General features: G+C 36.0%; 1 protein-coding gene across 1 annotated transcript; it reads right to left on the reverse strand.

The window, feature by feature from the left end:
• Positions 1-26,346: 26,346 nt before the first annotated feature.
• Positions 26,347-79,730, reverse strand: LOC145672134 (tubulin alpha-3 chain). Its single transcript, XM_081741450.1, has 4 exons — positions 79,577-79,730; positions 48,666-48,888; positions 31,934-32,235; positions 26,347-27,688 (listed from the first exon to the last, which is right to left on the reverse strand). Exons 1-4 carry the CDS (start codon positions 79,577-79,579, stop codon positions 26,864-26,866), a joined length of 1,353 nt encoding a protein of 450 aa, XP_081597576.1. The 5' UTR covers positions 79,580-79,730; the 3' UTR covers positions 26,347-26,863.
• Positions 79,731-109,562: the final 29,832 nt, after the last annotated feature.

Raw genomic sequence — 109,562 nt, forward strand, 5'->3', positions numbered from 1 at the left:
ACCCGGGTTCAGTTCCCGATGGAAGCTAATATGGTTTGCATTTCACTTTAAGCTGTAGATCCACATCTCATGCAGCCTCACCGCTGAAAGGAACACTAAACTTCAAATCAACCAATCACCTCAAAAATGAGTTGACAGTCGGACAAGAAGTATCTTTCTAAATTCGAGACGAGACGAATAATTTTTCGAGTCTCATTGGCAACACTAGTTCATCCAAGTCGTAGATCTTAAACATTATTTTAGTGTTATTCATAGTACAGGGTGTCCAATATACAATGCAACACGGAATTTGGGATAGGAGAACTATTGAATCTGAAATGATACACAAATAATGGTTATACCAAAATGAAGCCTTGTTCATGCATATGTTTTTAAACTAGGAAGCAACGATTGAAGTACACTAGGAACCATACAGTGTTGCCAGATGTAACCGAAGATTTTTTTTTTTTTTTTGCAAAACATATAAATTGACTCATAACTCATACGTATGGATGTTCTGTCGTTAATTTTCAGTTTGTTTAGTTGGAGTAGCTTGAAAACTATGGAGCAGAAAAAAGAATTTTTCATTTCCACCGATAACGAATCGGATGAGGCCTCTGTAAGGGGGAACTAAGGAAATCGTAGTTTTCATAAATTAACACTCTGAGTTGGCAACCCTGCTGATGTTTCAGTGCATCAAAAGGTGTGTTAAGAATCTGTCTACATTATGCAATTCCTGAAAACAATGAAAAACAAACTTTGAAATCATCATGATAAAATTTTTACTTACATGCACCCGGCAACACTGCTATTCATTTCTATGGGGCTATTTAAGAGGCCTCATCACTGCGAAATTAAAATACCGCTAATTTTACAGTAATTATGTGATATCTTCAAATAGATAAAAGATAATCGAAAAGTGGAACAAGACCTCCCTAGACAATATTATTGTGCATGAGATACCGTTATCATGACTCATTTATCTGCTTTCGATTTCCAGCCATTTAGAAAATCGGCATTTATTTTAGCGTTTCTGAATAACTGCAAACGGATAGCTACTAGGCGATTCGTGATAACGGTACCTCATGCAAAATAATATCGTCTAGGGAGGTCTTGATCCACTTTTCGATTATGTTTTATCTATTTGAAAATATCACATAATTACTGTAAATTTAGTGGTATTTTAATTTCGCAATGATAGGGACTCTTAAAGCAAGAGGTATACAAGAACAATTCTTGAACTATTCAAGACCTGGAAACGAACATTCGCAGTGCCATTGAGAACATTAACACGTCTAATATTCGTAAAGTTGCTGCGGACCTGGTGAAACGTGTGAACCAGTGTTTGAATGAAAACAGGGGACATTTCCAGCATCCGCTGTAGAGCTGGTAACTCATTTCTGATAGTAGCAGTGTTGCCGGGTGCATGTAAGTAAATGTTTTATCATGATAATTTCTAAGTTTGTTTTCCATTGTTTTCAGGAATTGCATAATGTAAACAGATCCTTAACACACCTTTTGATGCACTGAAGCATCAGCAAAGTTGCCAATTCAGAGTGTTAATTTATGAAAACCACGATTTCCCTAGTTCCCCCTTACAGAGGCCTCATCCGATTAGTTATCGGTGGAAATGAAAAATTCTTTTCTCTGATCCATAGTTTCCAAGCTACTCCAACTAAACAAACTGAAAATTAACGATAGAACATCCATACATATGAGTTATGAGTCAATTTATATGTTTTGCAAAAAATAATAAATAAATAAATAAATAAATTGATTTACACCTTCGGTTACATCTGGCAACACTGTGTGGTTTCTAGTGTACTTCAATCGTTGCTTCCTAGTTTAAAAATATATGCATGAACAAGGCTTCATTTTGGTATAACCATTATTTGTGTATCACTTCAGGTTCAAAAGTTCTACTATCCCGAACTCCGGGTTGCATTGTATATTGGATACCCTGTATAAAAATTATACATTAATATAGCGATCGTACATACAAAATGAAGATTATTTATCAACGTTCATCAATACGCAAATCATTATACAAATACTCCAATAACAAATGTAACTTAAATGCTGTTATATCACACACTTCGTGGATCTTTCGTAACGCTGAAGCATTCTGATAAACTTCAAGAAAAAATTTAGAACAAATCAAGGCATAAGTTTGAGGAAATAAGAACTCCTCGCAAGCCTAGATGAGAAAGAGTTCTTCAAGAGTCGTCTCGACTCGTTTCGGGGTAACAATAACCGTAAATGCTTCCCCTCTGTCAATTTAAAAATTAAAAATGATTACTCAGGGAGTGGGAGAATCCTTCTTTCACGAAACATGACGTATGATTCCCTCTAGATGGAAAATCATTACTTTTATGTATTGAAATCAATTGAAGAGGAAATGTTGAATTAATTCCTTTCCCTTTATTATGAAAAGCTATTTTCACTATAGCATTTGTAAAAAGAAAGATGTCTACTTTTATGAAACACCGGCATGTTTTCGTTTGTGGCTTAAGGGTCATTCCTGATTACTCGAAACTGAAATCGATCAATGATAAGATAAATTAAATTTCCTCCAAATTACCATGCTTTCCTTTCTTTTATTTTGTATAATCACTAGTGATATATGGTAGAGGTCTGCACGGGCCGGATTTTTTAGCCGGGGATAAGTCCAAATTACAGAAAATTAATACAAAATTGTATTTTTATTTATAACAATCAGACGTTTGATTTTGCAGTTTAAAAGCTTATATGATTCAGAGAGAATAACGAAATAAAGGTTGTCGTTTACACTTCTTAACTAAATAAATTCTCTAAAGAAAATTGTGATTTATATAAATTCCGTATCCTTTAGCATCGATGCATAATCGTGGGACGTTAAACTAAATACTTCATTTCATTTATATAAATTCTCATGAAATGGAGACAATATTTAAAACAATATGTCAATGTGTGCAAATTCTTATGCAGATGGATGTGTACTGAACTCGTTCAAATAGTCCTCAAAGCAGTTATTGTCAATTTCTGCGAATAAAAAAGAATATATTGCACACACTGGGTCTCAGACAAGCTAAGCATGCTTATTTCTGTTATTTTTAGTTCTCTTTACTACACAGTTAGTTTTACTCTCACTTGCACACAGATAGATATTATAGTTATCTATAATATGATAATCAGATTTTTAGTGTGGGCGTCTCAAGTTACAAATTCATATGTGATTTAAACGTTCTCCAGAAAGAATGGTCTGATAAATATCGTTGAATAGTGTATTTACTAAGTTAGGTCCGAAAACGCCCGAGAAGTATGATTGTATATTTAAAAATTTTCGATCCGAGCCTGAAGTGATACAAGTTTTGTAGGCCCGAGCCCCTGCCAATCTTTAATATATGGGTATTTAATATGGTAGAAACAGCCTTTAAACTTTAAAAAAAAAAAAAAAAAAAAAAAAAAAAAAAAACTTGAATCAAAGCAAATTATACAAACTACAAGATAGAAATATTTTGAACAATCCCATTTTTTATTCATTTATTTATTCAGCAATTAATAGTTATTTTCTTCTTTTACACTATATACATGGGCGTCTCTGGCGGGGGGACGGGGGGGACGCGTCCCCCCCAATATTTTGAGTGACATAATCTAAAATTCCGCTGAGATACTAGCAGTTAGGTCATTTCCTTTGATGTCCCCCCCAAATTTTACATGCCAGAGACGCCAATGACTATATAAACACCAATATAAAGTATATATATATATATATATATATATATATATATATATATATATATATATATATATATATATATATATATATATATATATATATATATATATGTCTATAAAAATATTTAAAAATTTAAGAGGTGTTTTTCTTTTCTCTTTTATGCGCTTATAAATAAAAGGAATTGTTTTAGGGAACTTAACGAAGATTGTGCATGTTTACTCAGCTTTTTATCGTTGCGTGCAGAAATTGCCTTGTAACAGAAAAAAGGGCCAGGCTGCTGCTTGCTTTCCCACGGAGTCGTTTATCCTCCAATCGATTACTGTGTTTCTTAGTAATTACGTAGGGGAGATTTTCATATTTTTTTCAGTTACAAAGATTTGTAGTAGAAATATAAATCACTTAGAAAATTAGATTCTTGCATTATTTCCAACATTTTTCTTTTAAATACTCAATTTATTCTTTCAAAAAACGTGAAAATGTATATGTATTTATAATAACAACAAAGTTCAATAATTTATGTAAATTGAGCTGTCTATTAGGTATATCCCTACACATACTAAAAAAACGAAATTTTACTTAAAATAAAAATTAATATTTATTATTCTGTAGCATCGAGTCGGATTTATTACAAAGTTGTCAAAATTACGATTCAGAAGATATATTCCAAGTTCGTCTTTGAACGTTTGAGTACTCTTATTGCTATTGCTAATAAAAATAAACATAATTTCTCATAATTGGAAGTACACTGAATAATTCTTACAAAATAACTTTCAAAATGCAAAGAAATTATCTAGCTAAATACTGAAATAAGATTCTGTATCGATTTAGTTAATCTTTATTTACAACAAATTGTATAAGAATATTTTAAAAGCGAAGTGGGAAAATAATTGAAGCCACTCGTTTCATAATAGCACAAGTCCGCTTTTTGGCTCTGTATGAGTTATATACATCGCTAATCGTCCAATTGAGCTCTATCGTTTGACACTCAAAACAACAGAGGTTCCCTTATCTTCCGCATGTTACTGACATGTTGAGTTTCATTTGCACACAAGTCCATGGATCTGTTTTTTTCTGGAAAGCAAACATCCGACACCAGTTTAGCGTGTCTTTGAATCATTACAGCACAACGTTCGACTGTCCCCGCATGGAGTAATTTAATAATTGAATAGAAATCAAAAATCATAACTGTCAGCAGGACCTCAAGCGTCTTAGTTACAGAAACATTCATGATGACAGGAAAAGAAAAAGTTGATGAAAATAACTTGGAGAGAACATACAGAGCTGAAATTCCCCTAAAAGCTGCTAAAGTCAGGGGCATTGAAAAATACCTGTCTTCAATTTTACCTGCATAGCAACTTTGCTTTCAGAGGCTTCTGGACCAGTATGGTAAAGACCAGACTCCCAGTGCTGAGGAATCAGTGTGGGATTCTGATTAAGTAAAGGAAAGATATGAGTGAACTAAATGTGTTGTTTGTTGTATTACATTATTCTGAAAATAGATTGGGTTTATGCACAGTGACTGTTGTTTCATTTCCAGACATTATTGCTTAAGCATCAGTATATTCCTTTTCCAAATTAGAGTTATACTATCTAAACTCAATGTAACCGACTGATGAGTTCCATAATAACACAAGTCCGGTATTTTCATTATTTTATTATAGAAAAATTACTTGTAATATTCGTTGTTTTAATACTTAGTGACATTTCTTCTTCAGCAAAGTGTAAGTATTTAAAAAATCTGATTTCCAAGTTCAAATTCCCAAGACATATTCAGTTTTTATTGATTTTCTCAATATCTCTTCAGCTGGACTTGTGTGGTTATGGAACTCACGGCTTCAATTCTGTAATGAACATCTCGTAACAGCTGATCTGAATTAATTCACAATTTTCTTAATAGTCGTCGCTGTAATCGATTTTCAATAGCTATGAAATCCTCAAATTTTAAATAAAATACATTTCACATTTTCTTACAAGTTTGTGTTTATGTGTTTACATGCATAATTTATGAAACACTTAATCTTTATTTGCTATTCGTGCAATGTCAAAATACCTATCAATTCCAAATTATGATAATGTTCTTGCATGCTTTCTACACGTTTTATAACATACATCACTAACTTACTTTAATATTATCCCATACATAAATAGAAATTACGTACCATTCGTATTCCATAATTCACATTTCATTACTTATAAAATAAACACAAATATTATCGGAACACAATTTAATAAATTTTTGTGGGCCATTGAGCATACATCTGTACCAGAATCAAAATAGAAGGTAATCAGATCTAAATATTTGTGATAATTAATTTTGTAAATACCTGCAAAGAATTATTTTAATTAAAAATATCCATTGAATTGTACATGTTCCATTGATATAATTTTGCTATATATGCATAAATGAATAATATGTAACATTCTACGGAACAAAACTGGCTTGAAGAATTTTATCAATACTAACGTTGAAGAAATTGAATTGAAAAAAAATCACACTTTTTATTCGCCGAGACTCTTTCATTCTTCTAAGTCATTAATAATTTTAATACTTAGTAAAATATTGTTCAGTGCTCGGAAGTACAGTCATTTTACTCTGTGGAAGGAGGGGCTAAAATGAAACTAGCCACAGATCATGTTAGTTACCTTTGTCATGCTTTCAAAGTATCAAATTTTTTTTGCCAGTTAAAGTACTTTGAATTGTAATATTGAAACTGCCAGAACATTTTTATTTAGTTCTAATTTAATTTTGAAGAATCCTATAATCCAAAATAAGAGCTTAGGGCCATGCTCAAGATTTAATAATCAGCGAAGAAATTAAACAAGTTAAATCACTGCTGAAACAAAAGGTACTTTTTCACTTAAGATATTTTCCCAAATTCACTTATTTAATAGGTTTTCTTCAACAAATTTAATTCAATACTTCTCTTTGAGCTTCAAATATACCTTACTTCTAATAAAATTTCCAAAACTGCTAAACATTTTTCGGAGCGGACCTTAACCACGACTGGCTTCCATTTGCAATTTTCCTCAACTAATTAACCAAAGACGTTCCTCAAATCAGGGATTTACATGTATATTTCCATGGTAATGTATATATTAAAACATATGGAAATGTAAACATATATGAGAGTATATCGAATTTTCTGGATAAATAATTTGGAAAATATTTATCCAAATTAAAAAAAAATCGAATACAGTATTTAGAATACAAAAGTATTAGAATTATATAAATTCACATAACTTAGAAAAATTTTCCTAAGATATGTATTTTAATGGGTAACAAACGGAATCATTAGTATTACTACGCCCAAATATAAGCTAGTCAAGTCCAAACATTACTAAGTGACGTAAACGAAAACTTGGAACCATTGAATAAATATTATTAAGGTCAAAATTTGCAACAGATTATGATAATATTATACAAAAATCAACACTGTAGGAAAAATCAAAATTAGATCACACTTAAAATAGGTTCCATACCGGATAATACTCATACTTATTATATTTCAATCATTTACACATAAATCATAATTTTGCTAGTCCGTGGTTTCTAGTAAGGTGAACGACAACTCATCCGGCCATTTTAGACGTTTTCTCCCATCAGCGGCCCATGTGCATGAATCGCGACACCATTGCGTCTTGTTAAAGTGTGATGGTCAGTTATCAACGGCTTCGCCCGTGCGACACCCGCGACACATCCCGTATGTGTATGTCATGAACTTGCGACACATTGTGATTGTCGACACATGCTTTGGGAGGTGATGCATAAGTTCTTCCGTTACTTGCACCGCTGTCGTCTCTTTACTGCTCAATGCAGTCTGTCACTGAGAATTTTCTTTGAACCAGTGTTCTTCCTTGCCGATGTGATTTTGTCTTGAGTTTTATAGGTCGTCATCACCTTAGACATCGTTCCTCGCGACAACTCCCATATATTTACCACTTTCGCACGCACCCTCGCAACACTTTAGCAAGTGCAAACAATTTACGATCTTTGGAAATCAGAGAAGTCCCCATTTTATCTATCACCGTCTGCTCAATTCACTGTATATTGCTTTTCTACTGCTCTTCACGTAGTACGCAGTTTGTCAGAACACCATTACTAACAGTCAGGCGCTGCGGTCGCCAGCTGGTGTTTCCATTCTCTCTCTCTCTCTCCATATATATATATATATATATATATATATATATATATATATATATATATATATATATATATATATATATGTGTGTGTGTGTGTGTGTGTGTGTGGTGTTATATGTCTGTCCAAATTTTTACGGTTCGTTTCGCCAGTGATCAATATGTGAACAAATCAGATCAGAAAACAGGAAGAACTAAGAAAATATTAGCACTGAAAAATAAAGCAATACAGGAAAGAAAAGAAAAGATAGAATAGAATGATATATGGATAAATAATATAGAAGGAAAATATAGAAACACCCACTAATTACTCCAATACCTCTTGACTTTTGAGGCTATAACATAACTGCAGACAAAGGAAGAATAGCGTAATTATTTCCTCCAATGATTTCAAATAGAATACATTAGTTGATTAATATATTTGACGTACACGTGCTACACCCTCGCAGTAATTACCTCCTGATGCTCTTTTCAATCATCGGTCATTCAAAGGATCCCTAGATCCATTATATTCTGCTTTTACTAAATGCTTAGCCTAATGGTATATGCATTTTGTGTCTATTATTATTATTATTATTATTATTATTATTATTATTATTATTATTATTATTATTTTATTATTATTATTATTATTATTATTATTATTATTATTATTATTATTATTATTATTATTATTATTATTATTATTATTAACACCAACAATAGTAGTAATAACATTAAATTAAATCAAAAAAATGTTGAAAAAGAGCGTCCTTATTTTTTTTAACTCTTGTCAGTGGCAATTTGCCAAATGGTTAGCGAATGAAAGGGAATGCCACTAAAAAATAGTTGGATTAATGATAGCTTATCAACAATAATACACAAAATACTGTACAAATAGCCCTAGTCTACCTGATAGCACACACGACTTTGGTGTACGGTATCCTGGGTTTAATTCCCTTGGAAAAATTAAATGAAATCTTTAAGTTTTACGTCCGACGGTTATGTCGGTTAGGCTAAAGGAGACGGTGATGATTAGTAATGAATGAAATGGTGAAATGAAGAAAGTGGGAGGAAATGGAAGAACCCCGAGAAAACCCACGAGCACGGTGTTTGTCCACCACAAAGTCCACACGGCGCGAGATGGGATAGAACCAGGGATCCCAAGCGCCGGAGGTGAACGCTCTACCTCCCGCACCCTCTTTAATTCCCTTGGAAAAGAATTGAAATGTAAACTTATTACGATGATTTGGATTCTTCTTTAAACTGTAGTGCTCCCGCATAGTATAGTCGCTAATACTCTCGCTTTGGTGCGAACGGTCCTGGGTTCGATTCCCGGTGGGAACACTCGGTCGGGAAGGTGTGACAGCTTTCTCAGGCCAGCCATTCTGATTGAGGTTTCTCCTGGGTTTCCCTCATTCACACCCCGCAAATGTCGGAATGGTGCCTAACAGAACGATCCCAGATCGCTTCCTTTCTTCCTCCACAATTCTTCGAATAGTGTGACCGCCAAAGGACTTCATTCCTCATACTTCATGGACTAACATGGCCATAAATACCGAAAACCAAGGAATGTAACTGCTAATTCTAATTATCCTTAAGCTGTAGGATTTTAAACTCTGTCTCATATAAGCGTCAGTGTTCAAGAGGGACACTAAATTCCACTCAACAAAAATCTTAACGTTGGATCTTCCACTAAAAAGTTCATAGACTCTAGAGGCTGCTCCAAACAACAATTTTTAATGTTGAGCCTACTTTATTATTATTATTATTATTATTATTATTATTATTATTATTATTATTATTATTATTATTATTATTATTATTATTATTATTATTATTACTATTTTAAGTCAAGCAAGTTTTCCAAGTGCCAAGCTGAATAAGCTCTCGTGACACTAAAGAACCTATGAAGACAATTGATTTTCTTTTTTGGCCAATCTTTCGTGATTATCGTACTTTGGCCCAACTTTTTGTACTGTTTGGGCTTAACTTACTTTTCTTCTTTTTTTGTAGTAAACGGGAATGTAATTGGAAGATGCACCGATTTCTTATTTATGTTTAATTTAATATTTTTTCTGTAAAAAATGTATTTATATTGCATTACATAAATTTAATTTTCATTAAAATAGCTTTCGTTTAAAAATACTAACATAACCTAGTGTTCGAAGAAACATTTAAATTGAATAAGAGATATTTAAATACTTCATCATACACAAAGAAATCAGTAAAATTAATTAGATTAAGATTACTATTCAATTAAACAAGAATCTAATAATTAATTATGGAAAATGCATTGAATTTCTTGAGATTATTTGATGTAATGGGACTCATGATATAGGGCCTATAGTAATAAATTTCGGTGACTGTGTTTCGGAAATTAAAAATTGTGAAGTAAAAAAAAAAAAAAAAAAACTTGGAATCTGATTGGAATCATCATCATGAACACGAATCCCTGATAATTCTGAGCTGAATAAAAGTCTTTCCAAGCTACTACAATCATCTGTGTTGTGCAAATCTTTTGCATTTGCACGTTACAGCATTGTGCTTTTTGATTTCGCCACGCCGCCTTGTATAGAGATGTTTCTTAGGTAGATTCTTGTCTCTTCCTATCCGGTAATTTATATCCGGTAATGATCTGAGCATGTGATATATATATCACATGCTCAGATCATTGCCTCTTCGGTGTCACAGTAATATATGTCATTATAGTCATCTTTTTTCTTGTCCATGTGGACCGCTTGAATGCTAAGTGACCTAACTAAAAATAAATAAATAAATAAATAAATAAATAAAAATAAAAAATAAAAATGAAAAATAGACTAGTGTTTTTATTCACTTCTATGGATGGATACCTTTTTAAAAATAGATTTATGTAAACAATAAGTTATAAAACCATAAATTACAGTAAATTATAAACTACAAGACAGCTTTGATGGCCAACACAACAGAAATTAAATATTTCAGTTTTACTTCCCACAGTTATGCCAGCTAGACTAAAGGAGACGGTGATAATGAGAAATGAATGCAATCCAGGAATTAATAAAATGGGAGGAAACAAGAGAACCCCTACTAAACCCACGAACACGGTGTTTGTTCGCCACTAAGCCCACTTGGCACTAGCTGGGATCTAACCAGGGACCCCACGGTGAACGTTCTACCACTGAGCCACCGTGCTCTTCAACACAACAGAAATATGAATTATTGATGAACTGTTGAACTTCAAATTTCACTGCTAGAAATGTTGAATCTTGGAGTTAGTCCACTTGACATCCAAGTAGCCTATGTAATTCTTTCACTACCTTGCTGATAGGATCCGACTGTTTTGCCAACAGCACCACCATCATGAAATTGGCATCGTTATCAGTGCAATGACAGCCTGCAGGTGCAAAGAATCCTACATCAAGAAATAGCAATGAAACAGAAAATAATACCAGAAGAAGCACTATATTACAGCACCTACCGGATGGCACACTAGAAACTGACAAACTTTACTGGGAAAGAACAATCTAATCGTTAAAGAAGTTATAACTGGCCGAATATCAGTAACAAGCAAAGAGAAAGAAAAGACATACCTGATAGACATCACAATACCAAACACAATAAACCTGCAGATATCACATAAAGAAACCATAGAAAAATACAAACTAGCCCGAAACATAAAAGAACAAGGGAAAATGAAACATGTGAAAATAATACCAGAAGTAATATCGAATACAGGAGTGGTCCACAAGACGTTGAAAAATGCACTTGAGAAAGCTAGAATTGAAGAAAAAGTCATAAAGAAAATACAGGAGTGCGTAATACCGGACTTATGCAAAATTGTAAGAAATTTCCGACAAACTCCAGATGGAACACACATATATAATTAAACATTGCGATCCCAGTTCGTTTAAAATTACTTTACAGAACTTATTACGATAATTATTTAAATAAATTAAACTATTTTTATTCCTTTTAAACGTTATATTTCCTTAATACTTACCATTCATTTCGCAGAAATTAAAAATACACTTCAATCACTTACGGCTTCCTCACTTCTTACATCTTTAACAGCATAAATAAAACAAGTTTAAACAAGTCTGGCCATAAGAATTGTTATCATAAAGTACCGGACTATTGGTCTTGTTGCTCTATAACCAGAGCTGTAGTCGAGGGTACATGGCGGTACACACCGTATACCCTCTGCTTAATGTACGGTAGTCGTTAGAGTGCACCTTCTGCTTCAAAACATATTAGTACTTTCTACTTTTGTTTCGTTTATATTTATTTATTTAATTGGGCCATGACTCCAATGATAACCCGGACGCCGGGATGTGGCGCCTCCATCGCCCACTTCTTCGAGAACTGCAGTCAGTCTGGTCCCCCAGGTTGGGGATTGTGCCGGGCCGATCACCCGGCATTTATAACCTGGGATCGAACACAGTAGAAAGATAAGCCTCGGATGTAGACTGCTCTTTTTGGAAGTCAACCTTGCTATGGCTTGTTGATGATAAATAGATTTGTGATTTTAAGACACATGGACCCGGAGCCATGGGACGGGGGAGTGAAGCGCATGGAATGAATCGAATGGTGCCGTGAATGGTTGGCGGGAGTCTTTGGAAGTGGCGATTTAAGTAAGAAGTGTCATCAAGAAGATGGCACGAAATGCTTCTAGACTATAAAACAGTAATGTATGCTTTATATTTTAATTGAATCAACACATGCGTTTTCATTTAAAAAGAAAAAAAGTGCCTTCTACGTCTTTTATGACAATCATATATGATCACAAAACAACGTATACCCTATGAAAATTTTAGGACTACAGCACTGCCTATAACTAAATATCCATAAACGTTATCGTTGCAGGATACAGGCAAAAACAGAAAGAAAAAGTAGACCTAACATATTTGGATGACCTATATATTACTAAATTTCCTGATCACATGAAAAGTGGAGAAAATGTGGAATAATAATAACAATAATGCAACGAATCGGTTAGCTTGCACGCTTTTGGAGGATTTAATTCCTAGTGAGGGAATGGCATTTTTGATCTTGACCTTGGGAGGTGTGAGAAGCAATTGCTTCATATATATAAATCAATAGTTCGTATAATAATATAACAATGGAAAACATGTAAAACTATACTTATATTGGTGGAGAGACCTTGACCACTAAAGCAAAACCTGACATGGCTTCTGTTGTTACCAAGCATTATGAAAGAATTGAGGACCGTTTTAATAACAGACTGCGAACACCAGTCTAGGAAGCCCAAAATAGGTAGTCAATGCGTTGATTACGCATAGTGTTATCATATTTCTGCTGTTCCAAACCGGGACATTTTCTTGGGGTAGGTAACTTTCCCAAACTGGGACAATTTGGTGGGAAGTTTACTTTAACTTCTACCATCGCCAGATAGTATCTAACCAGCACAGAAGCCATTATTACCTCATTCCTGTTGAATGCATTTGCAATGAGTGTCAGGAAAATACGTGTAACAAGCATCTTAGAATTAAAGATAATAAATGAATTGTATGTCGTGACGTAACTCTCTCTACCAACACTCAAACTATTAAGATTACGTATGTAACTGTTAATATAAAGTTATGTAACAAAAAAATAATATTTTTGAATATTGAAATAGGGATAAGGCACACAAAAAAAGAGTCACAAAGTTGTCACAACTTCAAGTGGGACAGAATATAAACCGGGAAACAGCAGGACAATTAGTCGCTGAAGGGCTAAGTGACGTATTTTGATTTTTGAATTTAACAGAAGAATAATTTAGTCTAAATTTTCACGTTTAACGATATAACGTGCTACTCATTTTGAGATATACCATTTCCAGAAAGTTCATTGTCTCCCTCAACATAATTAATTCAGTTATGAACATTTTATGGTTGATAGAGCAGGTTAAATAATGATGGATGGTGTTCATATCTCAAATCATGGTTCTTCGAGTTACACCATTTCGCTCCTTTACCGACGGATTGTCCTCAAGCCGGGAATATCTTGGGACCTATTCCTCAAAGTTACTAATCTTGAAATTTTTTTTTTTAAAGTTGTAAAATATCGTGAAAGCAGGAACTAACAGTAACAGTCATTTCTAAATACTAATACTCCGATACCTGTAATTTGTCATGTTCTTATGATATATGTATTTGTAAAATGTTTCATTTTGAAATTTCACACTAGTATTACAAAACTAGTAGCTTTAAGAAATAGTCCTCTGGTGAAGGCGTGCGCGTGCGGTTACCCTAATCACGCATGAACGAGTCGAATGTCTGCCATCTGGTGGTCATGTGATATCCTTCGTGAGCTTCAGTGTTTTATGCAGACACATGAATGGGAGATTTCCTCCCCACAAAGTTCTAGAATTCCATCCTCCTCCGAAGTTTTGAATATATAGGATTTAGCATGTGGATAATAAATATGGCTTCATCTCCCCCAACCCTACTGCTTCATATTCACACCCGAAATCTGGAAGAATGGTTATCTTGCAGTGCAAGGAAAATGTGGATCAGGCGCAGGTCGTGAGGCAAGTCATATCGGTAAAACTTGAAATTTTATCGCTACAAACTAAAGGAAGAAAATTAACTTCTAGAATGTCCAAAATGTTATACAAGACTGATGAGAATATAACATTATTTATCATCGGTTAATTTTTACCGATGTGATTTCAATCACAACAGCCTCTGATGATTTAATATTATGAATTATGCTATACGGATTGAAGTTAAAGAGTACTAGATGAAAAGATTTGGATAACTATAGTGTTTATTAGATAATATGTCCATAAAACTAAACTATCAATATCTTTATCTCCGGCAAATAAACAAGTAGAACTTGAGTTCGTGCCAAAGCACCTTCTTTTGTTCTGCTCTTGCAGTTAATGGTAAGCTGGCCGCCGCCCGGAACAATGGTCGTAGTGGAACAAATAACAGCAATTGAGCTAAAGGTAATGGAGTCAGAAGAAGAACAGAAAACGTTTATCACTGCATTGACATCGCCCCTGGCACTCCCTTCCTGTCCAACATTCGTCATCTATGATTCACCTCCACCACTGTGTGTTGCAATAATGAAACACAAAATCAAAGGCGATGTCGCAAGACACGTCACATCATCAAAACTATAGACAGACAAAATCGATTGTGTGCAAAAACGCCATGTTTCATGAAAGTAACGTTCCCCTTAAGGAAAATATCATTAGATTAATGGTTAAAGTAAATCAAGGGCTTACCCAGAAGGGCAACTCGACGTACATTCATGTCCAAAATGATTGTCGCATATCTATAACTGTCTTCTTGTAAGAATAAAATTTGATAATGATTTTGCAGGGTACTTTTAATACTGATACTATATGTATAATTGGAAAATTTATATTTGTTGTAAATTTCATAGGAAAATGATTATAAATATGAAAATTATAATGAGTGAAACAAAATGTTGCTAAATGGACAAGAAAGTTTTATTTTCGTTTTATTGTTCTTTATTACTGCTCTTTTGACATGAAATTTGCCACATACGTGTCTTCGCCGATTATACACATACTAACATTATAAGAAATACCGGGTGAATTCGTTATCAAATTATACTCCTACAACAACATATTTATAGACATGCGTGTACATTCTGCATAAGTTGATTTCCATTACGAGAATTCAGATTTTTGGTAGTTGTACTGTAGAAAACTGCAGAATAGTTAAAAATCGTGAAATATAATAGAGAATTGATTGGCGTTATTTTCTTTTAGCTTCTGAGAGAATAAATGGCTAGAATTTTCACCTTTAGTACGAGAAACCTTGTATCGAGTTTGATTCCCGATAAAGGCTCATCATATAATTTGCATCCTACATAAAGTTGTCGTTTCCAGATCTCATATAACTTGAGTCCTCAAGATGGTCGTTGAACTCTTAATAAGTAAACTAACCCAAAACAACTTACACCCAGGTCGAAGTATATATAGTATTACCGTAATGATAAGGAGGTTCGTTTCTCATTGTAATGAGGGTGCTCACACTGATAGTTTGGATGTTTAAGAATACGCATGCTGTGTCTATGACCAATCTATCCATTTCATCCAGCAATCCTTACTTCTAGAACATTCAAGAATATTTGCGCAAAAAGACTTTCAGGGTACCTTTACACAGTGTTCGAAATGAAAAGAAGGCAGAAGTGGTATGTTTTATTACGATTTTGACTCAACATACCGGCTGTCTAAATGCTGAAATAGAATGAAATACAGTGAGGGTATATTGCCTAAAAGGTTGCGTTTCTATATACATAATAACTGAAAACCAATGGAGAGCTTCTGTATAGTTACGGGTGAAAGGGACATGATCCTCCGCCAACCATTTTCTGGAAATAATAATAATAAAATATACCCCTTTATGTTGTACTATAGAGAATTATACTATACACGAAAATGCTCAAAGACCAATAATGAGGATATTAACAGTTTCCTGCGGGAAAACTCACTGACCCCCTATTCGACTGTGGGGTATTCCAAACCCCGGAAGATCTACTCCCACAGCAGACAACCCCTAAATCCGCCCATTCTCAAAACACGGCATATATATATGCATTATGGCAAGAAGACACACACATACATAAGAAAGAAACGATTCAATATGGCACATCAAAATATAAATTAGATAAACTTCTTTGAAAACACACCATTTTAAGAACAAAAGTTAGGAAAAAAGATAACAAAAATGTTGGTGTTGTTAACTTAGAAATTATTTCTACATAAGAAATAAAATCCTTTTGCGTGCAAAGCCATTATTCAATTACTGTATACAAAAATAGATTTACAAAATATATTTAGCATCTGCTTTTCAGTAACGGTATGTCTTCATCACTGAAAAACTAGAGACAGTATGCCTTCATCATTGAAAACCCAGAGGCGGTATGGCATACCACCGCAAACCGTCTCTCTTCGACCACTGCCTTTACATAAAAAAACCACGAAAATGCATACCACAGGTGTTTCATAACCCCATGACTTTGGAATGGAAGAACTGTGTTGCGTATTGAAAATAAACTTATGTTTCGGCATAGTTTCCTCTTAGCTGGATACACTTTGTTCAACTTTTCCCAAATGTTTTTATGCCCTCTTTGAGGTTAAATATGCCAAATGCGAAAAAAGATAGAAGTTTGGATCAAGCATGATCTCTTCATCAGATACCGCTCTTCTTCCACCGTGCCCGGTCTTCAGGTTTCTGACGAGTTAAAAATTCCGAGAGTCAAATCTGGAGAATGTGATGGATGAGGTATCAGTTCGTAGTATAATTCGACAATATTGACCATGCCAATCGCAGAAATGGGACTCCGGGGCTTTGTCCTGGTGAAGGATAATATTACTACATTAAATGGGTTGCTTCTTCATTAGTTCTTTGTGAAAACGATCTAATAAGGTGTCATAATCCTTATCCTTTTGCAGATAATCAATGAAAATGATGCCATATGAGTCTTAAAAAAATCGTTACCTTGATTTTGCAAATTGATGGAGCACGTTCTCTTGCTAAAATTCCGCTACTATAGCTAACGATGCTATTCTACTAGTTATTGAAATAGTTGTCAGCAGTGTGCTACAAATATATCTTTTCTTCTTGATTAAGTTATGTCTGACACTTTTGATGTTTCATTTGTAGGTAGTTTTCGATACTGAGTCTCATTTACTCATCTATTGTGTGTTATGTCATTATTCTCGTTTAGTTATTTCTGCACTAAATTGATGGAAGTCTGTTTGCAGTAACGGAAATCACCCCCTACAAAATGATCCGTTACTGTACATTTTAAATGGATATATTTTTAACAGTTAAAATGAGGCAAACGGCTTTATTTGTTTCAATAATTACCTAATATATTACGCGGAATGAATTAGCCTTATAGTTAGAGAGCTTATATATATTAGCATTATTTATTTTTATTCGTTATATTATTATGGAATGATTAATGATCCCAATACCCCAAAGTTTGGAAAATAGGAATCAATATAATTGCCATTATGTGCGTATGTGGATGAGTGGGTGGGTAGCTATCCATTAATAAACCTAAATCATTTCTTACGTGTATACAACACAAAAGAATGTTCCTAGATCACATGCAAGTTGATACGAGAGTGGATTGGAAAGTTTGTGACTTGACTAGGAAGGGAGCAATAATTTTATGTTTGTATATAGCTGAGTAGCTATATTCGTTGGTAGTCACTGTGTAAAATTTCATTTCTCTATTGTTTCAGGTGAAGAGTTTATAAGGCGCTAAGTCAGCGGAAGTGATGGAAATGTGTAACGGAAATAACTGGAATCAAAACAACAATCGAAGCAATGGAAACGACCTGAATCTCCTGTCCCAAAAAAAGCCAAACAAGTTTTGTCGCCAAGCAGAGTTATAGTATCAACTTTTTGGGATGCTAGGGATTTTATCCTGATTGATTTCTTGGAAAAGGGAAAGACTGTCAATTCTGAATACTACTTCACCCTTCTACGACGTTTGCATGAGAAAATCAAAATAAAAGGCCAGGAATGCTGCGAAGAAAGGCGTTGTTTCACCAGCACAATGCGCGCGTTCACACACCCCTTGTACCCATATCAGAAATTCATTCCTGTGGGTTTGAACTGTTGCCGCACCCTCCCTTTTCGCCTAATCGGACCTCCTCGGACTTTCACTTGTTTAGAAACCTGAAAAAGTTTTTTGGAGGGAGTCAGCGATTTTTTTTCGGATGCAGAAGTGCTGTACTGAAATATTTTGCAGGGCTTGAGGAATCAATTTTAAAAGGGGTTGACCTAGAATAGCGTTATCGGAGAGTTGACGTAAATGTATCTCGATCGCGTGGGATTATACAGAAAAATAAAACAAAATTTATCCAAATACTTTTGTGTAGGTCAGGCCACAAACTTTCAATCCATCCTTGTATTACATTTTTTTTTAAATGTTTCCTCCCATTACCCCCGTCTCATATAAATTCTGAGTTGTGGTTCGATCCCACTTCAATAGTAGATCCTTCCTCAACAAATCGCAACCTCGATTGTGTTTAAGAGTCATGAAACATACATAAGCACAAGTAATTTCAACGTCCTTGTTTGCAGTTCGTGATTTTGCCAGAACCAAGATCCCTCGTGATACATTACAAATGGGTCATGCATGTCTGAAGATTTTATACAAGATGTGAAACACGCTACTTCAGGTGTTTATCGATCATCTTTGCAACTGCACATTTCTTGTACTTGTGAAAACATAGAATATCAACATTTTTAATTGTAACTAATTTTTGTGTTAATTGAGTGGTTGTTAACTAAGATTGCTGTGCTCATTTTCAGATCACGAACGAAGTTATTTTAACTTTTTTCTCTTAATTTCTGTATTCAAATGTATGCATGTATTTAGCAGTATAGTAATGCTATCATCTTACCTTAAGCCATGTTAACTTACTTTTCGCGTGGTTTAACAATTATTTAGAAAATGATATTTTTAAGTTCCAACGAAAAACTATATTAAAACTGTTTATAATTATTCATGCAGATAAAGAATCTGGGTGCTATCTGTGAATCATGATATTAAAGCAATGCATTTACTGCTATACTGATGTTGATGTATGACATTGCATAATCTTTACAAGTTGTTTATTTGTTACCTAACTACCGACGAGTAGACAAGATGGCGACAAAGATTTCCGTTTCTGACCTTGCTCGGATTGCAGCGAGGCTGGAGCTAGTAATGGTTCAAAGATAATGGAGACGGAAGAAGTGGAAACACGCGACACTTGATGTAAAAACAATTGAAACTTCATGACCGACACGACGAGATCGATTATTAAACAGATAGGTGCTAGTGTTCGAAGATTGTTTTTAATGAACAGGCTAAAACTGCCGTTGCAGCTTCGTTTGCTCAAATTTCCAAAAATCATTCAGGCAACACGATCGAAAATTTAGTATGTCGTACGGTTCAGCGTAATGAAAGATCTACAGTGCTGAACATGGAAGAATTATTGAAGGACTATAACAATATGGTAGAGCCGCTGAACCCATGTTAACATGGATTAAAAATGAACAAGATATCTTGAATAAGAGTATGTTATTAGACCCAGTCGTGTTCCTTGTGGTGAGATACCAAATTACCTCAGCTTTCGTTACAATGTATAATCCAAACGTAACAATTTAAGAATTGCAACGTCCTTCGGCTACGTGCTGTATGTGCAGAATTGCTAAAACTCATATAGATGGAAAAGTCCTAAAGTGAAGAATTCTTAAACTACATGTCTTCTGCAGTTTAGCAATTGTGCCCATGTCTTTTTATACTTCTACATTTTAGAACTCATGAACGTCGTCCACAGAAAGGAGAAATCTGAGGAATTCTGTATCGCTGGAATATGCTTAGTGCTCACTGAGGAACCTTATGTGAATTAGAAAGAAATGTTGCCGAGAAATTTTGAAGAAATTGTATCAATGTTCCTGTCTTTTGAGGAAAATGAAGATAGTGAGAAAATCGAGTTCCTTCAGTTAAGCTGTGTGGAAATTTAGAGAAGTTCAAGCCTGACTACCTGGACGCTAAGCTATGGGAATTGTTACATGGTACGCGTTGTTAAGTTGAAAATGGAACTACTCGTGGCAGCAACACCTTGCTGTATTTTACCTTTTCAGACTTCCAAACTGTGTTATGCATAAGTGTCGGACGCGTAGAACGGCTTTGTCCGTCCGTCTATCGACAGGTATCAGAGCGAAAACGGTACGAGTTATCGAGATGCAGCTTTTTGCAATCGATTCAGCGCCCCAAGGATAGGTTTTATCTTATCTTTTAACTTTCTATTCAAACCGGAAATAGTTCAAATTAGTCATTTCCGGTTTCAGTGGTTATCGCCATAGAACAAAAGCGGTAACAGACAGGGAGAAGTTATTTCTTTCTGCAAACAATTCAGCGTGTCAAAGTAAAGTACCATGACTATCTGTAACATTCTACCAAAACCTGGTTGAAGTGGTTGAAATTTATTACTACAGAAAATGCAAGAGAAATATGTGGATACCTGTAGATTGGTACAAACGTAAGAGATAAGATAACGTTGCTTTTCTCGTTCAATATACACGATTACACTTCTATTATGGTGATTAAATATACTCCTTTTTTTCTTTGCATACAATGCTATGTGATATATCAACAAACGTCTCAACAAGCGGAGTGGTCTGAAGAAAGCTTGCAATTGGCAGTAGAAAAATACAAACAGGAGGGATGAATAAATTCCAGGTATCACAATTCTCAGATATGCTTCGTATAGCATCAGAACATAATATTCTAGTACTCTGTCTGCCAATCCACTCAACTCATTGGCTCCAGCCTCTTGATCGCGCTTTCTTTAAGCCGTTGAAGCATTATTGTTACAAGGCAGTGCGAAATTAGATACAAAGTCATCTGGGACGAAAGGTGAGCCGTAACTAATTTGGACTGTTTCTACAGGAGGCTTGGCAGAAGTCTGCAACAATTGAAAACGCTTCGTCAAGGTTTGAAGCCTGTGGACTTTTTGCTTTTAATCCTTCACGATTTCCTGATGTTGCCTTCTCGATATCTGGCAGTAGAGCCGCAGCCGGTACCTTCTCGCCTTGCTTAGTAAGAATGAAGAATTAAAAACACATTTACGTCTACGAAAACATCGCCTGACCAACTTTCACATGAAGATACGCCAACACGCTCTGCTTCTTTGACCGTTCTTCGACCAGTGTACAGTTGACCGCTGCAGTTCAAACGTCTCCGCAAGTATCTTTCAATATTTGTCCTGTACCAGTTCTCGTACTAAGAAACGTCCGACGTAAAGGATAGGAGTCTGTATTGAATTTGGATGTTTCAAATCCGTCTGCGAAACAATCTTCCACCAAAACCATCAACACCAGGGGAAGAAGGAAAAGCACTTGTGCTACACAATCGGATAGCTATTGCAGTGTTTGTGGGTTGTATTGTTTGATCCAGATAGTCCTAAAGTGGATTGGATAAGGAAATTGCCTGTCAGAAATGGTTTCATGCTACATGTTTTGAAGATCCTGCTAAGTGCCCTAGTTGTTTGTAATCGTACAGACTAAGGAAATCTTAGACCCTACTTGTTTTCACTTACAGGTTAACGAGCAGATAAGGTCGTGCTCATGTCAGACTATGTTCCAAAATAATGCACCACGTTACGTTTGTAAATGCATGTTTGTACGTTATTGTCTTCTGAATATTTCTAGTGACTAACGATTTAACATTATATTCATTGAGGAAAGATTTATTGCACTTTCTGGGTTGTCTTAATGTTCATTTAATCTCTTATAACTAAATCAAAATTATTTTGTTTTCGTCGTAAAGTTGCGATTTTCTTTAACATGCATTTTCAGTTATACGTCTGCTGTACGTTAAGTCCAAAAACTACAGGAATTACGCATGTAACCTATCTTTTTAAGTACGCCACCTACATTTTTTTCTCAGTGTATCTAGTTCTTTGAAGACCGTCACACAGGGTCTGGCGGAAGGACTAAACTACTTATTCTGTAAGTTTCAGTCTTCTGTTTGCTGTTGTCTTATGATTAAAAACTATTGCATCTTCCCACCACCCACTCTACAGAATTTAGTATTCACAAAGCAAGTCATTTAAATATATTTAAAAAAAAAAAAGATACCAGTTCAACCATACTAATTAGTTGAGAATAAAATGTCCGTTTTGAAGTCAGATGGGAAACTCGCCTCAGCAACACAATACAGGGATAGACTCAGGTCATGTGTTTAATGTCACAAATTCTGTACATGTCCAGCAAATAAGCTGACATGCAGGACGCCACACAGCACATACAGGGCATTCATAAAAGTTGAGTTATTTGTTGAGCCATGCGCGAATTCATGTTACATATGCCAAAATTGAAACACTCTAAACCTCCACACTTTAATTTTATTACATATTTTCAGTGTATGGTACTTCGAGATAAAGAAAGGGGAATAAGATACAGCTGTTCATTGATTTCCCTTTCCCTATACTGATAGAAGACTCTTGCACTCAATAATTGTAGAGTAGCGGATCGAAGTGTCCGCAAGTGTGAACTAAATGATATTATTCGATTTATCAAAGTGGAAGGACATAATACAGCTGTAATTAATCGTTGAATAGTTAAGGATTACGGTGGGAAATATGTAACTGATGGTTGTGTGTACGAGTGCTGAAAGGAGCTTAAAGTTGGTTTAAACTTTAAAGGGACAAGTTTTGGCGATAGATGTCACTCCAGTCCTCATATCTCTCTCATGTATTTTTTACCTTTCACGAAAATTCACTATTTCTCTTACAAATTTCAAACTACAGAACTGTTGAAACAGTATATTGTTAAAGATTTGGACATTCTTTTTCAACAATAAAGCCATTTCAACAATCAAGAAAATTATAAATAAAAGAAATCGGGACGGATCATTGTATTCGATAGGTTATGAAGTTCCTTCTCTAAAAATTTGAAGTCTGTACTTTGAAATTTGTAAGAGAAATCGTGAATGAGAGATGTATGAGAACTGTAGTGTCGTCTATCGCCAAAATTTGTCCCTTTAAACCAACCTTAAAGAAGGATCTACCCAGTGGCGTAGGAAAGGGGGGCCCAGAGAGGCCACCCCCCCAAAGAGGTCCGACTATGTACTTTGGTACTTTGATGTTTGTAATTTATATATATATATATATATATATATATATATATATATATATATATATATATATATATATATATATATATATATATATATAGGTTTATATATTTTTGTTTGTAATTTTTCTATATGTACTTATAACAACACTTGTCCCCCCCCCAAACACACATCCTGGCTATGCTATTGAATCTACCGATGTACACGACGAGTGTGGCCAAGGGTGGAGATCTATGGCGGCAAACAACCGTGATGACTGCGTGAACCATGTGGATCGTAAAAAGTGCAGATTATGATTTCTCAACTGTCTGATCCTGGAAATACATGGAATTTAGCATCCTCCTAAAGAAATCGAATTACGTCAGTTAACGGGCGTTTCAATTGCACTTATGTTTTCATGCTTTCTGATCCACAATTAATAAATGGTGGAATGTGTATCAAGGCGAAGTCCAATGAACAGCTTTATCTTATTCTCGTTTCATCATTTCATTTGTTTCACCTCTGGTAGCTTAACGGAGGTTTAAAAAATAGCCCTCGTATATTTTCTAGAACAATAGTTTATGTAACACAACTCTATATAGTTATTACATTCTTCTCATTTCCATTTTACTTTTTATTTTTTAAAAAAAAAAGCTACTAAGCCTGATAAACAGTCAATTTTCTCTTTCCTTTGCTTGTAACGTCAAGAAAAACATCGACGAAGGGCTCTATTCTTTCTTGACATTACACGAATTTGATTGACTGTTGTGCACCCTATAGAACTAATTTCAACGAAGAATGTAAGACGAAGTTCGTCTCCATATTCCCTGTTGGTGTTGGCATTAATATATAGTGTTAGTATAGGCGTAGAAGTATACCTTGCTCACGTTTTTTTTTTCTTTTTTTATTCTTTTGTGTCGAGAACCTCCCATTAGTCCAGCCCAGTATTTTGCCGGACATTATTTTCTGGATATTCTTTGTCTGTTATTACTATTTTAGCTTCAAAAGTCCTCAAGCGGATGGAAAGCGAAATTAGTTGTTGATTATAAAGGATAATCTGTTGGACTAATAAAGAAAAGAAGATTTTGAATTGTCATGATTTTATTCAAGAACACACTATTTCTATTAGTGTTCTAAGTTATATTGTTAAAGGTTTGGATATCCATTTCAATAATCAAGCCATTTTAACAATGAAGAAAATTCTAAATAAAAAACCGGCACGGATTATTGAATTCGATAGGTTATGAAGTTCCTTCTCTAAAAATTTGAAGTCTTTAGGTTGAATTTTGTAAGAGAAATCGTGCATTTTCGTGAAAGGTAAAAAATACATGAGAGAGATACGAAGACTGTATTGACATCTATCGGCAAAACTTGTCCCTTTAAACCAGCCTTAAATTGTTTTTCCTTAATATCATGGGTCTTACAATTATTTTTTCACGTTTATTCTAAACAATATATTACATTATGCCATCGTTGCATGAAATACATGACGTGACAATAATGTTCTGATTGCTCACAATTATCCCATTGCATGCATGTATCTATACGTGTTCTAAATCTTTTCCAAAGTAAAACAGGTGTTACGTTTTAAGGTAATTAGATGCATTTTTTAAAGCTTAGCACCCATAACAATTTATCGTGATTACTATCATGTGCATGTGCATCTACACTGGCGCAAATCCTGGGGGGTGAGGGAGGCATGTCCTCTCCAATCTTGGAACTGAGGGGGACTGTTCCCCTCAATAATCAGATTTGAAATGTGTTTTTGGGGAGAAATTTGAGGATTTTTGTCCGATTGCCACACAGGAACGTGAGATGAGATTGATGTTCCCCCAGAATAAACTTAAAATCTGCCCGCCTCCCAACGTTGGAGACAGCTCTGCTCCTTTGATCCTCCACAGCATTGTTTTTCAACTTCATAAAAATTTTGAACAACCCCCAAAAAAAAAAAAAAAATATATATATATATATATATATATATATATATATATATATATATATATATATATATATATATATATATATATATGGGAAAAGTCTTAACTGTCCCCGCCAATGTTGAAGAGAGATTTGTGCTGCTGTGCATCTACGTTCGATGCAACTATAACACAAACAATTACATAGATGCATTTAATTGGATTATGTCGTTCTTATTTCGCACCCCATTATTTTGACGTAATTTTAATAATTATGTCATTTGTATTGATTCACAAATAATAAAGATACTCAGTTTCTCTTCTGAATGGAGATCGTGTTCAAAATGATTTCTCAACCTATGATACACGAATTACTACGGGATGGTACGCATAACTTCTACAAACTTGTGTGAAAAAACTTCTCTGGGCTGAGAAAAATATGAAATGTGGTAGTCAAAAAAGATCTTTCTCGACATTCTTTCCATATGGTAAAGCTACACAATTTCTATTGGTGCTTTCTATTATTTACCTCTTTAAATGTGGATTTTCTTGTATTATGTAGGTAAAAATCAAACACAGGAATAAGTTAAACATTGAACCCAATTTAAGATTAAAGTTAAGGCATGTTTACGTTTAGCTAACCATCTCACTCAAGAAAATATATAAATTCTGTATATATATATTCGATCCTTGGTCAAGTAACTTTATGATCGACATCATGCTCGTGAGTTTTCTCGGGATACTCCAACTTTCTCATTCCACCAATTCTTCCATCATCATCATCATCATCGTCTCCCTTAGCCTAAAGGGAATAATAGTGGGACGTTAAATTCAAAGATTTTATTTCATATTATATATATATATATATATATATATATATATATATATATATATGTGTTTTTTCCAGAATAACTGATGGCGCATTAATATTCTCTATAGTAAATATGGTGGTACATCAGTAGAATAGGTTGAGAATCTCTGGTGTCAAAAATAGTGTTAAAATAAAGAATCTGAAACGTTAATTCTTTAGAATAATTTATTTTCTTTCTCATACATATTCTCTTCCTTTCTCTGTAGAGAAATAAATTTTCGTTATTTCCAGAATATCAGGCTAAAATTGGCCCCAGTAAAAAAGTTTAAAATAATCCAAAATAATATAAAATACAAAATGAAATAAATATAAATCTTCCAGCTGGAATGATTATGATTTATAATATTTTAAATATATGTTGTGTAAAATGATTTCTTTGAAATTTTAGTATGATATAATGAACATTTTTTGTCTCCATAGTACATAGCCTATTTGTTTTTATTTTCTCATTCAAGATTTCTGTAATAACAAAAAAATCTATGTCTTAAATGGAATTTTTAATTACAAAAATCCCTGCCAGACAAATATTTTTTTAAAAAATTCTTTGTGCAGATGTAATGATTTGTTTTTGGATCAATGGATGACATACGATACTTTATTCTCTTTTTCTTTTGTCACAAAAATAAATACTGATTAAAGAAGAGAATGAAAAATATGTTGTTTTTGTTTTAATATTCATCGCCTTCATCGGCCTCTCCTTCGACGGAATCAACACCGACCTCCTCGTAGTCCTTCTCGAGGGCTGCAAGATCCTCGCGGGCCTCCGAGAATTCACCTTCTTCCATACCCTCGCCGACGTACCAATGGACGAAAGCACGCTTAGCATACATCAAGTCAAATTTGTGGTCAAGCCGAGCCCAAGCCTCAGCGATAGCTGTTGTGTTGCTCAACATGCAGACCGCGCGTTGCACTTTGGCCAAATCGCCTCCAGGAACAACAGTTGGAGGTTGGTAGTTGATACCCACCTTGAATCCAGTGGGGCACCAGTCGACGAACTGAATGGTACGCTTGGTTTTAATGGTGGCAATGGCAGCGTTTACATCTTTGGGCACAACATCACCACGGTACAGCATGCAGCAAGCCATGTATTTTCCGTGACGAGGATCGCATTTCACCATCTGGTTTGCAGGCTCAAAACAGGCATTTGTTATCTCTGCGACAGTCAGCTGTTCGTGGTATGCCTTTTCTGCAGAAATGACAGGAGCATAAGTTGCCAGAGGGAAGTGGATTCGAGGGTATGGTACCAAGTTGGTCTGGAATTCAGTGAGATCAACATTGAGGGCACCATCAAAACGAAGAGATGCTGTGATGGAGGAAACAATTTGGCCGATCAGTCTGTTAAGATTAGTGTACGTGGGTCGCTCAATGTCCAAATTTCTTCGGCAGATATCGTAGATAGCTTCATTGTCCACCATGAAGGCACAGTCGGAGTGTTCCAGAGTTGTGTGCGTAGTCAAAATGGAGTTGTAAGGTTCAACAACGGCAGTGGACACCTAGAACGAAACAAATGTAATTAGTCTAATGTTATTTTAACTCTTAACATAAAATATATAATTTCATTCCTTAATATAACAATTTATAATGGTTAATTTGTTGAGAGTAGAATTGAGTTGCTTTTGCCGAGATTATGAAGAAGCTGCAAACTACAATTGAGGCTTGAATACAGTGCACAGGCCATCAAGCACGATTAATTCTCACATTAGGCCTATAGACCGTTCCCCATCAATTATCTCGCCTCCAAGAAACTGGATTACAGGATAAGGCAACAGGTCCGGGGAATGAGTAAAATTGTATGCAGAAATGTGATAAGGTGAGAGTTCTTTGTAGATGTTTGCTGCTAAGCAACCATTTTCTTTCTCTTAACTGTTCTGTTCTTTAAGCTCCAGTTTGTGTGTTATTAAGGGAGCAGACTACTAAAAATGATGCCAAAGCTAACCATTTTTCTTTTGATCGTTTCTCGTAAGTGAAAATGTTATTCTACACCCGAAAATACGAATCAAAAGAATTTTCAGTGGTGCCATCGATAGAAATTACAGATTATTTATTTTGTTTTGTTATTACAAAACTATTTATTTTTGTAACTTTAATTACAAACTAAATACAAATATTATTTAAAAAGTAGTTAACAAGGAACCAAGACAACATGATAAGTCATCAATTACCGTTGAGTTCATTTTTCTAGCCGATGCCTTGACTTAGATATTTGGGTAATTCATTCTGGCCACACTGTAATTTCAATGGACAGCAACATTAAAAATTCTTTTGATTCATATTTTCGGGTGTAGAATAACATTATCTATTATTGTGGTAAGTTACATTTCATTATCTCTTTTGACTTGCGAGAAACGGGCAAAAGAAAAATGGTTAGTTCTTGCATCATTTTTAGTAATCTGCCCCTTTACACATGTTACTAATTATATTAAAGAATTACATCATATTACATTATAGTAATTGAATACATACATAAGTTATCATTAATATTATTAATCAGAAATACAGAATTCAATTCTGAGGTCCAGTAGGTCTAATGGAGGAGAGTTCGTCATTGATGTGAACATTTATACATTCATTCCAGCTCCCAGGCCATGGATAAGATCATGTTCTTGGTCTTGTACTGTTTTCCACCATTTCCTGATATATTTTCAACTCAGCAATTCATTTACCACTACTCACTGCCCTTCTCCTCTTTCAGCCTACACGACCTAAATATTACGTAAAAATTTTAATTTCAAATCATTAGTTGACTGAAATAGTGTAAAGATACATTGAAAACGACTGTAAATGAAGTTTTCTTTTTCACTGTGAATGAACAATAAATTCGTACTTTGACAAATATAATCAACACCCATTTCTCTGTTAACTATTGCAGACAAATGAAAGGGACCTTGCAAGAAATCTCTCTCTCTCTCTCTCTCTCTCTCTCTCTCTCTCTATATATATATATATATATATATATATATATATATATATATATATATATATATATATATATATATATATATATATATATATATATATATATATCTGATCTTTGAATTGAGTTAAGAATAAAAAGAATTACTGTTCAAACATTAGGAATAAGAAAGTCAACCTGAAATTCTGTTATCCTGGTAGTAGTTGTGTGAGTACCTCAATAACTGACAACTTGAATAGTCTTTATACACAGTGGGCAACTATCCAAAAGAGAAATAAAACTCAGAAAAAGAATTAACTATTATTAATATAAAGTTAATTTATTTTCAGTTCTTTGTTCTTTTGTATTATGAACTGGAGATTGGCATTTAGATTGATATTTAACAGATGACGTTATACCGATCACTTTGAACAAACTGTTCTTAGGTTTATGAGTTGTAGATCTAGAAGAAATAATAGGATTTTTAGCCAGATATTTATGAACAGGAATTTTCTGTGATCTATTTAAGATTACACAATTATTAACAAAACAAAAGATATTTGATATTTTTGACAGTCTAAATATTAATATACCACGCAACCAAATTCTCATATAACCGTGCATTGAACAGATAGTTTGAAGAAATTGCATGTTTGAGAAATTGGATGTCCATCTTTCATTATCATCCATCATTTTTATATTTTTTTAAAATTAAACTCAAAGATATAGATAAATGGAACCTAGGTCTGCACCTGAGGATCTGAAGACGTAAAATCTCAATTGATAAGAAAAAAAAAAGTTAGATGTCTAGGAGATACGTATCTAATTATTAATAAGAAAGCAACGAATGTCTAGAAAACTCACTCACATTGAAGAAAAATAAATAAATCTGCATTGCAAAGCCAGTTACTAAAATGCTCAGATAAAAGCATGTTACTGAAATGTCTTTAAGTGCTGTTAAAGTGAAGCTATTTTAAACGTTTAGTTAATTTCCATGTACTGATAATATTAATGATCATTGATCAAACTAGCATTACGTAATTCTGAAATGATTCGTTCCATGGATCGAATCACTGAAAAGAATCAAGTCTGAATTACTTTGGCGAATTCAGAGATTAATCGACTCATCATGATGGAATCGATGAAGGGATTGATGGATGATGAAATCGGATAAACTTCACTGGACTTTGCAGGATATCAAAAAGAAATAAAATGTTGTGTACGTTTAAATCATGACAGTTGTACCTCGTTCGTTTCCTTTCCTTCGATCCAGAACCCTGTCCACCAAAGTTAAAGTTATATACATGAAAGAATGAAAAAGATTGGCGAACAATATGGAAAATTTTAATAAAAATCAGCAGAAATAAGCTATTAGATCGAAAGGAACGAACGTGTTTGAAATAGATAAAAAAAAAATAATAAACCATTCTTTTTCACTGGATCACAACAGACTCAACACTGGAAAACTGTAGTATGGAAAACAATAAGCATGACTTCACAGTATACTCAGAACATGAAATTAATAATATGAAGATTTTTGCATAGATGTGGTGATACAATCTCACTGCACATATAATTTTATCTAAGTTTAACATGTCACTGGATCGTAAATGAAGAGAAAAGTCGAATGAATGATAATGTAGACTCTGCTGAAATAAGAAAAATAGGGTCTGAGGGGAAAATAATCTATTTTACCTTATTTATTTATTTAGATCAAAACCAATCTTTGATTATTTTCTGAAGCAGATGAAGAAGAGAATGGGATTCTGAAATGAATGACAAGAGAACAACGGTAGTTCAATCTATTTGACAAAACTTTGTCGCAAATGCAATGAAAATAATCGATTTTAGTGAGAGAATACTGAATTATTGGTAACTTGCAAGGAACAAATATCAAATGTATCAAATGCATTCATCTCAAGTAAGAAAAATGTCAATAAAAATGAAAGCCATAGAGGTCGATGGAGATCAAGATTAGAATTTTTAGTGTGTAAGAGGACTTGAACACAATTAGGAAAAGAGAGAATTTTTTTGCTACGAAGTTAGCTTTGGCACAGGTGACCTTAGAAACACGTGCAGTAATGTCCAGCTCGGCCGGTCGCTAGTGTAGCGAGTGACACGGCCAAGTATAGGCTGATATTGTAATACTTCGTAACTGTTTAAACAATAGAACAAAGAGTGAATATCAAGTTCTGTGCGTACTTAGGAAAAAGTCGAACGCAAAAGTTTGAGATGTTGAAAAAAGTTCTATGGGAACAATTACCTTACTCGTTGCGGAATTTCAGTGTTGGGAGAGAATCTGTGGGAAATGACTAGAGCTTAGGTTCAAGCGGGTCTGTCAGAAGAGCTGAAATGATTGTGGATACCATTTTAAATGACCGAAACATAAGTCTCAAGGTACTATCAGATCTCATGGGGATGAACAAGGAGATTGTTCGCCGAATAATAACGAAAGATTTAAAGAAACAGATGCAATCATTGCATCTGTGAGTTTTTGGTCTAACTCCTCATACTCGCCAGATCTGTCCCTCTATGAATATTTTCTTTTCCCCAAATTAAAGACACCGCTAAAGGATTTATTTTATTTTATTTTTTGTCTGTTTCCACATCCAAAGAGCAGTGACGAGAACCTTGAACAACATTACATTCTAGGACTTCCAGAAGTCATTCCATGACGCAGTGGATCGTGCAAAACTGATTGGACAAAGGAAGTCCTACTTCGAATAAACCCAAGTAACTTGACTACCTAGGAACTGGACTACCTGTTTATGCATTTATAGTTCATAGACTCGTTTATTAAGTGTCGCACTGTGTATTTGTAATGAAAATGCTCTATAGTATTTACCTGAGGAGCTGGATAGATTGAGAACTCCAATTTACTCTTCTTTCCATAGTCCACGGACAACCTTTCCATGAGAAGGGACGTAAAGCCAGATCCAGTGCCTCCACCAAAAGAGTGGAAAATCAGAAATCCTTGTAACCCAGTGCATTGATCAGCCAGTTTTCTTATTCTGTCCAGAACCAAATCCACGATTTCTTTGCCAATTGTGTAGTGACCTCGGGCATAGTTGTTCGCCGCATCCTCCTTTCCGGTAATGAGCTGCTCAGGATGGAAGAGTTGTCGGTAAGTCCCTGTTCGAACCTCATCTGAAAAGGCACAAACAAGTAGAATAATTTAGATAGGTTTTGCATGACAGAAACAATCTAATTTCTTAACGGTGTTGAATACCTTCGCCATTTTTGTTTCTTTTAACATACTGTTTTGTAAGGGGAGTTACTTTTCTTTTTAAATGTACTCAAATTTTAATGTTTCGGTTTTACCGATTTTTTCTTCAAATTTATTTTGGTATCCTTTACTTCCTGAGAACTAAATTCTGTGATATCTATATATTAAAATGCTAGGTTTATATGTTTGTGGTCAAGAAAAGTTTATATTTTTGTGGACGTTTATATGTTTGGGGCCAATTCTTTTGGCAATTAAAATCGGAAACCACAAACTCTAGAAAGATGCCGTTTTCACTGATCGATTGCAAATTTTGTGCAAATTATTCAGTTCTAATTGAATATTTATAAAAAATGGTCGTTGTTTCTTTATTATTTTTTTTTTAGGGCTACACTGGAAGTATTGAAATTTTAAAAAGTAAAGCATTATATGTTACGTGTTATACATCCCAACACCACACACTTGTACATAGAGCTAGTGTATCTCTTCGACATTTGTTTCATGATCAAATGATAATGAAAAACGAAGGATAAACATTTCTTCAGTCTAAGATGAATCTTTATTTTTGGAGTGTTTTGCTTAATGAACACCATGTATCACTGACATTACAATTAATTGTGTGTGTAATGTATTATCTTATTACATACTGCGTTCAAGAAGAAAGAAAATACTGATCATACATGAATTAGAAACTCCAACCGTGAGTAGGCTCAAATCTTGGAAATGGTGCAAGATACTGAAAAAATAATCGAAAAAATATCCCCTTTATGGTACCACTTGCTGATTTAAAAAAAAATCAAAACTTCTTTCACTTGTATCTGTAAAGGGACATGCACAGATGTGAGGAATGACAAGGAGATTCATGCTCATATGTGAATGATGAGCTGTGTAAAGAGCGCGGGTTCAACTAGTATAATTTTAATATTTAACACCAAATTTAATTTCCAAATACGTAGTGTATATACACAGTACGTCAACGCCTCTTTTCAGTAGCTTAAAATAGTCCTTTTTTTTTTCCAATTTTGTATTTTCCAGTTTACAACAATCATTTTTGCAATAATACACTAAACTTTGTACGTGGAGAGCATTACTTATTGCTTCCGAGCTTCCAAAAATACTTCTGTATGCAACAAATGTGATGTTAATAGCGTAGATTGCATTATTGATTATATTAATTTTTCCTCCCTTTTCTACTAAAGTGAGACTTCCTATAAGCCCCTACTCTTGGCTACGCCACTGAGTATTTTTAAATTTTCTCTACTTCGTATAGATACTGCATTGTTTACGCGCTTAGACGAGTTGAATATTCTCAACGCTTGGTTAGTGCGTCCTCGCTCCGCGTTGAAAACGTTCGTGTAGTTCATCCAATAGCATTGGCCCAATTGGCTGGCGTTAACACTGCGTTGTTAACGTCGCGTTTTTAGTGTACGTATAGTTCAGGCCTAAGGAAACTAGTACACATTTTATCGCTACAAGCTGTATACAAGAATTATTGCATATTTAAAGTTTTCTTCCCTGTTAATTTTTATACGCTGTGACTTCTCTCAAAAGCCGCGTCAAATATGGAGTAACTCAAATTTTACGGACACTAGTTGTGAACTTAAAGTACCGTAAGATTAAAAATCTGTCTCATAAACTAGGGATGACCACAACGTTTCTGTTCTGACGGAAGCGGTTCTGCGAGGAACCGGTTCTTGGAGATCCGATTTTCAAAACCGGTTTTGGAACCGATTCCAGATCTGGATCCAAAACCCAGTTCCAGAACCGAATCTTAGAAACCGTAAAGGAGGCACAAAGTTCACCTTCAGAACACTGCAAAGAGGACCACGCGCTTGTGCCCTTCCCTCCCAGACCCGTTTGTGCATCCCAGAAAATCATTTTTTTTTCTACCAGTGGGTGTTTAGCCAAATGAGTTTGCCTGTTTAGCCAATGAGTTTGCCAGATACACAGTTTGTTTAGGCAAATGAGACAAATGGTCGCCGCCTGGGCGCCTGCCTGTAGCTTCCACCATTTCATCTAGCACACTGTTCACAACCTGCAAGCAGCTCGGGTTTAGCGTAGGGATGGCCACCGGAACCGGTTCCAGAACCGGATCTTAGGACCCGTTTTTAGACCTGAATCCGAAGAACTGGTTTCAGACCTGGATCCGAAAAACCAGTTCCGAACCGGATCTTCTAGAACCGGATCCGTTCAGAGCCGAAAACCGGTTCCGCCAGGAATCGGTTCTGGCTATCCATATCATAAACTGTTATTTGTGAATAAATTAAGAATGTTGATTTAGAGAATCGCATTGAAACCAGACCATTCATTCTCCATATTAATAACAGCAACCGTAAGGGTCACTGTGATTCAACGTTCACTTCTGGTCATGGATAAGATCATGTCTGTGGGTTTTTCATTATCACTCCACCAATTATTTGATAATCACTCACTGTCATTAATCATTCACTGTCCTCAAGCCTAAAGGGCATGAACGTAGGTTGTAAACTAGAAACTTAATTCCATTTCATTTTTTCTTTCTTTCTTTTCTTTCTTTCTTTTTTCAGAAAAGAGCAGATAGAGAATGTTGACTTTTTTCTTAGCGACAGTTCCTTTCGGAGAATTGTGATGAAAATTAATTTTAAAATCGATAGAGGGTTTATTATCAGTACAGTAGAGCGTCGATTATCCGAAGTAATTGGGGGACATGGGTGTTCGGAAAACTGGTTTGTTCGGATAATCGAACTGTACATTTTTATTTGCCATGCGCGGAGCGGCACGCCTCAACTCTAAGCTGGCGCAGCTGTGAACAGCTTTGATACTGCCGCTACTTCTACAGCCAGTGCCAAACCGACAGAAGTGTGCTGATTGTTGAAACACAGCGACTGGCGGCTTGGCCGGTCAGCAGCGCCTTATGAAGGCCCCATTAGAAGCAATGTTCCGCCAGCGGTGGCTAAGTGCGGCGACTACTGTGGGAAACTTGGTTTGGGAGTGAGGGGGATGATGGACGGTAGGGTGGGAGAGTAACAGGTGCGAGCGAGTACACAGTTCGGTTAAGCGGTCGTTCGGTTGACCGACGTTCGGATAATCGATGCTCTACTGTATGTTCAAACATAGATTGAACATTCATGTCTCAATCCTCTTCTGTAAAATTAAAATAAAATGTCAGTTATTTCTTCCAAACTTTTATTTTAACAGTTTCACAAATCAAAACCAAAAGTATCCAAACTCGAACTTATCCCAGATAAACTTGGATGAAATGAATGTGTGATGTTGTGGATGAGTAAGCACGAGATAAAATGAAAAAAAAAATGAACAACTACTTAAATATTAGCCCTATTACTTGCTTGTTTATGTGTTACTCAAATCACTTTTTCTTTACAAAATTGACCGGATGAAACATATTTTCATAAAAACTTCTGACAATTTTATGGTCCATTATTAGTATTATTACTTTCCTTAAACTTCTATTTCAAAGAATTTTCTTGTAATTGTAAGTCATTCTGCAATATTTAGGTCAACAAAATCTGGGTCCTGCTTTTCAAACTTACTGACTTATGATCTACTTATATTTATGTGTAACAGTGCTCAATTTATCATTACAAACTCTCGTACACGCACAGCAATCCAGCATTGAAAACTTCCACGAAAGAAAAGTGACCCATTTGAATGGCTGCCTGTTTATACCAACATCGCCTGCACAACAAAGAAATTTAGAAGTTTCTTAGATTAGCACGTGTGCACGCGAGTTTTATTCCTCAAGCAATCTGTGATAAAGTGTGTTCCGCAATAGCGATAGCCGAAATTACTGCGAACAAACCAGTTTGTGCTGTAGTGCCGCAAATTCGCAAACTATTTTTTGCGAATAATTATTTCTTTTCTTTTTATTTTTTTTTAAAAACTGCAACAGAATTCGTATTTCATTTACTTCTTTTAAAATACAAATTCGTGTTGAGTGTTCTTTTTTTTCCTAGCTGGAAACCAGACATCCTGTCTGCCTTCACCGAGTTCCCCCTTTCTGACCTGTAGGTCAACCGCAGTTAAGATAAACATTCTCCCCTTCTGGTTCGATACAGAAGCTTAGTTTTTTTTTTTATTGATGTAGTCTTTTAACAAGTTAGATTATTATTATTAGTGGTAGAATACTGTTAAGAAAACCCATATAGTTTGTGTATCTTTAAAATGTCATTTTTGCTTCTGAAAGAAGATTCTTTTCGTTCTTCAGAACATTAAATATATATGTGTGTCTTTGGTCGAAAACGAGTAAGATAAACTGTTGAAGGGTCTTGAGTTCATTATGTATAAAACCTTTCAAGTTTATTACTTGAAATCTTTTATGTTTAGTATATGTTTATAGTTTAAGATACTATTTGTACCATTCTCTGTAATATCTCAATGTAATCTCATTCTTCCAGAGAAAGGGGCTCACACACCTAAACTCAAGGACTACACATCACACGCACACGCATGCGCACACACAAAATCTTATCTTTGGCCTGGCTCCGCCCAAGGCACCTTGTACTAGCCAATCTAGATGTTAATGGCATGGCTCGTTCCAATAGTTAGTCGCTCCACCCCTCAGAGTGGAACTCTTCCGAGGTCATCTGCACCCGAAAATCGTGTGCAAAGCCAATAATCTTTCTTTTCAGGATACTGGTCCCCCTCGGGCTCCGCCCTAGGTACTTTTTAGATCTCCACGCATGCTCAACCTCTGACCTTACGGTCCTCGTGCAACGTTTGCTCACGTTACTATTTTGCACACAGACCGTAAATTGGTGCCGCTTGCACCTCCGACCGAGGCCCTTAAAAACGCATGTTTTGGCCTCTCTCGTCGGACAACGTCCCTCTCCTGAACCCCTCAGAGACGTGCAGACTACGAGGAGTACGCAATTCGTTAGGTACGTCTCAGTTCAGGAACTTATCACGAAGAAGTCTCTAGTTGTCCATCCCTCTGCCTTCAAACCTCTCTGCCTCTACGGAGGCCTGCCTACTCAATCTCTTGGTTACCTACCTCACTACCTTGGTTTACCCAGTACTTGGCAATCTGTTTCTGAAAGCTCGATGGCTCAGCCAGGGTTCTCCCATAATTGCTGGTCGGCTTAGGAAACTGACGGTCAAAGTACTACCCTACCTAATCCTCACAGTAACTTGGCAATCTGTTTCTGAAAGCAAGACGGTTCAGCCAGGGTTCTCCCATAATTGCTGGTCTGCTTAGGAAACTGACGGCTAAAGTTACCTCCTTCCGAACTTGGCAATCTACTTCCGCAAGTTTCGCTTCAGCCCGGACTCGCTCCAGAAACTGCTGGCAAGCTTAGGAAGTTGACGGCTAAAGTTCTGTCGCACCCCTATTTGATGTGTGTTTTGACAGACTCTAAGTTTATTGCTTAGCTGGCCTAAAACGCACCGGTAATCAAATAGTGACTCCCTGTTTGATGTCTGTTCGCAGACCGGTAGATCAAACGGTAAACCCTTACACCTTCCTTGTTTGATGTCTGTTCGCAGACCGGTAGATCAAACGGTAACCTTAATTCCTTCTGGTAACCAACTTTGTTTGATGTCTGCCTAGCAGACCGGTAGATCAAACGGTAACCTTTACACCTACCCAGTTTGATGTCTGTTCGCAGACCGGTAGATCAAACGGTAACCTGTTCCTAACCTCTGGTAGCCTACCCTATTTGATGTCTGTTCGCAGACCGGTAGATCAAATAGTATACCTCTTACCTACCTACCCACTAGGACTGATTCGTGCCCTCCCAGTCTAGTGCAGTTTTGTTTTATTTGTGAAAAGTGCTACAGTTAGTTTGTTTTATTCAGTGACATTCAGTGAGTTATTTTTACTACCTATTGGAACGTCGCCACGTAAGTTAAACTCTCTTATATATAGACACAGTACTTACACTATCGCCCCGGCTCTGGTTCTTGTAATTTGCTTAGAGCCAATAAACTGCAGGCTTACTGCAAGGAACATATTTGTCGAGTTTTGTTTCAAGAGATATCCCAAAGGATTGTTTGGTTATAAAACCTTAATCAGGATAACGATTCCATTGTTTCCATTAGAAGATAAGTCTTGGCCACGGCCAACGCTACCGTGTAATACTAAGATTCTTCAGACTGTTTTGTTAGCTGAGTTCCTGTTTCCAGTATAACTTTACCGCTCGAGTTATAGTTGGTGTTTTGCAGAAACTTTGGTTGACTAAATAGAAGTATTTTGGGAAATTACAAAACTCTCTTGTGTGGGTGCCGGTCTACGCAAACGCATACCGCCGGCCCGCCACATAATTTGGTGGCAGCGGTGGGATATCTTGAACAACCTAGGATATCTTGAACAACTTAGGATATCTTGAACAACCTAGGATATCGTGAACTTTTTGCACAGCCTTAGGATATCAGGAATAATTGTGACATCGTAAACTTTGATACCAGTTTAAGTTATTTAAGTGAACTGTGTTTTGTGCATGTGCATTTTGCATGTGTGGTATTTATTGTGTGCTGAAAGTTTTTCCATCTGTTTAACTTTCATTCCATCCTCCTTGGCGGAAGCGAAAAGGGGAAAAGGACGCTTTTGTTGTTTGACTGGCCATCAATCAGCAAAACATCCTGCTCACTGTATCGTGACGCCAAACGCACATTAGTGATTTCAGTTCATTAGTGTTTAAATAAGTGCAGTGCATTTTAGTGTTAAAATTAGGCATTTTAAAGCCCGAATAGGTGAATAAATCCCTCGTGATCAAACATACAGGTGATAAACTCATCGTGAATTTAGATTTAGTTAGGTTAAGTGAGAAATTCCTCTCAGAAACCATTATTGCTCAAACCTTCGAGTTTTCGCAAATCTAAGAGGTTCATTCATTTATTTAATTTGTTGTTTCTACGTTGAAACGTAATTTGAATTTTTAATCATGGCAGAAGCTGACGGAAGTAACGTACATCCAGAATATGTTAAAGTTTCTCAAGCAATTCAGGTTATTGCAGAACCATTTACAGGAGATCGTTCTAAGTTGAGGCAATTTATTGATAGTTGTGAAATTGCTCAAGGGTTAGTTAACCCCCGTGACAAACCTGTATTATTGAAGTTTATTAAGTCAAAAATTTTAGGAGAACCTAGAAATCGTATTTTAGTTAGATTGAACGTAGATACTTGGGAAGCAGTTAAGACAATTTTAGAAGAGAATTATGCTACACATAGATCTATTGATTATTATGCTTGTTTATTGTTTTCTGCCAGGCAAGGCAAAAATGAGGGTATTAGCTCATGGGCTAGCAAGTTAGATACAATTCGAGCTGATCTGAAAGCTGCTGCTTCGAAAATATGTCGTGAAACTGAAAGAGCTGGTGCTCATTCACTTATTGATCATTTGACAAAAGCATCTTTTGTCCAGGGAATTAGCGATCCCCGCATTCAAACAGTAATTCGTGGTAAAAGTACAGAAGATGATAGTTTCGCTCAATTAGTAGATTTCGCTCTAGTTGAAGAATCGCACATATTGTCTCAGAGACGAAAGCCATTAGATTCTAAGAATGAAGATAGGGCAAATTCTTCAAATCATAACCATAAGTCAGAGAAGAAAGGAAATAGGAAATTTTCCGAGAAAAAGCATTCTGAAAGTAAATCTAGAGATTCTCATAACTCTTCTCATTCCCGTAAGGATAGAAGAAATTTTAGGAAAAAGGTTCATTGTTTAGAAGATTGTGATCATTCAGTAGACTCGCATGAAGAACCGCATGATAAACATTGTAGTGAAAATAGTGACAAATTAGAGGATTCCAATTCTTGTTGTGCTTTACGTTGTACACACTCATATCATTGTCGTGAAAAGCGTACCCATACTTGTGCTAAGAAACGTATCCATGTTTGTACCCGAAAGAACACAAGTTCTCCGCGTTGTTCTCATCACCGGCAAACGCGCAGTCCTTCTCCGCGTAGTTCTCGTTGCCGCAAAACGCGAAGCCGTTCCCCGCGTCGCATTCAGTGTCGCCCAGCGCGAGATCCTTCTCCGCACCGTCCTCAATGTCATCGCCCAGCGTGTACTCATTCTCCGCGTCGCACTCAGCGTCGCCGATCGCATAGTCATTCTCCGCATCGCACTCAGCAACGTCCAGCGCGTAGTCCTTCGCCGCGTCGCCCAGTGTATGTGTGTCCTCAGCGCCGTACACCGCGCAAACCTTCTCCGCGACCAAACCCGAGTAATGTCTCACCGCGTCGTCATCCCGCCTTTGACACGCATGATTGTGAATTGAAAGAGAAATGCCGTGCTGACCACAGCACCAAGCCAAAATCTTGTAGCAAGAATAAGTCTTTATGTTGTTTATCGAAACACAACTCCTCCAGAGTTAAATTAGAGAAACGTGTTGATAGTAATAGAAATCAGAATGATAATGTTAAGAAGATTTTCCTTTGTTCCACTGAACAAACGAGTAATAATTGTACGAAGGTGTCCCCACCTCAGAAACCTGATCGAAATTCTGTTAAGTCTGATACAATTGGACGTTACGCCCAATTATGCGAATGTTCCACTAAGAGTATAATCGATGAAAAGGGTAAAATTAAAGTACGAATGATGGATTTAAATAAGAATTACGACATGTTATTAGATTCAGGCTCAGATCTATCGCTTATTAAGTATAGCCATTTACGTGAGTCAATGTTGAGAAAGATACATAGATGTGACTCCACTCCAGTGCATGGATTCAATAATTTTCATGCCCATACTTTAGGTACATTAGATCTTAGATTAGAAATAGGCAAGAACAGAGTGACTCATACTTTTCATGTAATGCGTAGTGATTTATTACCTCCTAATGTAGCCGGTATAATAGGCAGAGATTTTCTTCTTGAACATCATTGTGTAATTTCGTATGACGGACAAGCTGAATTGAAAATTGATGTAGGAACTAAAGTAAAGATCCCAGCACGTACTGAAAAGCTAATTGAAGTTAAGACTGAAAATAATGAGATAGGATTTTTGTCCAAACGTACTTTGGCAGACGGTGTATTCCTGCCAGACGCTATAGTTAAAGCATCCGATAACAAATGTATAACTAGCATTTTGAATTTGACTGAAAATGAGGTAGACGTACAAATTCCTCCAATCTCTTTAGATTTTGAACCACTTCTTGATATGACAAAATCTCATAGTGTTTATGCATTGAGCAAATCTGACAATGCAAGTCAAACTAAAGGATTAAAATCGCGTTTAGAAGTACTTAGGCAGAACTTGCGATTAGACCATTTGAATCCAGAAGAGAAAGCGTTAATACTGTCGCATTGTGAAGAATATCATGATTTATTTTATTTAGAGGGAGACAAACTCTCCTATACTGATGTGATTGAACATAGCATCCCCATTCATCCCGACAAACGAGGTACAGTCGTGACTCAGAAACCGTACCGTATTCCCGAGGTACATAAGGCAGAAGTACAAAATCAAATCGACAAGATGTTAGATGAAGGTATAATTTCCCCAAGCAAGAGTCCTTGGAATTTTCCAATATTAATAGTGCCGAAAAAGATGGACGCATCAGGCAAACCTAAGATTCGTATATGTTTAGATTTTCGTAGGCTTAATCAGATTACTATTGGAGATAGCTTTCCTTTACCGAATATTACAGAAATACTAGATCAGTTAGGGCAATCGAAATACTTTACGACCTTGGATTTAGCCAGTTCGTACCAGCAGATTAGAATTAAACCTGAAGACCGTAGTAAGACCGCCTTCAGTACACCATATGGTCATTACGAGTATAATCGCATGAGCTTTGGATTATGCGGTGCCCCCGCAACATTTCAGAGAATGATGAATATTGTTCTATCCGGATTACAAGGATTAAAGTGTTTTTCGTATTTAGACGATTGTTGTATCTATAGTAGAGACTTAAAGGACCATATGTCAAGATTGAAACTTGTATTTGATAGGTTTCGAACCTACAACCTCAAACTTCAGCCTGATAAGTGCGAATTTCTTAGAAAAGAAGTAACATATTTAGGACATCAAATAACAGATCAAGGTCTGAAGCCAGACCCTCGCTTAATTGAGAAAGTGTTACATTTTCCGCATCCGAAAAATGTCAAGCAATTGCGTGGATTTTTAGGATTAAGTTCTTATTACCGTAGATTTATTGAAGGCTATAGCAATATAGCCAAACCTCTCACTCTTTTGTTAAAGAAAGATGTTCCATTCAAGTGGGAAACCAAACAAGAACTAGCGTTCCAAACTTTGAAGGAAAAATTGACATCACCACCTCTCCTTCAATATCCTGACATGAGCCGTCCCTTTATTATTACCTGTGACGCCTCAGAAGTCGCAATTGGAGCTATCTTGTCTCAGGGCCAAATTGGTCAAGACAAACCAATCGCTTACGCTAGTCGTACACTAAATAATGCTGAAAGAAATTACTCCACAACCGAACGTGAATTACTTGCGATAGTTTGGGCTGCCAAACTATTCCGCCCATACATCTTTGGAAAGGAAACAACCTTTGTGACTGATCATAAACCTTTGCTTTGGGTGTTTAGTGTAAAAGATCCTAGTAGTAGACTTTTAAGATGGAGAATTAAGTTAGAAGAATATAATTATAAGATTGTTTATAAAGCAGGTGTCCGTAATACCAATGCTGATGCATTGAGTCGTATTGCATAGCCCTTGACGAAGAAACAAAGAGTAGGATTTTGAAAGAGTTTCACAACCTTCCTACCGGTGGACACCAAGGTATTCATCGAACTATAGCTAAAATCAAATCGTACTTAGAATTGAACAATATCGATCCGAAATCTTGGAAAAGACTAAACACCGATGTCGAAGAATACATAAAGAAATGTGAGTCGTGTCAAAAGAACAAACTCACCCAACCTAATGTCAAACTTCCAATGGTTTTGACCACCACTCCCGAAGTAGTATTTGAGAAATGTGCTTTAGATCTTGTAGGGCCGTTTCCTGAGAGTTCTCTCGGAAACAAATACATTTTAACATGCCAAGATGAATTATCGAAATATTTAGTGACCATTCCCCTACAGCAACAAGATGCAGAAACCGTAGCTGAAGCCTTTGTGACGAAATTTGTTTGTGTTTTCGGTATACCTCAAACCATTTTAACCGATCAAGGTACTAATTTTATGAGCGATACCTTTAAGAAAATGTGTCGCATGTTCCAGATTAGGAAATTACATACTAGTGCATTCCACCCTCAAGCTAACTTCGTTGAAAGAGTTCATAGATCTCTTGCTGAGTATCTGAGGCATTATGTGTCTGAAAACCAACTGGACTGGGACGTCTGGTTGCCATACGCTGCTTTTGCTTACAATACAACTCCACATTCAGTAACTAACTATACTCCACACGAGTTGATGTTTGGCCGGATGGCTAACATCCCTGGTATATTACAGAAACAAACTACCGACATTAATTACGCGTATGATGATTACATCAAAACCCTAAAGCAGAAGCTTCAGAACAGTTACGAGTTAGCTAGAACAAAACTGAAACAAGCTAAAGTTAAAAACAAAGAACAATATGATACGACCGCCTCTCATAAAGAACAATTGTTTAAAGTAGGCGATCAAGTGTTACTTAAAGATGAATCTGTTAGAAGAGGACGATCCAAGAAATTGGGTTCACAGTGGATCGGTCCATACAAAGTAGTTAAAGTTAAAGGTGTTAATTGTACTATTGCTAATCGAAGAAAAACATTTGTAGTTCATGCTAATAGGTTAAAGTTATATTATTAGTAGATACTATTAGTAGGTAATGTAGTTTCCATTTTTGTTCGCAGCCATCATGAGACATCCTCTCTCGTTGTTTGCTTGCTTGGCGGTAATTCTTCCGATTATCCAGACAGCAAATGTCACTAGCTCTCAAATTCAGACAATAACAAATACTGTTGGTATATATTATGACTTCTTAGGAGAAGCAGTTTTATATAACAGACAATGGAAGCTTGTGACCTTTGTTAATCTGTCCGATTATGAACAAACTTTGCACCGTGTCTCCACCTACTTGGGAACAGCAAACGAACTATACAAATCAAGAGTTATCTATTCCGATCGTTCTCGTCGAGAACCTCGATTAGACGTACTTATCCGAAAACTACACAAGGTTGAGCAAACTAATTCAGTCATAAATCAAATTGTCAAAACCAAGGTGAAAACCAAAAGAGGAATATTTAATTTTGTTGGTGAAATATCGAAAATTTTGTTTGGTACTTTAGATTCTCAAGATGCTACTTACTATACAGAACAAATTAGTAAATTAGAAAATGAACAGTCAAACTTTTTGAAATTAACTAAAGAATCAATGACTATTGTAAAAGCCACTTTGAAAACTATTAATAATACTGTGTTGTCTATTGAACATAATGAACGAGTTTTACAAAAAGGTTTAGAAGATGTTAAAAGAGAAATTAATGCTCGTAGTCAAACATTTATGCATTCGATAAACGAACTTGAAGTGAAGGTCGAATGGGATAATTATCTGCATTCTATTTCACTTATGTTAGAAGAATTAGATGTCGCATTTGAAATTTTGTTACAATCCATTCTAAATGCTCAATCTGGTATTTTATCTCCTCATGTAATTACTCCTAAAGAGATATTAGAACATTTTAAATTAAGCGCCTCTGTGATTCCACAAGGCATGTCATTACCCATTCCACCTGGCTCTTCAATAGGTTATGCATTATTAAAAATTGTAGATTTAGATGTTTTCATCAATCAGAAAATTCTTGGTTATGTTATTAGTTTACCTTTGACTGATGGTTTAAGATTTAATATGTATAAATTAATTCCATTTCCAACTGAGCTTAAAGACAATAAGTATTTCTTTATACAGCCTCAAAATCCGTATTTGATTATTGAAGTATCAAAACAATATTATGGTAAAATTGATGAACATATGTTTAATACTTGTAAGGAATTAACTTCATTTTCAAGGGTTTGCAAACAAACATTTCCGTTAAAACCTACACATAGTAATGAAGACTGTGAAGTAAAACTTATTGATTTTGTTAAATCAATTCCAGCAGATTGTAACAAACGTATAGTAGAATTAAGAAATATTTTATGGATTTCATTAGATAATAATGAATGGCTATTTGCTTCGCCATTCCCAGAAAAATTAACAATAGTTTGTGGAAATGATGTGTCGAAAACTGTTTTGATTCATAAAACTGGAAAATTAACTTTAGATAAAAACTGTAAAGCTTATGGTCCAAATTCCTTAATCAGTTCTCAGGAAATATATGTAAGTAACAGTACAAGTAAAGATTTGCTTCCACTACTAAATGATAGCATTGATTGTTGTATATTCTCAAACTCAAAGATCAATATTAAGAATATGGAATTTACTTTGCCGTTAAATCATATCATACACAAAGTTACAGATTTACAATATGCCAGCCATCGTGTTGAGGATGTTGAAAAATTAATTAATGAACAAGAATGGCAGATAAGACAAAGTAATCACGTATTTTCTTATTCTATTTTGACTTATATAATCATGTTTACTATTCTGATATTTCTTTGTGTGTATTGTAGTTTTAAGTTTAATTGTTGTAGACATAGAAATAAATGGTGTAATTCAGACTGTATCAGAACCATATGTTTTAAGCCAACAATCATTGCAGGTGTACAATCAAATAGTCCAGCTCTTAATGCCACTTATCGAGCTGCTTCTGGTGAAATAACTTTTAACGAGGAATCACAAGATGATTCACCTCATCTCAATCAAAGAGTTACTAGGTCTCGGAACTATCGTTAAAATTTAATTTTGGAATTTTTTTTTTACTTTGATTGTAGTTAGTACGAAAAATTTTTGCCTTACAGTTAAAATTTTTCTTTCCCTAGGAGGAAGGACTGTAGTGCCGCAAATTCGCAAACTATTTTTTGCGAATAATTATTTCTTTTCTTTTTATTTTTTTTAAAAACTGCAACAGAATTCGTATTTCATTTACTTCTTTTAAAATACAAATTCGTGTTGAGTGTTCTTTTTTTTCCTAGCTGGAAACCAGACATCCTGTCTGCCTTCACCGAGTTCCCCCTTTCTGACCTGTAGGTCAACCGCAGTTAAGATAAACATTCTCCCCTTCTGGTTCGATACAGAAGCTTAGTTTTTTTTTATATTGATGTAGTCTTTTAACAAGTTAGATTATTATTATTAGTGGTAGAATACTGTTAAGAAAACCCATATAGTTTGTGTATCTTTAAAATGTCATTTTTGCTTCTGAAAGAAGATTCTTTTCGTTCTTCAGAACATTAAATATATATGTGTGTCTTTGGTCGAAAACGAGTAAGATAAACTGTTGAAGGGTCTTGAGTTCATTATGTATAAAACCTTTCAAGTTTATTACTTGAAATCTTTTATGTTTAGTATATGTTTATAGTTTAAGATACTATTTGTACCATTCTCTGTAATATCTCAATGTAATCTCATTCTTCCAGAGAAAGGGGCTCACACACCTAAACTCAAGGACTACACATCACACGCACACGCATGCGCACACACAAAATCTTATCTTTGGCCTGGCTCCGCCCAAGGCACCTTGTACTAGCCAATCTAGATGTTAATGGCATGGCTCGTTCCAATAGTTAGTCGCTCCACCCCTCAGAGTGGAACTCTTCCGAGGTCATCTGCACCCGAAAATCGTGTGCAAAGCCAATAATCTTTCTTTTCAGGATACTGGTCCCCCTCGGGCTCCGCCCTAGGTACTTTTTAGATCTCCACGCATGCTCAACCTCTGACCTTACGGTCCTCGTGCAACGTTTGCTCACGTTACTATTTTGCACACAGACCGTAAATTGGTGCCGCTTGCACCTCCGACCGAGGCCCTTAAAAACGCATGTTTTGGCCTCTCTCGTCGGACAACGTCCCTCTCCTGAACCCCTCAGAGACGTGCAGACTACGAGGAGTACGCAATTCGTTAGGTACGTCTCAGTTCAGGAACTTATCACGAAGAAGTCTCTAGTTGTCCATCCCTCTGCCTTCAAACCTCTCTGCCTCTACGGAGGCCTGCCTACTCAATCTCTTGGTTACCTACCTCACTACCTTGGTTTACCCAGTACTTGGCAATCTGTTTCTGAAAGCTCGATGGCTCAGCCAGGGTTCTCCCATAATTGCTGGTCGGCTTAGGAAACTGACGGTCAAAGTACTACCCTACCTAATCCTCACAGTAACTTGGCAATCTGTTTCTGAAAGCAAGACGGTTCAGCCAGGGTTCTCCCATAATTGCTGGTCTGCTTAGGAAACTGACGGCTAAAGTTACCTCCTTCCGAACTTGGCAATCTACTTCCGCAAGTTTCGCTTCAGCCCGGACTCGCTCCAGAAACTGCTGGCAAGCTTAGGAAGTTGACGGCTAAAGTTCTGTCGCACCCCTATTTGATGTGTGTTTTGACAGACTCTAAGTTTATTGCTTAGCTGGCCTAAAACGCACCGGTAATCAAATAGTGACTCCCTGTTTGATGTCTGTTCGCAGACCGGTAGATCAAACGGTAAACCCTTACACCTTCCTTGTTTGATGTCTGTTCGCAGACCGGTAGATCAAACGGTAACCTTAATTCCTTCTGGTAACCAACTTTGTTTGATGTCTGCCTAGCAGACCGGTAGATCAAACGGTAACCTTTACACCTACCCAGTTTGATGTCTGTTCGCAGACCGGTAGATCAAACGGTAACCTGTTCCTAACCTCTGGTAGCCTACCCTATTTGATGTCTGTTCGCAGACCGGTAGATCAAATAGTATACCTCTTACCTACCTACCCACTAGGACTGATTCGTGCCCTCCCAGTCTAGTGCAGTTTTGTTTTATTTGTGAAAAGTGCTACAGTTAGTTTGTTTTATTCAGTGACATTCAGTGAGTTATTTTTACTACCTATTGGAACGTCGCCACGTAAGTTAAACTCTCTTATATATAGACACAGTACTTACACTATCGCCCCGGCTCTGGTTCTTGTAATTTGCTTAGAGCCAATAAACTGCAGGCTTACTGCAAGGAACATATTTGTCGAGTTTTGTTTCAAGAGATATCCCAAAGGATTGTTTGGTTATAAAACCTTAATCAGGATAACGATTCCATTGTTTCCATTAGAAGATAAGTCTTGGCCACGGCCAACGCTACCGTGTAATACTAAGATTCTTCAGACTGTTTTGTTAGCCGAGTTCCTGTTTCCAGTATAACTTTACCGCTCGAGTTATAGTTGGTGTTTTGCAGAAACTTTGGTTGACTAAATAGAAGTATTTTGGGAAATTACAAAACTCTCTTGTGTGGGTGCCGGTCTACGCAAACGCATACCGCCGGCCCGCCACAGTGCTTTAGCGAAAACTGAGTCACAATAAACCTCACAACCTCTAATGATCCCTATGTTCTATAATAATCAGTTTGAATTTACTTACCGACTACTGTAGGTTCAAGATCGACGAATACAGCTCGTGGTACATGTTTGCCGGCGCCTGTTTCACTGAAAAATGTGTTGAAACTGTCATCTCCACCACCGATTGTTTTGTCGGAAGGCATCTGACCATCAGGTTGGATTCCATGTTCCAGGCAGTACAACTCCCAACAAGCATTGCCAATTTGGACTCCAGCTTGTCCAATGTGAATTGAGATACATTCGCGCTGAAAAGATAATTAATTAATTATTAGTTCGTAACACTTAAGAAAACAATGTTATTTTAATAGCATACAGATCAAGTAACATTAAACTGATAGTTTTTGATTGTTCGGAAATAACTTTCTTTGTATTCGGGAGTCAATAATAAACTTGTTCAGAGGATGCATTGCAAACTGATCAACCTGGTGAAGTGGGAATGATATGAATTACGTAATATTTACTGCTATCATGTTCATGAATAAACAGTAAAGTCTGGCAACCCTGACGAAAACAGTTAGAACCCTGACAATATTTCCCTTTGTGAATAATGAGCGGAAGTAGATAGTTCCATTACAATGAACAACCTTTGAGCTCTAAGCGGTGGTCAACCATATTGCATTCCTGTGAACCACATGCTTTCACTTAATTACAACATTCCAAAGGTTCCGGTATCTCTTGCAATCATTGTATAGAGAATTATCGTGAAAGGGTAGGTGAGGCAATGCCCATGCAGTAATTAACCAATATTGTGGGTGGAGAAATGAATGGGGTAACGATAAATAATGTAACAATAATAATATGAGAGTATGGGAGAAATGCATATAATAATAATAATAATAATAATAATAATAATAATAATAATTATTATTATTATTATTATTATTATTATTATTATTATTATATTTATTATTATTATTATTATTATTATTATTATTATTATTATTATTATTATTATTTTGTCTGTTACTTCACACGATAAGTCTTGAAAGAAAGCGAATTTTTGAATTCTTTTTTTTTTTTTTTTTTGTACTACATTGTGTACATAACTAGGGCAATTATCTCGACTGACCGTTAATAATGGAGTAAACCCGTAATATATTCACGGTTAACCATAGCTATTCATATCTCGTTTCAAATTAGCACTTTCCCTGGCTTCTATGCAACCTGTACAGAATTAAAGACATGCTGGTTGCCTATAATAAAAGGATATGTGGTTTTTCTCACTGCAGTTATCTCGTCTGAGTTCGGAGTAAATCCGTTATTATCTTCACGGGTAACGGTAGCTTTCCATATCCCGTTTCAAATTAGTACTTTCCCTGTCTTCTATGCAATCTACAGTGTAGCAAAGAAATGTTGGTTGCCTATCTCGTTGTTAGATGGCAACAAACATCCTCCAGTGGTTGACATCTACCGGATGAAGTTGAAATTTCTAGTCTGATGATTTTTCTATCAATCAATTTTATTCTTAGGTTTTTAAAAGTTTTTTTTTTTAACTTTCTATTTTATTTTAATTTTTTCAAGAGAGATATAACTCAAATTATTGGTGTACGATTTTCTTACAGAAAGTAAATATATTGAATTTTTCACGGTTTTTAAAAGTTTCAGAAAAGTTTTTTTTTTTTTTTTTTAAGATCCCATCGTAAATTGTTCTCCCCACAAAATCAACTAAAGATATACATCTATTTTCAGCAAAGATGTTGTAAACAATAATTTTAATTTATACTACTCTCTTGTAAATGGGGGACAAAATGCGAAAGCTTCATTAGGCTAAGTATCTCTTAAACTTTGAAGAAAAGAAGTTTTCAAATATTCTGAAAGTTATTTTTGTTCATGGATTTTGTAAACAGTCTTTCAGGCATTTATGTTAGGAAAAAAAACAACAAGTAGCTTTCTTTTGATAGCCACTCTGTCGAAAAGATAAAGAAGATCATATAGCGTGCATTTTGTTTGACACCATCATCCTGAACTCATCTTCCATTAATTTATTTTTTCCTGTTCCCTCCAGTAAATGCCACGTCACAACAAACGTAGCATGTCGTGTCAATTTTATTTGCTCGTATCCAGTAAAAGGGGAGAGAGAAGACTCAGCTTCCCTTTTTTCTAAGAAGAGTGAGTAAACGAGAAAGCAAATAGTCTAGCTTAGCCTCGCTTGCATGATCTGGCGATGACGACGACTCCATGACGCCAAAGCAACTTGAGGGAGGGAGGGAGTGATAACAGACATCGACTCAGTCGATATATCCTGGTAGTGGCACTGTATGTACTTTATCATTCATTGCATGCTTATTACTATATAGTACATAGTTAATGCTGTTTACATTTCATAACATTTACTTTTTTAAAAAACGAATATCTAAAAATCTATTTACTGTTTCGGTTTTGAAACGGTTATGACGTGTAGGCTAAAGGAGACGGTAATGAAGATAATAAATGAAATGATGGAATGAAGAAAGTGGACGGAAACTGAAGAACCTCGAGAAAACCCGCGCACAGGGTGTTTGTCCACCACAAAAACCTCTTGGCGCGAGCACATATAATCAAGAAACAACTCATAGCCTATATTTAAAATCTATCTTGGAAGGACAAAGTTGGAGAATTTATCAATCCTTCCCCCCACTTCATGTTGGCTTCGTAGTATGCAAATAAGTTCCCTCAGCGTACTTCAATCTTATCCTGATATATTATTCCACGACCTCCACAATAAATTTACTTATTTCTGAATGTACTAATGGTTTGGGATATTACGAAAAGCCATTCTTTGCCAGTACTTTTGCTATGGAATTGAGAGAATGCACTGGAAACATCTCAGGATTTGAACACAAGAACCGAGAACATAATCTTCCAGCTCGTTTTATTTTAAGGGACATGATTCAGAAACATTAGGATCTTTTTAGAATCACGTTAGTAGGAGTTATAAAATTGTAATACGTACTTATGGCAGTCCACACGATAACTTGAACGAAAATGATTTTTTTTTTTTTTTTTGCAATACACAGCTAAGCACAATTAGGTTGCCTGAGTTCATTAATTGAGTAAATTCGTTAACACCTTAATGGGTAACGATGACTTCAATTGTTACTATCTACCAGTATATCCTGTTTAACATCTGTAGCATTCCCTAGTTTGTATACAACCTGCACAGTAGCAAAGAAATGTTGTTGCCTATAATAAAGGGGCATGCTGCTTTTCTTACTGCAATTATCTTGCTCGAAGTAAACACGTTAACAAAATTTAATAGCATGAATGTGCAGGCAGGTCTGGCCACCAAAAATAGTATCTTACGTATCGGACCATTGACCTTGACAACATATACATATTATCGTTGTAATTGATAGTAGTATGAAAAAGATAAGCACATTGTAGAGAATATAGCTCTGATGGGTCGAAACCAGGCCCGCAACCAGACACAGAAGTTTAGGGGGGGCATGAATAAGATAGGGGGGGCAAGTCATTAAAAAATCTCTTACAAATATCTAAATTGTGATTTTTGTATTAATAAAAGCATTTTGTATTGAGGTCTGGAGGGACCATGAAAAGTTTAGAGGGGCAGGCCCCCCTGGCCTCCCTCTAGTTGCGGGCCTGGTCGAAATGTAGAACACTTCGGAAATTAGAAAAAAAGAAAATGAGAGACGTTTGGAATACTGAAGAAGAATGCTGTGCGCATCTTGGACAAAATGAAGAAGTAAAAGAAATATTAAAAGAAGCAAGTGAAAAGTTAGGAATTTTAACCATATACATGTAGAAAAGAAAAAGGGGACGAAATATCATACGTGGAGATTTAATTCACAACTCAGAAGAGAGTATCAGGTTAAAAGGACAAACTGAAGGAATAACCATAAAACACCATAAATGAAGTATCTCGATTGTATATAGAAAGGGTAATTACATAAGCAGATTAAAAATAACTACCAAGATTATAAATACAGAATAGGCTGATGTTTAATCTTTATGTCGCCCACCGACCTTTCGTTGAAGAGATAGAAAGAAGAGTTGAATAACTCGTCGGCTGGACTAGTAGATATCTTAATAGAATATTATTTTAGATATTTTAATAAATTAGTATTTTATATGGATAAACATATACCTTAACTAACAAAATGGGATATTGTTTTAAATGGATCAATTCATGAACTAATAGAGTTGAGTTTTCAATCAACCAAGTAGTAAATTAATAAAATAATGTTTTAAACGGATCAACAAGTACATTGATATTGTTTTAAATGAATCAATGGATAAATAAAATAAACGTGTCTTAATAGATGAACGTGTAATATAAAAATAAAAGAATAATATTTCAAAGAAGTACAATATATTGTGTCATGATAAACTTTTTAGAAATATTGCTAAGCAAATGCAAATCTTGATGTATAATTAGTCGTGCTATTCAGCTGGTTCGTACCGGTTGTAAAAATGTTTCGAGTTCGCAGAACCATTTGTTATACCCAAATATAACAGTAAATTTTACCCAGTTATACCCAGGAACAGTAAATTTTAGTTTAACTATCTTTGTTTTTAGAAATTCTTACAGTTACAGGGTTAAACATATGGTCTCTCAGAACATGATATAAGAGTTTATTTCTTAATCTCAAATGCTCAAATATCAAGAATGAGACCTGAATCACGTGACTGTAATGATGAGGGTTATTTATATTTGAAACGCATACATGCTATTATCAATTATTGTCAATTCCAACACTTTTTGACAACCATCTTGGATAATTCGTTTGCAAGATATTGGCAGTGCTACCTAATTTCGTCACACCACCTTATATTATGAAGCTGTATAGGTCTTCACTTGTCACTCGTGGTATCCAGTATAAATTTTGCTTCTGTCGACTTTGCATGGTTTGTTTCCTAAGAGAGTTAGGCCTATATTTATCCATCTACTCTCTCTATCTCTATAGTCTCTTTTGAATAATACGGATATATATAATAAGTAAATACACTTTTTAACTTTTTAGCAATAATATTTACGTATAAAAATAAGTTAAGGAATTCTGTCAACAATCTTAAAGGTTATAACAAAAAGTAGACTGAACTGTATAACAATGATAATAAATCAGTTTGTTTTAAAAGCCAGAAACAATTGACAGTGGCGCTATAATTAAGCAATTCCTGTTTATGTAATTATTAAACAAACTTAAAAAAAATTACAACGGCACCCACATACAGAGACCGTTGCATGAGTCCGCGGTAGAAAGAATAATTCTTTAGCTTTACTTCAACTATAGAGAGAGAGAGAGAGAGAGATTTTGAAGATGTAAGCAGTCATTCCTCACCGTTATGGTCTCGCAAAAGGAGCTTTTTGTTTTAGGATCTTCAAGATGATTTTTTCAGCGTGACCTTAGTCTTGGCTGCACTTGCGGTTTTTATTTTTTTTATTTTTCATTCCTAAAGCTTTCTTCCGTTTCATCGCCAGATCTCTTCTTTCAAGGGCATCAAGGGATGTTCACCTCTGGAAACTGAAATCTTTGTCTCACCCAGCATAACCAGTGCTCAAACTTCTTATACTGTTTTTTGGGGGGAAGAGGGGGGGGTTATGAAAGAAAATAATAAAGTGTAAACCACTGGATCGGAAAGGATAAACTAAGAACAAAAAAAAAAAAAAAAATCAGAAACCAATCTGCTGGGAGAAGACGTAGCTACTAATTCAAGATCGTGTTCTTTGTCATTATGAAACTAGAACCGACCATGATTCAGGATGAAGCAAACGAATAAAAGCATCATAGTCAAACAGCAATTTTCGCGAAACCAATCTACCAGAGAAATTTAGAACAGAAACAAAAAAGAGATAACAACTTTGAACACTGCACAAGGACGGGAAAACAAGACTATAAGTATGGGGAAAAACGTCGAGACGAACTGGCAACTGTGAAAACGAGGGGAGAAAAACGAATTACGAAAGCAGGCGTGAGTCAAATGGAACTTCACTACTTTTTTTTCCCTGTTCCTTGTTCTTCCCAAAGGCATCGTCATCTTATCCAGAAATACATTTCTTCTGAAGGGGTCCTATTTTCGGAGTCATTTCCACCACCATGTGTTGTGTCTCTGATGGATCTTAACAGACTTAACACAACTATGAAGCATAGCATGTGCTTATATGGTATTGAAATCAACCTATCAGTATCATGTAGTGCTTCTATGCCAGTAAACATACACAGACACACAAAATGACTAACTAAACTGAGATCATGTGTGTAAATAGTCGGCAGCGCCACTTATAAATGATATATTAATCTGCCAACGGATACTGTCCAATGCCTGATATCTGAGCTTTAAATTAAAATGTTTAGAGTTGCCATATTTTAAAATCTGAAAAATGGAAGAAAACAATAAGGATCAAAACCTACTTTTTAAATATATATATATATATATATATATATATATATATATATATATATATATATATATATATATATATATATATATACCAGAGAATTTACCAAAATTTATATATAAACACATTACATAATTTTGGTTTTTGTAATCATTTCAAATCTACGCAAAACTGTGTATCTGACCATACATTAAGTACAAATTCACTTTAAATGCTCGAACTTCACTTACTAGCAGCTATTTCATGTGATTTGTGGCTTCATTTAAATTAGTGTAATATTTAGCATTCCTGCCACAATCTGCATGACCCCGGGTTCTTTCTTCAGTGTGAACAAATAAGTTTTGACTTTAACCCAGAATTCGAGAACTTCGTACATGATTTTCATGGAAATCCGATTCGAACATTAATATGGCTTTTAAAAGTAAAATAAATCTATCAAGAATATTGGGTGAATAAATAGTACCAAATGAAGGCAATTTGAAGAAAAACAACTTTGTTAAGCATTGAGGTAGAAGATAACTCACTCTATGGTTTATGAAAGCTGCAGGTTCAATGCCGCATTCACAAAAGCTTTCCATTAACTTTTGTCCTTAACCAACTGGTTCCAGTTTTTACTTTGTATTCCTACTTTTTCAAGATCTATCTTAATATTGTCCTCCCATCTGCGGGTAGTTCTTCCTACTTTTTTTTTTCGATTGGGTAGTCTGTTAAAATTTCAATTTGATTTTGAGTTTAACATTCCTTTCAGAGTGAGACTATATGAGACGTGAACGTGGAAATCGAAACACAAGAAATCCGGGACTCCCATACACGCACCCGGGTCTCCCACACCAAAAGCGAGTACGCTAACCGCTTAGCCACGAGTGAGCTCGGTCAAAATTTTGAAAGTGTTCCTACTTTCTTCCAATTCTGGCTACTGTACATGACCTGCCTACCTCAGCTTTCTAAATATCATGATCCTAACAATGTATCATAATCGGTGTAAATTATGCAGTTTCTCATTATGAATTTTCCCTCACTCCCCATTCCCGTCCCTCACGTATCCGAATATTCGCCTTAGAATTTTATTTTCAAATACTTTCAGTCTGAATTCTTCCCTCAAATTAACCGGCAATGTTTCGTAACCACAGCATAACAGACATAATTATTGTTTTATATATTTTAAGCTTCAAATTCTTACACAGAATTCCAGAAGACAAAAAATTTTGACTGGATAATAAAACGAATTCTGTTTTCAGTCGATATTTAACTTCTTCGTAGATATAGTATTTGTTTGTTAATGTTGGTTCTAAATATTTGAAAGTATCCACTTTGTCGCAAATATTATCTGATATTTTAACATGTCCATAATTTGCAATATTACGATCACGGTGATCTCTAATGTGTTTAATTTTCTCTGCATTTACTTCTAAACCCATGTACCTGCAGGCGTTTAATAAAACCTCTGCACTTCTTTCTATTTTCCTCATATCATTCCCTATTAGATTTACAGTAAAATGAAATGATAATGAACACAATGCATGTCCTTGTTTCTGGTCATTCTCGACCTAAGAGTATTTTTCTGCACAGACTTTACTTTGGGATTCATTTAAACACATCTTCGTTAATCTAAGTAGCCTTTTCGGTATTTTTAATTCAATGTACAATATTGTACAATGCTTCCTTCCTACAACAGTCGAAAACTTTTCTGAAATCGATAAATAATGGATGTAGAAGATGAAGAGTAGAATAGACGAGTTTTAAGTGGCAGATTAATATTAAGAGAAATGGAGATAACTACGAACAAGAAGTAAAGCAAAGATAAATGGCGAAAGGATTAAGAAGAAATAAAATAGATTTTGTGGGTCCTTTGATTTAGAAAAGGCTTTCGACCGCGTAAATTGGGAATTGTTGTTGGAAGTTCTGAAGAAGGTTGGGTTGGAATAGAAAGATTGAAGACTCATAAGAAACTTATGTATGAACATGAACCAACAAGTAAATGTTAGAATGGGAAAGGAAATAACAGAGGAGAGTGGAGTTGCAAGGGTAATTCGACAGGGATATTGTCCCTCGCTAACATTATCCAATATCTATCTAAAGAGGTAGTGAAAGAAAAACCTACATAATGAAAACAGCATTTCAATGGGAGGTAGAATGATTAGGTGTATACGGTTTGCAGATGATATGGCGCTAATAATGATAGAATGGTAGATGATGATCAGTGCCGTGCCGTGGAAAATCAGCGCCCGGGGCGGGAGTATACGACAGCGCCCCATACAAATATTCCAAGTACTTTTTTCTTTCTTTGGCCCCTTTTTCTCAGATTTTTTCGCCCCGTACTTCGGCGCCCGGGGCCGTCTCCCCGCTCACTCCTCCACGGCACGGCCCTGATTATGATTATATTGTGTGATAATATGGTCTTTAAAAAGTATGTAGTGAGGTGATGTGTAGTCGAAATATCGGCTCCCATCTTGGCTTATCCAAGGATCTAAGGCTTTCCTCCAAGCAGCACAGACAGTAGGTCCAACGGCGAGACAACGACCGTTTGCCCAACGGTGAGAAGATAGTCCCTGAAGTTGGAATTTGCCACTTTGGTGAGCTAACTGAATTGTCAACGTTACCCCTACGAAAGAAGTTAAATTGTAATCAAGAGTCATGAATTGAAACTGTTGGATAAATGACGCTAAATCGTTGGCTGGCCAACGCTTCTGTTGGGCAAAATTTTTTAAAACTTTGTTACGCTACTGTATCGATATTTTGACTTCTTAGTGTGTTGACACATACTTAATTTGTTACATTTTCTTAGCTTTGCAAGGTGCAAGAACTGGGCTTTTGTCCTGGCAACCCTGTGTTTTGATTCTTCTGAAGTGTAACTATCGTGTTACGGTAGAGTGAGTGTCCGCTCAGCTGACCGAATCAAGGTCACACAATAGTCGTCCTGTTCTGGTAAAAAGAGTTTTCAATCATACTATTTTATGTTTTCTTACTCCCTGAACAGGCTTGTTATTTCAGCTTTCTTGTTTTGCCTGCTTACTTGTCTTTGGAGAGGAGGGGGAGAAATCATTTATGGTAACTGCAAACTTCATTCCAAAACGAGTAAAGCAAAAATGAATTTTAAAAAATACAACGCAATAATTCCACCTAGTTGTGCACGCTGAATTATAGTGAATAAAGCTTGAACATTTGTATGGTACTTAACTTGATTAAAACAAACACGGAAGTGAAACAACACGTGTTTCTAATCAAAATGATTCAGTTTTCCAGTCTCTTTAAATGTATATTTTTTTAGTCAGCTTACTTTACGTATTTTATAATAGTGAAGTGAATAATGAATACAGTATGATAAATACGTGAATTTCTACCTTCTTCTCTTCAAAACAATTACTTATTTTTTGAAATGTGTGGTGACTAGGTATCATCAAATAGCTGACGAAAGACGTCCAAAAAGATTTTTCCCCGCCATTTTAGGGCCATGAAACATTTAAATTATTAGTCTCGAGATCGATTTGTAAGCAGTTTGCTTTATCAAAACACCTTTAAATTAGGGATGGGCAAAACCGGTTTCTAGAAAAACCGAATTTCGAAACACCGACATTTCGGTTTTATAACAAAATACTTTGGATAGATTAATAATTACCTGTACCTTGGGCAGAAAGTGCTAATACATGTGCACTATACTTAATAGAATGTTAATTTGATAATAACAAAAGAAGAATGTTTTTGAGATATGTAAATGATTATTATGGGATAGTTGTTACTATGTAAATTTTTTTATGGATACCTAGTCAGCAAGTTTGTGTGCTTGACAGTTTGAAGGAAAATATATTATAAAGTATATCAGCTAATAAATCATTTTAGCAACGTTCATCGACGTTATCATTCTAATAGAAAAGGTGAGAATAATGCTATATAATTATTAAAGATAATATTTACGTGCAAATTAATACTACCACTCAATATTTGTATATCTTACTTAGACGGACCAGGTTGACGACTACCCTTGGTGAGTCGTTATAAAAATTTTGGTTTACCTCACCCGGGACCTTTTCATAAATTCTATACCCCGAAGTAAAGTAAGGGTGAATTTACTTTTACAATTAATTTAATGAATACAAATTTGACCATATTGAGAAGTGGTAGAATAATCATAAGGAAAATGGACACTGAAATAATGGAGAATGAATCCACTAATAGTGACAACGGTGAACCTAGTGTAACATCAAGAATGACATCGGAAGACCGAATCTTGCTAGTTTTACAGCAGCAATTGAGTCAGATGTCTACCGAATTAAAGCAGACGATGAAGCATAACTCTGAAGAATTAAGTAGACGAATAGAACAGAAGTCTGATGAATCTAACAAGCAATACGAAGAATTGAAGCAGACGATAGAACAGAAGATAGAACAGAAGTCTGATGAATCTAACAAGCAATACGAAGAATTAAAGCAGACGATAGAACAGAAGATGGAACAGAAGTCGGATGAAACGAAACAATTAATTATCCAGACGATGAGCGATATTACCTCGCAATTCGAGGAAAAGTTAAAAGGGATATCGGAGGAATGCCAGGGTAATCACAACCACCTGAGCCAAGAAATCAGGGATATAAAAAAGGATTTAGAAGTAACCGAATCTTCTGTTCAACAACAAAAGATCCAGGTCATCAATAATGCTAACAACATACGAGCAAATACGCAGTCGATAGCTACGTTACAGGAAGAAATTAGAATGCTACAGGTTAAGGACAACACATACCGTAATAACATGTGTAGTGATCGCTTGGAGTTTCTCCACTCACCAGAGATGAACTCGCCTTCGCCGGTGTCTGATGATGATATTATATTGGAAGAAATACATCCAAAGAGTACAGATGGGCGAAACATAGATGGTGTAACGACACATCATGTTATGGATAAGAATTATCACCCAATAAATACACGGAATGATAAAAGGAAGGTAAAATTAAGTGTTAAGATGAGTGAAATTCGAGCTATGAGCAAATTCAGTGGTAAGTGTAACGAGAATGCTACTTCTTTCTTAGAGAAATTCCAGGACGAATGCAATATTATGTGTATAGATAGATCACAATATATGAAATTAATTCCTCATGTATTACTCCCACCTTGTTCATTATGGTTTAAAGCTGTACGTGATCACATCAATACATATGATGAATTCAAAGCGGCACTAATCGCAAATTATGAAAATGACTTTTTGCTTGCGAATAGAGATGCTACCATTAGAAATCAACACTTCAATCCTCGATTGCATAAATCTATTGTAGAATTTGTTGTAAATACATACAACGAATTAAAGGTCGTTAATCCATTGCAATCGGAATCGAGAATAATCGCATCGATTCGAAATTTGCTTCCATTTAAATTGCAACAGATCTTATTTTCCACACAGTGTATGAGTTTCAACCATTTGTTAATGCTTGTCCAATGCTATGAAACTCAATACCATGCCATGAATCAACAAGCAGGAATGGGTAAAAATAAGAATAATTCAGATCATTTGGTGCCTGTTCGGAATTTAAATATCCGAAGTGTGAATAATACGGAACATAACCTAAGCCGAGTATACTCTAGCAATCAAAATGAACAAAATAGACAAAGTTATGTAGGGAATCCGCCTAACCCAATTAATCGTAGTAATCCATATGTTAGACCCTATAATCAAAATAGGTTTAAAAATAGACGTAACGGGAGGACAAGAGATGGCACTTCGCATCCGGATCCAGGTATCACAGTAATTCCTGTACCGAATAATAATACAGGACATAATAATGATTGTGCAGTACAATGTACTTTATTAAATTCATATGCAAGTACGAACGTAACCTGATTACCGTTAATGAAATTAGGTTAAACATATATCAGTTATAGATTCTTGTGAACTTTTATTTTCAATTTTATGAGTTAATGTTGATAATGAAAACGACTCTTATGAATACTTGAAGTGCTTAGATATAGTTTTAGATAGACTGGAAAGTTAATTTTCCAATGATTTTAATTCTCTCTTGTTAATGTAAAGAATTATAATTCGATTCATAAATGATTAAAAGCGAAGGTTATTTATATTAGATTGATTTTGTGTTGAAAATTTAACTGTCAAAGATTATGTTAAGAAGAAGATCTATTCTATAAAATTAATTATTCGACGACTGTTTTTATGAGCTATCCTATATATTATCCGAACAAGATTCTTCTTTATTATGACCTCTTAGTATCACGATGTATACATTAGAATGCAACATCTAACTTATTTGTTATTTAAAGCGCCCTGAAAGATTAATCATTATTTATAACTTCACTGTTTTAATAAGGATCAAAACTATTAATTATAGTAATTTGTGTTTCACCCTCGTTAATTATATTAATAAGCGACGATGTTTTTGATAATAATGAAATAAATATAATTAATGTAATAAAAGATAAGTATTATTGAAGTGTACGATTTGTTATAAATATATCTATATATATATGAAATGTAATAAAGATATATACGAGGTGTGATCAAAATATGAAGAACATATATAAAGTAAGAGCACTATTGTAAACGGACCAGTGGTTCTTGAAGATAAAAGCCAAGCTCACTCATGACTTTTATATTCAGTCCAATTGTCGGGCGACATTTTATATAACAAAATACTTTGGATAGATTAATAATTACCTGTACCTTGGGCAGAAAGTGCTAATACATGTGCACTATACTTAATAGAATGTTAATTTGATAATAACAAAAGAAGAATGTTTTTGAGATATGTAAATGATTATTATGGGATAGTTGTTACTATGTAAATTTTTTTTATGGATACCTAGTCAGCAAGTTTGTGTGCTTGACAGTTTGAAGGAAAATATATTATAAAGTATATCAGCTAATAAATCATTTTAGCAACGTTCATCGACGTTATCATTCTAATAGAAAAGGTGAGAATAATGCTATATAATTATTAAAGATAATATTTACGTGCAAATTAATACTACCACTCAATATTTGTATATCTTACTTAGACGGACCAGGTTGACGACTACCCTTGGTGAGTCGTTATAGTTTTCTCCAAAAGTGGTTCGGTTTTTCACCGAAACCGGTTCCGGTTTTCTTCAAAATCGGTTCGGTTTTCAACTAAACTGGTTTCGGTGAAAATTTTTGGAAAACACAAAACTATTTCTGTGGAAGCGGAATCAGTTTTGGAGAAAACCGATAACTGGTTTCGGTGAAAACCGAAGCCGGTTTCAATGAAAACTGGTTTCGCCGAAAAAGCCGGTTTTTGAAAATTTTCGAAATCCGGTTTCGGTTTCCTAAAAAAGAAAAACGAAAACCGGTTTTTGTGACCATTAGTACTTTAAACACTACCCTGTCTGTCAGTGTGTCCGTCCGTCCAGGAGACGGAAAACCTTAAGAACTACCAGATAGACAACCATTAATTCAATTTATATTTATTGCACCCTTCGGTCATGATATTGAATTTGATTTGATTTTTAGTTTAGCGCTTCTTTCAGCAGCAAGGATATATGAAACGTGAACCTACAGTCTAATGTTTAATCCCAACCACATGAACTCTCACCGGGAATCGAACCCGGATCTACCAAACTTGAGCAATTTTGGATAGGAAAGACTCAGATTCTTCGCCCATAAAACAAAATTGACACGGTCAATCGTCCTAAAATTTTGAAATTTGGATTCTATTTAACAAAATATATCGAATCCATACGCTCTGGGATCCACTGCATATAACTTTATTTATTTTTTTGTGATTATTTCTTGATTTCTAACTACATATCCTGTTTTGTTATGCATCCAAAAATGTTCATGAGTAATCATGTACAGCATAACATCCAGGATATACTCCTGAATTACGTTTCAGATTATGAAATTAAGATGGACTTCAAGAACTGATTGAAAGGAAAGCATGCCAAAAATGTTAAAAATAGACGTAAAAAGAAAGATTTAAAAATGTTTTTATAAAATGCATAAAAAAGCAGATACCTGGGTGGAGGGTAAATTGAGGAAATGAAACTAAGACGATAGAAATGTTGGGCACAATCGATTATAATGGATTATAGCAAATCACACAAATTACGCATTCACGGAAACACGGACTAATATATATCCAGCTCTATGTATAAGGAAGCAGACAGAAGAATAATAAAACAAGTTGTGAACATACAGGTAGTCTGTTAATTAAACCTTAATTACTGTACGTGTGAATGTTTCGTGATTTCTTCAGTACGGAATGTTATTCCTTGCATATATTATTCGTAGTTGAAATACCATAGCCCATTCAAATAAATTATACAAATTAATACTGATAAAAAATTCATCAGCACCTCATAATTCACACCTAAACCCAAGTAACGGAACCACTCATTAAGCAATTTGAGTGGAAAGAAAATCTACTGCAACGGTCCACTTAACAACGTTCTAAAAGGGTAGTTTTTAACATTACTGTGTTTACCTGTAATCAAATGTTTAGCGCGCTCTTTAACTGTATGCTTAGTAGCGAGTTTGATTCCCCCGGGGCCACGATGACTCAGTGGTAAAGTGCTCATCTCTGGTGCTTATGGTCCGTGATTCGCTCCTCAACCACGCGAGATTGTCGTATACAACATTGTGTCCGTGAATTTTCTCGGGATTATTCCATTTCCTCCCACATTTCTCATTCTACAATTTTTCACTAAAGGACATAAACGTGGGACATAAAACTAGATCCTTTATTTCAAGAGCCACGTTTTCATCTAGCTTCTGAATTATAAAATATAACATGGAAACTGAATTTTGAAAGGTAATTGCACAAACAAATCAACATGATGTACTACGTAGTCAGTAAATTTAAACAAAACTCGCAGCTGTAATATATACAAATGAATATTTGTACAGGAACTACATTTATTAAGTTCTTGTATGTGTCATATTCTTAATACGTAATTCACCTGTTCTAATTCACTCTACCAATCTATTTGTTCACAGCATTTTCTTCATTTCCAGAGTTCTTTAATACTATTTTCAAACAAAGAAAAAAGAAATGATCCCCGATCCCTAGTCTGCTAGCTTAGTGAACAAATGAGCTATAGCCGAACTTTTTTTTGGACAGAATACTGAGACACATACAACAAAGTGCTGACGCGTATTCAAATGGTTACAACGCATCCTCTTGTTGCATAACATCCTGAGTTCGATTCCATATGGATGCTTTCGTTCTTGATCCAGCGCTATTTTGAATTAGCGAACTTCGGTCTAGAAAGTCCTAAATATTGGTGTTGGAAGCTGACGCACTGAACACACACTATCCAGTCGAACGTGCGCTCTCTGGAGGCTATACGTAGCGTGAAAAAATTTAGTTTTAAGTATGGCAGCCCTCGTTTTCGTCTTTCCTTTAAGAATAACACACGACAAATTTAATCTTCAGGAACAATTAGATTGTCTCTTATAACAATAGATGTTACAGATGATAAAAATTCATAATGGTCCATAAAGCTTTCCACGAAGAAGAATATACGATATGAGCTTTTAAGCATGGTGATACGAGAGACAAAACCAGAAATGACGTTAGCCGTTATAAAACCTCACATCAAGTTACATATTCGACTTTTTTAAAAATCGTATTTCACAATATATTTATTGTTTTAGCGAATCTCATGTTGAACATTTCGTTCGTGTTTTTTTTATTATTATTATTATAAAAAAAGAAATAGTAGAAACTGGTCTTCTGATTCATGCCCGTCTCTTATTCTCGTTTACCCTGATCAATACTGAATCCAGGCCATTGACCTAACGCTATCATGTCTGTGCGAAAGGGTTTAATGCACTACTTCTCTGCCTCACTAACAAGTCTTTGTCTAACTCTTTGCAAACAAAGTTGAGACTACACGATAAGTGTGAAGAAATGTTTCCTGGTGCATGCAGACATTTTCAATCACGCATATTTTTTTCCTTGTGTCAAATCGATAATGGAAATTCAACACAATTTCAGTTTTCGATTTAAATTTGTAGAATTTGTTCGTCATCGTAAGTTCATAACTAGATATATCTGTTCATTTCATATGTATTTAATGGTGTTGAGTACTACGCCATCTATTGCTTTAAATGGAGATTTTTCTGTTTGCTTTGAAATTAACCGGAATTTTAATTAGGCCTATGAAATTGTAAGATTTTTATCTTCAAGGGTAGTTAAATAATTTCTATTTGCTTTTCCAACAAAAGTCGCGTTATATATAAATTCAATGGTACTTAAATTAAACTACACCTCTCCAGTGCGTGGGATCCCTGGTTCGATGACAGCAAGTGCCAAATGGGTTCTGTGGTGGACTAACACCGTATGCGTGGGTTCTCCCGTTTCTTCCAAACTTTGTTCATTTAACTTTTTCACTCATAATCACTATCACGGTTTTCCTTAGCCTACAGGGTATAATTGTGGGACGTAAAGTTGAAAAGATTTTGTTTTTAAATTAAATTTTATTATTCATTTCTTTAACGTTCCACCCATTATGCTCCGAGGCTAAGGGACGACTGAAGATAATGAACAAAATGATAGAATTAAGGAAGTGGGAGAAAAGAACCCTGAGAAAAGAAATTGAAAACATAAAAGAGAAAAATATACATATATTTTTTAGTTCTGTTAAAATTTTTATACAACATTTCTTATTTATTTTATATTATTTAATTTTGTAATCCGTCTCTTTTCTTTTTCGGAATACCATAAATATAATCTTTCTAGATGATATACGTATATACGAAGAAATCTCATAAGACATTATACAAACAATAGAAAGAAATGCTGAGGTTTTATTAAACGCCTGCAGAGAGATTTAGAAGTAAATGAAGATAAAGCTAAATGTATGGAAATTCCCTGGGATCGTAATACTGCAAATTACGGATATGTTAAAGTATCAAATAATGCTTTCGACAAAGTGAATACTTCAAAATATCTAGGATCAACATTACAGGTCAAAACCATATCTACGATGAAATGAAATGTCGACTGAAAGTACAGAATTCGTATTATTATTGTCAAAAATCTATATACGTAAATTCTGTCGAAGAATTTAAAGCTTAACATATACCTAGGTATGAAGCTTAAAATATATAAAACGGTAATTATGTCTGTTGTGCTGTATGGTTGTGACACATGGTCACTTGTCTGAGGGGAAAAGACAGGCTGAAAATATTTTAAAATAACATTCCAAGGCGAATATTCGGACCCAAGAAGGACGGGAATGGAGAATAATGGAAACTTTATAACAATGATCTTTATAATGTATACCGTTTACCAAGCATTTATACGATCATCAAGTCTGGGAGGCTTAGTTGGACAGGTCATGTAACCAGAATGGAAGAAAATAGAAATGCTTTCAAAATTTTGACTGGAAACCCAATCGGAAAAAAGACATTAGGAAGACCTAATCGCAGATGGGAGGATAACATTAAGATGAATCTCGCAGAAAGAGGAATACGAAGTAGAAACTGGATCAAGTTGGATAAGGACAGAAGTTGATAGAAGGATATATATACACGAAAAATAGGCCAACCAATTATTTTTGAAAATTAAGTTTTACAATTGTATTCTTACAAAATCATGATAAATTAAAGGTAAGAGAACTAGCATTTAAAAGTGCCTTATCTATTACTCTTCTAGTGCTGCTTATTGGAATGACTTTGCGATTTGAAAAAAAACGCTTGCAGAACTTGTTAAGTTTTGAATTTTGGAACAACCATGCATTTATTATATTTCTAACTACTGATGTTTTTGCTTCAGAAAATAGCAAACATGTTACTACTGTATGTGAGTTGTACAGCAAATACTTCTTGTGCAATATGGAGTCGTTATCAATCTAAATCAGTTTGGGAAACAACGGATAAATTTATTTTCTTCAAGAGTAAATAAAACCTATAACAGGAGCGTTATCAACACAATAACAATCCGTAATTATCGCATGAGCAATACAAAACATGATTCATCGTTAGTATGGCTACCACCAAGCGGAATGGCTTTCTCTCCAACCGTTTTACGACTTCTTACGATAATTGGAAACGTTTTTTTTATGGTCACCAACGCTATACACAGTTGCATGTCGAACAGTGATTGCGTGCGCATTATACTTACATTAGTTTTGATAGCCACGAAGTCGTAGCTATACATATGTACGTGCTTTTGCCCCAGGCACAAAATATATTATATTACGCTTCGATGAGTTAATAAAATGTTAAGTGTTTTAAGCAAATGTACTGATTATATTATAAATCTACATATATGGGTGCAGTCTCAATGTTCAATGAATCTTTAACTTGCCACATGGTATGTTTCTTCATTCGTATCCTTACCGAGGTGGAAATCGTACGCTAATTGCCGTATCTCTAGGACAATTTTACTACATTTGCTGCGTGACAACACGGAAAGATTTACAGTACATTACCACACATAGTAGTGAACATGAAACGTTAAATATTATAAACTACATTTAGTCTTCCTATTTTAAAAATTCTACATCATTAATATTTAATGAAAAAAAAAAAGGTCCGAAGACGATGCTTATAGCCAGTGGCGGCTTTAGGGGGTAGGCCGGGTAGGCACGAGTCTACCCAAAAATTTTGAAAAATATATAAACGCTAAAAGATACAATAAATAGTAAATGTATTTTCCACTATTTATATTAATGGTAGATAATTATTTAACAAATAGTATCAACCACTACTGGAAAAGTAATTTCCTACTGTCATTAACCAATCAAGTGTGAATATGTATCCATAAACAAGGGAGCAGGCCTACCTAAAATTAAAATCCTAAATCCGCCTCTGCATATAGCTATCGATTTTAGCTTATCAAAATGGCGTAGGTGACTATAAATCCTTATGCGTAATTTTTGAGAAAATAGAGGAGATTCTTTATTCTAAACCTAAAAATTAATGTCGTACGTTAATTACGTCACCTATTAAGATAATACTGAAATAAGTCTCCCACGTGTACAAGGGTGCCGATATTGGGGGCGGCGGGAGCCGGATCCTCCAATGCTCATGTGAGCCCCCATGTTATAGCAGAAAGTTTATTCGTACTAAAACATAACATTCTTTAGTAAACTTCTTTTAACGTTATACAAGCATTGTTACTATAATTCTGTAATTGCAGAGCCTGCCTTCATAAGTATATGTATAGTGTTATATGATTTTAAAAAAATGAATATACAATATTTGGCATAATTTGAATTCAATTTGTCTTAAAATTATCATATATCCTTCTTAGAACCTTGTCTGCAACCAAAGACACATCTGAATTGGTCCCTCCAAAGTAGTATTTCTTTCAGAAAAAATGTTCCGGGGGCACACTTAGTATTCTGGGGGAAGGGCACTGCTGGTACTATTCTGTTTATTATTATATTATGGACTTATTATTTTGGTCTCCTCCGGGGGTTGGCAGTCTCAGAGCTTCGGGGGGGCAGTGCTTCCCTAAAAACATGTCTGGAAAAAACATTGCCCCCAAAGTTACAGAGAAATCGGTGCCCTTAGACGTATAGTTGAAGAAAATGGAGGAAAACAAACTTTTGGGCGCTAAAAAGTATGTAATTCATTTTTTTTTGAATTTCTATTATGCTCCAACAAATTGTTTATTTATTTACGTATATTTACGTATATATGACATATTTATAAGTATAAATGTATAAAATGCAGCTCATTGACATTATTTTTCGTCTCCTAGCGGTGAGGTAATAAAAATGATCAATCTAATATTGAGAAAGTGGACAAACTACTTTAGGATTCGTAACTCAAGACGAAACTTCAAGTGATAAAATAGTGTGTGCTTACCTTCATCGTACCCTATCATAACTATACAGTAGAGTTTCGAAAACTCGGCCTAATATGGACGGAAGGGGGGTCGAGTTTGTGAAAATGTCGGATTATCGGGAATGGAGTTAAAAAAATAAATAAGTACGAATGTTTCTTCAGAGAATACAGTACTGTACTTGTAAGTGTTGTTTACTTGAGAATACATCAGAGAACAAACTGCCCAATTACCCTTAAGGATCTTCACTGCAGCGAAATTAAACTACCGCTAATTTTAGAGTTTTTCTGTAATATTTTCAAAACAAATAAAAAATATTCGGAAAGTAGAAACGTAGTGAACTAAACAAAACGATTTTGCATGTGATACCGTTATAACAACTCATCTATCTGCTTTCGATTTGGAACTGAAGGTAGATTTAGCATTTTTTTGCGGGTTCTGTAAATAGCGGCATACCAAAAGCAGATAGGTGAATTGTGGTAAAGGTATCAAATGCAAAATCGTATTGTTTAGTTCACTACGTTTCTGCTTTTCGAATATTTATATTTGTTTTGAAGATATTACAGAAAAACGCAAAAATTAGCAGTAGTTTAATTTCGCTGTAGTGAAGACCCTTAAAGAAAGGTAAAGTACGTACTTTATGAAGTCATAGAGCCTTTACTATACATGAAAATGAAAATTAATGAATAAACACTGTACAGTAATTTATCTAGTAGACAGTTCTAAAAAAAAATTATGAAGGCATAAAACTGTCTATAATGAAAATTAACTAGCTGACTTTGCAACAACTAGTGCAATGACCTTGAACGGGTCTGTGCGTGTATTATTTTTCGCCCTGCCAGGGTGTGGCCGACTTATCCGGACTGCCGGGTTATCGAGCGCTGAGTTATCCGGTCTGCCGGGTTATCGAGCGCTGATTTATCTGCACTGCCGGGTTATCGAGCGCTGAGTTATCCGGTCTGCCGGGTTATCGAGCGCTGAGTTATCCGGACTGCCGGGTTATCGAGTACCGGTTTTAGGGACGCTACTGTACTTTATAAAGTACAGCTATGGCATTGACAAACTAAAGTTTCTCCATGACTGATAATGAAGGAATAAATTAGAATAGAGTTATGGAACTGATGGGGCTGACACGTTATTTGAAATGGTAGAATTACTTTAACACATAGTTAATCAATTGGAATGGTTTCTAGTTGCTTTTTCTGTTAGCTTCCAATTGCCAAAAATCGAGCTCTTCAAATATGCCACTACAACTGGCTATAATTTTATTCCTCTTTTTAGCCTTTGACTCCCAGCTGTTACGGCTCATCACCGCTGACAGGAACTCACATACTCCTAACGATGACGCATACGTAGATATAATATAGAACGAGAAAAGAAGGTACTGTAGCGAAAAATTACAAATTAAAGAAAAAAATGACGTAGTGAAATAGCTATTTTTACCACTTCGTTCGTTCAGTTTCCTGGAAAACCAGTCTTCCAAGAAATCTTACGTATGTATTATATACATGCAATGAGTATTCTGATAACAGAAACTTGTACAGATAATGAGTAACATACGTGAAGTGAGCTGATAGCAAATATAGATATCATCACAAGCATTTCAAAAAACTTCTTCAAACTAAAACTGCATAACGATACGCGAATATAACTACTAGACTAAAGCGGCTGCGATGTAATTACTTTGTTTGCATTTCCGTTTTTTAACGACAAACGTACTACAAAGTGCATATCACTGTTCTATATTAGGAGTAAAGGTCTTTCAACATAAAACTGTTTATTATGTATCATCGTCATTGATCCGATAAAATTCAAGAATATGCAAGTCTAAATTAAGAGTACTTTCTTTATGAAAGTTTAGAAGTGGTATCTTTAACTTTTCAATAAAAATGAATTCAATTCGATTTGATTTGATTTTAGTTTAGAGTCCCGTTCAGCAGCGAGGCTACATAAGATGTGGACCTACAGTTTAACATGGGATCCGAACCACAGCGAACTCCCACCGGGAATTGAACCAGGATCTCCCACGCCAAAGGTGTGTACGCTAACCGCTTATCCACGACGAAGCTTAATAAAATTCAATACATGTTCAGCTAACTGATAGGCCTATATCCTGACACTCCACTCCACGAAGCTATATATCAGGCAGTGGCGTTCACAGAATTTCTTCAGAGGAGGAGATCAATCTCCCAAATTCATAAAGTTTGAAGAGACGAGCGAGTTTTGTACGCATATCCCTTTAAATAGGGACGTGATATATTAACACACAACCAATCGTTAAGTCGAGGAAGGATGTTATATATAAACAGCATCTGGACAAATAAAAGAATCTGGTTTATAAACATCATTTGTATTTAACTTCTCAAATAGGCCTAAGCCATTCTACGTATTCCAATATAACAAAAATTCAGTTTGTAAATTGTTTATTATTTTATCTCTTGAGTCTCTGACGAAAGATTGATTTAAAATATCTGTTCCTAAATGATTAATATGGTAAATGTTTATTTTTTCACAGTATCTTATTGAAGAGAGGGGATTAAAATTCGAAAATCTCCTGTGCACACACCTCTGATACTAGGTGATACGTTGCCAAGATATTGACTCCCAATTCCATTGATTCTGGCGTTGTAAACCGGCGTCCACTATCTTTTAAGATAACTTTCTATCTGTCTCATAATGCTCGTAAAGTACCGAAAACTATTTAAGTCCTTCAGGATCCGAATACGGCACCATGCACATGAAAAGTCACGCGTTCATTTGACTACATGAGAACAGGATAAGTCTATTTCGTATAGTAAAAAGTATATTTAAAACTTATTTTGTTCCTCTAATTAATTTCTAATGTTTCTTTGAAACCAGAGATGCTAAAATTTTGAGCCCGAATTTCAGGTTTCGTTGGACTCGAGTTCAAGAATTGGCTTATAAATACGAGTGCTATCAGGGAATAGCGAGCCAAAGCGTGAGTTTGAGCAAGCTTAAAGAGTTTGTGAGCAGGACCACCAGTGAGCCTAAGTCCCATTGAAAATAGTGAATCCGAGGTGAGCTTGAGTTTATCAAGCCAGCACGAGCTACGAATCTGAGCTAACGCGAGCTTCGTGAGATTAATGAGCTCGAGTTTCTTGAGGATAGGGAGCAATACTCTGTGCTAGCTCTAATTGCAAACGGGACATATTCCAACAGGGACATGTGAAACAGAACCTGCAGCTTAATCTGTGATCCCGGTTTCAGGTACCCGAACCGAGAATCGAACCTGTGAACAAGTTCACAGAAAACACACATTCTAGCCAGTCGGCTTCTGGCGAGATTAATATTATTCTTAAAATTAACTGGTGCTACCGTAAGTCAATTAACCATTACTACAAAAACATCAATTTACAGAAAGCACACAAGCTAGCACTTAGAGACGTCTAGAAGTAAAATTATCCAGAAATTCCCTTTTGTCCTAAAGAAAACTTATATTTATAAATCATCTTTTTCTCCTTTACTTCAGAAAATAATATGCATCTTTTAAAGCACTTCTGACCTACTCTTTACTTCCCAATTCATTCCCCAACAACTATAAGATAGTTCAAAGTATAGTGCAAATTAAATTTACCATTAAAATATCAATTGACTAACATATATCAAAGTGATTTCTTTCGAAAAAAAAAGTTAAGGGCTATGTCTAGTTAAAGGGGTACAAAAGTACGTATATATATCAGATTTACAGGAGAAATGAGTTGAAGTAATGGAATTGTAATTGATTTCTGCGTCATTTAAGAAAGCAATCGTACTATATGTTGTATAAATGAGAAATGTAAAATGCTGTAGAGACTATATGTACTTGCCGGAAGCGCACATAAGAGAATATGAATAAAAATATGCAAGTAGTTAGCCCTAACCTAAGCTAACTTAAATTAACCTAACCTAACCTAAACTAAACTAGTATTAACAGAAATAGGTTAAATTTTATCGTTTTTTCAAAAGTAAAGCTGGACTCTTTTAACTAAAGATAGGCCAATGTTAATACTAATTAGGGAGTAAATATATTGAATACTTTGTTAATTTGCCTGATAGTTTCAAAATGCTTATCTTTAGAATGGGTAAGAGGATTGTAAATCAGAATATGATACTAGTGTCAAGGAATGACACAGCTATGAGCTTGGACTTCCTCTTTTCCAGGTTATTTTGTTATCGTGTGCAACCCGAATAGTAGTTAGAGAAAGAGATCTACTCATTAGAAAAACGTGTTACACATACATAGTTAACTAGCAGCGTTCACCCCGCTTCGCTGCGGTCACCCCGGAACGCAATAAACTTTGTTACTTAGATAATTTTTACTTTTTCGCTTTCAAGTGATATGATAAAAACCATAGAAGATTGCAGTAAATCTTAACATTATATCGCCTGTCATTTATGTTAACCCGCCCCGCTTCGCTGCGGTCATCCCGGTGCTGGCATATTGTAAAAGTGTCTCTAAAAATAAGCAAATCAATTAAAAAATTTTAAACAGAAGATTCAAGCTATTTTCCGCTGTATATCGCCTGTCATTTATGTTAACCCGCCGAGTGACACGGTCATGCGGGTTGCATATAAATACGTTTATTTTTACCTATGATGAACTAACAAAGGATTTGTGGACACCTGAATGGTCAATTATCTCAAGACACTGGTAATTAAAAATTAAAGTGATATGATAAAAACCATCTAGGGTCCAAATCCTAATAACCCCCCAAAAATGAAAGAAATTGGTTCAGCCGTATTAGCGTGATGAGCGGACAAAGAATTGTACGTTCTCTTTTATATATATAGATTAGCGAAAAAAGTTAAGCAAATAATTATTTTAGTTTTCAGACTGAGACGGTTATTTGTTATTCATTTACTTATTTATTAAATGACTTTTCTTTGAAATGGGTATCAAGAGAATAGCTATGTCTCACAGATAACAAAACAGTATTCGCTCTTTTATTGAAAAACATATTTTAAAAAACCGCCAAATTATAAAGTTCTCATTGAACTTTTAATAAACAAGGAATACTTCCATCAGTGGAGTTCTTTCAACAGCACAAATTGAAAACAAATTACATTAACACACTTATGTATGTTGCTGCAAAAGCCACCACTTCTGTCTTCCCTCAAAATAAAGAAATTAGTTAGGTTTCGTTAGTTCGTCAGTTTACAGAATTCATCATAGAAATTCTTTCAGTAAGAAATTTTAATTTAATTTGCTTTATGAAGTTTACGTTACTGTTAAGTTTTGTGAAAGGAACCATGAAAGATAAAACATCGAGAATTGTTAACATATTATCTTGGTTTTATTTGAGGTAATCACAGGGCAATTAAAAAAAAAAAAAACTTAATGAGAGAAAATGATCAACGTAACTAATTTATTGTCACTAAAACTATATCGTCCCTTTGTACTAACGACATATATAGCCTTAAACTCCTAGATAGTAGTCCAACCCTATATAGTAAGATCTTTTAAACTACCAAACTCTTAATTTGGTTGCAACATGATTGCTTTTGAATATTAAGACATATACTAACTATTTATTATTGTTTCATCCTAAGAATTTCGGGTGTCTCGTAACCTGTTTCTGTCGTATCCTACTTGCCTACTGTACCGCAAAGAAAATAAGTTAGTTGGGTTGTGTAAGCGTCCAGGGGAAGTTGAAGGCACAATGTAAAACAGTCTACCGTTATCCAATCTATACTAACAAACTTTAACAAGTGATTATGAGTTGCTTTTGAATTTAACTTCTCTTTCAGCAGCGAGGCTATATGAGACATAGAACTACTGATTAACGTGGAATCCGAAATACATGAGCTCCCGCCGGGAATCAGGTGGTTATGTATCAATGAATAGGTTATTAAAACGTTTATTCTAACAATTTCGGGGCTCTGTTTCTGTCGTATCCTGCTTGTCTACTGTACCGCAAAGTAAAGAAGTTGGTTGGGTTGTATAAGCTTCCAGGGGAAGTTCAAGGCACAATGTAAAACAGTCTACGGTCATCCGATCTATACTAATAAGCTTTAACAGGTGGTTACGTATAAGTAAATAGGGGATTAATTGAGTATCATAAAACACGTTGCTTGTAACACATAACTAAATTGGAGAACTGCTAATTGGACTCATGGGAATCAATACTTCGAAGCAAACAAAACAAAAATCAATAAATAAATGAGAATGCTTTCATTTCACAGGAGGTACTTCATATTTATCTTCTGCCGAACACATTTTTCCTCTTTTGACATATTTATGCTTATTGTTAGCCAAGTATCGCCTTATCTGTTTTACTCTCCAATTGGTTTGTATCTTTTTCATTGAGTCAGAATGTTTTGATAGCATGGGCTGATCGTCGCTATGGCAACAGTGGGTGACCCACTGTTACCAGCTACGTGGTGGTGCCTGTGAACTGATCGATCGCCACGTTACGCAACTGCGTGTCGGCTCCAAAATTCTTCTTTCACCACAAAAAACGCGACGATGCAGAAAAACAGTTCCAGTTTTTGTTTCAAATAAATTATTAATGTTCTAGATCAGCGTTTCCCAACCGGTGTGCCGCGGCACACTGGTGTGCCGCGAATGGACCGCTGGTGTGCCGCGAGGAAATCGAAACAAAATTATTAATTCTATAGCAACCAAATTGCAAGACATAGGGAAAGAATGAATATTTCTGTATTTCACATTACTATGAATTTCTACCGTGCAAAAAGTTACTCTAATTGTAATATATTATTATACATCTATTACTGTGTAGCAGACAGTATTTCGGCTCGTACACATTTCCACGGTTAGCTGCTATGTTGCGCTTCAATTGAGAGTCATACTAACACCGAGAAATGGAAGCACTTGTACAGTACTTGTCAAGTTAACGTTCGTAGAACACTCATTCGCACGTGAATGACAGAACAACAGTTTGTTCAACAGCTGTGTTTTGACTTCGACGCATCGCAAACTGTGTGATTGGAATAATATGCTCCGATTTTGGTTAAAACAGCAAAGTTAAAAGTACAAGACATTTATTTGTTCGCTCGTTATTTAGTGATCTTCGTTCTTAGTGAAAAGTTGGATACAGTTTTCGAAAAATAAAGCGTATTTTTAGAAATCTGAGCCCTATATTTCATTGCAATTGTTTTCTATTTTAAAATTAGAACTATAAAAAAATAAGAGGGCGCGGTGGCTCAGTGGTAGAGCGTTCACGTCCGTTGCTTGGGGTCCCTGGTTCGATCCCAGCTCGCGGCGTGTGAACGTTGTAATGGACAAACACCGTGGTCGTGGGTTTTCTCGGGGTTCTCCCGTTTCCTCCCACTTTCTTCATTCCACCATTTCACTCATCTCTCATTATCACCGTCTCCTTTAGCCTAACCGGCATAACCGTGGGACGTTAAACTTAAAGACTTCATTTCATTTTTTAAAAAGAAATAAGCATAATGAATTAGCATAGGGGAAAACCAGTGATCGAGCTTTCATCTCTGTGAGAAGTTCAGTAATCACAGAAAAAAATTACCATGGTATTTTATATTTGCAAATAATAATAATAATAATAATAATAATAATAATAATAATAATAATAATAATAATAATAATAATAATATCTATGAGTGTGCCGCGAGAATGCAACTTACACCCGTAGTGTGCCGCAAGTTGAAAAAGGTTCGGAAACGCTGTTCTAGATAGTAGTTTTGTAGCCATGGGCTTTTGTTTGAGCATGTCACTCGTGTGGCAAATATATATATATATATATATATATATATATATATATATATATATATATATATATATATATATATATATATATATATATATATATATATATATATATATATATATATATATATATATATATATATATATAAATTTCAATATACCTTTTGCCTATAAATTACCGAATAGCATCTAAGTAAACAGACAATATTTCTACATATAATTAAAGATACCGAATTTGTTACCTGCTATCTTAAGTATGTTTTTCAAAGTGTTTTTTTTTTTCTTAGTTCCACAAAGCAGATATTGTACTAATAGCATTACATATATAGAACACGATAAGTTTCTTTGTGAAAATTCCTTTTATTCTCCCATTGTTAGGGGGTACAGTGGCTCAGTGGTAGATCACTTAGCTCTGGTGCGTGGGGTTTCTGGTTCGAATCTTAGTTTGAGGCGGACAACATCATGTTCGTGGGTTTTCTCGGGTTACTCCCGTTTCCGCTCACAATCTCATTCTAGAAATTCTTCCATCCCGTCTCCCTTAGCCTAAAGGGCATAATAGCGCTGAAAGATTTCATTTTTATCCCGTTGTTAATTATTTCAGTTCAAATTAACCTTTAGAATAAATTAGGGATGGCCATTTTCGAAAAATCTGTTTTTCGATTTTCGGAAATTTCTTTCTTCGTTTTTCGGTTTCTCGAAAAATTTTTCGTTTTTCGAAAAAAGTTTCGTTTTCGAAAAATTTTTCATTTTTCGAAAAATTTTTCGTTTTCGAAAAAGTCATTTTTCGGAAAAGTATTTTTCGAAAAAATGTGGCCATCCCTAGAATAAATATATCTAAAATTTTGGTTGATTAGTTAATTCGAGTTTAGCGTTCCTTGCAGCAACCGAAGCAATTTGAGACATGGGCTTGCAGTTTAAGATGGAATTCGAACCACCATATCGCATTCAAATTTCAAAACTTTCCCACCGAGAAACTGAATCTGGAATCCTGTATACCAAAGCCACATGCGCTAACCAATAAACTAGTGGAAAGGGAAAAGCCAGAATTTTGTTACCGAATAAATATTTGTAACTCAATACATAATTAGACACTGAAAATAAGTGTTATTCGAGATTTCAGAGCACTTAACGGAAATATTACGTAAACCACAAGACAAATTTAAAATAAAACATACAGAGTGAAAAAAGTAGCATAGGACTTGAAAATGAAGAAATTAAATATTATATTGGATATTTATTTATAATATTTAATTTGTCACTTTCAAGATTATATCATGTTTATGCAACAGATTCCTTAAGCACTTACTTTGATATGCTGTGTAAAATAATAAGAAAATGATTATTGCAATTGTAGGAAGTAACCCTTCCTGTATTTTGCTCATCTAGGGCTAGTAAAGCATGTACAGGAATCGTTGTTCATGCTACGATTAATAATACTAATAATAATAATAATAATAATAATAATAATAATAATAATAATAATAATAATAATAATAATAATAATAATAATAATAATAATAATAATAATGTTATAGTGACAACTTATGAACTATGTACTATATGAATATCGAGAAATATACGAATAGGATTTGGTGATATTTGGTGGAGATGGAAGACAGATAAAGAACAATGTGTGTGGGTGTGTCTCTCGTGATGCAACAAGTAAAACTCTCAACCAAGAAAGGAAAAAGGTTTTTCCGTTTTATGATGTTGTGGTACAGAAGAAAGATCTTCCCCGCATTAAACAGTAACTACACAACAGCGGTCTCTTGTAAATCAATAATGTAAGCTGCAACATTCAGAGCTCCTGTAACGTCTTAATTGTCTTGTCTGTGCCACGCGCCAGACTGGCGGATGGTTTTGTAATGTTAGTATTAAGACGTCTTCATGTAAATATTAAGTTTGTTTAAAATCGTATGCTGGTATGTAACGAGCAGCGAACTTTAGGGGGTGGGATATATATAGAGAGACTGGGAGAGAGAGAGAGAGAGAGAGAGAGAGAGACTGGAATTTTAAGTATAGTGAGGTGCTTATACAAGTGCATAATTTACGAAGTGACAATACCATATGATATACCTACTATAAATGACTCTCCAGATAGGCAGCCAATTAAAAAGGAGACTAAGTTATCGAGTTCCTGGATTATTTCCTGGGACAAGTACATTTTCTTATTTTCGAGGGGGCGTGTTATCTAGGACTTCCTGGTTGTCGGTTTGCTCATCTGTTTTGAGTCTGCATCAGAAGCAAATTATGATAAACGCCTTATAGGATATGAATATTTATTCATCCCAGCCTGTTGGTCTAGCGAGTAGCACGCGTGCCTTTGGTGCACCGGTCCCGGGTTCGATTCTAGATAGGAAGACCTTAAGAAATTATAACGCACTCTAGTGGTTTGGATACCACGTTAAATTGTAGGTTCATGTTTTATATATCCTTGGAACTGAGATATGAGTTTCAATGCAACCAATCGAAAGGTTTAGAAATAGAATCTCGAGCCTTCCTTAATATTTGGTCATCATTGCAATAAAGTTTGCACAATATTAAGATGGAACTCCCTCACGCTATTGCTTACAAGGAGCTAAGGTCTACCAAATGAATTCTGGCACATCGGGAATCAAACCCTAGGCCACGTGCGGTAACCGCTTGGCTACACAAAAGTACACTATACTAACTTCCATCCGTTTTCGGAATTTGCATAGTATACGCAATCGAAAATTTGATGAAGGAAACCTCAATGGAAGTCTACTACTCACCAAACATAAAAACATTTCAAGTGTGTCTAGATTTAGCTTTTTAAAAAGTGCACTACTAGATTACAAAAGTCCAAAATTATTTCAAGCGAAGAAAAATTGAAGAAAATTTATTAATTTCTGTGCACCTACACCTTCAGAATATTGAAGTTTAAAAAAAAAAAAGAAGAAGAAAAGAAACGAATGATTACCATATAGAACGCCCTCTCTCTCGTATGTTCGGCCCTATTACAAAATAAGGGCTCACACGAAATTCCCACTTTTTTTCTGCAGCCAAATATCAAATTGATAATCGCATGCAACAAAATTAATAGAAACGCAGGTATGAGCCAAATTGCAGTCAACAGGAACTGCATCTTTCTGAGAAGAGAAGTGCTATACTAATCCACAAGCACTTACCATGTTGACGTGTGTGTTTTAAATGCAAAAGTCGCTCCGCCGCAACAATTGAAGACAACCTCACTGCAGTGCCAGTAACGAGACACAAGTGAGACTCAAGGGTGCGCGCTCTTCGTCGTTGGTTTTATATCGCGCTGCTGGGCGGGGCCGCCTCACGCTATTGGGTAATTCGTGTCAGTGGCTTTTCTTCTCGCGGAACTAACACACAAGCACATACTGTAAATGCAATCCACATTTTTTAAAAATAACTGGGGTGAGTTTTCGACCCCTACGAAGCGAAACGGAAGTTCTCCATTTTTTTTCTGTCTGTGTTTTTTTTCCTTTCTGCGAAGATTAAAAATACTTGTGTAACATCAAACAGTTGCTTCTTTACTAACAATGGAATTAAAGTTTTTTCTTTCTTTTTTTAAGATTATAGGCTACAAGGTGTACCAAAAAGTCTTACAAACTTTGCAGGCAATATCAAATTCCTCAAATAACGATTTACCTACGTAAGATATTCTGGAGATCCATTATTGAAGAATCATTTAATATAATATTTAAGGTTAGTTTAAAGGGACAAGTTTTACCGATAGATGTCACTACAGTTTTTGTATCTCTCTCATGTATTTTTTTTTTTTTTTTTTTTTTTTTACCTTTCACGAAAATTCATGATTTCTCTTACAAATTTCAAACTAGACATTTCAAATTTTTCGAGAAGGAAATTCATAACCTATCGAAGACAACAATCCGTGCCGATTTTTTATTTAGAATTTTCTTCATTCTTGAAATGGCTTGTTTGTTGAAAGGGATATCCAAACTTTTAACAATATAACTCTTTCAACAATGAAGAAGATTCAAAATAAGAAATCGACACGGATTGTTGCCTTCGATAGGTTATCAAGTTCCTTCTCCAAAAATTTCAAGTCTCTAGGTTGAAATTTGTAAGAGAAATTGTAAATTTTCGTGAAAGATAAAAAAAATACATGAGAGAGATACGAAGACTGTATTGACAAAACTTGTCCCTTTACACCAACCTTAATGGAAATACGAATAGTATATGTGCCTTTGGCGCAAAAAGACGGGCTCACTTTCCGATGGGAACTCACGTGGTTCGGTTCCCACGTTGAGCTGTAGATTCACGTCTCATATAACATCGGTGCTAAAAGGGACATTAATCTCCAAGCCAACTTACCAATGGAATTGAAAAAAATGTTCATTTTAACGTCATATGGTTATGTTTCAAAGCTAAGAGAGAGATTTATTTCTTTCAATGCGTGCTCACAGTTCGGTACGTATAATATAAACCACAATATCTTCTTCTTCTTCTTCTTCTTCTTCTTCTTCTTATTATTATTATTATTATTATTATTATTATTATTATTATTATTATTATTATTATTATTATTATTATTATTATTATTTTACACATTCTATAGACCAATATTTCTACACTGAGAGGGAGGGTCTCGTATCAAGTGTGAAATATACATATTATGCATGTTAAGAACATTTGTTATAAATTCTATAGATACATACCTATAATAAATTTATTTGTGACTGCAGAGAATATATCACTATATTACATCCTCCTAATTTTTTTAAAAAAATAAATAAAAAGTGATCGCACGGAGTCGTGAAGCATAACCTAGATCTACCATTAGAACGCGAGAGTGTGTCCCAGTCGTCAACCCCCATCCATGAAATTTTGCCGGTATCATCTCTCGCTCTATACGGAGAACATCTCCTGAGGGTACAGTGCTATCAGATTGACGCTGTTTTGTTTTCTTGTTATTGCTGTTGTTTTATACTTTTGATATTATTATTGTTACCATTTATTATTGTTACCAGTGGAAGAGATACGGAGTATCTCAGCGTGTACGTGGTACCTCAACACGTAAAAGAGAGGTAGTCCCGTATTGCTTGGACGATCCTACCGGGAGGAGAGTCGGATTCCTGCCTGCTAGGAGGACCAAACGGAAGCGGGAAAGGACCAATCCCAGATACCTGGGTACCGGCTCTAATTCCGCGGAAGGGAGGAAACCCTGTAGGATATGGGCCGGGTCCAAACTCAAATGGGACTTAACACGTACCATTGGATCCGGGATGAGGTATGAAGCACCTCGACGTGTGTGTGGTACCTCTACACACGGCGGTTGCCAGTTGAATGATAGAGGTAGGCAGGGCCGGGACACAAGCCCCCTCGGGCATTGCCTGGGGTTCCTGGATTGAGTTCGACTCTGCCGGGCTGTGGTCATACCGTGGGATTCGGTAGCATATGAGAACTAATCCCAGGAACCTGGGTAACGGTGAACATGTGCGGGAGGTGAGCTTGCCTTATAACGCTCAGGCACCATGCCTGCAGAGTGTGGTAGGGCCTGACTCGCTAGCAGGACCGCCTCCACCAGTAAGTAACTGGTAGACACTTAAGACTTCGGTCTGGCCGCGCAGTGGGCGTATCCCACTTCCTCAGTGAATGAGGGTTACACACTTAATGTCAAGATTAAGGGACAAATCTTGGCGGTGCACATCGTGCTCGAGGACCTAATGGGGCGTTTACACTTGGTCGATTTAGTCGCACGACTAAATCGACTCGCTGCATTTGCCACTAAATCGAAGCAACTAGGCCGAATCAGATCGATGGATGTGTTCAATTATTTCAACCACAGAAAATAGAACGTCTTTCAATTCAGTTGCCAGTCGATTAGTCACCTTCGATCAACAAGCGATTAAGTTGAAGTCCCGTTTACACGGTCGATTAAGTTGAAAGTGACGTCAATTCAACTGAATCGAACGCAAATCGACTAAGTGTAAACGCCCCATAAGTCCAATCATGGGCAACTACGGGCGGGGTGCGTCACTTTTCGTGGTACCCGTCCATCAAATGGACCGAACGGTCGCGGGCATGTTCTCCATGCATGCAATTAAGCGTGGATTAGTAGACCACTAGCATCAACGTGTTCGTGTTATAGTTCTTTATGTTTTTATTTTCGCTTGTTCACCATATTCTTTTAAGTTTGACAGTATTATTGGTGCACCTCTGTTGTTTGACGTTTTCTTAAGTGTTCGTTCGGAAGGCAACTCCAAGAATCGTACCAAATTCTTCCGATGCATCACACGTGCGATAAAACAGTTCTATGATTGATGTAGAGTCCAGGCTTCCTGAGTTCTCGCGGTCACTATAACACCGGAAACATTTTTAAAAATAACCAGCTGAACCTGCGCTCTCTACACAGCACATCATTCACATATGAGCATGAATCTCCTTGTCATTCCTCACAACATCTGTACGTGTCCTCTTACATATACAAGTGAAATACGTCTTGATAAAAATCTGCAAGGAGTAGTATAAAGGGGATTTTTTTTCGATTATTTTGTCAATATCTCGCACGGTTTGTAAGATTTGAGCCTACTTCGGTTGGAGTTTCTAATTCATGTATGATCAGTATTTTCTTTCTTCTTGCATGCAGTATACAATAAGCAAATACATTACACACACAGTTAATTGCAATATCAGTGATGTAATGTGTTCATTGGGCAAAACACTCCAAACAATAGAGATTCATCTTACAAGGAAATGGTCCCAACCTGACAAGTCCGAATTGTACGTAATTTCGCATAGATACTAATTTGAGATCGGTGAATAACGTACAAGTAGTCATTCGATTCGCTTTTGTATACTTTACGAGATATACAGGGTGATGTAAAACAGAATGCAACATAATACAACTATGTAATCCAAGTCCGAATTGGACGAAATTTCGTATTGATACTAATTCGAGGTAGGTGAATAACGTGGGAATAGTCATTCGATTCGCTTTTTTGTACTTTACGAGATATACAGGGTGATGTAAAACAGAATGCAACATAGGACAACTATATAAGAAGCAAGTACTGAAGATCTATGCTTTATCCTAATACATGTCAAAGTAGCATACAAAGGAAAGAAATTTCAGCTGAAATATATTGAATGGAAGTTAAAACGATACATACCCTGTTAAAACGATACATAGTATGGATTGCAAACCGATCGATGTTATCGGTGTTAGTTGGACAAAGAGCCATGGAACAGGACGTGCAGGTAAGAAATGCTGCTGCCTCACAATCTTCTCCTTCTGTTGCACATATATCATCGTCAACTTGAAATAGAGTTTCAAGAATATTTCGGAAACCACTGTTCAGTTCTTTTGTTACATATCTAGGCTTTCGCCGTGCAGACATTAACGTGTCTTGCTGTGCAGGGGAACAGAATTGATGATAGACAACGGAATGTAATTTCATTATAAATACTCTATCATGCAACTTTTCTGTACTATTTTCAAGTATAATGTTGTGTCGAAAGTATTCATCAATTCTCCGAATGACAAGTTTTTACTGCCAGAAATAGTAAACGTCAAGTGGCTGTAGAAATCTCGTAGTCTTGGGAGGAATCATTTGTGTTCGAAACGCCTTTTTGTTTAACATCTGTTGTATTTGGGGGGTCGTTAAAAATATCATGATCAGTCTGTCCACTCCAGGAATCTAATAGCAGTAACGAGTCATTCGTAACATCAGGAATGAACACGCTCATCGGCCATCTTTTCACCTGTAGTTTCGTGAGTTTTCCCGACTTGCTAGCATCAAAAAAGTGTCTGTCTAGAATTTGTTTAATATTAGGTCCGAACGCTCCTTACGGTCCTTGGAAACATATGTAAAATCGTGTCCCTAATGGAACCCAGTGTCCGTTCTAATGTTGGCCTTCCAAGGTGCAACTGCCATTGGTAAACGGTGCGGCTTCAGGGACATATATCCTCAAAGACTCGTACTTCTTTCCAGAATCTTAACACCGAACACTGTTTCTCCTTTCATTTTCATTGAAACCCGCTTTACTCAACGGGAAATTTTCCTGCGACGCCACTGTGTTCCACATTATTGCCATGAGATTCCGAACATTCATTTTCGTATTCACGTGTGGGGTTTCATCGTTCTATACCGATGTATTACAGAATGCTTCTATTTTGGTTTATTTTTGCAACACCCTATATATCTAGCAAAGTATTCAAAGCGAATCGAATGACTATTCTCACGTTATTCACCGATCTCAAATAGTACCTTTACGAAATTTCGTCCAATTCGGACTGGGAATACATAGGTCTAGATGTTTTATGTTGCATTCTGTTTTGCATCACCCTGTATATATCATAAAGTACTCAAAAGCGAATCGAATGACTAATCGTACGCTATACACCCCCGACCTCAAATTAGTATCTATATGAAATTTTGTCCAATTCGGACTTGTCAGGTTGGGACCATTTCCTTGTTAGACTGAGGAAATGGTTATTCTTCGTTTCTCATTATCATTTGGTCATGAAACAAACGCTTGAGAGATATAAAAACCCCATATACAAATATGCTGTGTTGGAATGTATAACTCATAGGTTATGATGTTTTAATTTTTTAAAATTTCAACACTTCCAATGTACCCCTAAAATGTAATTTAAAAAATAACGGCCATGTTCTTATTTCGCATATTCAACTAGAACTGGACAATCTACACAAAATTTGGAATCGACCAGAGAAAACAGCACGTTTCTAGCACTTGTGGTTTTCGAGATCTCATTATCGAAAGGAATGGAGACAAACTTTTTTTTAGACATGTAAACCTAGCATTTGAATATATAGATTCTACTGACTTTCTTTTTTACTCTGTCCTTTTTTGACCGGCTAATGACAAAAGAAAAGAATTTAATAATTTATTTTCTCTATTTCCCTAAGAAAGCTTTTTGGAAGTGTACTGAACTTTGGATCTTAACGTCTATATTTTTGCCTAGGTACCAATGTAATTGTGGTAAGGGACAATTTATAGCGTTTCCTCTGAGTGTCCCTTCAAAAGTTTTTAAACAAACGAGCGAGCTGCGATGTTATGTTTTTGCTTACGTTGCCAGTTTATGATGCACGGAAGAAACTTGCCTGTTCGCACTGTAGTATAATTTTGTTACGTTGTTATATGATCCTTTTATGCTTTACCATATAATAACGCCGCACCGCAGCCCTATTTTCATTTGCGTAATCCTCACGCCATCGATTATGTTCTGCACTTTAGATTTACTATATCGTGGGCTGGGGGCGTGGTGGCTCAGTGGTGGAGCGTTCATCTCCGGTGCTTGGGGTCCCGGATACCAGCTCGCGCCGTGTGAATTTTGTGGTGGACAAACACCGTGTCTGTGGGTTTTCTCGGGGTTCTTCCGTTTCCTCCCAATTTCTTCATTCCACCATTTCACTCATCTCTCATCATCACCGTCTCCTTTAGCCTAACCGGCATAACCGTTGGACGTAAAACTTAAAGATTTCATTTCATTTTTTATATCGTGAGCTCCAGGAGGGTATAGCGAATAATAAATATTGTGTTGAAATGCAATTTATGCTTTTTAAGAAGCTTCACTGATCATATTTTTTTCTTTTTAGAAAACATTGTCCAAAGATCCGTTTAATGACCCTATTCTTCCATGGAACTCGATTCCTCTCATGCATATGTGGATGTTCAAGTTTATTTTTGTCCGAACGTCCGCTCGTAAGTGATTCTCTAAATTCACATTATATCTTCTGCGGAAACTCAAGAGATAAAGTACTTACTGAAGATCGACATATCGCATAAAAGAAGTCAGTTTCAGGTATTTTTTTTAACACTGAGAAAGATCAAAACGTCACACTTCTTTCATAGACTACATCTCAACAATGTCTTCTCCTGTTGGATCTCAAGGCAGTGTGACAGTATAGAAAAAAGCTTTTTAATGAGGCTGATCTCTTTACCCTGAGGTCTTTATGATATGAATTTATTCAGTACTAGCGCTTCGATGGATTAAAATAAGAAAAATTAGTAATATGTTCTTACGTTAGTCAGTTGATTTTTACTATAACTGAAGCGCTCTTTAATATACGATGTTTTGAATTTAAGTGTTATTGTTCACCTCAGCCATTTTGAAAACTACGGATTCTATACTAATATACTAATATCGGTCATTTTCATACTACTATACTACTATACTAATATCATATATATATATATATATATATATATATATATATATATATATATATATATATATATATATATATATATATATATATATATTATTTTCGATCATTTATATATACAGGGTGGCCCAAAAGTAGGTATACAGTCCCGTACTGATCTGCTCACTGTATTCTTATTGATATCAAACAGGGAGACCTAGTTTCTTTATTATTTGTTCTTAACGTCTTTTTACTTATAATTTAAGCACGAAACAGACGAAACAAATACAGTAAATCCACAAACTAGAATGTAATACTTGATCAATATAGGGATGTATACCTACTTTTGGGTCACTCTGTATATATAAATGATCGAATATCCCCCTCCCCTCCACAAATTTGCACCGTCAAAGCGAAATGATAAAAAAATCACAGTCCCGAATCTAATTTATGTTGAAAATTTGATCGAGATCGGTTGTGTGGTTTAAGAGTTATTAAGTCACAAACATAGCCACTTTCATTTTTATGTATATAGATTTAGGGTGGATTGCCAAGATATGTCCAAACTTAAGCAGGTAATTTTCATAAGAATATACAGCAAAAAATGTATATGTGAATGTATGTGATACTGCAAGTCCCAGAGATATACAGGGTTTTCTAGGAAAAGCTCGGTAGGAATAGATGACAGGACGTCTCAGGAAACTGTCAGTCACCATTCAGATGATGTTCACTTTAATCACTTCTTCTGATAATGTTGTGTCAAGTGTGAAGTTATGTTCCTGTCCCATCCTGAGAGGCGTATGTCATTCTCAAGGTTGCAATAATTAAATATTACTTCTAATAATTATTGCCATCATTCCAATTGCCCGGTTAACTACACCCACGGTTTAATGTTTCAAGCATATCAGTGTATGACGATCCAGCGTATCAGTGTGTTAATGGTGTGTGTCTTTCATGTGGTGTTGTCCACGAGGCGAGACGAGAAATAAGGTTTTACCGCCTCATCTCTTAAATTTTTCTAGAACTCTCGTCTCGTCTCGATTCTCGAAAAATTATGTCTCGTCTCGTTTACTAATTTATGTACAATATTTACGCCTTGATTTTTCTTGATTTCATTCAGAAGTGACGAGAAACTTCCTGCATCATGAGAAGTCCATGTAGAGTGTGGTATAACATCATTTAAAACAAATTTATTGGAGTATATTGTGAAATGACTTGCATATCATTAATCATTGACAAATGCTCTTCATTATATGGTTGTACCATCTCTTTATTAGTTTATGTTTTTAATGTTATGAAACATGTAACATTAAAACAGTGTTTGAGATCTCAAGTTTGGTTGAATTAGTGTTGCCTCCGAGAGACTCATTAAATTTCTTGTCTCGTCTGGAAAACGAGACGAGAATGGTCATGTTTGACATTTTGATCTCAAATCTGAAAATGCATTTCTCGACTCGGCTCTCATTTCATTTTGAGACGTGGAACCGTGACAAGAAGAGAAAGTTCTAGTTTCGTGGACAACACTCCTTTCAGGATCACAGATGATCTTTCATGCCCTGCAGCGTGTGCCGTGCCTTCTGGGTCACCTTGTATATCTCCGAAGCGGTTTGATATCTGAGGAGTACAGACCATCGGTGAGCTTCAGAGACACATTGATATGTTGAAAACAGTGATCAGTGTACCACAATGTAGGTAAATGATCACAACGACTGCTAGAATATCTAATTATTTCAATCTTGGGAGTGACACACATACCTCTCGAAAGGAAGGAACATATTCCACACTGGGCATAATGTTATTGCAGGAAGTATTCAAAATAACTAGCAAATGAACGATAACATTCATATTACCTGCACGATAGGCGTTCTGTCATCTATTCAGCATATTCTCGGACACACTGTATGTCTCCACAACAATGCAGTATCGCGTATACATTCATAAAGACTTTTTGTTGCATGTTCTTGCAGGAAACATGTGTGCTAAAGTTTGGACATAGCCTAGAGATTCATTCTGCTACAGGATATTGAGTGTTAAGAAAATCCCGAGTCTCATGCTTTTTCTTTTATTTTCTCTCTCTCTTTTTTTTTTTTTTTTTGTATACAGAGAGCTGTGTGTGGAGAGGAGCTGGTGCGTGGGGTCCCTGGTTCGATCCCAGTTCGCACCAAGAGACCTTTGTTGTGGACAAACACCATGTGCGTGGGTATTTTCGGGGTTCTCCCGTTTCCTCCCACTTTCTTCATTCCACCATTTCATTTATTATTGCGTCACCACCGTCTCCTTTAGCCTAGTCAGCATAATCGTGGGACGTAAAACTCAAAGATTTCATTTCATTTTTCCTATACAGAGACCAGATTTACCAAAAACATCATAATCATCATTATAGGTAGTCTGCTATTATTGGCAGGTCATTTGCGGCAAACTGAAAACTTCTATGCAGAACGGCCACCAGCTAACATGTTCCTTTCACTTAAGAATTTTCTGTTTTACAACACCATTTACCAACTGTAGTCTCTTTCGTCCCCTCGCTACTTTTTCTTCCACGTACCTTCTCAGCTAACGCCCACATCAATTTCTTTTCCTCATTTTAATTAAATCAAATATTGTTCTTTTTCTTGCAACTATTGATAACATTTTTCCATTCGTTATCCGTTCGAACCAGCTGTTTCTTCATTCTTCTCCACAACCACATTTTTAAAGCAATTAGTCTTGTTCATCGCTTTCGTATAGTGTATATTTCTGTCCTAGAGTACAATATTTCACACGAAATACTTTCTAGTTTTTTGTTTATTCTTTATTCCAACACTCATCAAACACATTTTTCTTCTTTCTAAATACTACTGTGGTCATTTCTATCCTTGCTTTCAGTTCACGTTCGCATTTCGCCCTCATTAATAATACTACTAGGCACCGAAAACTACTCGTGTGGTCTATTTTCTCCCATCCTATTTCTATATTTCTAGTTGATATAGACAACTTTATTCCAATTGTTATTGCTTTTTGTCTTTCTAACGGTTATTTTCATCCCATACTTTTCGCATTTTCCCCTCAACTTATGGTCATCAAGTCTAGAAGGTTCAAGTGGGCAGGTCATGTAGCCAGAATGGAAGAAAAGAGGAACGCTTTCAAAGTTTTAACTGAAAGTCCAATCAGAAAACGACTATTAGGAAGACCTAGGCGCAGATGGGAGGACAATTTAAGATGGATCTAGTAGAAATAGATACTTCTACATCGCATAGTTTGGAAGTCAAAACTTATTACTTGTATGCAACAAGGTTCATATCATTCCAATACAGAAATATCACATTGAATTCTACGATTTTATTCGAGTTCCTCTTTAGTAGCATTGGGAGTTGTTGATGCAATTCAAAAGAAAGTTGGGTGGGAAAAGAAGGATCGAAGAGTCAAACATACATAACTAACTAATTCTATGCCTTATGGAATAGAAGAAAGAAGAACGGCTGTGCCCGTCCGTCTATAGACAGGTTATAATACATAGCTAGAAATGGTTTTACGAATCCACTCAGCGTTCTACCTCCTCTCTTAACCTCTACTCAAACTGAAAGAGTTGATAGCAACCAATGTGGATTTCAACACCGATCAACAGATTGATCGTCACAAGAGTAGATTCGATCTCTACACTTACTTCTGTATTATAACTATTACTTCCGGTTTCAATATCTATCTGCATAGAGCAGAAACGGTAAGATTTTTTTTTTCATATGAATTCAAAAGTAATTTTTCATCTCGACATTCATCAAACCTGAACTTGTCAGAATCTTATCACCGAAGTGGAAAGAACGGTAATACATAGCGAGAAACATTTTGTTCCAAAAAATACAAAGCGTGTCCCATGAAGAACACAAATTTTGAAATGGCCGCCATTTCTGTTCTAGCAAGTTGGCAGCACTGAACGTTACATGATTTTCATCTGTTGTCTTTGTAGTTAGTAGAAGAAAGAAGGAGAAGAAAGAGAAAAGAAGAAGAGAAAAAGAAGAAGAAAATTTTCCAAAATAGAAATAAAGTGGAGGTACAGGTATACAAAAATGAACATTATTTTCCATCTTACTGTGAGTTTTGTTTAATTTCCATAAATAAAATTTTATTGTATGCTTTATTATTATTGTATGTATATTTGGGGACCCGAAACCTTTTAAGTGCTTTAAGGCCTTTGAGAACCATAATCTGACCTTGATAGTAACAATAAATGCTCTCTAACAAGTCATAATGTATGAGTTATTGTTATGAAGTCCGTGCAGTTTTACTATAGAAGAGGTTAGAAGCCCCACAGGGGTTTGTTGGGCTCTGTTCTCGACATAAAATTGGCAAAATAAAGATTTTTCCCCAAATTTTTTCGTACATTTTAGAATCAGTGGATCCGTATAGTAAAACTGCACCATATATTCTTTATTTTTCATGAGTCCCTTCGTGTCTAAGCGGCTAGCGTACGCGCCTTTGGTTTAGGAGACCCGGGTTCGATTCCCGACGGGAGCTCATTTTGGTACGGATTAATCAGTAGGTCCCATCTCATATAGCTTCGCTGCTGAAAGGGATGTTAAACTCAAAATCAACTCAATTCTTTTTTTTTCATATTCTTTTTGGCCAAAATACTTGTGGTCTGCCTATTTTTTTCTCTGTCTAACAGCTTTCAACGTTACCTAAGTATATAGAAAGATAGAATAAGAAGATTGAGGTAGAAACTTTGAATGCGATCTGATCGTGTCTATGATTCAAGAAAGACACGTGTTCCATGGTATTTAAAAAACAATCATATTGATGCTGAGGTGGCTTAAATATGATGTGATACGAGGCTATTCTTTCGGATGACTAATTCAGTATATTACAGTGACTCACAGCTGACGAGTGTGAAAAATTCCTCAGAAGCGTAAACATATAACGTCCATTTATTGCAGCTACACTTAATTGACTCATTCTGCAAGGCGTCACTGCTTCAGTTGAACAAAATAAATCAATACTGTTAGAACGAAAGAAAGAAAAAAAGTTTCGCTTTACGTTTTGATTTGCGTAAGATATAATAATCCAATATTGAAACCAGATCTAATGAGACTACTATTTCCACTGATTTCAATAGAGAAATTAAGGGCGGATATTGAACTTATCTTGTTAAAAGAATCAATATACCCAGTACGTGAATTAAGTCATCGATATTGGCAGGGACGAAAGTGGATCTGAAAAGGTAGGAGAACGCATGACGTCACGCAGTCCCTCGTACTTATCTTTGCCCATTGTAAGTTTTAGGAAGTGGAGGGATGCCACTGGAAATTTTTGGAAGTGAGGAAATGCCATCTGCCGCGTTCCCTCTCACTTTTATTCCTGGATATTGGAGGATAAAATGAGGTTCAACAGAGCACGTCTCAAATGAAATGAAATGAAATCTTTGAGTTTTACGTCCCACGGTTATGTCGGTTAGGCTAAAGGAGACGGTGATAATGAGTAATGAATGAAAGGGTGGAATGAAGAAAGTGGGAGGAAACGGAAGAGCCCCGAAGAAACCCACGCACACGGTGTTTCTCCACCACAAAGTTCACTTGGCAGGGGCTGGGATCGAACCCGGACCCCAAGCACCAGAGGTGAACGCTCTACTACTGAGCAGTGATGGAGTGGGTCGAGTTTTCTGAGTGGGTCATGGGTCAACAGCATGTGACCCACTGCGACCCACCACCCACCATGACCCACTGCGACCCACCACCCACCGTGACCCACTGAGACCCACCACCCACCATGACCCACTGCAACCCACCGACTTAGTCTGATCTACCGACCCACTCTGCTCACTGCATTGTAGACAGTATCTTCAGAAGACTGGTAAATTTGTCTTCGTTTTACTTTCAAGACCTTCATTTCCCTTCCTTTTCCATTTGTTTCTGTCTCCTTACCTGAGGTGAGTTTATCTAACCAAGTGTAAAAGGAACTTTAGGCACTTTTGGATAATGATATTTGTAATTGTAATAATAGCAATAAGGTTTATACTACTACTTGGCTTTCGAGACCTGTGAGTTTTTAGAGGAGCTAACTACTGGAAAAAATACATTTTTGAATCACTGTAATATATAAATGATTATATAAAAAGTGAATGTAACCATGTATGCCTGATTATCACGGTCAAATTGCAAAGTCAAATGAAATTACTTTTGGTATATAGTTAGGCCTTAATCCAAACTGGGATGTTATATTGCTTTCATTATAATACATAACATCCTAAGGAGGTAGTGAGGATCCGAATTTTTGCGGAAAAAAAATGAGTATCTTGCAAGCCGTTAAACTTGTCCTGGCATTTTTTTTAATTCTCCTTTATGTAGGGGGGCACTTTCTATATATGGGAAATTGGTAGTGAATTAATTTGTAAAAATGATCGAAAACGATCGATACTAGTTAAGAAAATAAGTCAGAAACAAAAAAATACAGTGCTTTGCTTCATATATCCATTGCTTTCTACTATAATAATTGTTGAAGCTTATGTTTATTATATGGAGCGCTTACAGCACAGGGCAATCAACCCATAAAGTTGTGAAAAAATAGACATAAAATTTGCACTGTAAGCTTAATTACACGGAAATTTTAAATTTGGATTGTACGCATAATTATATGGAAAATTTTACTCTTTTTTCCCGTTTATTTGGTCCACTTACCTTGGTTTGGGACTTTCAAATTTCATCCTTTTTTCCACTGAAAAGTATCGATAATTCATCAAGGAAATAATTATACTATGATAATTTAATTGAAATTCATAGTAATTTGGCCCATGGCAAACAGCAGTGTGGTAATTGAAGGGGAAGAAAGAGGGAAATTCCCATTCACCTCTGAAGACTTTTCAGGAACCTCGTTCCCTTTCGCTTTCTAGAGGGGGAAGGAAACTTGGTAATTGCATCAAATCTTCATGTGTAATTACAAAAATTAAATTTATAAACAAATAAGAGATCATCAGTTTATCAGGCTTTAATTGATAATTTATGCACAAGATTCCCTATCGAAGATGTGGTAGATGAAGTTTCTGTTCTCCATGAGTCGACATTGACAACTGACATGGTCGATATTGAAAAGATGTTGTATGGTGATAGAGAGATGATACTTCTTGCTGATTATTTCAAAACTGACCGAGAAAAATCGTTATCAGACTTAAGTCTAACAAGCAGATTGTCGATGAGGAGTTGCAGAATCGGGTAGAAGTATTATCAATTTCCACGACAGAGTGCGGATGGGGATTTCCCCTTATGAATTTACAGATGACTGATATAAGAAATAAACTAAATGCTCAAACATTGTCTAACTTGTTGTTCATCAATGTTAATGGCCCACCGCTAGACAAGCTTAAAGTAGTAGTATAGTTATTTCTTGGCTGAAGGATGGACATCATTCCGCTGCGGATGATTTACCACGAAAAAGTTCTGGAGCCCAACAGGAAATACACCCAATTTCAGATTTGTTTTAAAGTGGCAAATTACGAGTTATGGAAAATGTATACTTGTATTAGTAATGGCTTATTTGTGTTATTCAACTTTGTACCTAATTTTTAATAAGTCTCTTCTTTGCTTTAGGTAAATTACTTTGAATAAATATTCATAATAATTGCAATTATGCATATTTGTAACTTAAATTTAACGTCGTGTTTTAGTGATTACACAAATTACAATTATGAGATACTTTATGGAGATACTCTCACAGAGGGTACTCGAGTACCTTTACACACTATGAAAAACTGATTTTCAAGTCTTTTGTGAGAAAAATGCTGTGAACTGAGAAACCATAACCTTTTCCATATTGTACAGCGGTATTTTCCTGTGAATAGAAGTTTCTTTTGGAATGCGTTCAGAAATTAACACTTGCAAGAATACTCTCTTAGTACAAGTATATTTTAGGCACACACTAATTTCCCCCACCTCGAAGTGCTTCAATTTCCTTACTGATGAACACTTTACTATTTGATATTGTAAAGGTCAGATCCACCATTATTGTAACAGAGTGGTGCTTGAGCGATTGACTAGAAATTCAAACTCCGATTAGTGACAATTTCACAATAATTACAAGTGTAAACTCTTTAGTCAGTACAGAAGAGGCCGTGGATCGTGTTCAAAGTTGATGACGATGGATTTTGGTGAGTCAGAGTAGATCACAGTGGATGAGAGTGGTTCATGATGGGTGGTGGGTCACGGTGGGTGGTGAGTCAGTGGTCTTGGGTCACGGTGGGTCAGTGGGTCGTGGGTCAAGTTTTCATTGACCCACGCCAACTCTGCTACTGAGCCACCGCGGCCCCACGAGCACGTCTCAAGATGCAATAGTTGAAAACGGGACAATGACCTCCTCCCATCCACCATTATATACTGATTATCTGACAACAGTAACAAACATGAAGATTATTACATTAATAAATTCATCAACAAATATATTAACTACAGGGGAGGATCCAGGACTGACTTCTGGGGAGGGCGGTGGGTTGTAATACTGCTACTTAAAGCTTCTTGAGCTCCAAACTCTGGGATGGTTTTATTTGTATATAAAATAAGAAAGTTTCCTCTTCTGGGGGGGAAGGCGGTCGCCCCCTGGATCCGCCCCTGTTAACTACATCATCCCTGAGATACCCGCAGTTAACGTTCCCGAAACATGCTTTTGAGTATGACAAAAGCAGTAGTTTGGCGTACTAAAACTTTATCACTTAACATGGTTTGGGGGAGAAGAAAGAACCATCCCCGGCAGGGACGCTTCAATTGATTTGTTTGAGTGGGATCAAAATATAAAGAATCCCCGTGAACCCCCTTCCCGCATAATATACATCTGTATAAACCCTTTATTTGACAATGTTGCTTACAATCAACATCGTTTTGCATTGCATTTTAGGCACGAACGATAACTGCATTAGTCGTTTATTTGGCATTATCCTTTCATACAATATTCAATGTATGTGTGAATTGTGGATCATTTGTTTAAATAGTTCTATTCTTCGTCAACAGGAGACAGTCAAATTCAGGGCGAGTTTATTTGCAGAGTTCTGTGAAAGCTTGATTTATTTGCAGCTTCTTGTCTGTAGAAAGATATTTTAATGAAACTGCTACTAATTGCTTCTTTCGGAGATATATTTCTTGTTATATTAATTGACTATATTGCAGGCAAAGTTACTCACTAGCAAAACACAATTAGCTATTTTAGGTTAACGTTTTAGGTTAACGATTAAAATGAAAATCTTTATTTTGTATCCAGAATACAAACCTAACTTTAAAAATTACGAAATCATAGCCAGGAAGAAGTGTTTCGACTATAAAAACAAACTCTCTCTCTCTCTATATATATATATATATATATATATATCGGGAGATTTCTACCGCTTCTAACAATAATAGAGGAATAAAAGCAATGATGGAAGCTATTATTCAGATTCTGAACGCATATCAAGAAATTACATCTCGTTATAATTTACTGCTTAGATTTCCAAACTATGCTATGCACACTGAAAAAAATCCGTTCTCCGGACAGCGGTATATTGAATAAATATACGGAATCCTTATGTTAACTACAGAAATCAGTACGGAGCATACGTTATCCGTATGCTACATAGGCACTGCTCTTAGATGTTACATCATGCCGTTGCAGGATGTCTGATATCTAACAGTCTTCCTTATATTATATACATATAGCCTATGTATGTTGCCTTCGTCAGCTATATGTTATATACGTCCATTTGTATGTGAGATCGTGACCACCTATATTGTTTCATACGGAAAGTACATATAGATGGAACACTTATACAGAAAGTATTATAAAACATGCGTTTTCAGTTATACATTTGCTGTACGTTAAAACCAAAAACTACAGGATTTACAAATGTAACATACGATTTTACGTAGACGCCGCATACATATTTCTTTTCAGTGTAGAGCAGAAAATGGTAAGAAATGGGGATAAATAACTTTCTTCTGTGGATTCAGGATCCCACGAATAAATTTGTTCTGTTTTTATTGTTCTCTTGAAACTGAAAGTAGTAAAAGGAGGTATAACTTTGGTTTCATTATTGATTCCTATGGGTTACAGAACAAATGTTGCAGAAAGTTTTTTTTTTTTTTTTTTTTTTAAATGAGGAAACGGGTTTGGTACAGAAGCAGTGACGCAATCAGCTAGGAGCTAGCGGGCCCAGGCCCCTTTTAAAAATAACCTAACCTATCTTATACAGTAGCACTGCAGACAAATTTGGTGAAATTTCCAATATATATATACAGGGTTCATTATGAAAGTAATGAACATGATGCTACCCTGACTCAACAATCCACCGCAGCGCACGCTGCCGGCGCGGAAAAAGTAGTGGGTGGCCTGTCCTTCCAAACGCGCCCGGCAGTGTTGCCAGATCTACTGATTTTGCAGGAGATCTCCTGATTTTTCTACGTTCTACTGATCTACTGCGAAAGAAAATGAAAAGGAAACAACCTCCTTCTTTTTCCTTACTTCGAGAAGTTAAAGAAATATATTATTATTAATATTGAATTTTCAATGTTTCCTCGCATAAAAAGATGAAATTTCTCTGTTATAATACACAAAGCTCTGTAGAGCATATAGTTATAGAGCTTTACTGTATATAATATGAATCCAAAGGATACAACTGTAAAGTGGCTTAGATCATTTCTCCACGATCGTCAGCAAGAAATCGTCTTACTCCACGATCACATGTGACTGTACCATATAGCTATGTTATCGCTACGTGCATGAAAAGACATTTTCCCACTACACTTTGCTCTTTCACTACGTTTTACTTCACACACGTGTGTATCAAATAATATTGATATAAATCGGGTCTTCTCCCTTTTATTTGCTCAACGTAGTTCATCGGAAATGAATTCTGAACTGCTTGTTTTGACTACTGCGCCCGTAATAATGGCAAATTTTATTGCCCCCCCCCCGGATTTACATTCAAACGCCACCACTGTATGTGTCTACTGCTTTCTCCTGTTTTTTTTTTTTTAATCTTCGAATCTCCTGCTTTTCCAATTGACTGGTCTGGCAACACTGGCGCCCGGAGTCAGTCTGCTGCGAGCTTTGACAGCGTGTGGATGTCGATCCGCGTGGAGCACGTTTTTACAATTTGTAACACGACGCGGTGGAGGGTTCGCTCGAACAACGCTACACCATAAAATTTTGCGTCAAGTTGGGTAAGAATGCTACGGAAACTTACCAGATGCTGAAAGAGGCCTACAAGCAAGAGTGTTTGTCAAGATTCCAGGCCGGAAAATGGCACAAGTCGTTCAAGGAGGGTCAGGAGGAGGTCGCCGACGAGCCCCGTTCTGGACGCCCAACAACGGCCAGGACCGACGACAACGTTAACCGTGTGCGTGAAGTGTTGCGCTCAGACCGGCGTGTGAGCATTCAACAAATCGCGGACACCCTAAACATGTCAACATTTGCGGTACATGGGATAGTGACCAAGGACCTGCAAATGAGAAAGGTCTGTGCGAAGCTTGTGCCGAAGGTGTTGACGAACGAAAAAAAAAAAAAAAAAAACTTCGAGTTTTGCGTTGCAAGTTGTTGGCATTGTGTGAAAGTGATCCGGACTTTTTAGACTCGGTCGTAACTGGAGACGAATCCTGGATGTTCGAATACGATTCAGAATCCAAAAGGCAGAGTGCGGAGTGGCACACCTCATCCTCCCCCCGCCCAAAAAGGTGCGCATGAGCAAATCCCGAATCAAAACCATGCTCATTGTCTTCTTCGACGTTCGAGGAATCATCCATTTCGAGTTTGTGCCATCAGGACAACCTGTCAACGCAGGATTTTATCTAGAAGTGCTCAAGAGACTGAAACGCAGGGTCGCCCGCGTTCGAAGTGACATCAAAGACTCAATGAAACTCCACCACGACAATGCACCAAGTCACACCGCCTTCACCGTCGTCGACTTCCTGGCCCGGAGCAGAACCCCAGTGGTCCCCCACCCCCTATACTCCTGACCTGGCTCCTAGCGACTTTTTTTTTTTTTTTTTTTTTGTTTCCCGTTTGAAGGGAGGCCTCAAAGGAAAACATTGGGACTCCATGCAGAACATTCAAGCCCATGTTACAAGGTTTTTAAAAGCTATTCCAGCCAAGGACTTTAAAGATGCTTTCCAAGACTTCTGGAAAAAACGTCTGCAGAAGTGTATCGATGCAGAAGAAGCGTATTTTGAGGAATTTTAAAGATTTGTAACAATCGGAACAATAAAACAGTTTTTCTAAAGCAATGCTCATTACTGTCATAATGAACCCTATATATATATATATATATATATATATATATATATATATATATATATATATATATATATATATATATATATATATATATATATATATATATATATATCAGCGTAAATCTGTCTTCAACATTGGGGCGACAAGTAAGACTTTCCTTTCCTTTCGTTTCTTTTTTTTTTTTTTTTTTTTTTTTTTTTTTTTTTTGTTAACCGATGCTCAAAATAATTGTAAAATTGAAAAACAATCCTGTGCAGGATCAGGGAGCACAGTTGTCTTCAATACTGGGAGGCGGGCAGATTTGAGGCTTATTCTGGGGGGACAATTTCATCTCACTTTCCTTTGTGGCAATCGGACACAAATCAATTTTAAAAAAAAAAAGATTCAACTCGGATTATTGGGGGACACTCCCACCAATTCCAAGATTGGAGTGACATGTCCCCCTCATTCCCCCCGCAATTTGCGCCAGTGAAAAAACAGATCAATGTATAAATGAATATTGAATTAAGTCAAAGGACTGTATAAAAAGAGGAAAACAGTGAAAACCCTAAATTAATTTCTTAGATTAATAAATGTTAAGAGTAATAAAAGCGCATAATCATATACAAAAATAAAGATGTACAAATAATTACAGTGTAAATTTTAAAAATTGTAATCGTTAATAATAGATAATTTGTGAATTTGAATTTTTATTTTAAGGCATTTTAACATGTTAATAATAGGGATAACTAAATTTATTGTATTAGCGAGAATTCAAAGTTTCAATTTTGTCCATATCGGATGGTGCAGCACGTCATTTGCAGACTACTGTAGTAGGTAGTCTTGGCCGCTCCCGAAATAAAATCCTGATTGCGCTATTGTACAGAAGAGGGCAGAAAGATGTACAGGAAATTAAACAATGACTTACGAAGGGAACAGACAAAGCAAAGGAAGAATTTTACAAAAGAAAAAATGCGAGGACATAATTCGCAAGTCTACCAAAGAATATTACAATTTACATCTTAAGTGATTTATACACAAGATGTATTGACTTTTAATTCTGCTTTGACAAAGTGACATGACGAGTATCTACTGAATTCTACCTCGAGCTATCTCAGAGAAATTTGAAGGAACAGTCCTATCAAGTCAAAAATAAATTTTACTACCAAATCATGCTCGTTGTTCGCTTTCAACGCTTGGATCGAAATGGCATACAAAATAATAATAATAATAATAATAATAAATCGCGAGAAATACTAGGAAGTCTACTTAAATGTTCTAGTTTAACACAAAGTTTCTTTTAAGAGAACATTCGTGCCTTAAGCTTTCAATCTTCATGACAAAAGAAAGAAAGATTCGTGTTTATGATAATTCGATTATATTTGCCAGAGGGCATTAACCTTATAATATTGCATGAGATATTTCAATATGATATTAAATTAATTTTTTACTGCTTTATATATATATACGGAATTCATGCATGTCCTCTTCAGTGATCAATAGATTGTGAGAGTGTGTGTGTGTGCTGCAAGCTTGATCAGCACACATTCCAAATGCTCTCGGCATAATTCCATAAACGTTTTTATGGTATATGCTTCGGAAAACAATGACCATCGATCCTTGCATTTGGTTACTGTCCACAAACTTCGCTATCTCACGCAGCCATCGTCGATATATATATATATATATATATATATATATATATATATATATATATATATATATATATATATATAAATCACTTTTGTGTTTATATGTAATGTTATTCTTGATGTATCTGTGGTCTGCACTGAATTAAACTCACAATGACTCCCAAGAGACTTTATTTTTTTCTTTTTTAAAAAAGGTTTGCACTTGTTACGAACCTTTTGTTGAATGTTTATACTTGTTTCGACCAGTAAAACGTTTATATTTGTCTTGCATAATGCCCTTTGTTAAATATTGATACTATATCAATCCCTTTGTTGAAAGTTTATAGCCTACTTGGTCAGTGTTCTTGACTGAATGTTTGTAGTGTTTCAATTCTATTGTTGAATGTTTTTATTTGTTCTGAGTCCTTTGTAAATGTGGCTGTTGAACTCCTGTCTCTACTTTTTCACTTCTTTGAAAAATCAACAGGATGAATCGAAAAGAATCGTTCAATTTCAAAAGGGTATATTCTTTAAACGAATGAACATAAATTGTAGAGTATAATTTAAAATAAATGTCTAAATATAACATTTTACTGTGGCTGGTAGATGCCTCAAGATGGCTATCCAACAGTAAACAAATTTCTGCATTCTCCGTTACAAATGCGACTCCATTTCAATTGTACAGCATGATTTTTTTTTCTTTTTCGATTGACATTGAACTACACTGTATACTGCTCAAAGATTCGGCGTTGGCATAAACAGTTTGCAGACATTGGATGTTCCTGTAAAAACAAATCCACAGGTTGCTCCTTGTTTCCGATAATGTTAAAAGGATAAGACCAAGGATGTTATAAAATAGAGGATCTGCTTATAAAACAAAATCTTGAAGCCGTACGTCACACTTTTCTCCACCCTCACTCTGCCCGCCCCACCCAATAAGATCGCAACGTTTTGAGTCAACATTCATGGCGGAAACGAGAGTAGCCAATCAGACTCGGCGCTCTGACAGATGCTCGGTTGTTTTTTGGCTTTATTGAGTTAATAGGATGAACATACTAGATACGTATGGGCAGGTCCTCTATTTTATGACATCCTTGGATAAGACAGAGTTTTGATGTATGTCGTGTTCAAGATGAGTATAATGAATATAGGTGAAAATTGTGCAGGTAGAAGTTTATGCTCAGACATATATTTTAAAATTTGCTCTACAGCTTTGTGCCTATTTGTTTATAAAACATATTTCTTTTTTAAAGACAAATCAGAGATTATTTTTGATAATGCTATATCAGAAACAAGAGAAAGCAGCTCTGCTTGTATAATTAAACTTTTCTATTTACTCTTAAATATGAAAATGATTAATAATTATTATTACTAAATGTTTTCTAATAAGCTTTCATTTACGAAAATTATTATTATTATTATTATTATTTTGTAAGCCTCTTGTTAAATATTGCCAGCACACTGCATGGCAATTTAGTGTAAATCGCGTGATCTATCTGTCTATAAATGGTCTAAGAAGTGGATTCTATTACTAATACGCTTCCGCCTAATTCATCTATAAAGGTAACCAAGAAAGTTCTTTCGCTTTTTCAACCACAATCTTCGAACATTGCTATATCACCTAAGACGTACCTGGAAGATCAAAAATAGACCCCATCAGTATCGACGACTTTCTGCCAACGTTCTGGAAAACCATGAGTTCCATCGCGGTAAAACTTGGTGGGCCGTGATGCAAAGAAGGTATCAAGAGCATTTTGCACCTCTACTAGGGATTTGAACTGGCGTCCTCTAAGGTGATTGCCCAAGGAATTGAACATGTGATAATTGGACGGTGAAATGTCCGGGGAGTATGGCGGATGCAATACTGTTTACCATCCAAGGCGTAGAATGGTGCTCAGAGTCATCCTAGCCACGTTGTCCTGTAAAAGGAAGACCCCTTTGCGATACAGAAGTGCTGGCTCTAGAGATTTGAGCTTTTCTTGAACACGGCTCAACTGCTGACAGTACACAGTTGCATTGATGCTCTGAGCAGCTGGTAGCAGTTCCCGATACACGATGCCGCAGGCAGTCCACCAAACACACAGGAAGACCTTCCCCTGGTGAAGTGCTGTTTTGGAACCGGTTCATGGGATGCTAACCAATGATGACGACACTGTGGACTTTGTACAGGTCCCACTTTTCATGACATGCAAATACCCTGTCCAGAAATAGCTCCTTCCTCCGACGAGACAGCAAAGAAACACAGGTGTGTGCTTGCGTTGCCTTCTGGCCCGGAGTCAAATCATGTGGGACCCATCGACGCAACTTGCAATGCTTCCCAATTGATGGAGGCTGCCGAACGGTTTCTTCACTCACGCTGAATTGTAGTCTCAATTCCTCACATATTTGGCCACTGTTCGCCTCAATCGCTGCCTAAAGATCTTCATTTTGTACGTGTGTTGGTATTCCGTCACGTGGTGCGTCTTCGAGTGTTTCGTCACGCCCTTAACCTTGTTAAACCACCGCTGCACTGTCCGCGTAGTCACGATACTCTCACGAAAGGCCTGGCGTATCTTCCGCCCCGCTGCAGCGACGTTTGACCCCAGTTTGAACTCGTACAGCATACACGCCCTTATGACACTCTGTGGATGTCCCAGGTTCACTCTATTCTTACGCAAGTTCACGGTGTAACTCAACTGCCACAACCAGGTAGTATGTTGGATATACCCACACCAACACCTGACCTTCGCCTTATCTCCATTCGCATTCAACTCACGGTGTGAGGGCCAATTGAATACAGACCTCCACAAAAGCGACAGACCTTTCTTGGTTACCTTTATACTAAAATAGAATATTTCATGCTATCGCCGCAATTACTCTTTTACTATTCTAATAAAAAAATTATTTTGTTTAAGTATTCTTGGGATTTCTAGAACTCTATTGAACGTATCTGGATCAAATTTTGAATTTAAAATTTTCATAAGATTTTCAGTTTTGCCTAAAAACTTCCTTCTTATTTCAAAGTTTGCTGAAGGGTGAAAAAATAAAATAAAAATCTTATTTTCTCGAAAAGGGCTCTAACGATTTTGTTTATTTTTCATAAATTAACATTTCAATAACAACCTTTATAATGATATATCATTTCTCTGGGGGAAATTTAGATGGAGTAGTTTACTCTTATTGCAATTGATTTTCTTTATATTTTCAGTGGCAGCTCGTGACTAAATGCAGCACAATAGCGTGACATTTTCCTTGAGGATTTCAAGGATTTCATTTTCTGATGGACTTCATAATTAGTAGGATATTGCCGTGCCCTTGGGCTAGGTTGTACAAATTTAATGCAGAAATTCGAAATTAATGCAGGAATACCTTGTTAGTATCATTCGAAAGCTTATGTACTCCATGTTTGTAAATGTCTCAGTGGTTTCGTCTATTTTTAGACCTGAAACAATAAAATGCCGAAATACGATTCTCGCAAAATCTACTTCAACGTATTTAAATTCATTTGCAGAGGAACCCAAACAGCTTGACACATTAATTAATGCACAAGGTAAATTAAGACAATGTGAATGAATATACAATACAATATCGTTCCGAGGTCACGGGCGTCGTTCTGTTGTTGGTCTCTACAAATTGAAGGTGATTACCGAAAAAGATTCGCGGAAAGTGACACAAGAGTTTACAGAAGAACTCAGCGTTGATCATTCGACCATTTGGAGAAACTGGAAAAGATGGAATTGAACGAGCATCAAAGATATCTGTGTTTTGCATTCTGCTCTACACTGTTTTGCTCCTGCAATATAAAAGTGATCTATTTTACACATACTCGCATGTGCAAGGAAAACTTAATTTTGTTTTGCAACAGACACATTCTATCAGTTGTTGAATCGTGCTTCTGTTTCTGAATCATTTCCAGTGCTGACGTTGCATTTGAAGATATAGTGATTGGGAGGTGCTTCATGTGCTTCGTGGCTACATTAATCCACTAGAGCTTACTCAATCCAGGCAAATTTAATGATTCAGGAAAAAGACGGAATGTAGCAAAAGCTACAATGTATATATTAAGCATTGGTCAACAGTATAATCAAGTTACATGACAATAATATAAATATACAGCATTCCAAAAATTACATGCATTGCAACACGAAGCACTGCCCTATCCACGACTCGTTCGTCAGACCTTGCTCATTGCCTTCCACCTTTTCTATCGTCTGGACGTGTTCTTGTAGAGACAACTTTGACAATCAAGACAGAGGGCACGATGCCTTCAAAGCAGTGTTCGAAGTGAAAAAAAAAAAAAAAAAAAAAAAAAAAAAAAAATAGGTGGTATGTTTTGTTACGATTTTGACTTCACATACCGGCTACCTAAATGTTGAAATACAGTGAGGGTATGTTGCCTAAAAGATTGCATTTCTATTTACATAATGACTGAAAACCAATGGAGAGCTTCTCTGTAGTAACGCGGGGGGGGGGGGGGGCATGGAGAGACTTTGATCCCCTCCAACTTTCTGAAAAAAATATCCCCTTATGTTATATGATAGAGAATTATACACGAAAATGCTGAAAAACCGGATGAAGATATTAATAATTTTCTGCGGGAAAACTCCCGGTTTCCCACTTGACTGTGGGGTATTCGAAAAACCCATAAGATCCGCTCCCACAGTAGACAACTCCTAAACCTGTCCATGCTAAAAACACGGTATTTATATGCATTACGGCAAGAAGAGACACAAAGAAAAAATTCAATATGGCACATCGAAATATAAACTAGGTGACTTCTTTGCAGACATCATTTTAAAAACAAAATGTAGGAAAAAGGTAAGAAAAATATCGGTGTTGTCAACTTTTCTACATAAGAAATAAAACCTTTTACGTGCAAAGCTATTCGTCAATTACTGTGTATAGGGTTTGTCCGGGAAGTAATAAGACTGATTTTATTCCGCCATGACTGTACTTCGGAGCGTGCGCGCACCGACTGGATCCGGTAGAGGGCGTTACTAGCTAACGAACGAGCGGCTGGTCAGTTGTCTCCGAGCACACGGAGAGTCAGGACAGGCTTTTTCGCGCGACGTGTTTCTGTGAGTGGTGCAAGCTGAAAATGCAGCGTTCGTTAGAGCAGAGGTACGCGATTAAATTCTGTGTTAAACTCTGTAAATCTGCGACAGAGACGTTTGATATGATCAAGCAGGCTTACCCAGATGATGCTTTAGCAAAAAGTGGTGTGTTTCGGTGGCACAAGGCCTTTTCGGAGGGCCGGGAAGAGGTCGCCGATGAAGACCGTGCTGGAAGACCTTCGACTTCGACAAACACCGACAATGTGACTCGTGTGCGCGAAGTTTTGAACTCAGACCGTCGACTAAGTATTCGTTTAATTGCCCAGATGTTAAATTTACCAAAAACTGTGGTCCATGAAATTGTGACGGAGCATTTGAACATGCGCAAGGTGTGCGTGAAGATTGTCCCAAAAGTGCTCACTGACGACCAGAAATTGTGGCGAGTGGAATTGTGCCAAGAAAATTTGAACATGTGTGAAAGTGACCCCCAATTTTTGAATAACGTAATCACAGGTGACGAATCATGGATCTTTGAGTATGATCCCGAGACAAAGAGGCAATCTTCCGAGTGGCACACGCCGGCGTCTCCTCGCCCAAAAAAGGGAAGAATGAGCAAATCCAAAGTGAAAACGATGCTCATTGTCTTTTTTGACATCAAAGGCATCGTCCACCATGAATTTGTTCCTCCTGGACAAACCGTCAACGCCAAGTTTTACGTGGAAGTGCTCAAGAGACTCAAACGAAGGGTCAATCGGGTCCGGCCAGACATCGGAGCCGACTGGAAGCTGCACCACGACAACGCCTCGGCTTACACCGCCTTTCTTGTGAACAGCTACCTGACCAAGGCCGGCATCCCAACGCTTCCGCAGCCGCCCTACAGCCCAGATGTGGCCCCCCGGACTTCTTTTTGTTTCCCCGCCTGAAACGCCCGATGAAAGGCAAGCATTTTGAGACGACAGAGGGGATCCAAGCAGCTTGCACCGCGGCTCTCAAGGCTATTCTGGAGAATGACTTCCGTGACGCCTTCAATGCTTGGAAATCGCGCTGGCAGCGCTGCATCGACGCAGAAGAAGCCTATTTTGAAAGTTTTTAAAGATCTGTAACGATTGGCTCAATATTTTTTTTAATCGACTCAGTCCTATTACTTTCCGGACAAACCCTGTATAAAAATGGATTTATTAAAGGTATTTAGCATCTACGTTCCAGTGACGGTATGTTTTAATCACTGAAAAACCAGAGGCGGTATGGCATACCACCGCATACCGTCTCACTTCGACCACTGCAACTTCGAAGACTTTATTAGTAAAACTGATAGTTTTAATATGGAATTCTGTAGTAGACAGACTTGTACTGGTTATCGTTTACATTTAATTCCGTTCAGTTTCAAACAACTTAAGGCAGCTTACACTTACAGACGTGTTCAAATTATTAGACTCAACATTCACTTTCTGAATATTTTACTGATCTTACAATATTACGACTACGTCAGAAAACACGTTTGAACTTAATCCAAATTATTGTTCTGTAACTCTGCTCTAATTTCTTATGGCCATGGCATTTTTTTTTTTTCTATATCAATAAAACCAATGCGTACGTGACATTCAAATATAAATACTATACAATGTGTGTATCTAAATTGTAAAACAAAAATGAAATGGAATACTTACAAGAAAATGATCTCTCACACAAAGATCAATATTTCGTATGAAATCCGTTATTCTTTATTAAGTCTTTTATCCTTTGTGGGATGCTATGTAGGAGTTTAGCACATTTTGACTTCAATTCAGCATCATGATACCACAAATTGTTGGTCTCCTCGACCAATTGATGTTTGGTTCTAATATGCTTCTTCTTTAGCTCTTCCTTCATGAAGCTCCAAGAGTTTTCAATCGGGTTCATATCAGGATTATTGGCCGGCCATGGAAGAACACTAATTTCATTGTTCTCGAAGAATTTTGACATAGTTTTGCCCCGGTGGCATGGGGCTCCATTATGCATGAAGACGAAGTGTGCGTCATCAAACCAGACAGCAGTCTGGGGAAGCAGTTCTTCTTGAAGAACTTGTAGGTGTTGGTCGTGATTCATTGTTCCCTCTTTTATATAGTTTTCCAGGCCCGAAGACAGACATCACACCCCAGACCATGACTGAAGTAGGATGCTTCACGGTTTGTTGGAGGCATTCCAACTTTAATTCCTTCCCAGGTCGACGTCGCACATATTGTGAACATTCATCAGACACGAAGACACTTGATTCATCACTGAAATACCTATTCTCCAATCATCAGCAGTCCAATGTTCTAGGCCTCGTGCCAATTCGAGGAGTTTCTTTTCCATGGTTGGAGTAATTTTTGATTTCTTTCTTGGCCTGAGTACTTTTAATCCCTCAGCACAAAGAATCCTTCGTACATTTTCAGGTGAAATGTCTACACCATACTCAGCCATTTTTATGCTTAAGTCTCTAGAAGTTGCGTTTCTGTTTCCCAGAGCCAATCTTTTAAGTTTTCTGATACCTCTTAGCGGTAGCTTTTGGTTTTCGCCCTCACTTCCCAATTGTTTTTGCTGATACATTTGCTTCTTGCTCATCGCAACGGAGATTTTACTCAGATTTGTGCCGTACCCCAAGTCTACTAGCAATTTGTCGTTGTGTATATCTTCCTTCCGCCAGAAGTGTTTTAACAACTTCCACTTTACGCGGAGAAAGGTCTCTGGCTTTTCCCATTATGCCGCGATTACATGACTTCACGGAATAAAATATTAATACACAAAACACGTCACGATCATTTTAAACTGGCTCATTCGAACTGTTGAACGCTTTGAATGTCGTAACTGCATACAACTGCAACAACAATACTTCAGATTGTAACTTGTTGATAGAAACCACAATAGCTGTCTAGAACTGAAATACCACTTTCAGGACTCCCTCCACTCTACTAATGCCATCTGCTGTTCAGTGGTGATATCACCACTTCACCTGTACAGTAAACAAATTAAGGATCCTATATTAGTGGTTTAACCGTTAAATTACATGTTCTAAAACTCCGAAATTACGACTGCAACATCAACTTTGCATTTTTCGAGCGTGAGTCCAATAATTTGAACACGTCTGTACGTTTCAAAACCCTACATTAATTTCACAATTCAATATATATATATAAAGATTTCTCAACCTTTTCCACTTTGGAACCAGCAGCATCAATTTCTATATAACTTTTTCTCGGAAAGGAAGGGGGGGGGGGAGATGCATTCAGATCAGTGGCGTCGCCTTATGCAATTCAGATCACGTAACTCACCAAACATTCTGCATTGTTTATTATTTCTTAAGATAATATATTTTTAGAGTATTATATTATTGTTATTTCTTTCTTTTCTGTAAGAAGCCATATATCATAGCCATAAAGTTATAAACACTAGAGGCATAATTGGTGCTGCAAATACATTGCCCTTTCAACCGCACTGATGTATGGCATTGTGTGTTGTAAATTACGTTTTGCTTGGAGGAAGAAAATCTCAATTTCTTGTGCGGATTATCACTCTATAGTGAAATTTAAGAGAGAAAATGACACACCGTTTCACGCTTAAGTTAGATATTAAAAAAAAAAAAAAATTATCTGCAAAAATATTTTAATGTGTAAAATCAAGGCTAGTGTTGTGGCCCACTTACTGGTTCCTCAAACTGCAGCGACCTTGCTCAAGTGCCTTACAAGCTGAAGTTCGTATTATTTTAATCATATATGAGGGGATGTTTATAATTTTTTAGAAAACTTCAAAACAATTGACAATTTGTTTACCAAAGATGTCAGTCAGAGACTACACAGGGAATATATTCTGGGTGTTTGGACTCTCGAAATCCTGGTTCTCCTGTAAATACAGTCTTATTTCACGGGTTGTTTTACAAGTTTTATTATATATATATCATAAACTGTACACATTTTTTGAACCACCCTATATATAAAGCAAATTGATGAGGTGTGTATATGAAAAGCATTTCATGGAAATACAGGCGAAACTTTTCATAACAATGAGTCTTTAAGAGTTCTCACTAATTAATTTTGGACAATTATCTGAATGGAGAATTACTTATTTCTCGAAACTGTGATGTTCTCATTGTCCTTGTTTCATTTATGCAAAAGAAGAGGGTAATACGAACGTTAAAAG

Source organism: Thermobia domestica, chromosome 15 (assembly GCF_964235325.1).
Source record: "Thermobia domestica chromosome 15, izTheDome1.hap1.1, whole genome shotgun sequence".
In the NCBI taxonomy this organism is placed as follows: Eukaryota; Metazoa; Arthropoda; class Insecta; order Zygentoma; family Lepismatidae; genus Thermobia; species Thermobia domestica.

What these genes read in the sequence shown, in the direction of transcription:
- LOC145672134 (XM_081741450.1), bottom strand. An exon ending in TCTTGAACCTACAGTAGTCG is followed by an intron (nt 32,236 to 48,665) that starts GTAAGTAAATTC and finishes GTGCCTTTTCAG; the next exon opens with ATGAGGTTCGAACAGGGACT. An exon ending in CAATCTATCCAGCTCCTCAG is followed by an intron (nt 27,689 to 31,933) that starts GTAAATACTATA and finishes GTTTCGTTCTAG; the next exon opens with GTGTCCACTGCCGTTGTTGA.